Source organism: Neomonachus schauinslandi, chromosome 1, assembly GCF_002201575.2.
Source record: "Neomonachus schauinslandi chromosome 1, ASM220157v2, whole genome shotgun sequence".
NCBI lineage: Eukaryota > Metazoa > Chordata > Mammalia > Carnivora > Phocidae > Neomonachus > Neomonachus schauinslandi.
In genome coordinates this window covers 207093456-207230291 of record NC_058403.1, presented here as the reverse complement: position 1 = coordinate 207230291, position 136836 = coordinate 207093456, and the positions used below count along the sequence as shown (strand labels likewise).

Here is a 136836-nt window from a genome sequence, read left to right as displayed (position 1 = left end):
CCTCCACGTGGACCAGCTATGAAGGCAGATCAAATAGCAACCCCATCTTACAAATGAGGAAACATGCAGAGCTGGGATTTAGAGCCAGAGCCTAGCTGCAGACTCCAAGCTTTGAACTAACACAACACACCCTAAGACTCGGATGGGTCTGCGTTCAAGTCCCAGCTCTGCCCTTAGGGAAATAACTTCAACTCATCTGAACCTCAGGTAGCAAGTCTGACTCTTTCCAACATCCCAACAAACTGGGCATTAACCCATTTTGTAGATGAAGAAACTGAGGCTCAGAGAGGCAAAGGAACATGTCCAAGGTCATGCAGCTGGTCAGGGCAGCAGAGGGAATGCCATGCAGGGGGTACCTGACTGGGGACCCTGTGTACTTAAAAGCCCACAGTGCATGGCTTCACGTGCCTCCCAATTCCCTCCTGTTGACAGGGCTGGTCTTCTGGTAAGCCAGCTTTGTGGGCAAACTCTGGGGCCTGCTACTGCCAGACACACTGTGCACCTTGAAGGAGATAGAGTGTTCCCAGCTGAGAGATGGTAGGCACTAGGAGAGCCAGTTCTAGGAAAAAACCGGACCATACTTAGTGGCACCTGCCCCAGGTCTGTCCCCAAGTGTGCCCCTCCCCACACTCTAAGACCCCACCAGCCATGTGCCTACTCGTGGCAGGGAGTCAGTGGCAGATGTGCAGGTGGGTCAGAGAGCAGAGATTTCTCAGCAGCAGGGAGAAAGAACCCATCTCACTGTGGCAGGGCAGGGCAGACTAGATGCAATCTCCTTGGGTCCAAAGAGCACTGGGAAGCCCTGCCCCATGTAGGCCCCAAAAGAAGGGCACCCCTGGCCAGATCAGTCAAGGGAGGGGGCACAGAACAGTGGGGGAGGTCTGCAGGTCTGTGAGCTGGGGGCACTAGACTCCATTTTTCCAAATTAATCCAGAGGCTTTTGGAGAAGAAAAACCCCAGGAGCTACTACAACTTCCGGACCTCTCAGAGGAGTCGGTAAACGCGTGCTATGGAAAGGCATACTCTAGTCAACCCTGAAACTTCTGGATACAAGGTTCCGCCGCTCCACGGTAGAGGGGGTGGGGAAAAACACAATCACAGCAGGGAGCAACCGACATCCCTACTTCCACAGTCCCAATATAGCAGCCCATTCACAATCCCCCAACAAGGCCAAAGTTGCCCGCCCCCTTCCAGTTAGTTCCCCGCCCCCTTCAATCACTTGGTTTCGTCCAAACCTGTGGTCGCCCCTAGCAACGTCCTCCCTCAGTCCAAAGTTGGTTTTTCCCTCCATCACTGCCCCCCCCCACACATCTTGCTCTTGGTTTCTCCCGATCCCGCACTGATCCCGCGCTTGGACTCTCCCGCCGACGCCCCCCAGCGCAGGCCAGCGTTGGTGTCGCCCGGTTCCCCCCGCGCACGCGCACGGTGGTATTTCCCGCCACGCTCCCCCCCCCATACCTGGTTGGTCACGTCCCCCGGGAGGCCCCGGATCAGTATCTTGCGGCGGTTACGGAACTGGCGCTCGGTATGTTCTAGCCGTTTCCGGATCTCCTCTGGATCTAGCGGCGGCAGTTCTTCTTCGGGCGCCCGGCGCTCCGCGGCATCAGCAGCTTCAACCTCGGCCCCAGCCTCCGGGCTCAGCGGGGGCCGGTGAGTAACGGACACGTCGGCCGCCATCTTGGGAAACCCGGCGCCTTCTGGGACCAGCGAGCCTGGGCGGAGCGGCATAGAGCGGCAACGAGGGCGCGCCCGCCGATTGGCCAGGAGGAGCCCCACCTCCTTTCCCACCCCCTCAGCCCATTGGCCAAGGCCCATCCCGCCTCTCAGAGTTCAAGCCGCGTCTGGGCGCCACAGGCTCCACCCCTTTCTGCCACAGAGATGTCACTCAAAGGACACGAAGCGCGGTGGGTGAGCTGCTCAGCACACGAGGAATCAAACCACAGACTCCGGATTTTGAGCGCTTTATTGGTGCGGAACCCGGGGATACAGCCAAACCCCCATCGTCCTTGGTCCAGCATTCCCCCAGCTGGAGGCTCAGGATGGATCCTCCCCCGTAGCCACCTCGGGCTGCTTAGATGTCAGGGGCAACCAAGTGCTCGCCTGGTTCACATGGTAGATGTCACTCCGCTTCTGCACACTGAAGACACACAGTAAGGCCGCGACAATAGTCACCAGGCCCAGGACCACTAACACCCCCAGGACGATGGTGACGGCGCGGGAGTTCCGATCTATGCAGAGAAGCAAGGAATAAATACACACGCTCTGCCGCCCCCACCCCCCTCGCCCCCCGCCCGGGTTTGCCCATCTAGACCCACGGCCCCGTCTTGGCTCACCCCGAACGTTCATCACCACAGTCATAGTGTGTGTGCCTTGTGAGCTGGCCGCCTTGCAGGAGTAGGTACCACTGTAGTTTAACCTGACGAGGAATGGGATCCCGATGGGCACCTCGAGCCCGGAGCTTTCCTGGAAACAGTGCAGCTGGGGGTCCGGGTTGCCCCGAGCCTCGCACTGCAGGACATTGAGAGTCTTATCTTTCCACGTCAAGCGCTGAGGACATTTGGCTTGGTCAATCTTGGGACCGTCTGTGGATCGGTCAAATGATTAGACATACTCGAGGCACAATGGGGCAAGGGAGAGTCTTCCCACCAAACCAGGGGAGCAAGGGTTTAAAGATCAGAGTGACCTACTCACATAGGACTCGCAACTGGACGCTGCTGTTTCTGTGTAAGATCTTCCCATCCATCTCGAGGCTGGCATTGCAGAAGAAAATGCGCCTGTCGTCCCTTTCGGTGGCGTTTAGCTGAAACTGGGCAGGCTGTCCAGGGGCCGCAGCTGGAAGTCCCTCCAGCGTGACCTGGACTCGGGGTCCGGCCAAGCAAGTCACAATCACTGCGGTTCCCTCGGGGGCGCTGGGCTCACTCAGGTTTAGGATGGGCCCCTGGAAGCCTGAAGACGCGGCATTGCCCTGGAGTTTACTGACCATGCCCCTCACATCGGTCAGTTCCCGCCCTCCACCTGCCTCTTTCCTCTCGGGGTATCCAGGCCATGCCTTCATGCTACTCTGAGCCCCCCCGCCCCGCTCCGCCCCAGTCCAACTTGGGGTACTCTGGCTATACCTTTCGGGTAACTTAGGCCCCGCCCACACAACAACCCCTCCCTCTCTGCAGGCTCAGGCCCCCCCTCTCCAGTTTAGTCTCCGCCCTATGTATATGTCGCTCCACTCCGGATACCGAAGCCCCGCCCCTTGTCTCGCCTGGCTTGCTGTCTTGGCTCCGACCCCTCTTACTGTAGATGGTCAAGTTCTCCCGGGCCTCCCTGCTGTCGCTCCCCAATGTCATGTTGCAGACAATCTCCTGGGTGCCCTCCTGCTCCACGCTCGCTGTGGCTGTGGCTGTGGCCGTGATCATGTTCCCGTGGCTCTCGACTGTAGAATTCAGAGTCTGGTTCCCCAGCGCCAGTTGGACCTGGACCTCGGAGGCCGGGAACAGCCCGTCCAGGGTGCAGTTCACCGACCAAGTCGTTCCCACCTCCAAGAACCGAGGGACAACGAGGTGTGGAGTGGTCATGGGCAGTGCTGGGGAGAAGGGCAGGCGTGAGCAGGAGGAGGTCTCCCAGAGCTGTGGATGCCCCTTTCCCGATGAGACGCTCACTGCCACGAACCAGGGTCCTTCTTTCCCAGGATACCTTGCGGCCTGGATCACCCCTTCCCAGAACACACCTCCTTGGGTTTCTCGTTAGTTACCGTGGCCGCGAGTCTCCCAACTGAGGCTGCACCGTCCTCAGTGGCCAAGGGCATGCCTTTCCAGAAGCCGTTGGTCCAGTCCATTCCATTCGCAAGAAACCTCCCCGCCAGGGCACCCCTATCTGGCTCAGCTCATCACCCACCCTCTGCAGTCCCTTCCCTCACCAAAAGTTCGGAGCTGCCTGGGGGCCGAGATGTTCTGGAACAGTCTCAGCCCTTGGGGCCTCAGGTCCAGGTCCGTGCGACAGGAGAAATTGGCGAGGTGGTCGTCTCTGCCCGCCAGCACCGGGACCGTGACCTCGACCTCGGCGGGCTCCCCAGAGGCCGGGTGCCGGCTCAGCTCCTCCTCCCCGCGGAGCAGCACCACGAAGAGGCTGTCCCGGGGCGCCCCGCCGGCCACCTGGCAGCGCAGAGTGAGGTTTTCGCCCACGGGCTGCCAGCGGGGTAGGGGTAACAGCTCCACTCGCTCTGGGAACCCTAGGGCGGGGTTAGGGAGGGGAGAATTGTACTTATCAGCCAGCCCTACAACTCCCACCCCATGGAGCCGAGAGGAGGCTGAGGGCCGCCCAGGGCAGAACTGAACTTTGAGGGGGTTTTTTGTTTTTGTTTTTTTAAAGATTTTATTTATTTATTTGACAGAGATAGACACAGCCAGAGAGGGAACACAAGCAGGGGGAGTGGGAGAGGGAGAAGCAGGCTCCCCGCTGAGCAGGGAGCCCGACGCGGAGCTCGATCCCAGGACCCTGGGACCGTGACCTGAGCCAAAGGCAGACGCCCAACGACTGAGCCACCCAGGTGCCCCTGAACTTTGAGTTAATAAACACAGAGGGCTTAGTATTGTGCCCGTAGAAGTGTTTGTTATTGTCCTTAGAATCATGATTATTATTTCCTGTTTTATGGGATATCTTGCCAGGCACTGAAATAAAAGTCAGATTTTCTGTTCCTGAGAAATTCACAGTTAAGGAAAAAAAAAAAGGAAGGAAGGAAGCAGACTAAGTTATGACCCCTTACAATGTTATTAGTACTCATAAAAGTTCCTGTTTATTTAGAGTTCTCCTTAGGCTTTCCAAATGTCATCCGCCTTCGTTCACACAGCAACCAAGCGAAATCTCTATTAATTTTTCTGCTTTACGGATGGGGAAACAGGCCCAGAGAGGTGAGGGTGAGGTGATCTACCCAAGGACACAGAGCCAGAAAGGGGCCCAGCTGGGGTTAGAAGGTGAGTCACCGGGGCGCCTGGGTGGCTCAGTCGTTGGGCGTCTACCTTCGGCTCAGGTCATGGTCCCGGGGTCCTGGGATCGATCCCCGAATCGGGCTCCCTGCTCGGCAGGAAGCCTGCTTCTCCCTCTCCCACGCCCCCCGCTTGTGTTCCCTCTCTCGCTGTCTCTCTCTGTCAAATAAATAAATAAAATCTTGGGCGCCTGGATGGCTCAGTCGTTAAGTGTCTGCCTTTGGCTCAGGTCATGATCCCAGGGTCCTGGGATCGAGTTCCACATCGGGCTCCCTGCTCGGCAGGAAGCCTGCTTCTCGCTCTCCCACTCCCCCTGCTTGTGTTCCTGCTCTCGCTATCTCTCTCTCTGTCAAATAAATAAATAAAATCTTTAAAAAAAATAAAATAAAATAAAAATAAATAAATAAATAAATAAATAAAATCTTTAGGAAAAAAAAGAAGGTGAGTCACCCAAACTCCAGACCCATGTGTGTGTTCACCTGCCTCCTTGATGTAACATCCAGGGACTCCCATGGTCCCTCCTCCCAGCCTCGGGCCTGGACTCTGGCCTTGGCCTCCTCAGTCAATCCCAGGTGCTCAAGGCTCTTACGGGGCAGCCTCTCAGGGTGCTCCGGCACAGCCCTGAGGGACTGCACACCCCCAGGCTGGGTCTCCTCCCAGCGGCAGCTGCAGTGCCCCTCCCAGGCATGCCTACCAAACCCCGGGCCTCCTTTGGGAAGCATCTCATTCCCTCAGCAACTCAAGCCTGGATCTCAGCTATCACACAGAGGCCCATGCACTGGCTGCCACGAAAAATAGTTAACATCTTACTGTAGGTATCCCCCGCTTTCCAAAAGTTCATGACACCACTTCACTTTTGTGAAAGACCTACATTAATCAGTACCTGTTTCCGCTAAGCAGAAGTTCGAAGAGGATTTTCGCTTTTAAGAAAAATGGCCAAGGGCGCCTCCAAGCAGTTGGTTAGGCCTCCGACCCTGGGTTTCAGCTTAGGTCGTGATCCCAGGGTCGTGAGATCGAGCCCCACATCGGGCTCTGTGCTCAGCGCAGACTCAGCTTGAGATTCTCTCTCCCTCTCCCTCTGCCCCTCCTGCTTGTGCTCCCTCTCAAATAAATAAATCAGCCTTTAAAAAAAAATTGGGGAGGGGCACCTGGGTGGCTCAGTCAGTGAAGCATCTGCCTTCGGCTCAGGTTGTGATCCCAGGGTCCTGGGATCGAGCTCCACATCGGGCTCCCTGCTCCGTAGGAAGCCTGCTTCTCCCTCTCCTGCTCCCCCTGCTTGTGTTCCCTCTCTCACTATGTCTCTCTCTGTCAAATAAATAAAATCTTTAAAAAAAAAAATGGGGGAAAACCAAAGACAGCATTCAGTGTTGGTTTTGCAGTGAGGGGTTATAGAGGCAGCAGGCACCACACCCAGTGAGGGGGGGCGCCCAAGGTCCTTCCCTGGGATTACACACAGCATCCCAGCATCCAGCCGCCGGAGTTCCGACCTGTGTCTGCGAGCATCCGTGCTTTCTCCCCATTTATTTTGTGCACCCGGTAGCAAGATGTGTCCTAAGGTATCAGAAAAGCCTAGGAGAGGTTATATTTTGGGCCTGAGAATGCTCAAGATTTTTTCAATAGAAATTGATTGCTTCTTCCCTTGACACCATTATGGCTCACAAAAGGTTTCACAGGACTGCTTTACTTTAGGATAGTAGAAGAAACATTTATTTACAATTTTAGAGTATTTAAAAAAGAGGCCCCCATCTCAGCCTCGGGCACCACCAGTCAGAGACAATGGTGTGCTGGCAACTGCTAGTAACACTTGGGAACACGGGGATGGGGTGGGGTAGCCCCAACATGAAGCGTTCGCCGATCTCTGCCGTGTAAATACTCCCACTCTGGCTGCTTTTAAGCTACCCATTGTGACGCAGGGTTGGGAAGGGATGAGTACAGTCGGCTCCCGTGAGCCAGGACCAACAGGCTTCTACAGAGCGCCAGACAGAGGCATCTGAGCCACACGCATGTCTACTACTTACACGGAAATGCAGATACAAAGACATAAATGCACAGACATGTCCTGACGAAGACCTCCACACCCACTCACTCACACACACACATATCGACACAGAAACACACACACGCAGAGATACACACAAGCGTGGATCCCCACATTCACATTCACACACATACACAGGCCACAGGCACACACGACCATGCAGACACCAACCCTGTGAACACTCACAGGGACACGCAGAGATGACACACACACATCCTCTCACAGACACACTCATTGGTACACAGACGCTGGGCCGCACCGGGAGCGCACACATGCTCCCACGCATATACCACACTTCTCTGTGAAGGCTTCCTGAAACGGTAGGGACCAGGAGTGACATACTCTATTTTCTGATCTATTGTATTCCTTTAAATGCAGAGAAACTCTGGCCGGAAGCATAAGAAATGAGTAACAACGGGGTCTCGGGAGGAAGACTTATCTGTTAGGAGCAAGGACTTGAGAGCCAGACAACCAGCTTCTCCACTCGTGGGCTGTGAGCCCCGACAAGCGACTTTACCCCACTGAGCCCTCGAGTCCTCATCGGCGGAATGAAGCTCCTAAGTGTACCTCCCCCAGTTTGGGGCTGCTTACAGATTGAATGAGCACCCAGTGTCCACACTAAAGCATCGTAGCCAGCACTAGGAAATGGAGGTTTGATTTTTATGCCTTTTTATAACTTCTGATTTGGGAACCACATGCATGAATTATTACCTGCCATAAGAATAAAGGAAAGAAAAGACAGGAGGTGTCATTGAAAAAATGCTTGTTGGGACCCAGGTAAATTGATTTCACAGCTGTTGCCTTGGCATATGGTTGAGATGCATATCTCTCTCTCTCTCCACACACACACACACACACACACACACACACACATTCAGGTCCACACTCTGGGCCAGAGCCCTGGGCCATCTCTACAGACTCAGGGTTCCCTGCTCCCTCACACCACGGGCAATCTACCCCCACTCCTGCCCAAGGCCGGGCCCACCTCCAGGCTCCATCACTCACGGTATACTGTGATGTTAGAGGAGGATGTCATCTGGGTGCCATCACAGAAGCCGGAGCAGAGGACCTGGCTGTTACTAGTCACATTGCTGAGCTGGAAGGCTGCCCAGCCCAGGCCATTGCCCACTGGCTCCTTGGATAGGGATGTCTCTAGGGTGATGAGTTTAGGATTGGGACAATCTGTACTGCAGTTGACCAACAAGGACCCTCCGGCAGGCACCACGGGGCTCTGGACGTCCAGCCTCAGCGGGAACTGCTGTCCCTGGGCACCTGTGGGAACAGAGGGCCACTTGATGGTGGCTCTGGTGCCTCTCCCTACCCACCCGCAGGCCCCACCTTTCAACCCCACCTCCCTGCCTCCACAGCACTCAGCCCAGTGGGGAAGATGGATGATTGCTCAGGAACTGGGGAAAGCCCAGAGGAAGGCTAGGGGAGACCCTGATCCAGCCTGGAGGAGGAAGTGAGTCAGGAAAAGCTTCCTAGAGGAGGGGACAACTCAGGCCAGTTCTGAAAGGAAAGTAGGAGTGATCTGAGTGAAAGGGAAGAGATCCTGGCAGAGGGAGGGCTAGAGAAAGAGGTCTGGGAAGGACTGTGTGTGTGTGTGTGTGTGTGTGTGTTTCGGGGTGGGGGGCCAAGTCACATGCAGGGACTAGGCGTTGGGGAGCCCTGAAGGCTGAGGTAAAGAGCCATTCTATGAGGCCACTGGGTGAGGCCCTGTCAGACGCGAGTTTAAGGAAGTGTTACAGAAGCTGGGAGCAGGATGGGTGAAGCTCTGCTTTGTCCATTCCCCCCACCCTCGACCAGTCCCCCAGCCCCAGGCCTCCCCAGCCTGACTTGCCTCACCTGGGGGCAGCAGACAGCAGACCAGAAGCAGGGCGATGGGTGAAGTCCTGCAGACCCCGGGTAGCAGCCCCGAGGGCACCATGGTAGCCAGCCTGCAGGAGGAAGTTGCCCTGATGAGGCCCAGGGCAGTGGGGAGCAAGTGGGGCCCCCAGGGGACGGAAGCCCAGCCACAGCATTAAAATTGCAGAAGTCCAGGGGCTGCTCTTGGGCCCAGACCTGGGGAAGGGCAGGGGAGATATTCGGTGGCCCAGGGGGTCCAGAGCGCGGGGACCCCAGCGACGTGGAGGGTGCTGGTGAGTCTTGGACGGGGCAGGCCTGACTGACACCGTTGGCCCCCAGAATGAACCAACAGGAAATGCTAACACAGTCGGCTTCCTTTGTTCTCAGTACGAGGAAGCTCGGGGTGCGGTGGAGGAGGTTATGAGACACCTTCCTGCTGAACTAGGGCGAAGGGGGGTGCTCGGTTCCCAGAGAGGAAGTTAACAGGGAATCTTCGGGCAGGCACTGTCCTTGGGGTGACAAGGTGGGATTGCAAAGCAACATTTCCTGAGGACAATGGAGGGACCTCTAGGTGGGGTCTAAAGGCCTTAGCATGGGATCTTGATATTCCTGGGATGAGATAAATAAGAGATTTGGGGGAGATAATGAGGGATCCCTACGATGAGTGGAGACGTGAAAATGAACAGAGGCCCCGTTGATTGGGCCCTTGTGCCTGGTTCTGCATTGACTTGTCTGAGTGGCTACTGTGGGGCGCGTTCCCTTTGAAGATCTTGGAGGATGCCCCATTCCCTGTGTGTCTTGCTGAGGTGGGGTATTTGGAGTACAGCCGAATCCTGAGCCATCATCTGTCGAAGATGCTCCTTGTAGAAGGTCCCTACCCCGACCTCACCGCCCCCCCCTTGCCCACTCCTCTGGGTAGCTGGCTTCTCCACCCCAAGAAAAGGGACTTGCGGGCCAGGTGGGTACCCCACTTCCATCTGCTCCATCTTCCGAGCTTCTGACCTTCCTCTTGTGCCTCTGATCTGAGCTCCAGCGAGGAACCTTGTTGAGGTCCTGGATGGCAGCCAACATCCATCCACTCGCCCCATCCTGAGGCCACGCCCCCTGCTCTCTCGGCTGGAACATCTCCCCCCTCCGGTCAGGTCTCTCCCCTGCTGCCCTCCCCCCCCCACCCCAACACACCCAGTCCATTTCCCACAAAATCTTCAGAGAGCGATTAAAACCTAAATCAAAAGTATTTGTAGGGGCACCTGGGTGGCTCAGTCATTAAGCGTCTGCCTTTGGCTCAGGTCATGATCCCAGGGTCCTGGGATCGAGCCCCACATCGGGCTCTCTGCTTGGCAAGAAGCCTGCTTCTCCCTCTCCCACTCCCCCTGCTTGTGTTCCCTCTCTCGCTGTGTCTCTCTCTGTCAAAAAAATAAATAAAATCTTTAAAAAAAAAAAAAAGTATTTGTAAATAACACCGGTCTCCTTCCCTTTTCTAAAGTTCCCTTCCGTCACTTGGCTCTTGCGAGAGACCTACGTTAGTACCTGTTTTTGTCAACCGAAGGAAACCTGAAGAGAATTTTTTCTTTTAGGAGAAAAGATGAAAAGCGAAAATAGTATTGGGCGTTGGTTTTGTGGTGGACATTATAGCGGAAGCGTCCACCTGCGCACGGAGAGGGGCGCCCGAGGTCCTTCCCCGGGATTACACGCAGCATCCCAGCATCCAGCCGCCTGAGCTCCGACCTGTGTCTGCTTTAGCTCCACTTACTTTGTGCGCCTGGTGGCAAGATGTGTCCTAAGGGATCAGAAAAGCCTGAGAGTTTATTCTTTGGGTCTGGAAACACTAACAATTATTTCCACATACATTAATGATAATTACTTCTTCACATGAAGCCATTTTGATTTACAAAAGGTTTCATCGGAACACTTTACTTTTGCATGGCTAGGGAAACCTGTATATCTGATGAGGGATTATATCCAGATTATAGAAATTCCTGGAAGTTATAGAGGAAGTTAATAGGGAATCTCCAGGCAGGCACTGTCCTTGAGGTGATAAGGTGGGACTTCAAGGCAACATTTCAAGGGGACAATGGGGAGACTTCTAGGAGGGCCTAAAGGCGTTAGCAGGAGAGCTCAGTATTCTCGGGTGGGATGCAAATACAGACAACAACTCAACAACTCAACAACAAAAAAACCCAATTAAAAAATGGGCAAAGGACTTGAATAGACATTTCTTCAAAGAGGCTATACAAATGGCCCATAAACAAACAAAAAGATGCCCAAGGTCACTAGTCATTAGGGAAATGCAAATCAAAACCAGAATGAGATAGCACTCTACATCTATTAGGATGGCTATCAAAAAAACAAAAACAAAACAAAGACAAAGAAATAACAGTTGTTGTTGTTGTTGTTTTAAGATTGTATTTATTTATTTGACAGAGAGAGACACAGCGAGAGAGGGAACACAAACAGGGGGAGTGGGAGAGGGAGAAGCAGGCCTCCCGCGGAGCAGGGAGCCCGATGCGGGGCTCGATCCCAGGACCCCGGGATCATGACCTGAGCTGAAGGCAGACACTTAACAACTGAGCCACCCAGGCTCTCAGGACATACACTTATTTTGATTTGTATCCAAAACATGAGATGGATTGATGGATGAGTGGAGGAATGGATAGATACGATATGATCAAGTAAATGTAGCAATTTAGGTAATTGTGGAATCTAGGGGTATTCACTGTATTATTCTAACTTTTGTGTATGTTCATACTTTTTCAGTAAAAAAATGTTGGAAAAGAAAAACTGGATCCTTTTTTTTTTTTATAAAGATTTTCTTTATGTATTCATGAGAGACAGAGAGAGAGAGGCAGAGGGAGAAGCAGGCTCCCAAGGAGCAGGGAGCCCAATGCGGGACTCGATCCCACGACCCTGGGATCATGACCTGAGCCCAAGGCAGACGCTTAACCATCTGAGCCACCCAGGTGCCCAAAAAACTGGATCCTTGATGGATCTGAGTGGCTGCTGGAGTCACAAAAGGAAGGATGAGCCAACCTTGAGCGCCTCCTGCTGAGAAGGCACAATGCCCTCTGTGAAAGTCTTGCCAGGAAATGGCAACAGACCTGGCCATTGGTTGGTCGAGGTAAGGACAGAGGAACATATTAAACTGAACCACACAGGCGACATCAGACCGATAAAGTCTACGTGATGGACAATCCAGTTTCTTCAACAAACGTGTTGCAAGGGGGAGAAAAGAGGAGCCCAGAATTTAAAGGAGGGCCTTGTCTGCATTTTTATTTGAACCAACTGTAAACAAACACTAAATATATTTAAGAAACAACTGGGGGAAATCTAAACACACAAAGGCTACACAATGATACCGAGCAATTATTGTTAAGCTTTTTAGGTGTGATGATGGCATGCATTGTTTGTGGTTTTTTCTTTTCAAGATACATACAGGGAAAATGATGTCTGGGATGTGCTTCAGAATTCTCCACTGATGGGGGTAGGGAGGGGGGTCGAGCTGAAACAAGACTGGCAATGGATATTGGACACTGCTGATGTTGGCTGTTAAGTTCAGGTTCATTACATTATTCTTCCCTGTTTTGCATATGCTTTAAACTGTCCATAAGAAAAGGTTTCTTTCTTTTTTTTTTTAATAAGTAGCTATTTTATTTGAGAGTGGGGGGAGGGGCAGAGGGAGAGAATCTTCACACACCCCACTAAGCATGGAGCACAAGCAGGGCCCAATCCCACCACCCATTAGATCATGACCCCAGCCGAAACCAAGAGTTGGATGCTTAACCGACTGAGCCACCCAGGCGCCCCAAGAATAAACTAAAAAAATAATTTTGGTCGGGGCGCCTGGGTGGCTCAGTTGGTTAAGCGACTGCCTTCGGCTCAGGTCATGATCCTGGAGTCCCGGGATCGAGTCCCGCGTCGGGCTCCCTGCTCGGCGGGGAGTCTGCTTCTCCCTCTAACCCTCCCCCCTCTCATGTACTCTCTCTCTCTCTCATTCTCGCTCTCTCAAATAAATAAATAAATCTTTAAAAAAATAATAATAATAAAAAAAATAAAAATAAAAAAATAATTTTGGTAAGAGGCTGCCCTATCAAATACCAAAATATATTCTAGTGGCGATGTCTTTTACCAGGTGGCCAATTACCAGGCTTGATCCTGCAAGTAGCTGTTCCCATTGAGAATCTGTTACAGATAGCCTTGAACCTGGGTAAAATGATGTCGCATGTGGTTACTCACTGTAGCAGCATCGTGAACATGGCAAAGGATTAGAAATGATCAATGACCCCCAGAAGGGAAAAATGCTTCCATTTCCATGATGGGCTACAACACAACCATAAACTAGAACAAGGAAATACTGTAGGACTGGTTATGTGGGACCGTCTCAAAGACCTATCGGGTGAGGAAAAAAAGAGTTCTGTAGAGTAGTACACGGTACTATTAAAAAAAAAATGTGGGGGGCACCTGGGTGGTTCAGTTGGTTGGGTGGCTGCCTTTGGCTCAGGTCATGATCCTGGAGTCCCGGGATCGAGTCCCACGTCGGGCTCCCTGCTCAGCAGGGAGTCTGCTTCTCCCTCTGACCCTACCCCCTCTTGGGCTCTCTCTCGGTCAAATAAATAAGTAAAATCTTTTTTTTTTTTAAGATTTTATTTATTTATTTGACCGAGAGAGAGCACAGGTAGGCAGAGAGGCAGGCAGAGGGAGAGGGAGAAGCAGGCTCTCCACTGAGCAGGGAGCCCGACGCGGGGCCTGATCCCAGGACTCTGGGATCATGACCTGAGCTGAAAGCAGCCGCTTAACCAACTGAGCCACCCAGGCGCCCCCCCCCCTTTTTTTTAAAGACTTTATTTATTTATTTTGACAGAGAGAGACACAGCGAGAGAGGGAACACAAGCAGGGGGAGGGGGAGAGCAGGCTTCCCGCAGAGCAGGGAGCCCGATGCGGGGCTCGATCCCAGGACCCTGAGATCACGACCCGAGCCCAAGGCAGACGCCCAATGACTGAGCCACCCAGGCACCCCTCAAATAAATAAATAAAATCTAAAAAAAAAAATTGGGGGGTACCTGGGTGGCTCAGTCGGTTAAGCTTCTGCCTTCAGCTCAGGTCATGATCCTAGGATCCTGGGATCGAGGCCCGCATCGGGCTCCCCGCTCGGCAGGAGGCCCGCTTCTTCCTCTTCCACTCCCCCTGTTTGTGTTCCCTCTCTCGCTGTGTCTCTGTCAAATAAATAAATAAAATCTTAAAAAAAAAAAAACTCTAAAAAAAAAAAATGTTTTTTAAGGAGGTTCCCCCAAGATCAAGAGTCACATGGTCCACCTACTGAGCCAGCCAGGCACTCCACATGCTACTATTTTTGCAAAAGATGAGAAAGCATAGTATGTGTACAGATTTCCTTGTATCTGGATGAAGTGTCTCTGGAAGCAAAAACAGGAAACCAGATGACATTAGCTGCCTTCAAGATGACAGTCCTGGCTAATAGAGACATTTCACGGCTTAGGTCAATACTACCTACCCCCCCTCCAATTTATAACTATAATGCATATTTAATATGAAAACTGTTATATAAAAAGCAAACATCAATACATTAGTATGGAATTAGTTGGATAAGGGGAGCTGCAACGCACAAGGTCTTGAGAAATCCAATGAGAAAGAAAAATATTTCAGTGCCTTTCACAATGTGGCTGACACATATCCTGTCTCAAGTACAGCTATTCAGTAGAAACACCCTGGCAAGGTCGCTTGGGTGGTGCAGCGGGTTAAGCGTTGGACTCTTGGTTTCAGCTCAAGTCGTGATCTCAGGGTCCTGATCTCAGGATCGTGAGATCAAGCCCTGTGCTGGGCTCCACACATGGGGAGTCTGCTTGAGACTCTCTCTTCCTCTCCCTCTGCCCCTCCCGCTCGTGCTCGCTCTCTCTCAAATACATAAATCTTTAGGAAAAAAAAAAAAGCAAAAATAAATCATTTCCTGTAAAAAAATAAACACTTTGGCAAACACCGGATTAACAACAGTATCAAATGTTTATTGAGTACATTGTTTCCATGTCTCTCTGCTAAGCCTCTGACATAAAGAACCTCATTAGCTATTTACATTAGTCCTCTGAGGTAGCACGCGTGACCACGCCCAGCTCAGAGTTGAGAACGAAGGTCCAGAGAGGGAGAGCCATTTGCCTGAAGTCACACAGGCAGGAAAGGGTGAACCTGGCAGGCTTATCTACGTGGGGTAGAGCCCCTCCAAGGCCTCCATCCTTTGTTGGTCTCTGTAGCAAGTAGTTACTGGGAGCCTTCTGTGCTCCAGGTACTGGCCTGCTAGCTGGTGATTTGGAGGTGAGCAAAGGTTGGAGAGTTTAGTCTGGCTTCTTCTGCAGTATCTTGCTTTAGCTGCAGTCCCCAGGAGAGCAAACACTTGCTGAAGAAGGGCCCAAGGATCACAGCCTCCGGCAGAGAAAAGACGAGTTTATTACCAGCTGGTGGAAATGGTGGGTGTTAACTAAGGCTGGGAGCTGAGGGGGAGGCAGAAAGATCGGATTCAAGGGCCTGATTAGGTCCTTGCTTGTCCTGGGTCCCTCACGGGCCTGTGCCAGGCTCATAACCATGGAAGGGATGACAGTTTGAAGGGTTGCATCCCCTCAAAATTCTCCCATTGAAATCCCAATGCCCGATGTGATGGTATTAGGAGGTGGGCCTTTGGCAGGTGCTAGGTCATGAGGGTGGAGCCTTCTTCAGCGTCCTTATAAAAGGGACTCCAGAGAGATCCCGAGTCCCCCCAGCCCTGTGAGGACACAGCCAGAAGGTGTGGGCTACGAACCAAGAAGAGGGCCTTCAGCAAAACATGACTACGCTGGAGCCTTGATCTTGGACTTCCCAGCCTCCTGAACTGCGAGAAATAAATTTCTGTTTATAAGCCACTCCATCTGTGGGATTGTTACAGCAACCCAAAGGGAGTAAGACAGAAGGAAAGTCAATTCACAGAGGTGGGATCTCCAGGCAGGAATAAGGCACGGGGAATGGTAAGGCCGACCTCTCCCTGTCGGGTCCCTCTGGGGGCGGCGAGGCCCTCTGGGTGGGTGCCTGCTCCAGTGCCCCCCCAGAGCCACCGGTAGGCTTCAGCACACACTGAACACTGAGGCGGCCTGGCCTTGGTATTTCTCCTGGACTGTCTTGAGAATGGGTATGAGGTTCTGGAAGGTGGGGCGGAATGAAGCGTCTGCCTCCCAGCAGTTCTTCATGAGGAGATAGATCTGGGCAGGAAAAAAGTGGGACTGTGGGGCTGCTCTCTCTGCAGTCCGATGGCGGGAGGTGAAAAGGGCCGGGGGCGGGTCTCACCTCACAAGGACATCTCTCTGGCCGGGGCAGCCTCTCCCCTCGTTCCAGCAGTTCAGTGAGCCTCAGCACCGTCATCTGCCCCTGGGTGAGGCCTATGAGCTCGATGAATTTCTGCACGAAAACAAGACCAGCTCTTTTCAGGAGGCGGGTCTCCCTAGGTAGAGGTCAGAAGCCTGCAGGTACAGGGGTGCCCGTCCCGCCTCTGCCAGTTCTTGGTGCGTAACTTTAGATGTATGACCTCATCTCTCTGGGCCTCGGTTTACTCACCTGTAAAATGGGGTGGTCACATCTACCACTGGGCTATTGTGTAAGTTAGGTAACTAATACTCATAGAGTAAGTCTGAAGTCGGGGTTTGCTATTAAGTCTCTCGGCAAACTGTTTCCATCTGTCCGGCATCTTTTCTCCCCCGTCTCTTACAATGGCACTCTGATTTGCTTTGGGAATAAACTCCTAGTCTAGGGGCGCCTGGGTGGCTCAGTCGTTGGGTGTCTGCCTTCGGCTCAGGTCAGGATCCCAGGGTCCTGGGATCGAGCCCCACATCGGGCTCCCTGCTCTGCGGGAAGCCTGCTTCTCCCTCTCCCACTCCCCCTGCTTGTGTTCCCTCTGTCGCTCTGTCTCTGTCAAATGAATAAATAAAATCTTTCCACTTTTAGGGGCGCCTGGGTGGCTCAGCTGGTTAAGCGACTGCCTTCGGCTCAGGTCATGATCCTGGAGTCCCTGGATCGAGTCCCGCATCGGGCTCCCTGCTCGGCAGGGAGTCTGCTTCTCCCTCTAACCCTCCCCCCTCTCATGTACTCTCTCATTCTCGCTCTCTCAAATAAATAAATAAATCTTTAAAAAAAAAAATCTTTCCAATTTTAGTATATGTGCTGCCAAAGCGAGCACATAAATAAAATCTTTAAAAATAAACAAACTCCTAGCCTAGCCTTACTGCCTCCCCCAGCCCAGGCCTGAGGCTGCGCGCCTGAGGGGCTTGGGGCCCGGGGGCGGGGGCCTGCCTGAGCCGCTACCACAGAGAGCAGCTGAGCGGAGATGGAGAAAAACGGGTCTCCTGAGGACCGCTGAGCATCTAAGTCAAGCTGCGCCTCCCCGGCTGCAAGCAGTTGAATGAGCTGCTTCTAGTTGAGTGGGTTTCTATCGCGATGGCACTGTGAGGCCCAGGTGGGTTAAGCACTCCTACAGTGGGACAGCTGGGAATCCAAGGCATGCCTTTCTAGCGCCTCTGGTTTGGGGTGGGGCTGAAGGCCTGGCTCTCACCGATGGGGGGCTCTGGTTGGAGTCACAGTAGGTCAGCAGCTCATACATGGTGACCCCGAAGGACCAGACGTCGGATGCATAGTAGAACTTACACTCCTTCAGGCACTCTGGGGCATACCTGGGGGGATGGGGCACTCAGGCCTTGGGCCAGACCAGCTGGGAGTCCTTACCTGGAGCTTAGGGGCTCTCTGGTCCCAGTCAGGGCCCCATCCTTGGGGGGGGGGGGGGGGGCAGTTTCCCTGGGACCAGGCCCTGTCATCTGAGACCCCAGCATCTATCCCCTTCACCCTGTCTGCTCCAGGTGACCCTGACACCCCACTCCAGCCGGGTCCTGTCTGGTCACCAGAATACGGGGCTGTCCCCATCTTCGCGCACGCGGTAGTAGTCATGGCCTTCAGGCACAGCCTTGGCTAGGCCAAAGTCCCCGATTTTGACCAGCCTGTCGTTGTCCAGGAGCACGTTGCGGGCAGCCAGGTCTCGGTGCACATAGTGCTGTGCGTGAAGGTAGGCCATGCCCTGGGGGAAGGGCGAGTCAGGCTCAGTGGGGTGGGGCAGAGCCTGAGGAGCGCCGGCCAGGACTGGAAGGGGGTGGGGGAGTGGGGGCTCAGGTCAGGATTGCGGGGACCAGGCAGGCGTGGGCAGGGTGGCAGCTGGGAGCAGCAGAAGGGAGCGGGGCTGGCAGCAGGGGTGCGAGAACCGCGAGGGACTGGGCTGCTGGAAACTGGGTGGGCTGGGGAGCCGGCCCAGGAGCGGGGACTGGTGAGCAGATGGTATGGGGCCATCAGGCCAGGCTGAGGAGGAGGGGGCCGGGCGCAAGGAACAGGGGCCGGGGGGCCCACCTCACAGATCTGCTGGGCGAAGAGAAGCAGCTGCACCAGGCCCACGCTGTGCCGGGGCAGGTAGTCCCGCAGGCTGCCCAGGGGCACGTACTCCATGACCAGCTGCACCGACTTCTCGCCTGATGCGGGAGACGGGTGGCCCACGCGGGCGATGGACACAGGGGCTGGGGGCCGCCCGTTCTGAGCCCCATGGCCTGCCCCCCTCCCCAAGGTGGGGCCCTGCGTCGCCCACAGCAGGCCCAGCCCTCAGGCGGGCCAGCCCACCCTAAAACGCATCCCCAGGTGCCCCAGCAAAGGGGCCCAGGCGGGAAGGGGGCAGCCCCGGCCGCAGCCGCCCTAGCGCGTCCCCCGGCCCGAGGCTCCAGCCGGAAGCTCTAACTGGCCGTAGGCCCTGCGGGTCCCACCCACCTGGGTCCTCGCAGCAGCCCTTGTACTTGACGATGTGCTTGTGGTAGAGCGTGCGCAGGATGTCGATCTCCCGCCTCCAGCCGGTGCGGAGCTGGGGGCCGCAGTCCGCCTTGAGGGCCTTCACGGCCACCATCTCGCCAGTGCCGTCATTCGTGGGGTCGTAGCAATACAGGCAGACCTTGCCGAAATGACCCTGGCCCCGGGGACACGCAGGCGCGTCGGCCCTACCCCGGCTCCGCAGGCCCCACCCCCAGCTGGGTCCGATCGGAAAATCCTAGGCCCCACCTACTCCGTGTTAGTGGGTCTCCTTGGGGGCAAGGACTCCTTTTCCAAGCGTCAGAGCCTCCCTTGAGGCCGAAGGTCTTCTAGGCCAGGCCCCCCACCCATATTTCCACAATTAACTTCAGGCCTGCCCCAGCCCCCAGGACCCTCACCTCGCCCAGATCCCGGATCTTTTTCAAATAGCGCTTGTGGAAAATGGTGGGGTCTGACGTAGGCGAGTCGGGGTTCACAGCCAAGACGTCAGCAAGATCTAGAAGAGCCACAGTGGATGTCACTGAACCCCGGCCTCCTCCCCAGCAGGCCCACACTTGGGGGCACAGAGAGGGGGCCATCGCTCCCCCAGCATCTGATCTCAAATATAGGGAAACTTTTTTTTTGCAACGGCTGGGAAATTCTATATCAAGTCCAAAATGCAGAAGTGGCTGCATCCTAATGGACACCTGTCCCAGCACAGGTATCTGCACGCCCGTAAGATGCTGTCACACGTGATATGAGTCACTGGGCAGAAACCTCAGGGGCGCTGGGCGGGCATAAGCAGGAGTCCGGGCAATGCGGTGGGGCTCACTTTGGGGCTGCAGCTGAGTGAGGTCACGCAGGATGGTGCGGAAGGAGGGCCGCTGAGCTGGTTCATAGGTCAGGCACTGGCTGGTGAGTGTGGCCAGCTCCGGGCAGGAGGGCTGAGGAAGCCGGAGCTGCTTCTGGTAGAAGTACTCTTTCTGCCGGGAAGGAGACCCACAGCAGTCAGTGCCCACCGCCCACCGCCAGTCCCCTTCTCCAAAAGACAGTCAAGCTCCCAGAGCAGGCTAGGTGCTTGTTCTGGTCACTCCCATTTTACTGATGACGCGACCGAAGCTTGGCAGAGGGAAGCGGACTTGGCCACCACTGCAGAGCCGGGGCTCGATCCCAAGTCCAGCTGACTCTGCTGTGTTCGAGAGCAGCTCACACTAGGCCCTTCCTGCCCTGGCTCCTCCTCTCTCTGCCTCCTGGAAGCTCCAACCACAATCTGAGGCCTCAGGGCCTTTGTACACGCCGTGACCTCTGCTAGGCTGCACTTCCTAGCCTGGGTCACCGCAACACTTCTGTACTTAGATTATAACCTTCTCTGGGAAGCCTCACCGGACCCCTCAGCTTGTTCAGGGGAGTCCTCTGGTCCTCCCTCACCCCCACAGCCTGTGGCTTCTCCCATGACGGCCCGGATGGCTCTGCTTAAAACCGAACCATGTCACTTACTTGCTGTGTGTCACAACAACCTAAGGGGGTAGAGACTGTTAACCCCAACTGACAGATAACCAGATGGAGCCCCAGAGAGATGAGGCCATCTAGATACGTGAGGCCACACGGCCAGAGGGGAGGCAGCTCAGGACCCTGAATGTGCCCTCTAGACTCCTTGGAGGTACCAATCCCCTCTGTAGGAAGGGCCCAGAGATGCCCTGGACATACCTCGGAAGGGCCACGGCCCTGCAGAGGGGCCTCCCCGTCAAAGCAGATCTCCAGGAGGGTGGCACCAAAGCCCCATTTATCGGCTGCAGTGGTTAGGCTGTTGGCTCCGCCAGATAGGCACTCGGGGGCTGTCCAGGGGATCCGCTCCACCCGCTCTGGGGGCCAGGGTCAGAGGTCAGCGAGGGTGAAAAGAGTGGGAGGGAAGCCTGTCCCTGTACCCAGCCCTGCCCGGGTCCTCACCCTCCCTAGAAAGGGCGCCCAGGCCCACACCAGGGTCGCTCAGCTTGATGAAGGGGCTGGTGCCCTCTGCCAGTCCCAGCCTCGCCAGCAGGATGTTCCGGCCACACACATTACCATGAACCAGGCTCTTGTCTTCCTGTGGTGGGGTGGAAAGGGGGCGTGACCACGGGGGGGCGCTGTAGATGCTGGCCCCACTCCCATCCCACGTGGTCTCCACAGGGACGGCCCACGTGAAAAAAATAATCATGGTCAAACAAGAAACAAAACAAAGCAAAAACAATCATGGGGATCCAAATACACCGGCATTGCGACGGGGCAGCACTGGGTACCCAGGAGGTCCTTCCTCCTCCTCCAGCACTGTTGGGCACCCCAGATGTCAGCATTCCTCCCGGAGCTGGTGGCCAAAGCTCGTGGTCGGGTCCAACTGCTGTCCTCCAACCACGCCAGGCGAGCTCCTGCCCCAGGGCCTTTGCACTGGCTATTCCCTCTGCCTGGAATGCACTTCCCCAGATGCCCGCACGGCTCCTCCCTCACCTTCGGGTCACCTTAGTGGGGCCGTCCCCCACCCATCTATTTAAAACTTCACCTCTTCCCTGGACTGTAGCAACTGCTTGTCCCCACCCCCGCTTTTCTCCCACAATTGTCACTACTTTCTAAAATACTATGTAGAGTAGTTAATCATTATTTGTTTGCCCCTCCCAACTAAAATACCCACTCCCTAGCGACAGAGACCTTTTGTTTTGTTCTCTAGTGCATCCTCAGGGCTTAGGACAGAGCCAGGCACCCAGAGGTGCTCTGGAAACTGGGGTCACTGGGGACCAGGAGGAGCTGGGACGAATGGCAAGAGGGAGCGACAGAGGGGCTGAGGTCAGGCCCCACGGGACATAGAGCAGTGAGGTGTTCTTCTGTTGGGGGAGATGAGAGCCACAGGGGTGTGTGAGCAGAAGAGGTTCGTGGAAAGATCCCCCAGGGCCAGTGTGTAGATGCAGTCATGTGTTGAGGCCCCCACACCCGATGCTGAGGCCACCGTGGCCACCCCCCATCGATCCCGGCCCCACCCACAGGCCACGCACCAGGTAGCTGAGGGCGCTGGCCAGCTGCTGGGCCACGGCCACCTTCCAGGCCACAGGCACGTGGCCCTTCTCCCGCCGCAGCCACACGTCCAGGGGCCCGTGCTCCACGTACTCTGTTACCATGATGTCTGCAAAGGCCCGGCCGCTGCGGAGGCTGCCCACCCGCCTCCCCGCTCCAGGACTCGGGGGTCAGGACATGGGGGCTGGGACGGTGGGTGGGGAGGGCGCTGGGGCAGAGATGCGGGGAGCGGCTTGCAAGCGACTCGGGGGTGAGGGGAGATGCAGGAGGGAGGTAGGCAATGTGGGTGCAGGGTGAGGAAGAGGTGAATGCTGACATCTGAGTCTAGGAGGGGGAGCTGGGCAAAGCTGACACGTTAAGTGACAGAGCTGAGGACGGGACTGGGGAACTGGGGGCGGGTGCAGACAAGTGGAGGTGCGGAGCTTGAGGCTGGGGCATGAGTGATGAGAGGACCCCACAGGCTTGGGGTGCTCATGGGGTGTCGACCAGTGTTGGAGGGGAAGCAAGAGAGACAGACACATGGGGCTGAGGATCTGGGGGCTACTAGCTGGACAAGGAGTTTTGAGGTACATGCAGAGTAAGCGTAGGGGTGGGGGCAGAGCAGGGGCTGAGGTCTGGGAGGACTGGGGTGCCCAACAGTGCTGGCGTCCGCATGGGGTCCCACAGTGCCGGTGGGGTCAAAGGGTAAATAGAGGCTGGGTGGTAGAGGTGTTAGGTGGCGACGGAGCTTAGGGATATAGCCAGGTGTCAGGGTGTGGGTGTAGCCAGCACTGAGATAAGGTAAGAGTCAAGGTGGAGTCGGGGAGTGTTGGAATATAGTCAGCGGTTGGGGTACAGATCGAAGGTCAAGCAGTCACAGATTGAGGTGTGTAGTCAGGGATCATGGTATAGGGCAAGGTGGAGCATGGAGTCAGGGGTGAGGAAGACACAGGCTGAGGGTCGGAGTCCAACCCAGGGAGTGGGCACAAGCGGGGCACGGCCAGCACACGGGGGCGGGTGTGAGCGGGGCTGAGAGTGGGCGCGCCGGGGCTCACTCACTCTCAGAGCCGTGCACGCAGATGCCGTGTACAAAGGCCAGGTGCACGTGGGAGACCTGGCTCATGAGGCTGGCTGTCTCGTAGAAGGCCTGGGGGGACGGGGCAGGTCAGGCAGCCGCAGACGCTGACCCCTGCAGCCCTCCCCCTGCCCGCCCCCCCCCCCCCCCCCGGCTGTGCTCACTCACCAGGGCGATGTTGTGGTGACTGGGGTCCAGCACCTTGAGTACCACTCGGAGCTCTTGCCCACAGTCCCCACCGGGCGTAGGGGGGTCCTCACCATCGGCCGTGCCCTCCTTGGGGCCTCTGCCCCCCACTCGTAAGATGCCCTCATACACATTGGTCCTCGTGCCTTGGCCCAAGTGGGACAGCTGGAGGAACAGGGCAGAGAGCATCTCCATGACGGGCACTCGGGGCTGCCCTCCCCAGTGCCCCCCGGGCCCCAGAGAGCTCTGACCACACGTACCTGGGTGATGTCATCCTGGCAGATCCGGTGGAAGCTGAGCTGGCTGAGGTTGGGCGGACCAGTGCTGGCCCGAGACCCCCGCATGATGATGAGGTTGGAGATCTCTGGGGGGTTGAGGTGGCATCACCAAGGGTGGCCTGAGATGCCACCCCCACCCCACCCTAGGGCCCCCCACATCGTACCTCCCGGCCGAGGCAGGCAGCAGTGGTGCAGGGAGAAACAGTCATCACCAGCCCGCAGGGAGCAACCCTGGAGGGCAGCCCGCAGCTCCCACACGCTGGGGAAGGACCGGTCCCAACCCTCCAGCGTGAAGCCCCCGGCCTGCAGCTCAATGGGGAATTTACGCAGGTGCACGTGCTGTGTGCCCGGGGCCTGCGGTGGGGAGCGGGGCGGGGGGCGGTGAGCAGGGGTCCAGGCAGGGAGCGCGCCCAGCCCCGGCCCAGGACCCCCGCCCCAGGCCCACCTGCTCACGCTGGGCCACCGTGAGGATGAGGCGGTTGAGGCGGCTGGTGCTCCAATGGATGAGGTAGAGGCCATCCTCAGGCCGCAGCTTGGCCAGCACAAACGGCTCCCTGCAGGGGACAAGGGGGCCACTGTCAGGGAATGGGGGGGTACTGCGGGCCCCCCGCCTGGCAGCAGGGGCACACAGAACCTGCCCGTAGGGGGGCACTCCCAGCTGGGACAAATGTCAGACATGGGCACTTAGGTGGTGACGCAGAGTCTGAGCACATACACACACCAGTGTGACGCTGTCACGCACAGGACAACTCCCGGGATGAAAGAGGCACCAGGACAGGCACGCGCGCGGGGCCATGGTCAGGCAGCGCCACCGACCGGTAACGCACAGAGACAGGGGACAGCGATCCGATACCGGATGGACACACGCCCAGCCAGCCACTCTGCCACACGGTGGGCAGTCTGTCACACACGCGCCGCACATCTCCCGTCATGGAGATGCTCTCTGCCCTGTTCCTCCAGCTGTCCCACTTGGGCCAAGGCACGAGGACCAATGTGTATGAGGGCATCTTACGAGTGGGGGGCAGAGGCCCCAACCACCACAACCACCACAGACACACCCACTGTGACAGGGTGGCATAGGGGCCTCGACATCCCAGGCCCAGAGGTGACAACCGTCATGAGCACAAACAGGCCCGACACGTGACGCCACCACCCGGGCCCAGACACCCACACACGCGGGGGCTCACACGCTCCTGTCCACCGAACGCCCGTGTCTCCCCAGAGCCCCCGTGCCGAAACCCGCCCCCCCGACGTGATGGAGCGAGGAAGTGGGGCCTCCAGGGGCTGAGTAGGCGGAGAGGGTGAAGAGCCCACGGATAGGATTCGTGCCCTTTTACAAAAAGGACTGCAGAGAGCTCCCTTGCCCCTCGCCCCACGTGAGGACCCAGCCGGAAGCTGGCCGTCTGTGGACCAGGGCGGGGGGCTCTCCACCAAACACTGGACCTGCCTGCACCTTGAACTTAGGACTTCCAGCCTCCAGAACCGTGAGAAATCGAGGTCCGCTGTTTTTTTGTTTTGTTTTTTTTATTTGACAGAGAGAGAGACACACAGCGAGAGAGGGAACACAAGCAGGGGGAGTGGGAGAGGGAGAAGCAGGCTTCCCGCGGAGCAGGGAGCCCGATGTGGGACTTGATCCCAGGAACCCGGGATCATGACCTGAGCTGAAGGCAGACGCTTAACGACTGAGCCACCCAGGTGCCCTGTGGGGTCCACTGTTTTTGCATCACCCACTCAACGGTACTGTCATAGCCACCCCAACAGACAAGGACACCCGCGGATGGGGCCCACAGACCCCCACCGGGGGGCGCACACCGGGCGGTGACCTGGCACCACCTTGGCCCTCGAGAGACAGAATGGCTACTCCACCCTCCTCTGGCGTAGAGACTAGGCTCCTAGGGGTCAGACCTCTCAAGACACCTCAACGGCTAGTCCCGCTGTCACAGGTAGGATGGGGGACAGCCAGGCACAGGTATGATGACCACATAAGCTCAGAGTCACACCCTCTGACCCAGCAGCATGCAGGACGGCCACACGCATGTCTGAGGAGACCCTGAAGCCCAGACACCGCACATTCTCCACCCCACGTGTCCGGACGGAACCGCACAGGCAGGGACCTCCAGTGACCGGGACAGACACACACCCGCAGGGATGTGAACGCTCACGCGGACATGAGTCTGTGCAACTCATAGCTCCACAAAAACCACCCATCCCATCACCCGCGACGACAGGCAACGACGATTTTATTCGCAGTCATAAAGCACAGCCACGCGCCAGGCGGGCTGCTAAACGTGCAGAAGTGCACAGTGACAGTCCCAAACCCCGGTACCGTCACGACACGTGTCCACACCACCGCGGGCGCCCTCTCTCCCCCTACACCCCTGGCGTGCACATCTGCATGCATGCACACGCGAGTGCGCGCACTCCCACACGTGCACACGCGAACACACACGCACTAACATGAATGTGCACCAAGACGTGAATACACATAAACAGGCGCACACACCACATTCACGCCTCCCCATGCCTAGAGCTGACAGTCTAGCTGGCGGCCGCCACCTCGCCCCCCCGTCACCCGCGTGCCCATCCCCAGCACTCACAGCAGAGGTCCGTGGATACCGTCCCGGATGCTCATCACTAGCCGTGGTGGAGCCACCTCGTGGCACAGGTAGTGGCTCGAGTCGGCGGTCAGGCGGAAATAGCCGTCCACCAGCGACACCAAGGACAGGGCCATGGCCCGGGAAGGCAGGGTCAGCTCCTGCAGGCCAAGGGTGGGCGGTGGGGGGTGGGGTGGGTACGGACGGATGGACATCAGGCAGGCCTCGCAGGCCAGAGGCGCCCCCACCCCCTGCCAGGCCCCCACCCCCAGGCCCCACCAGGCTCTTGTTGTCCTGACAGCGGATGCTGACGTGGCATTCCTTCAGCACCACGTGCGTGATATCCTGGAAGTCACAGAAGTAGGCCCAGGGCGCTTCCTGAGGCCTGTCCGCGGGCTGACCGCCCACCTCCGGGGCCTTGGTTTTCTTCCCAAATGGGCCAGCACGGGGATTCCTGCTGCTGCCGTCGCCTCTGGGACCCTGGAAACCCAGCACGTGGGGCAGGTGGATGAAGCAGGGCTATGCCCGTTTAGTCTCCCACACATTCTCCCTGGGGGGAGGCCAGAGCTGGAGGGACTGGGGATGCTCCTCAGGCATCCCCACTCGAGTCTGTGTCACAGATGGGATGGGGACCCTCCCCCAAGAGATCCACATGCCAGAAGCCAGAACCTCAGGGAGGAAGACAGGAAGAGCCAGGCCCTCGCACCCCCAGATACCAGACAGGGACTCCTCAGAGGTGCAGACCCCAGAAATTAGGTCCCCAGGGGGTAGAGACAGAGGACACTCCCCAAAAAACCACCCCAGGGGACAGACAGACATAGCCCAGAGCCACGTGGGGAAAAGGCTCACGGCAGTCCCCCTCGGAGGCCAAGGCCAAAGCTGAGCAGGAGCCCCAGCCCCAGCCTGACCTGGACCGCTAGATGGAGGAGGCACTCTGCTCACCTCTGCCTGTATCGGCCGCCACTGGATGCCACCCGTGCCCGTCACCAGCACCTCATGAGTGGGGGGCCCAGTGGCCAACTCCGGCCCAGGCTCTGGGGGAGCCTGCCCGCCGTCCTGGATGTAGTAGGGCTCCCCGACGGCCTGGGCCAGCAGCTCCAGGTGGCACACGGGCAGGCACTCGGTGCCGAAGCGGGGTGCCAGCAGCTCGAGCATGGCCAGGTATTTGACCATGATGACCTGCTGCGACACGTGGCCTGGCTGGAAGGCCCGCACGAACCTGCGGAAGATGTTCCGCAGGCGCAGCCGCGTGAGCGCGTTGTGCTGCTGGATCTGCAGCCGGAAGGAGCGTGGGATGCAGTCCTTGAAGCTGGGGGGGCAACCAGGAAGGGCTGGTCAGGAGCCCGGGGCTGCAGGCCTAGCTGGGTGCCATTGGGCAAGTGGCTTAGCCTCTCTGAACCTCAGCTGCCTCGTCTAGAAAATGGGCAGGCTGTCATGCAGGGCGGACAAGAACACAAGGAAGGGCCGGCGCAGGGAGGCTGGGAGGGGTCAGAATTCCGGAGGAGACGAGGGGGCTAAAATCCCAGCTCTTGGACAACTTCCTTAGGCCCTAAAGGGCTCTGTCTTCTCTTCCGTAAGGTGGGGTCAGACAGGGCCCAGCTCCAGGCTGAGACAATTAGGGCGGCTGACTGGCACATCCTAAGGCAGATGTGACCGTCAGGGGCTGTCACTGTTGGGGAAGTCATATTGCTTTATCACCGGAGTTATGATTATCAACAGATAATCTCCCTCTGCTCCTCCCAAAGCCCCACCCCCTCACGCCTTCCCTCACTGCCTGCCCGGCACCCAAACCGGTAGAGCTCCCTTACGTAACAGATTTCTCCGCGTCCCTCTCCCCCACCCCTTGACCAGAGGGATCCTAAAGCTCGAGGTTTTAGCTGCCTCCTGTCCCCACTTCCAGGCTTCCTAGGGCTCCCAACGGCCCTTGGGAGAAAGGCCGCCTGACTAGAGCCTCGTGGACTCCTGCTCTCGGGCCCTCGTATTCCAAGCTCAGATCCCCAAGAAACAGGCCTTTGCTGCCTACTGCCTCTGGGCCTTTGTATATGCTTTTCCTTCTGCCTAGAATGCTTTGCCAATGTATTCCACACCGGGATAAAGCTGACTCAACCTTCAGGTCTTAGCAGAAATGTCACCTCCCCCGGGAAGCGTTTTCTGCCATCCAGGCTAGAGAGGGTACTTCCTCTGGGCTTGCCAGCACCCTGGACTTCGCTGTCCCGGCCCGAGTCTTCCAGAGTGATAACGCAACAGGGACGGAAAGATGCATGCTTTAAGAAGGACTGCTGGTCCTCAAAGATCCGCATCTCCCACTACCTCCTCCAGGCAGTGTACCCTGATTACCCGGGCCCTCACGGCAATGGCGGAGCCCACAGCTGGCTCCCAGCTCCCCACACTCCTGTGTCTGTCCTTCCCCAGAATCCTAAGGAATTCTCCAGGCTCACTCTGCTCCAGCCACACATCCTCCAACGTATCAGGCAGGCCTCAGGGTCTTTGCACGGCCTGTGCCGTCTGTTTAGAATGCTCTTCTCCCAGACACTCGCAAGCCTCCCGCCTTCACTTCCTTCACACCTTTGAATTTGAACGCTACGTTCTCAGTGAGGAAGTCCCGGACCACCCAAGTTGAAACTGTACACCCCCCCCCTCTCTGACGCTCTCCTTCTTCCTCCTTTCCTGCTTAATTGCCTGCCTCTGCATTTATCACCGTTGGAAGCACTGGACCTTTCACTTCTGTATTTTGTTTACTGCCTGTCTCCTTCACCAGATGTGAGCCCAGGAGGACAGTGGCTGCTGTCTGACTTGTTACTACTGTGGCCCCAACACCCACAACTAGTGCTGCTAACACGACAGGTATAAAGCAGGTACTAGATAAGTGCTGAATGAAGACACGGCAGTTTGCGAGGTCTCTCGCGGCTCCCAGACGCCCGTGCCCGCCCCATTCCCAGACACCTGATCTTCTTGGCCACCTTCCCCAGGGGGATGCCATGGTAGAGAGCAAGGTGGCAGAGATGCAGGAAGGCCATGCCCAGACTCTCATTCTTAAAATGGTGGATCTCCTCCTCGCTCGAGAGCTCCGATAGTGATGCCACGTCATTCACAAACTCATGCTTGCCCTGGGGATTGGGGGGGGATTGGGCAGAAAGGGAGGCATGAGCACCTGTTCGCTCCCCAGCTTCTGTCCACCCTGGGCATGGGAGGGAACCCGTTTTCCGGAAAGGTCAAATACACAGCACGCATGCCTCCTCTGTTCAACTCTCGGCCTGTGGCAGACATCACGAATTGATCACAGCACTTTTTCCCGTGCAATCCCGTGTCTCAGGACCCTTTGGTTCAGGTGGCCAAAGGATCCAAGAAGGCATGAGTTGAAATCTATTAGCTTTAGTGAACTGGGGAGAGATGGGGGGCTCCTCAACTACCCTTAAGTCCCTCACAAATAGTCCTACTTCCCCAGCCCTACACACACCTGCTCAAAGAGGTACTCAAAGGAGGCTGGGTCCAGCAGTTGCATCCCCTGCTCTGCCTGTTCTGAGGAAGACTTGGGCCCTGGGGGTCCACAGCGGTATATAGCCGGCTCCTGAGGATTCGTGCCATGCCAGTTCCGGAAATAAAACCTGCAAGACGGGATGGAGAGGTCGCAGCTGGGGCTTAGCATGGACTTAGACCAGCTCCGGGAAGGTGGGGTGCAGGGGAGCAAGGGGACAGAACAAAAGGGGACAAGGCTCCCAAGGGGTCATCACCCACCTCATGCGGAAGTACAATGTCAGGCTCATGTCTCTGGAGATCTCCAAGACGTGGTTTGGGGGCAGCCAGACCTGAGCCTGGGCATCGAACAGAGCAAAGAGATTGAGGCAGGACGGAGTGATGCCTGGAACAGAGGGTCAGGAACAGAGAAAGAGGGTCAGGAGGCAGCATCTGCTGTCATCTGCCTTGTGGACGCCCAGACCTGCTATTTGCCATCACAGGCCTTCCCTCCCTGGGCCTCCTCCTGCCCACAGAGGACAATGCAACAAGGTGACCAGGCTGTGGTTTCACAGACTACATTTCCCATCCTCCTTTGCAGCTGGGATGGGGCCACAGGACCAGTTTCTGGCCAATGGGATGTTGGCGAAAGGGACACACAGATTTCTAGGCCTGGAAATAAACTCTTACCATCTCCTCTGCCTCAGGGATGTTAGAGACCCCTTGTGCCAAAGCTACGAGACAGAGGTGAATCACCTGACCTGCATTAGATTTTAGGTAAACCTTCATTGTCTTGACCCAGGAAAATGTGGGGGGCTGCTTTTAACTTCAGCAAGAACCTACCCTAGACCAACCAGCCCAACTCTACAAACTGCTGACATGTTGCCTGGTCTGTCTCTGAACTCCAACCCTGGAGGAATATTCAACTACCTCCTGGCTATCTCCCCCTGGACATCACAGGCCCCTTAGACGTGCCTTGTTCTAAAGGGGCCTCATCCCTGGTCCCCAGACCTGCCTCTTGTCTGCCCAGCTTTTTAAGCTAGGACTTGGTCCTTGTTTCTCCACTTTGCCCGCAACCCATGTCAGATGGGTCCCAAGGCCTGCTCTTGCTGCATCCTCCATCTCTGGGATCCTTCAAATCCAAAGCCCAGCCCTAGTCCAGCCTCCAGACTTGCTGCCATTCCCCACACCGGCTACCCAAGGCATCCTTTTATACACATCACTTGAAAATGTTATCTAAGTCCGTTCAGAACAATTTATCATCACCAAAGTACAGCCACAAGACATAAAACTTGCCCCTGCCTACATCCACCTCTTTTCCCCTCCCACAAAGAGTTAACCATACTCCTGAACTACAGTTTATCATTCCCATATCCTCTATGACCTAGTCTCAAATGTTATAAACTCTAAATGCAATATTACACAAAGGTGTCCTTCTACAATTTTTCATGTTACAACAGGTTTTATTTATTTATTTAAGATTTATTTATTTATTTATTTATTTATTTATTTGACAGAGAGAGAGAAACAGCAAGAGAGGGAACACAAGCAGGGGGAGTGGGAGAGGGAGAAGCAGGCTTCCCGCTGAGCGGGGAGCCTGATGCGGGGCTCGGTCAGGACCCGAGCCGAAGGCAGACGCTTAACGACTGAGCCACCCAGGCGCCCCTTATTTATTTATTTTTAAAGATTTTATTTATTTGACAGAGAGAGAAAGAGCGAGAGCAGGAACACAAGCAGGGGGAATGGGAGAGGGAGAAGCAGGCTTCCCACTGAGCAGGGAGCCCCATGTGGGGCTCGATCCCAGGACCTGGGATCGTGACCTGAGCCAAAGGCAGATGTTTAACGACTGACCCACCCAAGCGCCCCTACAACAGGTTTTAAAACCTCATACATGAGGGGTGCCTGGCTAGCTCAGTCGGTACAGCATGTGACTCTTGATCTTGGGGTCATGAGTTTAAGCCCCATGTTGGGTGTAGAGATTACTTAAAAAAATTATATTTAAAAAAAAACCAAAACACTCCACAAATGATGTGTGTAACTTTGGCTTAATTTCCTTTTTCCTGATTGTATAGCTTTCCAGCATTCAACCTACTGCAATTTGTGTGTTCTCCTATAGAGGGTACTTTGAGATGGTCTCCCACTTTTCACTAAGATACATGAAGCAGCTCCGAACATTCTCATATGTGTCTCCTAGAACACATGAGCTGAGCATCTGAACAATGAATATCTAGAAGTGGAACTGTGTGGCCTCAGGGAATGGATGTTCCAACAATGTTGGATGATGCCAATGGCTTTCCAAAGTTGCTGGGGCCAAGTGTATTGCCACCCACAGAAGGAGACTGCCTCCTGGCAAGACAACTTCCTAAAGAACCAATCTGACTGTTTCACTCTCTGGCTTAAACCTTCCATGGCTCCCCATTGCCCCATGAGAAAGCTCAACCCCCTCAGCACAGAATAACCATGACCTGGGGGGCGCCTGGGGGACTCAGTCGGTTAAACTGACTCTTGATTTAGGATGAGGTAATGATCTCAGGGTTGTAAGACGGAGCCCTAAGTCGGACTTCGCGCTCAACGGGGAGTCTGCTTGGGATTCTCTCTCTCTCCCTCTCCTTCTGCCCCTCCCCTGCCTCACTAAAATAAATAAATCTTTTTTTTTTTAAAGATTTTATTTATTTATTTGTGAGAGAGAGAATGAGAGAGAGCACATGAGAGGGGGGAGGCTCAGAGGGAGAAGCAGACTCCCCGCCGAGCAGGGAGCCTGATGCGGGACTCAATCCAGGGACTCCGGGATCATGACCTGAGCCGAAGGCAGTCGCTTAACCAACTGAGCCACCCAGGTGCCCTAAAATAAATAAATCTTAAAAAAAATAATAACTATGACCTGGACTCTGACAATTATGCTCCACTTTCAATTCCTACTTCCCTTTTCAAATTCTTGAAACCAACACTCCAGTTACTCTTAAGATCTTTTGTTTCCTTAAACATATCAGGCTGTCTGGGCTCTTTACACATACTGTTTCTTCTGCTGGGCATGTTTCACATCACCCAGCACACCCATCAGAGCTCTTGAAGGATCAGCCACCAACGGGAAAGTACGAGGTGTGGTAGAAATCCACCATGAGGCCCCCATCCAGTTGTGGGGAAGGGCGTTTGAGAGGATTTCCCAGAGGAAGGGGAATATAAGCAAGGTCTAGTGGGACAGACCTTCTTCTCCTCTGGAAGAAGAAATGATAACTTTTGGTACCTCTACTACGGGCTCTTTCAGCCATTCCACAGTTCCTTACTGCTCTCAGGAGAAAGTGTAAATGCTGGACTCCTCCCTCTGGCATTTAAGGCACCATAAGATCTGGCCCTGGCTGACCTCTCCCCCTTATCTCCTACCTGGAGGTCACTGCCACCCTGGTGTCCCGGCTCCCACCCTCACCCGCCACAGTCTGTTCCCCGCATAGCAGCCAGAGAGCGTCCGTGACGCCTGAGTCCAGTCACGTCCCTCCTTTGCTCACAGTCCTCTGTGGCTCCCACCTCACTTGGGAGTCAAGAGTCACATGCCCTGCCAACCGAGGCAGCCAGGCGCTCCTCTCCTGAATTTTTAATTTTTCTCCATCATCTACCTCTGCTCTCCCACACAGTTTTTTTTTTAATTTATTTTTAATTTTTTTTAAAAAATTTTATTTATTTATTTGACAGAGAGAGAGAGAGCGAGAGAGGGAACACAAGCAGGGGGAGTGGGAGAGGGAGAAGCAGGCTTCCCGCTGAGCAGGGAGCCTAATGCGGGGCTCGATCCCAGGACCCTGGGATCATGACCTGAGCCGAAGGCAGACGCTTAACGACTGAGCCACCCAGGCGCCCCCAGTTTTTTTTTTTTCTTAGTACCTTATTTATTTGAGAGAGAGCGAGCGAGTGAATGAGCACGAGTTGGGGTGGGGAGAGGGAGAGGGAGAAGCAGACTCCCCGCTGAGCAGGGAGCCTGATGCGGGGCTTGATCTCAGGACCCCAAGATCGTGACCTGAGCTGAACGAAGGTAGACACTTAACCGACTGAGTTACGCAGGCGTCCCTCCCACATGGTTTTCTTATTCATTGCGTTTCTTGCTCATTTTCCTATTGGAGTATCAGCTCTACAAAGGCAGTGATTTGGGTCTGGCACACTGTAGTTGCTCACTCAATGTCTGCTGAATGAACGGGCAGACAGACGGATGGACGGACGGACGGACAGATGGATGGGCCCAGCTGCTGTCAGCACCTCCACCACTGCCACAGGGCTAATGCCCCAGACTCACCGACTTTTTGTGCAATGTGGATGCAGACCTCCTCTGCAGTCAGTGTGGCCTCGCTGAAGGTGACCCAGGGGTCCCCGCCGCCAGGGCCAGCCCAGTGCAGAAGGACCTTCAGGCCTCCCTTGGTGGCCATGGGCTGAGCTCCATCTCCATCAGGCTTGCTGTCCCTGGTGGTGGCACCCCAATGGCACAGAGGCATGCTTTTGACAGCTGGCTTGGCTAGAGAGAGACAGGCCATCAGCCCCCAGACGTTAGGCCTGAGGGGAAGATTCTAGAACCCCCTCATTGTGTAACTTTAGGCATCCAATTCTCCTCCTGAGCCCGTTTCTACATCTGTTTGATGGAGTTAGGGTACACGTCCACACCTGTTAGGTTTGTCATGAACAACACTGAACCTCTTTATTGGACAAACTTGCACCAATATAAGAACCTGCTTTGAACCCACCTTCCCCAAATCACCAGGCAGGCAGGTGTGGTCAGACAGACCAGGGAGTGAATCTTGGCTTTCCCCGTGTCAACTCAGGCAAGTCACTTAGCCACACTGGGCCTCAGTTTCCCCATCAGAAAACGAAGACACGGAGAGCATTGCCACGAAAAGAAGTCTGTGACATCCCCACAGCACCTAGCCCTTAATGCAGGCATGAAAAAATAACAAACATGACAGAAACAAAAATAAAATCATTATTATTGATTCCATCGAACCCATCATCTTTCTCCTGCAGGCCAAGATTCCTGCCTCCCACATCTACCCCCACGAGTGACCCCAGGCCCTGCTGACTCCCCTGAGCCTAGGAGGGGTTGTTTCCACTCTCCCCTCATCCAGCCGCCAGACTTTTCAAGAGCCAGGCCCGGGGCTCAGGCCTCCAAGTTCTCCAGTTTTAAGATAAACAGTGATGGGAAGAAGAGCATGTCGTCATAGCACAATGTCAGATTCCTCAGGAATCAGCTCCTCTCTGAGCCTGTTTCCTGGTCTGGAAAATAGGCATATACAGCAGTCTCTCCCTCAAAGGGGTGTTGGGAGGATTCAGTGAGATGAGGAAGGGGAAGCGCTCTGCACAGAGCCTGGCGTGCGGTACGTACTTAATAAATGTTCGCTATTATTTTATGCTAACATCGGAGAAAATACGGATGGGGTTCTGGGGGGTGCCCATTTCCTTCTTCCTCATTCCCACTGCGTGCAGAGCCAGCTTGGCAGATGCGGTAGGAGTGACGTCTGCACCCAGGAGGCCCGCATCCTTCCCCCCCCCACCCCCCCCCCCCGCCACAAAGCCTGGCTGGCTGGGGCAGGAGCCGCGATGGGCACCCACCAGGCATCGGTGTTTCTACCCACCCCCCTGCCAAGCACAGCCTCCCGCCGCTACTCCCACCGCACCCCCCGCCGGCCGCTGCCCTCCAGAGGACCTCCCGGGGTTTCCAGGCTCACCCTTTCCCCCTGGACTCTGGCTCGAACCCCGGACCCCGCCCCGCAGTCACCCGCAGCCACCGCCAAATCGCCTCCGAGACACCGCCTCCCATTGGCCGCCTGAAATGGGCATACTCATTGGCCGCCGTTGTGACCCGTCGCACGTAACCATTGGTCCTTTCGTTGCAATAGCGGCGCTCCTATTGGTCTTCAGCTTCACTTTTTTTAACCCTCAACTGCGATTGGCTGGGTCGGCACCTGGATGCGCCGCAGCGTCAGCGATTGGCTGCTGGGGGGGGAGTGGGCGGAGATGCGGAAGTGGTAGCTAGTAGGCCGGGTTCAAGAGTGCGGCCATCCTAAGGCGCGGTGACATCGATTTCTTACGCGGGCGGCTGGTCCAAGTGAGACTTTCGGACCTGGTGTAAACCTCTTGTCCTCACTTTGGTCCGACCCCCTGGCGTGTGACTCCATTCCTTCCCTGATCTCCGCCTGGCCAGCTCCCCCTAGCTGGATGAAGAACCCCCCCCCACACACACACACACACTCGCTAGAGGCATTTCCGGCCCACCTGTTCAGATCCTCTTCCTGATCACCTCCTCTGAGGCTGTCAAAGTAGCCGCTTGGAAGTGCCACCTGATCTGACTTCTAATCAACACGCAGCAGCAAGTCGCTGTCGTTTACCGAGAAGGCTATGCACTGAGTGTTTTCATGCAGTATCTCATTTGAGCCTGGCAGCAGTCCTCTGGGGGTTTATGTTATCCCCATTTCTCCGAGCAAGAAACTGAGGCACAGAGAGGTGACAGAGACCCTCTCCTTGACCACACTAATCTGAGCCCTCTTCTCGACTAGCCCTCCACCTTGGCCTGAGCCTATCTTCAGCCTGCTGGGTTCGGTGGGAGCAAAGAATCCTTTTAAGTCATCCCCCACCTTTGGGGCGCCTGGGTGGCTCAGTCGTTAAGCATCTGCCTTCAGCTTGGGTCATGATCCTGGCGTCCTGGGATCGAGCCTAGCATTGCTCCCCACTCCGCGGGGAGCCTGCTTCTCCCTCTCCCACTCCTCCTGCTTGTGTTCCCCCTCTCTCTCTGTCAAATAAATAAAATCTTAAAAAAAAAAAAGTCATCCCCCACCTTTGATATCTGATCAAGTTCCTCCCAGTTGGTGTCCACAGAAAATTGGAGAGTTGTTTGGTGCGGAAAACCCACATATTGGGTATCAGAAGTGTTGTGAGTAGAGAAAGTTTTCCTTTACCATGCATTAAGGAAGGCTTTCCCTGGCTTCGCCTGTGGGCCCAGTTTTAAAGAACAACAGTAATAAACTGACTACCCAGGCCAAGAAATAAACTCTCACCCATCCCCTCACTCTAAATCAGCAAGCCCATTTTTCTGTCTCTTGGCCTGCTGTATTTTTTTCTGCAGTCTTCATGACAACCTGACATTTCACTGGAAGTTTCGAGCAGTGATTTTAATGCCTGTCTTCCACTCTAGAATGTCAGCTCCACAAGGGAGGGGTCTGTGTGGTTCTCCACTGCATTCTCCGCACCTGAAATTATGCCTGGGCCCCAGTAGCTGCCTGAAAGGTGGAGGGGGGTGGGTGAATGGCCTAGGGAGCCCTCTGGGCCTGAGCTGCTGTCCTGCTTGCTTCAGAAATGCTGACCATGGCCTTCTGGCCTCAGCTTCCTCTCTGCCCTTCAGAGTGCAGTAGCAGGAAGTCAAAGTTGCCAGATTCCTCAACAGCCAGCTGGGTGAGGTGAGGCAGCCTCCACTGGACCCAGAGGCTGGACCACAGAGCATGGGGTGAGCCTGGGACTGGGTGTCCAGCATCCCAGGGGGACAGCAAGTGCCAGGTGACTATCATGACTAATAATAATGATGCTAATGACCCCAGTAATAAAAATATAATACTAGCTCACAGTGTCCCAGACTGGATGTGCTGAGAATTCGCTGAGCTCTTTCAGTTTCTCTTAGAGTGAGACCAGCACACCCACCTGACAGCTGAATAAAAAAGAGACCACAGAGACTGCTGGGAAGGCTAGTATCCTGCCCCCAGGGCCCAAGGCCTCCTTTGCAAACTCCTCAATCAGAGACAGTTTACTGGACCAGCAGGGGGGCTCCAGGTCACCCCACCAACCATCGGGGTTTGCCCTGGATTGAGGGAGATTCCCACAAGGGACTTTCGGGGTTACAACTGGGACGGTCCTGAGCAAACTGCGACGATTGGCCACCTGTCCCCAGAGGGTTTTCAGGAGGAAGCTAGAATTGGGGGATTCCCCTGACCCTGCAGGGGGGGGAACCTCCCAGAGCTCCCGCCAGACCCCGCAAAAGCCAAGAGTCAGTGAATTAAAAACAAAACCCCTTTGTGTTCTTTTGAATTGGAGGGTTCATGGAACAGTCAGCCCCTTCCCCAAAACAGCAATGAGGCTGGTCAGTTTCCTGGGAATCCTTCCAAGGAAGTGCCATACCCTGTCGAGCACATGTGTGAATACATGCCTCCAGGAAATTCCCACGGGCAGCCTTAAACTGGATACTCCTTGCTGGTCTTGGGAGGAAACGGGAGTTATACACACAAAGGCTGGAACCAGAAAGTCTGGGTTCACATCTCAGCTCAGCCATTGTGGGATCCTGGGCAGACGTTTAACTTCTCATGCTCAGTCTGTTCCTCTGCAAAATGGGGCTAATTGGAGTCTCAAACTCCAAGATGTGTCAGAAACATCAAACAAGTTAATACATGTAAGATCTTGGAACCAGGTGCAGAGTGAATGCCATTATCTTTTTCATTTAATGCTAGTTTTTGGTGATCTTTCCTTTCCCCTGCATATAGATCTATTTTGCAGAATTGTTTGATTAGAACATATTTCAGGCACTCAACAAGGGGCTGGAAATACATAAAAACATCAGCTAGGCAAAAGGTGGGAACAACTCAGATGTCCATCTATAGGTGAATGGATAAACAAAACTCAGTATGGCCATATGATGGAGTATTCAGTCATAGCAAGGAATGAAAGCTCTGACACATGCCACAACATGGATGAACATTGAAAACAGTATGTTGGGGCGCCTGGTTGGCTCAGTCGGTTAAGTGTCTGCCTTGGGCTCAGGTCAGGATCCCAGGGTCCTGGGATCGAGCCCTGCATCGGGCTTCCTGCTCAGCGGGAAGCCTGCTTCTCCCTCTCCCACTCCTCCTGCTTGTGTTCCCTCTCTCGCTGTGTCTCTCTCTCTGTCAAATAAATAAATTAAATATTAAAAAAAAATAAAAAGAATAAAAATTTTTTTAAAAAATAGGCTACAAGTGGGGCGCCTGGGTGGCTCAGTTGGTTAAGCGACTGCTTTCAGCTCAGGTCATGATCTGGAGCCCCGGGATCGAGTCCCACATCAGGCTCCCTGCTCAGCAGGGAGTCTGCTTCTCCCTCTGACCCTCCCCCCTCTCATGCTCTCTCTCTCATTCTCTCTCTCAAAAAAATAAAATTCTTTAAAAAAAAATAGGCTACAATTTATCTGTCTCTTCTCCCATGGATGGACAGTCATGTGGTTTCCAAGTGGTGCCAAGAAACATTCTTATACTGTCATTCTTTTTTTAAAAGAATTACTTATTTTTTGGGGGGTGCCTGGGTGGCTCAGCCGTTAAGCGTCTGCCTTCGGCTCAGGTCATGGTCCCAGGGTCCTGGGATCGAGCCCCACATTGGGCTCCCTGCTTGGCCGGAAGCCTGCTTCTCCCTCCCCCACTCCCCCTGTTTGTGTCCCTTCTCTCGCTGTGTCTCTCTCTGTCAAATAAATAAATAAAATCTTAAAAAAAAAATAAACATAAAAATAAAAGAATTACTTATTTTAATAAGTAATTCATTCACATGGTTCTGAATTGAAAAGGCAGAAAAGGATTTTGAGGGCAAGTTCTTACTCTGCTTCTGGGCCCTTGACAATGAATTACTGAATTCATAATACGTTTATGGTTTAGTGGTTCCTAATGGTAAATGTAGAATTACCATGTAATCCAGCAATTCCATATCTGGGTGTATATGCAAAAGGAAGCAGGACTCAAAGAGATATTTGCACACCCATGTTCACAGCAGTATTATTCACAGTAACGGAGAAGTGGAAGCAATTCAAGTGATGGATGAATGGTAAACAAAATATGGTGTATCCTACAATGGAATACTATTCAACTCTAAAATGGAATGAAATTGATACACACTACACCACAGATGAACCTTGAAAACATTATGCTAGTTGAAATAAGCCAGTCACAAAATTACAGATATTTTGTGAATGAGGGGTTAAATGTTTAACGAGAACAATTTCTTGTACTTAAAGCCACTGAATCGCACATCCAAAAAAGGTTAAAATGGTTAATTTTATGGCATGTACATTTTACTGCAATTTAAAAACACACACTTACGGAGCGCCTACTGTGTGCTGTGCTCTAGGATCTGACGATTTAGCCATGAACAAAGCACAGGAATCCCTGCCTCCGGGGAGTGGACATAAACCAGATAAATACTGATAAGTGGGTTTTATGATATGTTGGGAGGTGGTAAGTGGTAGGGAGGGAAGAAGTTGGCCAGGTAAGGGGTATGGGAGGCTGGAGTAACTTGTTCTAGGCTCTATCCCCAGCACCCAGGATATTTGTTGCCTATGAGCAGCTGTGTACTGAGGGCTTCCTCCTATGGCCACAAGAAATGAAAGTGCTTCACCCAGCTTCCACATCCCTGGCTTCAGGTGGGTTCTGCCCGGCTAGAGACCAGAAGTGGGAGACCAAGGAGGGATATCTATTCCCCTACTCCCTCCCTGCTGGCCACAGTGTGGGGCGGGCAGTGGCTATATCTCTGCAACCACATATTCTGCAAGGAGTGCCTTCTTCATGGCTCCAGATCTCAATGAGTTCTGCTCATTCTGTTTCCTGTCCATGCACCCGAGCCCTGGATGTGGTGCCTCCCTGTGGCAGGCAGAGTAACAGACCCCTAAAAATGCCCATGTAGGGACTAATCCCTGGAATCTGTGAATATGTTATGCTTCGTTAGGGAGACGCATAAAAAGGGAGAATTAAACTCGCAGATGGAGGCATACCTGGGTGGCTCAGTTGGTTAAATATCTGCCTTCGGCTCAGGTCATGATCCCAGGGTTCTGGGATCTAGTCCCACATGGGGCTCTTTGCTCAGCACGGAGCCTGCATCTCCCTCTGCCCCTCCCCCCGCTCATGTGCGCACGCGCTCTCTCTCTCGCTCTCTCTGACAAATAAATAAAAATCTTTTAAAAAATAAGTAAGTAAAATTGCAGATGGAAATTGAGGTTGCTAATCAGTTGGCCTTAAGGTAAGAAGATTATCCTGTTGGGCTCAAGGTAATCACAAGAATCTTTAAAAGTGGAAGGGGGGGGCACCTGGGTGGCTCAGTCAGTTGAGCGACTGACTCGGTTTTGGTTCAGTTCGTGATCGTGAGATTGAGCCCTGTGTCAAGCTCACGCTCAGTGTGGAGTCTGCTTCAGATTCTCTCTGTCCCTCTCCCTCTGCCCCTCTTCCCGCTCTCTCTCTCAAATAAATAAAATTAAAAATCTTAATTTAAAAAAAGTGGAAAGGGGAGGCAGAAAAAGAAGTCAGAGTGATAGGATATGAGGGCCTGACTTATCTTCGCCACCTTTGAAGATGGAGGAAGGGCCGGGAGCCAAGGAATGTGAGCAGCTTCTAGAAGCTGGGCAAGGCAAGGAAATGGATCCCACCCTGAGCTTCCAGAAGGATCGCAGCTCTGCCAATGTCCTGATTTTATCCCAGTGAGACTAGTGTCAGGCTTCTGAGCTGCAGAATTGGAAGACAATAAATTTGTGTTGGAGGCAGAGTTTGTTACGGCAGCTGCAGAAGACGAATACATTCGACATACATCTGTTGGTTCTCCAACCCGGCTCACATCCCTGACATCAATCCCTTCATTACAGTTTGTTCTGTGAAACCCTTTTGAGTTGAATTCTGTTTCTCACTTGAGACCCAGCAATCCTGCTTCTGGGAATTTTTCCTACAGGTAGGATGCCTGTGCTCATGGGAAATGGTGCACAAGGGTATTTCTTGTTTGTAAAAAGAGAGACTGGGAAACCTCCGAATGAAACCAACGCTGAGATAGGCATACCGTGGAGATTCCCACACAGGATAGAATGAGGAAGTGCTGATGGACTGATAAAGGAGGGTCTGCAGGTCATATTGTTCAGTGAAAAAAGCAAGATGCATTTCAGAATGTGGAACGTGGTATGTTTTAGGTAAAGGAGAGGAGAGGGGATAAGAACGCATTCAATTTAAAAAAATAAAATAACACAATTTTACAAAAAGAAACCTTGGATAGAGTCAGAAGAAAGTGTGGACAGTGGGTTCCCATGGGCTCCTGTGATTGGGGGCGGGGAACCGCTTGGGTGGAGGATGAGCAGACACAGAGCTAGTCCCCCCGAGTGTCTCTTAATAGCATTTGATGTTTTAAATCCTCTGTCTTAGGAGAGCCCACACTAGGGTGAGGGAGGTGAGGCATGAAAGCAAAGAGGGCGCCAAAAAGCTCAGTAACCAAGATAAATACTTTAATGCAATATTTTTTAAAAAGCACAATGTGGAAAAAAAAACCACCCATGAACAAAATACTGAAATTTTAAGTAGAGAATCCATAACAGTGCTGAGTTATGTTAGAGCCTGAGGCAAAAGGAAAAACCAGTAATATGGATTCCATCTTTGAAAGTTTTCACAGTAAATAATGAAGTTGCCAATCCTGGACAGATCCTGGATGGGCGAGGTTTACCCAGGGCCTTAAGATGCCTTCCTCCTCTCCAAGCCCTGCAGATCCTGCAGATCTGCGCCTGCCATTCCCACCGTATAAAACCTTTAGGGGATGCCAGCAGGGGCTGCAGCTCACCAGTGCCCCCTGGCGGCCATCAGCCTGCACACAACAGCATCTAGGTGCTCTTTGCTTTAGTAGAGGTTTACTGAGCGCCCCCCAAGGGCCAGGGCCCCTCCAGGGTACTGTGAGTACCTCAGGACCACGGAAGACTGTTTGTGCCCCGGTGGTGCTCAACAGCATGAGGGAGAAGACAGCATACAGGTCGGCAAAGCTTGGCACATGGCAGGTGAGGCAAGCCGCCTGGCCCGGTGTGAGGGGCAACTCAGGTGGGCCGACGGTCCCAGGGAAGAGGTGGCACTGAGCTCTGGCCTGAGGGACAAGCAGCTGCCAGGGGTGGGGTAGGCACCCTGAAAGGGGTAGGCACCCTGGAAGGGGCAGGCAGAGGGCCTTGCTGCTTGGTTTATCCTAAACTGATGTCCCTGTTCATCATACTATTCTTTAGGCCCTTTCCTGTGGCCCAATTATTATTTTTTAAAGGAGCCCCACAAGGGCTGCAGGAAGGGTGTTCGGGGAGAGAAACAGGCACACGCCAAGGCCCACATTTTGGGCATCTAAGTGCCAGGCGCCCTGCTTGCCTGTGGCATGATCTCATTTTAGCACTACCCCCAGGAGAAAGGCACTAACATTACTCATTGTGCAGTGGAGGGGGAGGTACGTGGAGGCTGAGTAAGCTGCCCAAGGTCACATTGATAGAGAGAAATTTAAAGTGCTCAAGGACCCGCAAGGAGGGAGCGGGAGAGAGGGTGAGCAGAGGGGAGGACACAGAGAGACCCGGGCAGATGGTGCAGGCCTTTGTGAGCTACCCAGAGCAAAGACTTTGGGCTTATGCTCAGGGAGGTATGTGTCTTGACTCACGTGTTCACGACTACCCTCCAGTTACTGTCTATTGGGGTCTGATGGGGAAGGGGGGAGACGGGGAAGAGGTTGGGGCGGGCTGCAGGCCAGAGGGGATGGGGATCTGGACCAGGGTGGAGACCATGGACGCAAAGGGCAGTGGTCAGAGATGAAAGATGCTCCTGAATGGGCAGTGGCAGGGAGGCTTGGGGGACAAGCCAAAGAGTGGAGGGGTGGGGCCGAGAACTCCGATGTAAAGGAATCCTGGGGAAGAATGTTCTAGGCAGTGGAATAGCACATGCAAGAACCTAGAATCATAATAGAGGGAGCTGCCCAGACAGCTCGAGAATAAAGCCTGAGGCATCACAGGCCAGGCCTCCAACACTCACTGGGTTTCCCTCCCACTCCAAGAGAAGAGCTGTGTCAACAGCCCTCGAAACGCCCCCCTGAGCATCTGAAATCCTTTATTGGAAGATCATTGCTGTTTACCATATAGAAGTCTCGACAGCAGATGAACAGTGAAAACAGAGCCCATGGTGACTGGAGCAGGCCTCTGGGCTGGAGACCCTCCCCCCACCTCATGGACCAGCCTAGCAACCTCCGCCCCTCCCTGGACCCCCAGGCCTTTGGCATAATGCTGATTGGGGAGGGGGTAACATCCTGCAGACAGTGAAGCCCCTTGACTCAAAGCAGAGACTTGGATGAGCACTGGAGGTGGGGGTAGTGGGGGTGGGGACAGGCCTTCTCCCGGCCCCAGGCTGGGCGGGAGCAGGGAAAATGGAGGAAGCCAGGAGCTGGGGAGATGGCATCTATTTTTGTTTTCTGAAAAGGGGCACACAGGGGCCTGCAGGCAGGTGGGCAGCAGCTGGGGCGCGTCAGGCGCTGACATCCTTCTTGTCGCCTGGCTTGGGGCCGGCTTCCAGCAAGGGGTCCCCGGGGCCCGCCTCCTCCCCATCCTTGGCCTCGCTGGACTTGGAGTTGGGGACCCAGAGGCCGGAGTCGATGCAGCGCTGCATGTGGTACTTCGCATCCTGTGGGGAGAAGGGTGGTGAGGCCGGGCTGCCCCCCGCCAGTTGGCCCGCCTATCCCCCTGCGCATCCTTAAGCCTGCTCACTGCTTATTCTAGACCAGAGCTGTCCAGAGCACTCTGCAATGATGGAAGGGGCCTGTAATATGCATCGTCCGACATGGTAGCCACCAGCCGCATGTGGCTGCCGACTCCTTCAAATGTGGCTAGTTCAGGTGAAGAACAGAACTTTACGTTTCACTTAACGTGAACTGAAATTTAAATAGTGTACATCCAGAATAAAGCTGCATTCCAGTAAAACTTTTACTTTTTAAAGACAGGCAGTGAGCTTGTGAACCGCAGGGTGAAGACCCTTGGTCTAGATACCTTTTTTCATGGAAGCTTCTAGAAATCCTGGACCAGGTCCTGCAACTAGACCCATTTCACAGATGAGGAAACTAGTGTGGCCAACCAGTGAGCCAAGCAGCAGGAATGGGGTCAAACCAGGGTCTACTAAGACAGAAGGTCCTGTCTACCAGCACGATCACTGCTCCTAATATTAACAATAGTTAGGGGCGCCTGGCTGGCTCAGTCAGTAGAGAATGGGACTCTTGATCTCGGGGTCATGGGTTCAAGCCCCATGCCGGGCATAGCGCTTACTTTAAAATACACACGTACATACAACCGCAGTTGATGTGTACTGTGAGCTCAGCCCCCCCCACCCCATGCATGCTCCAAGTCAGTATCCAGAGAAACTGTGGTTTGATGGGGTAACCAAGGCCAGGGAGGAGCACCCCTTCCTTGGACAAAGGTGGGGCCAACCTGGAATGCACACGAGGCTCATAAACGGCCCACAGGGGCGGTGACACTCCATGGCAGGGGACACGCTGAAAGTTCCGGGTTCACTGCTGGGTGTAGTCACACAGTAGGTGCTTAATACGTGTAAGCCAGTGTGTGGATGCAAGCCTCCCCTATTCTTCCGTGAAGCCCACAAGGGACGCTTCTCCCAGCCAAGTGGGGAGCAGGGCTGGAGGGGGACAGGACATATCGCTTGCTCAGGAGGCGCAGCTCGGCTGGTGGGCGGGCCTGGGGCGCTGTTACTCACGGTGGGGTCCATCTTGCTGATGGCATCTTGGAGCATCTGCACGTCCTTCACGTCAAAGCATTTCTGGAGCTCCTGTGGGTGCAGATGGGCCGGGGGTCAGAGCCTGGGTCCCCAGGGGGGCCCGCCTGCCGCTGCCCAACCCCCCCGCCCCCACCCCCCTGCTGGGGCAGGAGAGCCGCACCTCAGGGAGAGACTCATAGACTTCAACGGGGTCCAAGCCGCCCGGGCCCAGCCGCTTCTTGCGCTCCTCCTCCTCGTACTCCTTCATGGCCTTCTCGATGCGCAGCTTGGCGCGGCCCCGCACACGCTCCTTGAATGCCTCGAGTTCATCGTTGAAGCCCTCCATGTACTGGCGGTCGGCTGTCTGGAGGGTCGGGGCCGAGAGACGGTCACTGGGCCGGCCCCGGGACCGGCCCGCCGCAGACCCGCAGACGCTGTCGCTTCCCTGGTGACGGATCACCTGCCTGCCTGCCTGCCCACCCCCCACCCAAACCACAGGCCGGCCACGCTCCCCTCTTCCACATGTGCCTGCAGGGGCCTGCAGGCACCCCACACTCAACACGCCTCACTCGAGTTCTGTCTGGATCGCTCTGCACGGGCTGCCCTGCCCTCAGTCTCCCCGACCTCAGCACGGGGAGCTCTGTTCTTCCAGGTGCTCAGCTGAGGAACCCCGAGGTGTCCTTGACTCTGTTCCTCACCCGTGTCTCTTAAACTCTGTATGGGGGCCGACCACTGGCCCCTCCACGTCTCTGCCCTCCCCTGATAGAGCAGGCTCTGATCCCACGGCCGTGAGTCTGAGTGGACATGCGTCCACCCCTCCTGTAGACAGAGGCTGGTGCCCTGGAAAGAGCCACACCCCACCCCACCCAGGCTCCTCAGGGATGCTACCTTGATCTTAGTGAAGAACTGCCGGAAGCAGGCCCGGGGATCCACCTTCAGGCTCTTGGCCAGCTCCAGGATGAACTGCATGACAATGGTCTGGTGGGCCACCTGCTCCATGAGTGCGCATTTCTGCCCAGAGAGAATACAGGCAGGATGTCACCAAGTGGCGGCCTCAGAGAAGGATTCTTCCCCAGTCCCAGGGCAGGCTCCACTCACCTCCTCCACCTCTAGGTCAATGCACCAGATGACTAGGTAGTTGGCCGTCTCCTCACACACCAGATGGACATTGTCTGATAGATACTTCTGGCTGTCGTCCCAGCGGCGGAGCATGCCTACAGAGGGTGTTGGCAAAGTGCTGAAGGGCCCTGGAGGCAGAGGGCCAGCCCCTGTCCTATGAACCCCGCCCCCCGGTGGGCCCCCCTCCAACCGGTGCCCAGCTCACCGAAGTGCTTGATCTGTTTCTCGTACTTCTCCACGAAGGTTTTGTGTTTCTGCTCCCTCACCTCCTCCGACTCCTCCTCCGCCTGCTCTGGCTTGGTATTGACCATGCTCTGTGATGGGGCGAGAGGGGGAGTGGGCTGGGGCGAGGCCGCAGGGCGTGTCCAGCACGGCCTCGTGGGCCGAGGCCGCAGCGCCCATCCCTTCCACGGCGGAGGTGGTGACGGTGTCATGAGCATCAGTGTGGCAGGAGCGTGGGTGTGGCACATGTGGCCTCGGACTAGGGCCTTCGGGCAGATCAGAGGGGGGTACCAGTGGGGTGCTTTGTCCACCCGGCCCCACATACCTGTTCCTCCACCCCTTGACCTGAAGAGGCCTTCCCCGCCAACCCCGCACCTGTCTCACCACCAAGCACCCCCCCACCCCACCTTGCTGAAGCCATCCTTGCTGAGCGTGTCCACATTCCAGGGCATGCTCTTCTCCTTCTTGCGCATCTCCTCCAGTTTCTGCTCCCAGCTCCGCTCCTCCTTGCGCAGCTGCTGAGCCTCGGCCTGCAGCCGCTCCAGCTCCAGCTTGCTGCCCTCGCCCTCGGCCACCTCCAGCTCCTTCAGCTTCCGCTGGCACTCAGCCACCTTGCGCCTGCACTCGCGGCAGCCCCTGTCCAGCTCCTCCTTCTCCTTCTGGAACTGCTCCATGCGCTCCACCCGGGCCTGGGGGCAGACACAGCCCTTCAGGCCCGGGCCTCAGCCGGGCCCCACCCGGGGCTCCCACCCACTGCACCTGGGACGGCCCCAGGGAATGTCTGCACCACCCTCGGTGGCCCAACCCCCGGCTTCCACCCCCACCAGTATACCTGCGCACACCTGAGTCTGGGCACACTCCACCCCCACCCCGGCCTGCCCGCTCAGAACCAGAACCCTCCTTGGCATCCACAACACTCAGCAAAAGCCTAAGTCCTATCCATGACCCACAAGGCCCTGCGGATCTGCCCCCCTCCCTCCAGTCACACTGGCCGCCTCACCTTTTCTTGAACCCACTGCCAACTTCAGGGCCTTTGCACTGGCTGTTTCTGCAGCCTGGAAAGCTCTCCCTCCAGATTTTCCGCCCCCCATACCACTTACTCCCTCGCATCCTAACCATCTTGGCTCAATTGTCACTTTACAGATGAAGCCCTCCCCGACCACCGTGCTGAAGATGGCAACCTCCCCTTACTCTTGTCTTCTGTCACCTTCCTCCTCAGCACTCATTACCTGCTAACATCTGGTGACAATTACTTACTGTGTTTTCCATGTGTCCCCCTCCCAGGATACTGGCTCCATGGAGGTGGGGATCTGCTCACTCTTGTGTCTCACACACAAGCACACAGTAAAGACTCAGGAAACACTTGTTGGATGAATAAACTGATGAAATACTGGATGGGGGTCTCAGGCTCCCCCTCCTCCCTGGAGCTGCCCTCAGTGACACTCGGGTGCCCTTCCCTGCCCAGCAACCTCCTCGAGCCACCTCTGCCCCTAGCTGAGGCCTGCTCACTGGCCCTGTTTTTCCCTCCCTCTCTGCTACCCAGTCCTGACTACTTTCACTTCTAGATGTCTCTCCAACTCGCTCCACCCAGAGCACTGCTCCTGGACCACTCCCGAGGCCCCTTCAGCTCTGTCTCCAGGCCGGCACACCTCCTTGAGCCTTAGCTCGGTGCCCACCAGCCTCCTGTCCCCCCTTCCCCAGCTGTTGCTCCCCAGACCTCCTCTTCTGCTGCACCCCCCAGCTCAGATGGTGCCCCTTCTCATTCCCCCTCTTGCTTAGGTCCCCACTGGACCCCACCTCACATGGCACGGCCCTGTCTGCTCTCCAGGCCTGCTTGGCTCCATCACCTCCCCTGGCTCTCAGCAGTGCCTGCTCAATCCAGAGCCACTGACTGAGTCCTGAGAGGTGCCACCACTTTCCATTGCTGCTCCCCCAAGCTAGACTCAGAAGCTGCCAGTCTTTGAAATATCCACATCTGTCTGCAGCCCTCTCTGCCACCCCAACCTGGAGTGTCTGGGTTCAGACGGGAACCCTGACCCTTGCCCCAAGCTGCCCAGATGGCACCAAGGCCCCATGAGGACCTGGGTCCCACTCTCCTCTCCCAACTCTGGGTCCTAGGCAGATGCTAGCCCTCATGGTTCCCCAAATGCACCAGCTCGCTCTTGACTCGTGGCCTCTGCACAGGCTGTTCCTTCCACCTGGAACTCTCTTCCCCTCGCTCCACCTACTTTGTCCCCAGGTCTCAGCTTCAACAGAGCCTCCCCCAAGAGCCCCCATGCCGCATCACTGTGCTCCAAAGGCCCCTGCATGATCCCCAGGTAACATGATAAGATGCTGGAGGACAGGGCGCCTGGGTGGCTCAGTTGGTTAAGCGACTGCCTTCGGCTCAGGTCATGATCCTGGAGTCCCGGGATCGAGTCCCACATCGGGCTCCCTGCTCGGCGGGGAGTCTGCTTCTCCCTCTGACCCTCCTCCCTCTCATGCTCTCTGTCTCTCATTCTCTCTGTCTCAGATAAATAAATAAAATCTTTAAAAAAAAAAAAAGATGCTGGAGGACAATCTCAGGGCCCCAAATGTGGGGTCATAATCCATGGCCACCAGAGTAAAGGCTGGGTGTCCTTGGGTCAATCCCCTAACCTCTAGGGACCTCCGTTTCCTCATCTGTCAAAGGCGACCACCACACCAACCTCACAGGGTGGCACCAGGAGAAGCAAAGGAGATGAGAAGTTGAAGTCAACAGTCCAGAGCCGTGCTGGACGCTCAGCAAGCCCCATTCCTGTGCTGGCGACTGCCATTACCATCCAAGGGGACAATCTCTCTCTCTCTGGGGACCATTCTGGGGCTCAAACAAGAAAATGTACTTCAGGTGTTTAGATCGATTTCCAGCCCAGAGTAAATGCTCAATAACTGGGAGCGGTTGTTACTGCACGGTCACGTCACCCAGCTCCACCATTTACTGGCAACATGACCTTGGCTAAAACACTTAAAACGCTCCCAAGCCTCGGCGTTCCTCTTTGGGAAATGGGGCCTCAGGAGTTACTCCCAGGAAACTGCTTGCAACCCAGTACTCAGTACCAAACATGTTCCACTGTTATCACCATCGTCATGGCCACTGCCACCAGAATGGTCTCCCAACTCACTTCTGGGCCTTCTCTGAGGCCGTTATCTCCAGGTTCCAGCACAGAGCCAGGCCCGCGGTGGGTGGGAATTGGGAAACCTGGAGTCTTCACTCACGCCCCACAGGACTGCTATAGCAGTCAATCGCGAGTCTCACTTTGCCCATGTGGATAAAGGTCGAGAAGGCCTTTGCCTCGTGGAGAGACAAGAGAAAGAGGCCCTGGGCCCTGCCACTTCCCATTCTCCACGATGGGCCTGTGTTGCCCCGGAGGCTCCCTGCTGCCTTGTGAGGGGCTCTCTGGTGTTGGCATTATCACTGGCCTCAGGGGGCAGCAGGAATCTACCACCCTGCTGGTTCCTGCTGGGCAGCCACCCAGCTCTTTCCAGTGTCCTCTGAGTGGCCGCCAGGGAGACTAAAGCTAAATAAAGGCTCCCAGAGCCTGCCCGGCTCGGGCTTTACACCTCTGGGAGGGGTGGCTTGAGCAGACACCTCGGCAGGGAGCGGGGGGCTCTGCAGGTGTCCCCACCCCCCTGCCTTACAGATAAAAAACCTGAGGCTCGGGGCGCCTGGGTGGCTCAGTCGTTAAGCGTCTGCCTTCGGCTCAGGTCATGATCCCAGGGTCCTGGGATCGAGCCCCGCATCAGGCTCCCTGCTCGGCAGGAAGCCTGCTTCTCTCTCTCCCACTCCCCCTGCTTGTGTTCCCTCTCTCGCTGTGTCTCTCTCTGTCAAATAAATAAAACCTTAAAAAAGAAAAAGAAAGAAAGAAACCCTGAGGCTCCCAGAACCTCGGTGCCATCCAGTTCGATGAAAGCAATCACAAGAAACCAGTAACAGCAGCTCTATCAGGGCAAGGGAGCAGGGGGCTGGGAGACTCCCTTGTCTCTTTCTGGTGCTTCCGGAATTTTTCTTTCCCAGGAGCACAGATTACCTGAATAATAACAATGATGATAACGACTAAAGTTTACAGAGAGCTTATCACATGCCAGATGCTATCTATCCCAAAGACATCACACACATTAAATAAATAAGATAACCCCTCATAAGAACCCGATCAGGTGGATACCCTTAATATTCCCAGCTGGGGAAACCGAGGCACAAAGAGATCAAACGAGTCGCCGGAGGTCATCCATTAAGTCAGTGATTCTGGAGCCAGGACTGGAACCTAGGTGTGCAGGCCTGTGCTCAGAAGCTCACCAGGCTCCTTCTTACTAATCCCACCTCCTGCTCCCATATGCTTACTCCCTCCCAGGCCCTGAGCCAAGTTCTTGTCGGGCCTAATCTCGTTTCATTCTCAGGATGGTCTCTAGGGGCAGGGAAAGTAAAAGCAGTAAGTGGTAGGGCTGGGATTAGAACCCAGGCTTGCCGAACTGAAGCTGGTGCTGGAGATGCTTATCTTCCCTCCCCCACCCCCACCCTCACTAGGCTCCACTACAGCTCCAGGGTCCTCAGCAGGACAGGAAAGGGTCCTGTGCCAGGAGGGAGGAAGGCGTGGCGGGGAGGACTCTGCAGGAGACGGGGCGCTGGCTTCCCACCCAGCAGGACCAAAATGTTCTCCATACAGCTGTATAGATTAACCGCTTTATGTGAGAAAAGTAGGTGTTCCCAAGAATAGTCTTTTTAGAGCTTTGCGCAGGTCTCAAGCATTTCATAATAAAATGTTACACACAGCAAGAAATGGAAGTGCTAGAACTTTCTTCTTACACTCAGTGGCTTGCCTGGCAGGTACGCTACCCAAGAGATTACTGCTTTAGGGTAAGGGTTGGAAATGGGACTGGAGACCAGATGTAGGGACTAGACAACACAGGACCGGGGAAGGGCCCTTCTAGGAGGTTCTGGATAAATGACTGGGAGTTGCCATAGGCGAGGGTGGGGTGAGGAATTCCTAACTGGAAGGTTCTGTGAGATAGCTCACCCTCAGTGGGAGAGTACAACATACACAAGTATGTGGGTGTAGGAGCTCTGATTTGGGGGAGCAAGAGGTTAGAGTGTTAGGACTTATGAGCTCTTCTGCTGGCCTGTGAGCACTGCTGGGCAGGGAGAAAGGCTGGAGGACACCCAGACAGGATTCTGGGATCCAGATTTGGGGACAAATAGGTAACAGAAGGGGCAGTAAATCTGGAATCAAATTGGGAGTGTCCCTAGTGAGAGCAGGGACAGTCTGGGTGTCTGAGAGCAGCAGACTGAGCTGGGGTCAGGATGAAGGCCGGGTGGGTTTGAGTGCTGGACTGGAGTTGGTATAAGGCCTTCCAAGGCTGCCAGAGGCTCCTACAGGAAACTGCTGGGGGTGGGTGGTGCCTGGCCTGCAATACCAAGGAGGGGCAGGGGCTCTAGACCGGCCGGAAGCCCTGCAGGGTAGGGTTTCCTGGTATAATGGGAAATGGGGTCCACAGTAGGTGACGCTAACGAGTGGCTGGAATTGGAAGGCTCCATCAGGGTCGAACCGGTGGTTTGGTCTGGAGAGAAAATGGGTTCCAAAACTCCAGTCCTGAATGAGAATTAAGGCCCTGGTGGAGCACCGGTCTACATTCTAGGGAAGGGGTCCCCGGTATGGGTTGGACTCCCAAGCCAGAAACAGAAATCTCAGGGGAGGACAGACTTCCTTGTTCTGTTGGGAGGAGAAGCCAGATCTCTGGATCTGAATAGGAATCCCTGTCAAGAACTAGGGAGGAAGATCTCAGAATAAATTCAAAGTACTGAGGACTCTAGGATTTGGGGAGTGGCGGATGGTATATCCAAGATCAGAAACGTCTCCCAGAACAGATCAGGGTCCAGACTCTGAGGCAGAGTTCTGCGTGTAAGTGGAAGGTCCCAGAAGGGATTGAGGGAACACCCCCAAAGCTTATCTTAGCAGCTTAGACTCGGAAAAAGGTGCCCTAGGGGTCAACTGGGAGTTCCATGCAGAAATCGGAGGGGAGGCCCGGGATCTCTGGTAGGGACGCAGCGCCCTGGCAGTTCTGCGCTCTGGAGTTGAATCGAGGAACCCCTCAAGCGATACTGTAAGTCCAGACTATGCGTTGGGAATCCCAGGTGTCAATGTGGGGGTCCCTGGCAGTACCAGGGGTCAGAACTCTGGAGCGGAGTCCCGGGCGGGGGTGGGGGTGGGGGGAAGGGGATGGGCACGCGCATTCTACCTGGTGCCGCCAGCGGAAGAGGCTGGCCGTGTCGATGTTGGGGTGCGTCTCGTCCTCATCGTCAGACACCTCGATGTGGTCCCACACGCTATAGTCCACCATCTTGCCTCGGCGGCTCAGCCCGCTCCGGCTCCGGGTCTGACTCTGGCGGCGGCAGCGCTGGAGACTCGGCCTGCGGAGCCCCGCCCCTTCCGCTTCCGCCCTGGCGCGCACGTTCCCCGCCCGCGCATGACGTTATATCCCTAGTAACCGCGGTGGCGGCAGTGGCGACCCGGCTTGCCTTAAAGGGTCAGGCGCACGTGTTCCGGCCCCCGGGAGTCCCCGTAAGGACCCCGCCTCATTGGGCGCGGGGCCTCCGCTGGGCACCCCTTGGAGGTATATGGGCTGGCGTTCCAAACTCGAGCCCCCCTCATCTCCCGCTGCCCCCCGGTGGGCGTTTGCGGCGGCCGCGAGGGGCGGGGCAGGTGGCGAGACTGAAGCAGGGGATTGTCCCCTTAGCCACGCCGCAGTGACGTCAGCCCGAGCCTGCTGCAGGGGCGGGCTTCGGCGGGAAGACCTCTCCCCTTGCCCCCGGAGAAAAGGACCTAACCCTGCGCTGGGGAGGGGTGTCTGATCAGAGCATTTTCCCAGTCCTAGGGGTACAGGACCCTGCCCTGGAAAGGTCTAAGCGGAGGAGGGATATGGCCCTGCCCTTGGGGGGGTCGGATGTGGGGGTGATGTAGTCCTGCCTTGGGACCTGGTGTTTCCCTGGCTCGGCCCACAGCCTCCCCCTCACGTCACCATCCTCTGCCATTCGTGAGCGGGGATTCGCGCACACACGCCACCTCTAAAATTACCCGGACCCTCCTCCCGCACCCAAGCCAAGGGATCTCGCGCTCTTGTCCGCGGCGTCTCCCCGTGTGGTCGCTGGGTGTCGCTAATGTCTAGCCAAAGGCCTGTGCTTCAGCCCCGCGCAGCCGGGGGACGGGAAGGGGATCGTGGAGGTGCGGATGGAAGCTTTCCTCGTGGTGGTACTCTAGAATCGTTCGTAGCCCCTCCCCTTCGGTCTGGAGCCCCCTTAGTTGGCCGGGGCTCTAAAGACTCCATTACTGCGAGCTTGGGCGACCCCAGCTGCACACTTGCGTGCATTCCAACCTTCGTTTTGATACTGGGATAAAAGGCCGTGTTGCAGCCTAGAGCCAGGATTATCTCAGATTAAAGGGCGTTCCGTGGGGGCGGGTGGGATGGGAGGAGCTCCGGCCCCTCGAGTGAGGGGCGCTTTTTCCCAGACTAGTGTTTGAGAGGGTGTTTGGAGAGAGGGGGCTGGAGGGAATGTATTAAAGGACTCGAGATGGGGGGATTTCCCTGCCCAGGGAAGGGGAGGGGCCATCCAGACAAAAGCGCCCGCCCGCTGCCTCCCCTCCCCCTCGAGCATCTTTCAAACCCGCGAGTGGGCGGGCGGGGGCGGGGGAGTCCCCCTCTCCTCCCCCTCCCCCTGCTGGCCAGGCTGTCCAGCATCTCCGCGGCCGTCAAGGCCCGGGCACGCGCGCGCACGGACCCACACCCCAGCGGGTCTCACAGTCGCGCACACACACATACACACACAACAGCAAACAAAGGGTCTGGACACCCCTGTCCCCTCCCGCCCCTCAGGCCGGAGAGGGCGGGGCATCCCTTCCCCAGCCCCTCTGCAAGGTAAGCTTCGGGGCTGCGAGCTGCGGTGGGGAAGGGGACCCGGCACCCCGGAGGGAGGGGACCAGGACGCTGTGAGGTTCCCCGCTCCCCCAAGAAAGCCGGGGCCCACCGGTACGCCCTTTGAGGGCTTCAGGCCGGCCTCCGGGCTGTGGGTGTGCGGGGAGGACCCCAGATGCCAGAGATTCCCGGGTTTCCGCGGAGGTCTTTCCTTGGCTTCCGAGACTGGAGCCGACGGGCCCCTGTGAAACGGGGTCCTGGGAGCCTGAGCTCCCAGAATTGGGGACAGGGCGCCGGAAGCTTCCCCATAAACGCCAAGACTTTCCTAATCTGCCAGCACAGCATGTCCACCTGGGTACTGAGACAGCCCTCTGAGTCGCTTTGCACCGACTCTCGGTTTCTTACACCACCACCATCGGCGCATCTTCTGCTGTGTCTCGCGTACCTGTGAGGTGGGGGTGGGCGGCTGCTAGTGGTCCTCTGGACTATCCAAGCTTTCTCTGCTGCATCCCACAGCCACACACTCCTTAGCAGCGGTGGGACCCCGGCATGAGCTCTGCCTCCCTGAGCCTCAATTTCCTCTTCTGCAAAGTGGGTAACGACACGGAGGATTCCCTGAGGTCATGCATGCGAGCCTGACTTTACTCGGTCAATTAATTTCTTAGCTCATTTCACACATATTTCCAAGTGCCTACTATGTGCCCCAGCACTGCAGCCAGGTGGTGGGGCTACAGCAACCAGCAAAAACAGCCGGCTGTTTGCTGTGCTTATACCTGAGGCTGGTGAGGGAGAAAGATCAGTGTGTAAAGCGAGGAATACCCACTGGTGATTTGAGACTGTAAAGACTAAAATCTCATAGGGCATAGAGAGTGACTGGGGGTAAGGGTGCTCGAGATGGAATGGGGTTTCTGGTTGGTATCTGCCTTATTCATGCCCTTCATTCAGCTCCTTATATGAGGGAGGGCCAGGGCCAGAACAGTGCCTGGCACACAGTAGGTGCTCAATAAATGTTGAATGAATTAGGGTATTAGATCAAGACTATTTTCATAGTACTTTAGGTCAGGAAGGAGGCTTATCATGAACCAATCCACCTCCCTCCCATTGTACAGATGGGGTAAGTGAGTCCCTAAGACCCAGAAAAGGGGAAAGAGCTTGTCAAAGGCAATACAGGGAGTTGATGGCGTATCATCATTCCCATAAAGTGAGCGTGGCTGAAGGAAGGGGAAAGGAAGAAAGTGAAGGCCAGATTTGAGCACAGCGCTCCCCTCCCCCCCCAGGAACTAACGATAAGCAGCCAGCTCCCGCCTCTCTATACCACACAGACACAACCCTACTGTGATGAATATCTACTCAACGGGCATTTATTCAGCACCTACTACTATATGCCAGTTGCTGGGGACAGCAGGGAACAGAACAAAACTCTCTGCTCCCACAGAGGTGCCATATAATGGAGAAGACAGAAAAAGAAACAACATAAACAAATAAATATATAACAAATTATGATTAGGACTGTGATAGAAATAGAAGGCTGTGTCAAAAGAGCAAAATGGTGAGGCCCACTTCAGGTTGGGTATCCAGGAGGACCTCCCAGAGGAGTTGAATACTCCTCAAACACACACACACACTTAAATCCAGACGGACATAATCATACCAAACAAACACCGTATACGAGGCACGTCAAGTCTCATTCCTACATAGGCTGATGTGGCTTCGCCCTGTCACATACATATACTCCTGCAGGTATGGTCTGGTTTCAGCTGTGCAACACTCACAGACTCACAGAAAGTTCCACCTGCTCGGCGGCACACGGACAGCTGTGTATACTCTCATGCACACACACATGCATATACACGCACATGCCTGGGGCCCCTGATGATCCTTCCTGGCCCTGCTTTAGCTCCAGGCATAGAGCTAGTTAGTAACTATTCCTTCTCAGGCCTGAATGCTCAGGGCCAAGGTGTGGATAAGGGCATTTATCCTCACCTCCTTCCCTCTTGTTGGCCATCTAGCCTGGCATCCTTCTTCTGAGGGTGGTGGGCTTGGGGGAATCCTGTGCTTTACTGACAAGCCACGCCAGGGGCTCCCAGGCTGGGCCACTGGCTGATCGAGCTGACAAGCTGGGGTAAGGGAGGCCGCCTCTCTCTGCGCCTGAGCCTGGTGGGCCTTGCTGTGAGGATGAAGTGAAGAGCTGCCCAGAGCAGCCTGCTCTGCCATCTGGACCCCCCTCCCCAGCCGGCCTGCTGCCCAGGGGAAGAAGGGAAGGCAGGCTTAGAGGCACCCCTCTACCTTGGGCACTCAGGCCAGTTCATGATGCCCTGCCTTCCAAGCCTGGGGTTCTGCCAAGGCTGATTTCTGCAAACGTGAACAGGTGTCCGGACAGCGGCGGTGTATCATGCATGCGAGCCTGACTTTACTCGGTCAATTAATTTCTTAGCTCATTTCAGTGTCTCTGCCCCTCTTCCCTGGATTGCAGTCCTCTCCCGGCCATCCACTCCTCCATTCCTTCCTTTATTCTGCAAATCCACGGGCTGTTCCAGGCACTGGGGATCTGGCTACAGAATTTGAAGAGCCCAGGGCAAGGGGAAAATGCAGGGCCCTTGATCAAAGTAATGAAGCATTTCAAGACAAGGGCAGGGCGTTAAACCTTCTAAGCGCGGGCTGTGAGGACTGCACAGGTCACATATCTGTGAAGTTGGTTCTCGGTATAGCTAAAATCGCACTGAAAAATCCCCTGCCCTCGTGGAACTCAGGCTTCGGACAGCAGAAATGTTAATATATGATACGTCAGGGATGATGACAGTTGAGAGGAAAGATAAAGCTGAATGAGGGCAATGGGGTGGAGGGAGGCATCTATATCAGCCCTCTGGAATGAGGTGCCTTTGAGCAGAGGCCTGAGGAGGTAAGGGCATCAACTGGATTTATTCGTTCTTTTCAAGAGATATATGTTGAGCGCCTACTGTATGCCAGCATTGCCCTAGGACTGGAGAGCCAGCTGGAGACAGAACAGATCAACATCCTGACCTCAAGTCCTAATCAAATGATGAGCAACAGCTGACAAAAATAGTAGGTACATTCTTTATCTTGTTAGAATGTTAGAAGTCTAAGAGAAACAAACAAACTGAAAGCAGAGTCAAGGAGATCAGGAAGTGGGAGGAACACGACATCCGAGCCTGGTTTTTTGGGTCAATGAGAACTGCAAGTACATAAACCCTGAGGTCTGAATATGCTTGAAGTCTTTGCAGAACAGAGTCAGCTGGTGAGTCTAGGGGGAGGATGGGAGGAGGTGAGGTTTCTGTGAATGTGTTGCTATCTTCCATGTCTGTCTATAGCTCCATGTGAGGTCAACAACAATGATGATAATTGTTATTATTACTAGGATGCTGACTACTGTTTTGTGAGCACCCACTATGAACCAGGCATGGTGCTTAGAACCTTACATGCATTGCTTCACTTCATCCTCACAACAACCTCCTCAGATAGGTATGGATATCATTCCCATTTTACAGATAAGGAAACCGAGGCTCAGAGAGGCTGGGTGACTTGCCCAAGGACATACGGTTAATAAATGGCAGAGCTAGGATTTGAATGCAAGGCTGTCAGTGTAATTTTTTTTTTTTAGAGAGAGAGCACCCATGCTGCGTGGAGGTGGGGGTTAGGGGTGGAGGACAGGGAGAGGGAGAGAGAGAATCTTAAGCAGGCTCCATACCCAGTGTGGGGCTCGATCTCAGGATCCTGAGATCATGACCTGAGCGGAAATCAAGAGTTGGATACTTAACTGACTGAGCCACCCAGGCACCCCTGTCAGCATAATTTTGGAGCCTGAGCCTGGCCCTTACTTACTACATGGCCTTTTCTTTGCCTGTCTGAGTGCATGCATCTGACTTCATACAGAGAGAGGGGGTGCCTCTTTCTCCCTGTGTCTATCTTATTCATTCCTTTATTCGTTCAGCATTCATTGAGACCATGTGTGGGGGACCATAATGAATGGGTACCATTTATACAGATTATTACAACTCAGAATGATGAATGCTTTAATGGGGGCAAAATAAGCAGCAGCGGGAGCTCAGAACATGGACTGTCTCAGTTTGGCTGAGAAGTGGAGGTGACCTTTAAGCTATCTTTATACATTCATCCATTTGTTCGACAACTGTCTGTCAAAGGCTTGCCAAGGTTGGTGAGATAATGTTTACATTCATTTCTACTAGTTGACACTGAACTGCAATGCTAGTTAGTGCAATAAGGCAAGAAAAAGAAATAAAAGCCAAAGTAGGGGGTAAAATAGTCCATAGCAGACCTTGCTAGGAACTTTATAATTATGCTATTATGTCCTCAAAATAATAACCAGACATTGAACAAATACTTACTAAGAGCTTGCTATGTTCCAGATTCGGTTCTAGGCACTGGGCATATGGTAATGAATAAAATAGATAAAATATTCTTGCTCTCCTGCAGCTGATATTCTAATGTGGGAAGAGACAGTAAGTGTAATAGATAAATTACATAGTACATTATCAGGCGATAAGACCTGTGAAAAATAGGACTCCCAATCCCTCTTATCCTGCTCTGAGGGGCTAGCAACTTTAAACAGGGGTGGGATGGAGAGAACCTCCAGGAGAAAAGCCTGAAAAGGTGAGATCTGAGCAAAGAACTGAAGAATGTGAGAAGCCTGTGGATATTTAAGGGAAGAGATCCAGGCAGGACCAGCAGGTGCAAAGGCCCTAAGGCTAGAGTGTGACTGGTGTGTCCAGAAACAGCCCAGACCAGTGTGGATGGAGCAAAGGCTGAGAGGGAGTGGTAAGAGGTGAGGACCGGGAGGTGACTGGGCACACTGTGCCAGGACTGTGTGGGCCTCCTCTTGAGGGCTTTGATTTTTCCTCTCAGTGAAGTAAAAGCCATAGAGGGCTCTGACCAGAGGAGGGACATGATCTGACTTGGGTTCTAACAGGCTCTCTCAGGCTCAGATGTTGTTAGTATTAAGCAAATTCCTGAGTGCCAGACACTGTCCTGTGAGAATTCAGTACGGTCTGATCTCATTTCATTCTCACATGGACCCTGTAGCGATTATCATTCCATTTCACAGAGGAGAAACTGAGGCTCAGAGAGTTTGTCCTTGACCCATGGCCACACAGCAATAATTCGCAGCACCTGGGTGCGAAGGTGAAGCGAACCAGCCTCCCCCTCCTCCAGGCTTTCAGGCAAGGATCGCCGGCAGCAGAGCGCACTCATCATCGGGAGCTGCGTCTGTGTCCCTGTCTGTCTGTTTCTATTTCCACGCGTCCCTGTCTGTCTCCGCGCGCCTCTGCTTGTGCGTCCCCCATCTGTGCCCAAGCCGCCGTCTCGCTGCGCCCGGCCCCCGCACATCGGAGCTATTTCGGGTTTAGGCATAAAAGCCCAACAGCTCGGAGGAGACGCTTCCTCCGGCCCCCGGCTCGGACCACGCGCCACACGCGGCCGCTCCTGGGAGCTCCCGGTCTTCTCTGCGGGATCCCCAGGCCGGGGGAAGCCCCCGAGGGAGGACCGGTGGGGGCTGGGGCGACCCGGTCCCGAGGCTCCCGGCCCCCCAGTGGCCAACCTGGGCATTGACGCCGTCCAGACCCTAGCCGTGCGTCAGCTGTAGCTCTGGCAACGGGCGGGCGACGTCACCCGACGGGCAGTGCGTCAGCCACCTGCTGACGTCACGCCTCCGGAGAGGAAAACCAGCGAGGGAGGGTATGATTCAGGCTCGGCCGGCAGGGGGAGCCCCAGGGCACTAATGGCGGATGCCTTCGGCTTGGTCCTTCAGGAGGCGCTGGCCCGGGCGGACATGACGCCCGCAGCCCCAACGGCGCGCTAGGTTGGCGGGATGAAGAGGAGCCGCAGTGTCCTGTCCGTGGCCGGGCCCGGGGACGAGGTGAGAGAGGCGGGGCCTGGGCTGGGGGCGGGGCTTGGGCCGCGGGGGAGACGGGCGCCCTCTTGTGACTATGGCGGTTCACTAAGTGTGGCTTCACATCCTCAAATCTGAGTTGTCCTCGCCTTGTGCCTCAGTTTACTCCCTTGATGCCATAATTTTCCTGCTGCCTGGATTAAGAGGCTCTCAGCTCCGGGACAGAAGGCAGGGGCTTCCAAGGGGCTTCCCGGGTGGGGAGAGGATTGTAGGGTGAAGGAGGGGTGCTGGGGGTAAGGTCTTGAGGGTCTAAGATGGGGGGAGGAGCCACAGACTGTAAGGCCAGGAGGGGCCTCGTAGGCGTGCAGGGTGGGGATATGTTAGAGGGGCTTCACAGTGAGGCACACAGTGGGTCCAGAGCCCCAGGGCCGGAACATCAAAAGGGAGCCCTATAAGAATTATGGCTGAGAAGGGGTGAGAAAGCGCCCTCCCTGTGGGAGGGATCAGCGAGTGGCTAAGATGTGAGGGGGACACAAGGAGTCTATATCCCCATCAGCCACTTTCTCAGGTGGCTAGGGAAGGGTGTTACTGGAGGGAGGGGCTCAGAACGGCCTGGTGAGGCCATGCCCCTATCCTGTCCTTGTCCCTCCTCAGAGGCCGTGGGAGACCCCGGAGCCCACCAGTGCCAAAATGCTGGGGGCCGACCTCCGACGACCTCGCCGTCGCCTTTCCACGGGTCCGGGCCTGGGCTGGGCCGAGACTGAGCCCTCAGACCCTGGGGTCCCACTGCCGCCAAGGCCCACCACGTTGCCACTGCTGGTCCCTCCACGGATTTCCATCACCAAAGCTGACAGGTAGGCAGGAGGGGGCCAGGCTGGGAGGTGGGGTGGAGATTCAGGGCCAGCCACCAGCCGTTTCCATGCTCCAGGCCCCTGGCCTTTCACAAAATCAGCTGAAACTTCTGGAGCCCTGTGGGTCAGGCTGTGACGCCCCTTCCCCAGGGTGCCCCTTGCAGCCTCTAGGAATCCCGTCTTCCATTTTGCAGCTGCCTGAGTCAGCAAGAGGCAGGGTTGTGGAAAGGGTTTCAGCCCTCCAGTCCCGTCATGCCCCCACAATCAGAGAGCTGGGGCAGGTTAGGGAGTGGGTCTCCCACCAGTCAGCTGTGTGCTTCTATTTCTCCTGGGAGGTTGCACTTCCTTCCAGGACTTAAAGGGATGGTGAGACCCTGGAGGAGGGCTGGACTGGCATTTTTCTTTCTCTTGGGGGTAGATGTAAGAGGTATGTGTGGGCCCCTTGCTCTTTCTCATCTGGGGTCCTCCGAGGGCACTTCAGCCCCCATCTTGGCTGGAGGATGAGTTTGAAAGCTGGACAGCTGAGCTTGCCCTAGCTGCTGGCCAGGCCCCTGCCCCTACTGCCCTCCTCAGGCCACTGTTCTCTGCAGCCTCCATCTTCCCCACCCTTTATCTACTCACTTGGAGGTCTCCAGGGTCTCTGCTTGGGTCATGATATAATGCTTCATTTCCAGATGGGGGACGGAAGTGACTGTCATTCCCCCCCTCCCTGGGTGTAATGTATCTCCCTCCAACTCCCCCTGCCCCCAAATCATCCTTCTACCCTCTGCCAGGTTCAGGGCCAGCATGGTCTAACCCGGATTCAGACCAGAGCTCCAAACACCAGCCCTAGCCCACTGCCTTGTGTCCTTCTTCCGCAAACCGCCCCACCCCCACCCCGCTGTGGTCTATCCGCCCCCTCCGCCCCCATCCCTTGTTACCCAGAGCTCCGGCCAACGCTACAGCCTCCAGTCCCCAAGAATTTGGCCCAGCCCAGGACCCTCAAATGATCTGGAGAGGACTGGCAGCCCTTGCCAATCCCCAGAAGCCGTTTTGACTATGTACTGCGGGGGCAGGGTCCCTGAGAGAAGTGGGAGACACAGTTCTGGCTTCTGGGATACCCCGCGGCTGCTAATGCGGGGCGGGTTCTTGCTCCGCATTCGCCCACGCCCGGAGCCCCTCGGGCGGGGAGAAAAGCGGCTATGGGGGTTGGAGATGGCCAATTTTTTTTTTTTTTAATAAGAACAGTGCTGGGGGGGATGGGGGGGGGGGGGGGGGGGGCAGACAGCACGGCCTGCCCCGGGGGGGCGGGGGGGGGGGGGGGGGGGGGGGGGGACCTGGTTCTGGGGACGCGCACCAGAACCGTTTAGCGTCCGAGCGCGCGTCGGCCCCGGGGGTGGGGCACCCGGGCGATAGCGCTCCCCAAGCCCGGCCACCGCCAGGGCTCCGTCGCGGCCGGGGCGGCAGAGATGGGGGGAGGGTGGCGCTCGGATCCCGCTCGTTCTCTGCTCCCTCGCTCGGCGCGGCGCTGGGGGAGGCGGGAGCGTGAGTCACGGCGACTCCCGATTTAGGTGCCGGAAGGGGGGCTCTGCCGGCGGGGGCCGCGGGGAGGAGGCGCGGCTGTTTACTCGCCTGAAAAGGGCATGGGGGTGCATCCCGCGGCTGCCGGAGACCTGCCTCAGTTTACCTTCTGTAGAAGCGCTTTACAAGAGGCAGCGATACACGGAGCGGTGGGCGGGCAGCCGGGGTGTCCTCCTGGAGCCACACGGGAACCAAAGGGACACACCCCAGAAACACCCCAAAGCGGCCCTCAGGCCGACCACACACAGACCAACACGTATAGGCTCCTTCAGACACCACAGTCAAACAGCCGAGGCTGAATTGCCTGCACAACTCCGCAAGCACGGACCGACCACAATACACACCCAAACGCGTGGGTACACATGCACAGCCCCAGGCCACCAGAACAGACCCCACAGCGGCGCACACCCTCCAAACAAGCAGCACACGTGCGCACACATCCTTCACCCACAGACACACTGATACACACACAGCGAAATCCAGAGAAACAGGCAGACCGCAGCAGCCAACCACGTGCGCACACACACTTCCAGCCGACACCAAAAACACAGACAACCCTCGGAAGGGGCCACGTGCACGCACATCCCGCCCTGGGCACACACCATCACCATCTTCCGACCCACCAACGGGAGAATCCCCGAACGTCGCCGCTGCCTGCAGCAGAGACCGCGTCGGTGGCACCGGGACCACTCCCCACATGCGCCCCCCCCGGCCAGGGGTAGCGGCGAGGACACGCCAGCATAGGGCTCCGCCCCCGCCATGATGGATGGACTGACTGACACACCGGCAACCAGTCGGGTGTCTTCTTCCTGATCGGATTAACCGTTTAACTCCTTCTTTCCCGTGCACGCCGCGGCTAGGCAGGGCGCTCAGGAGAGAGCCGAGTTCCGGCGCCCCCTCCCCTCCGAGAGCGGGGCTCTGCGTGGGCGGGGAGGGCCCCCCTCCTTGGGTGGCTGCCCCCCACTGGCCCGGACGGAGGAGGAGGAGGAGGGGGGCGGCGCTGACAGAGCGGCGGGCGGGGGGCGGGGAGGGGCGGGACGGGGCGGGGGAGCCGGGGCTGGCGCGGAGCGGGGTGCCGAGCGCGGAGAGCGCTGCCGGGCGCCGAGCAGAGCGCCAGCCGCCGACAGAAAGCCGCGGCGCCCGGCCCGGGGGCGACCGGCCCGTAGCGCCCCCGGGTCTGTCCCCGGGGCGCCATGGCCCCACCGAGGCCAGGCGCACCCGCGGGGCCTCGGGCGCGTCGGCTAGCGCGCCGCTGAGCAGGGGGAAGCTTGGAGAGGCCGGGGCCCCCCAGGGCGCAGGAGGGGGCCGGCGCCATGGAGCCCCCGGCCGCCCCCTCGGAGAGGAGCCTGTCTCTGTCTCTGCCCGGGCCCCGGGAGGGCCAGGCCACCCTGAAGCCGCCCCCCCAGCACCTGTGGCGGCAGCCGCGGACCCCCATTCGTATCCAGCAGCGCGGCTACTCCGACAGCGCGGAGCGCGCAGAGCCCGCACGGTCCCCACACCGGCCCATAGAGCGTGCCGACGCCGTGGACACCGGCGACCGGCCCGGCCTGCGCACTTCCCGCATGTCCTGGCCCTCGTCCTTCCACGGTACCGGCACCGGCAGCGGCGGCGCGAGCGGAGGCAGCTGCAGGCGGTAAGACTCCGGGCGGCGGACGCGCGAGGAGCGGATAGGCGCGCAGAGAGGACGCAACTCGCCGCGCTGACCGCAGGCGGCGCTGCGCTGCGGGTGGAGTCCGAGTGACTGGCGGGGGTGTGGAGGGGAGGGGGAGTTCTGCTGTGGGGGCGTCGGGGACGCGACCCTGGTGGTGCCCCGTACACGAGTACCCTTCCTACTGAAGCCGGTCCTGGGGTCGACCTCGGGGGAGCCATGCTGCGTGTAGTATTTACGACGTCTTGGTTGCGGGCTGCAGCTTTGGGAGTCTGTACCTTAGTTGATGACAGCGCAGGACAGCGGCTATAGGTTGGCTACTTGAAGGGACTTTCCTGGGGGCACTGTACTGGCAGCTAGATTCATTATGTTTGTGGACGACCTAGAGGGCACTGTAGGGGGCGCCTGCTGGGATCACAATGTTTCCTCCAGGCTGAGGGGCTCTCAGAGTCCCCTTAAGGGGTGGAGGACTGTATGGGGTGGGGGGAGCATTCGGGGACTCGCCCTGAAGCAACTGGGGTCAGAAATCCAGAGGGAGCCTCTTGGGGGAGCACCGTGTTGGGGGCCTGTGTGCTGCGTTGGCGCTCCCTCTCAGGGCAGGAGTGTTAGGGTTCAGTAGCTGACCAGAGGGAGGGACCGTGCGCAGAGGGTGCACGGTCCCGGCACAGGGTAAGGGAGTCCCTGCCTCCCCGAGGGGACAGGGGACGGTGTTAGAGGGCAGGTGTTGGGCTGGCTCTGACGGCGCCCTCTCACTGACCTGGGTTGGCTCCAGCTGTTGGGGTACGACTGGTGTGTCTGCCTTAGCTGCATGCGCTGCCTGGGCTTCTGGGGACCCGCGACTGTGACATGGGATTGTGTGTGCTCCGGGGACAGTGACTGTGGCTGTGGAACCATATGTGCTCCTGAGATGGTGCTTGTGACATCATGGCTGTGTGTGTGCTTCAGGACAGTGTGGTTGTGACACACGGTGTGCTTCCAGGACAGTGACTGTGACCGTGTGACTTGTGTACTTAGGGGTGGCAGGAATTGTGGCAGGATGACCGTGTGAGCTCCCAGGACCATGACGATGTGACTGTGTGCTTCTGGGACGGCGGTTGTGACAGTGACTGCGTGTGCTCTTGAGGCACCGATTGTGACTGCACGCATTCCCGGGAGGCGGTGATGGTGGCCCTGGGACAGTGTGATCGCATCAGCGGGACTGTCCGAGCTCCCAGCGACACTGATTGAGACGCTGACATGCTCTCAGCTGCCTCTGTTCCCTGCGTCCAGGAGTCGTCTGAGTTCTGGGGTGCGCTCCCATTTGCCCACCGTGCTGTCCTCGAACCAGCTGGTGTTTCTAGTTACAGTATCTGCTCTAGTGGTCCTCAGGGGTCTGACTCTGTGACCGACAGCTTCGACTGTGCGTTTTGTCTGACCCCCCACGGGTGCCCCTCTGCTTGCGACATCGCTAAGATGGTCAGATTCGGGCCTCTCCCTCCTGGAGTTCCCAAGGGAGGCCCCTCTAGGCTGTGACCCTACAATTCTAGCTCTCTCTGGGGCCTTCCAGCAGGCCCTACCCGCCCCCCCTCCCTGGGCCACCCCCACACACTCCCATTGGAGACATACCCAGCCCCAGCACCCCTGCCCCGAGGCAGGAAGCGAGTGTCATGGGCCCGGCACACACAGCCTGCTATTTCCCAAAGGGAACTGGAGAGAAGCTGAAGGAAAACAGAAGCTGGAATCAACAGGAAATGCCAAGACCCGGGGCTGAACGCCAAACTAGCTCAGGTCACTGTCCTGAGAGACCACTGAAGGAGTGGGGTGCCGTCAGAACTGGGCCCTCTTCCTTTTTAAGACCCCGGGGACTCCCCCTACCCTGGTGTCTGGGGTGCTGACTCTCTGGGGGCAGTGGCTGAGTGGTAATCATCATCATTATCTTGGTGGTATCCATCTCCTCATGGCTCACCCTCAGGCTCCATGCCGGGGACTTTTCCACATGTGTTGTCTCCAGAGCCTCAGGAAGTGTTCCTGTTGGACAGACTGAGGCCCAGAGGAGCAAAGTCCCTCCTTCGTGCCCAAGCTCACACAAGCAGGAAATGGCACAGCTGAGATCCCAGCACCCCTCTGTCTGATGCCTGGGGTCCTGGCACAAGGGTCTTGCCCTCGCTGGGCCTCAGTTTCCCCATCTGTGAAGTGGGTCTCTTGGTACTGCTCTGTTGGGGGGGGTGTTTGAGAGTTCTGTGAGGTTGGGGATGTGTGTAAAGGACTTAACACAGTGAGTGCTCAGTAGGTAGTCACTCAGGCACCTGGACTCAGGAGAGGAGGTGGGGTTTGAGTAGACCCTGCTCTGCCAGGGTGGGAATTAAAAACAGGAACCTCAACCACATCCCGGCAGGGCTCAGGTTTCTGTTTCGCTGTGGGCCTGCGTAGCCTCCAGTGGCTGTGGCCAGAGGGAAGGCATGGGTGCCAGCGTCCTCCCCCCACCCTTAGGCAGAAGGAGGAAGGGGGAACTGAGAGGCCTCCAGTGGGAACCTCGCTTCTTAGAATGGGCTTCCTGCCAGCCTGTTTCTCCAGAAAGGGGGTTCTCTGAGTGCACGCAGGGCGTTCCAGTGCTACCCACGTTGCAGTTCATGCAGCCACCAAAAAGGGGATCCAGACAGCCCTAGACTTGAGTCACAAGAACCCCCAGAGAGAGGGCACTGCCCTCCATGTGAGATGGCATCCACAACTCCCCTCCAGACCTGGGGATGTATGAGCTTGTGCTCCTGGCGCCCTGCGGGGCTGAGTCACGGCACCACCACGATCTGTCAAGAGGCAGATGGAGCTGGAGGAAGAGAACGACTCCGGTGGTAGTGGGGGCGGGGAGGGGGGGCTTGCCTGAATTGGGGGCAGGGCCAACGTACCGACCCCTACCCCGCCCCCCTGTGCCCCTCTGTACCTCCAAAATCCTCTCGCCGAGGGAGGCGCTGCCGGGGCCCCAGGAAGGGGTGGAGGCAGCTGGACTGGGGTCCCTCTCTGGCCCGTGGCCTCTGTCTCCACTTGGGTCCTCGCCTCCTCTCATCTCTGGCTCTCCCTCATCCCTGCGGTGTCCTGGGAACCCGTCCCTCCTCGCGCCCCTCCCTCCGCGCGCCCTCTGCTGGGTGACGAGAAAGGCACAGGCTGAGTGTGCGTTCCGAGTCCGGACCCGCCTGTGGGGCTCTAGTCCCCGAGCAGAGCAAAGTCGCGGCCGGCGCCACGAGCGTGGCGCCCCGGGTTATTATTTCATGCGTATCGAGCGCCTCGGAGAGTGGGCGCCAGGCCGGCCGACCGCAGGCTGCGGGTGAGGTCCTCGCCCTCCCCGGGCGGCACCAGGCGGCTCTCCCCGTCCAGCCCAGCGCAGTGGAGACGGCCGCCTGGGGGATGCAGAGGAACTTGGCGGAAAAGTTGCGGACGCGGAGTTCCGGCTCACCTCGGCGCTTGCCCGTGTCCCTGCCCGTGCCCGTGCCAGGGCCTCCCAACACCAACCTGCCTGTTAACTCCCAGCGTCTTTGGCTCGCCATTCCTGCCGAGGAAACGGAGAGAAGCGACTTGCCCAAGGTCGCACAGCGAGTTGGGGGTTAACACCCAGGTCTCCTGGACTCCAGATAGGTGGGTGAGAATCAGATTGTAAACCTGCCCACTGACTCGCTGTGGGACCAGGAGCCCCCCCCCCCCCCCCCCCCCCGCCCATTCATGCCTCCATGAGCCTCTGTGCTCTTACTACACCCACATGCATAAGATCTGCCCACCCCCAGGGCTGTGGGTAAGGCTCAGAGGGCTGTCGTTGGGGCTGGGCAGCCAGGAGCTGGTGTTTTGAGAACTGCACTTCTGCAAAATACATCTCTCTGATGTCTGCAGACAGAAGGGGGTGTCCTCCAAGCCACAATCCTGGGCCCTGGCTGCCAGGGCGCCCCCCCCCCCCCTTCACCAGTCACAGATTGACTGCAGGCTCCTCTGAATTGCAGGTAGGGCTTCGGGCCTGAGGAAACTGCAAACTGACAAGTGAGGACAGAGTTTCGGGGGGCATCTGAGCCCACTGTCTTCACTCCTGAGTAAGAGCTCAAATCCAGCCTTTGCCCTTGACCTGCGGAGAGAATCCACCTGACCGAGCCTCATTTTCCTCATCTGGAATGGGGCCATTCATGCCACACACAGTGAGCATCTTCAGGCTGTGGCAAAGAATGAGACAGAGCCCCCGTCCCTCCTGTCCTGGAGTTCTCAGGCTAGTGGATGAGGAAGAAATAGCAAGTAAAGGCATATGATAATTCCAGATGGTGACACAGGGGACAGGAAGAGAAGAGGGATACTGGGGTCAGGGAAGGGCTCTCTGAGGAGGTGACATTTTAGTACAGACCTAAATGAAGTGACATTGGATGCTAAGTGAGCCTGATGAAGAAGGTGACAAGCAGAGGGAACAGCCGGTTCACAGGTCCTGGAGTGGGAGCATGTCTGTTATGTTAGAGGAAAAGTAGAGAGGCAAAGGTGGCAGGAGTGAACAAGGGATGCGGGAAAAGAAATGAGGCAGGGAGGTGACAGGGCAGCTCATATAGAGCCTTACAGGCTATGGTCAGGGTTGGCTTTAGGCCTTAATTTGTCTCTGACTTTTTAGGAAGGGACAAAGGTCACTGAGCTGGCAGGAGACTGAACCATGAAGGGCCTGTGTAGCCTAGTGGCTAAAATCCCAGTCTCTGGAGTCAGACAACTGGACTTATCATCCAGCTCTGCTCTTTCTAGTCTGGGTGACCCTGGCCACGTCACTTCTTCCTGGGCCTCAGGTTTCCCCGTCTCTGAAATGGGCCTATGCAGAACCCTATTTCCAAAGTCTGAACTGAAGAGTCAGCAAAACAAAGGAGGGAAGCCCGAGGGCAGGTAAATGAGAATGCTCTTCCTTTCTGTTTGTAGCTGGACCAAGGGGGTCCCAGTGGCCAGCGCAAAGGGTCTTAGTGGGTTGAGACCAGGAGTTTTCACCTGAGGGCAAGGCTGGCCTCCAGCGGACATGTGGCAAAGGCTGGAGACATTTTGGTTTAATGACTGAGGAGGTGTTACTGGCAACTAGTAGATAGAGGATTATCTGGCCCTAAATGTCAACAGTGCCAAGGTTGGGAAACCCTGTGTTCCCAACGAGGTGATCACCTCCAAGGGAGCAAAAATTGGTTCTTGGGTGTGTGAGGGGAAAAAAACAAAAAACAAAAAAAAACCCCCTTACATTTATATATAAAGCCCAGGTATACACATAGTACATAAACAGATATACAACACAGGCATACCTCGCTTCATTATGCCTCACAAAAACTGCATTTTTTACAAATTGCCTCCGCGTCAAACAAGTCCCTCGGCACCATTTTCCCAACAGCATTCGCTCACTTTGTTTCTGTGTGTCACATTTTGGTAGTTCTGGCAACCTTTCAAGCGTTTTCGTTGTTTTTATTATTTTATTAGGTTCACGTGTGATCAACTTGATGTGACCAGTGTAATCATTTTGGGGCACCGCGAACCAGGCCCCTATAAGTCGGCAAATTAAATCCATGAATACTGTGCGTGTATTCTAACAGCTCCACCAACCAGTTTTTTTCCCCCTTTCCCTTCTCTCCCTTTCCTTGCGCCTCCCTATGCCCTAAGAATGATTAAGCTTAATGAGGAAGGCATGTTGGAAGCTGAGATAGACCGAAAGCTAGGCCTCTTGGACCAGTGAGCCAAGTTGTGAAGGCAAAGGAGAAGCCTTGAAGGAAATTAAAGGTGCCCCTCCAGCGAACACAGGAATGATAAGAAAGCAAAATGGCGTTTTTGCTGATTTGGAGAAAGTTTGGTCTAGATAGAAGATCAAACCAGCCACGACACTCCCTTAAGCCAAAGCCTCATCCAGAGCGAGGCCCTCACTGTCTTCAGTTCTGTAGAGGCTGAGGGAGGTGAGGAAGCTGCAGGAGCCAAGTCCGAAGCTAGTGGAGGTTGGTTCATGGGGTTTAAGGAAAGGAGACGTCTCTATTACATAAAAGTGCAAGGTGCTGATATGGAAGCTGCAGCAAGTAATCCAGAAGCTCGAGCTAAGATGATTAATGAAGGTGGCCACACTAAACACATTTTCAGTGTAGACAAAGCAGCCTTCTATTGGAAGATGCCATCCAGGACTTGCATAGTTAGAGAGGAGAAGTCAGTGCCTGGCTTCAAAGGACAGGCTGCGTCTCTCTTGTTAGGGACCAGTGCAGTTGGTGACTTTAAGTTAAAGCCATTGCTCATTTGCCATCCTAAAAATCCTAGGGCCCTTAAGAATTAGGCTACACCTAGTCGGTCTGCTCTGTAAACGGAACAACAAAGCCTGGGTGACAGCACATCGGTTTATAACATGGTTTACTGAATATTTTAAACCCACTGTTGAGACCTGCTGCTCAAAAAAAAAAAAAAGGATTCCTTTCAAAATATGACTATTCATTGATAATGCGCCTGGTCACTGACGATATCAGACGGAGATGCACAATGAGATTAATGTTGTTTTCATGCCTGCTGACACCACATCTATTCTGCAGCCCATGGATTAAGGAGTCATTTTGACTACCAAGTCTTATTATTTGAGAAATACATTTCGGTAACCCATAGCTGCCACAGACCGTGACTCCTCTGATGGATCCGGGCAGAAGAAATTGAAAACCTTCTGGAAAGGACTCACCATCCTCGACGCCATTCTGAACATTCTGACTCATGGGAAGGGGTCAAAGTGTGAGCAGGAACAGGAGTTTGGAAGAAGTGAAGTGGCTGTGAAGATTGTTGAAATGACAAGGCTTTAGAATAGGACGTAAAGTTAGATGATAAAGCAGCAGGAGGGGTCGAGAGGATTGACTTCCATTTTGAAAGAAGTTCTACGGGGGCGCCTGGGTGGCTCAGTCGGTTAAGCAGCTGCCTTCAGCTCAGGTCATTATCCTGGGGTCTTGGGATCGAGCCCCACATCCGGCTCCCTGCTCAGCGGGAAGCCTGCTTCTCCTTCTCCATCTGCCTGCCACTCTGCCTACTTGTGCTCTCTCTCTCTGTCAAATAAATAAATAAAATCTTAAAAAAAAAAGAAATAAGTTCTACGGTGGGTAAAATGCTCCAGAGAAACTGCTCCTAAAAGGAAGGCCCAATCCATGTGGCAAACTTCACTGTTTTCTTATTTTATTTATTTATTTTTAAAAAGATTTTACTTATTTATTTGAGTGAGAGAGAGCACATGAGAGGGGGGAGGGTCAGAGGGAGGAGCACACCCCCTGCCAAGCAGGGAGCCCGATGCGGGACTCGATCCAGGGACTCCAGGATCATGACCTGAGCCGAAGGCAGTCGCTTAACCGACTGAGCCACCCAGGCGCCCCCACTGTTTTCTTATTTTAAGAAGTCCCCACAATACCCCGATCGGTCAGCAGCCATCAACATGGAGGCAAGACCCTGCACCAGCAAAGATTACGACTCGCTGAAAGCTCAGATGGTGGTCAGCATTTTTTAGCAATAAAGCGTTTTTAAATTAAGGTACATACACCTTTTTAGACATAATGCTATTGCACACTTAGTAGACTACGGTGTCATGTAAACATGGCTTTTATGTGCCCTGGGAAACCACAAAATTCGTTTGGCTCGCTTTGTTGGGATGTTGACTTTATTGCAATGGTCTGGAACAGAACCTGCAGTATTTCTGAGGTATGCCTGTGTATGGGGGGCTGTACCATTTCATAGAGAAGGCAATTTAGGGGGTCGGGACTGTCTAAGCAGGCTATTCCTCCAGGCGGGGAGGGGTTAATGAAATAAAGGGTGGCAAACACTGGCATAGAGCCTGGCTCAGACACTCACTGGCTGTGTGACCTTGAGCAGGTTGTTTCTCGCCAGGAGTCAGTTTTCCCATCTGTAAAATAGGGACAACAGTATATCACTTTGCAGGTCTTTTGTGAGGATTAAAAGAGATCAGAGATAGAGGTGCTGAATGTCCGGGTTAGCTGCTATCATCGTCATCACCTTCCTCATCTTCATCTTCATCATCTGTATTCTCTGGCTAGTACAGTGGCTTGCATATTATAAGCTCTCCAAAAAAGGTTTTGTCAGATAATTATAGCTAATATTCAGTGAGTGCTTTACTGTGTCCAAACGCTTTTCCAAGCCTTTTCTTTTTTTTACATGTCCATTCATGAGATGCATAGTATTATTACGCCAATTTTACAGGTGGGAAAACTGAGGCTGCATGAAATGAAGTGACTGGCCCAAAGCCAAATGACTAAGAAGTGTCCGGAGGCCAGACTCAAGCCTAGGCCAGCCAATTCGGGGGCTCATGACAACGGAGCCAACAGGTAGAGAAAGGTATTTACAGAGGCAGGGCCCTAAAATAGAGATTCACTCCATTTTTCTTATTTATTTATTTATTTTTTAATTTTTATTTATTTGACAGAGAGAGACAGTGAGAGAGGGAACACAAGCAGGGGGAGAGGGAGAGGGAGAAGCAGGCTTCCCGAGGATCAGGGAGCCCGATGTGGGGCTCGATCTCAGGACCCTGGGATCATGACCTGAGCCGAAGGCAGATGCTTAACGACAGAGCCACCCAGGCACCCCATTTTTCTTATCTAAAACAAGCTTCTCCCACTTCCTAACCCCAAACAGCCACAGACAGGTTTGGGTAGTCTCTGGAATTATAACCAGCTGGCTAACTTTGTTCTAGAATCTTCACCTCCTCAGTCTCCCTTTCTTCGTCTGTGAAAGGGAATCATGTGCCCCCCACAGAGTCATAGTGGCTGGGCGTGCAGAGCCACTGCAGGGTCTCCAGAAAGTCCCTCTCTGCTTTTACTGCTCTGCCCAGGGGAGGTCGGCTTCTTGGGGCCACCTCATGAGCTGTGGAGGGCCCCAATTCTAAGATACCTCAGAGATTCTAAGGAGTGGGGGAATCTTAGTGTCTAGGGGCTGTGAGCACACTCAGCGTCGAGGGGTATCTCAGAGTTATAAGGCATGTCTCAGAAGCTGTGGGGGGGCATTCTGGAGGTGTCCCAAAGATTGTGGGTTCATCTTGGTTTTGGAAGGTAGCCTCGGGTTATAGGACTGTCTTAGGAACTGTGGAGGAATCTAGTTGTGTCCCTGGGGTCCGTGGGGCACCCTAGGATTTGGGGGGCAGCAACATATTTATGGGAACACCCCTTGAATCTGAAGACACCCCCGAGGTTATTTTGGTGTCTCTGAACTTGTGGGGGCATCTAAGGGATGCTGTGGAGCCACTCGGGGGTTGGCGGACATCTGAGGGACTGTGGAAGCATTCTTAGGATCTGTGAGGGGTCCTGGAATTTGGGGGTGCCCTCATGTAGTCTGTAGGAATACTCTGTGGCTGTGGGAAATTCTAGGGGTGCTCTGGGGATCTCTGACTCAGGGATGGTGGGGGTACTCTAGGAGACTTGGGGGACATCTGAGGAAACCTGGTGATGGTCCTGGGATCTGAAGGAGTTTCATTTGCGGGTGCATCCTGAGAGTCTTGGGGTGCCCCTGGGGTTTGTGGGAACATATCAGTAACAACCAGGACACTAGTAGGGGACATTTGGGAAGCTAAGGGATTGTCCCAGAGTCTGTGGGGCCTCTCAGAGCACCTCTGGCTTTTGGGGGGAACTCTGAGATTTGGGGGCACCTCTGGGTTCTGTGGGGACGCCTCAGGGATAGCTGGGACACTCCCTGGAATTGTGGGGACATCTGAGGGACTTTGGGGATGCCATTGAGGTTTGTGAGAGCCACAGCGGTTTGTGAGAGCACCCCAGGGATTTGGGGGGCACCCCAGATGTTTGTAGAGACGCCTCCGGCGATTATAAGGACCTCAAGGGGACTGCGGGTGCCCCTGCGGTCTGAGGGGTGTCTCGCCGCAGCCGCGTGGGCGCCCCGGGCCCGCTCCGCCCCCGGGGCGGCCCCAGAGCGAAGCCGGAAGGGCCGAGGCGGCCGGGCGGGGTGGGGCCCGTGGGCCCCAGGGCTGGGCGGCCGGCCTGCGTGGGCTGCGCGGGGCTGGAGGGCGGCTCTGCTCCCCAGCGCCCGCCGAGGCGGGGCCGCCCCGCGCCCCTTGTGGTTATGGCGCGGCCGCGAGGCCTGCGCCGCATCCCCGAACTGCAGCTGGCGGCCTTCCCGGCGGTGGCGGCTGCCGAGGACGAGGCGTTCCTGCCTGAACCACCGGCCCCGCGCGCACCCCGCCGCCCACGGTCGCCGCCCTCCTCGCCGGTCTTCTTCGCCATCCCGTCCCCAACTTTCCGCAGGCGTCTTCGGCTTCTCCGCAGCTTCCAGGATTTTGGCCGCCAGGCGTGGGCTGGGTAAGTGCGCCCAGCGCCGGTGGGTTCGAATCTCCCCTGACCGCCTGGCGCGTGCCGGGTCTGGGGTTCCTAGCTGGCTCTCCCCAGCCTAACTGCCCTTCTTCCGTCACAGGGCAGCGATAAAAATCATCCCTGCCCTCCAGGGTTGCTGTGGAGATATCTGATAGGGCACTCAGTAGGCACTCAATAAACGTTGTTCCTCCCACTTCCTGTGCAGACCTGAGGCTGCAGTCAGGCTTTGGAGGAATGAGGCCAGCCTGCCATCCAGGGTGCTCTGGGGACGTGTGTTCAGTTCTGCTAGCCTCAGTGTAAAGGCCCGTGAAATGGGGCCAGCGCTGCCATCTGCGGGTTGCCTTGCCAGGAGGCACGGTGACGTTACCGGGTGCATCGGGCACGGAGGGCAAATGAACTTTCTCTTCCTGGCCAGACGCGGGGTGGGATGCGGGGGCTGGAAGCTTGCGGGTGAGGAGCCTGGAGACCACATCCGGCCTGGCTTCCCAGTGTCCGTTTATCTTTTTTTTTTTGTAAAGATTTTATTTATTTATTTGACAGATAGATAGAGAGCACAAGTAGGCAGAGAGGCAGGCAGAGGGAGAGGGAGAAGCAGACTCTCCACTGAGCAGGAAGCCCAACGTGGGGCTCGATCCCAGGACCTTGGGATCATGACCTGAGCCAAAGGCAGCTGCTTAACCGACTGAGCCACCCAGGCGCCCCCAGTGTCCGTTTATCTTGGAAACGGAGGTTGACAGCCCGGAGGTGGGAGCGGGCTGGCTCTGGGGGCTTCTCCAGAACCAGGAGAGGGTCGTCTGCCTACCCCTTTAACCCCTACTCTCCGCACGCACTTTGTTTGGAACCTGAGTCCAGAGACATACTGGGAGAGGACACTGCGGGGACAGGCTCAGCATCTGGCCCCGGGGCAGAGATCCGGGAGGGGAGAGAAGAGGAGGAGGGGTCGGGAGCCCCGCGTGGAGTCGGGGACGGGGTATGTTTGTGGAAATCAGTGCCTCTCTCCGAGTTTCTCTCTGTGTCTCTGTCTCCACTTCTGTCTTTCCTGTCCCTGCTCCACCCCCTTCCCCGCATCCGTCGCCCCTCCCCGGGGTTTTTGTCACCGGCCCCGCACTCCACGGGCGCGGGGGAATCTCTTTCCCCCAGGGGCGCACGGCGTTCAGAGGGCTCCAGCCGACCCAGCTCGACGTCAGAGTGGGGAGAGGGGGAAGGCGGGGCCAGAGGCAAGGCGTGGCGGGGGGGGCCGGGGCCAGAGCCCGGGAATCCGGAGCCTGGGCACCCCCGCCAGGCCTGGAGGGAGGGGGGCAGGCGGGAAGTGTGCTCAGAGTTCCGCAGGAGGAGGCCCGTGCAGAGCCCTCCCTGGCGCTGGGGACACGGAGACGCCTGAACGCCCGGGGCCGTCCCTGGGGGGGTCACTGGGAGGGCGGGTGTGGAGGCGGCGCCGGCGGTGGCCAGAGACACCTCAGGCCTGAGAGCAGTGCTCGCCACACCACCGTGCCGCTGTCCCCATGCTCACCCCGACGGCGCTTGGCACCCATGCGCTCTGGGACAGCACCCCGGGCAAGGCCCCGGCCCCCTGACCTGACACTGCCCCCCGCGGGCCTTGAGTCCCTGGTCCACTTCTCCTTCAGCGACGAGGACACCCGTTGGCACCCTCCAGGCAGATCTGTCAGGTGGGTGGCGGGCAGCCAATTTCCTCTTTTACCATCAAGGGCTCTGGCTGGGGGGAGAGGGTGCCCAGTCTGCCTTGGGGAGTTCCCAGAGTGGCTTCTAGGGTCTGCCTGGAGCCCCACCCCCTTTCCTGGCTCTAAAATTCTTGGTGTTGCTAAGGGCGTCCTGCAGGTGATAGCCCTCCAACCGAGTGTTCGGTCCTGCCCCCTTCCTATTTAAGATGGGATCTCTTCACCCTCTTTGTGCCCCTAAACCTGGGTTTCTGGCACCCATCCTGGCAGCAAATATGGGTGTCCAGCATCACCTGGGCTCCACTCCCAGGCCACCGGCCTGGAGCCAGGTCCCTCTGGCCCTGCTCTGCGCAGTGCCTCCAGTTTTCCCCACCCCCTCCTCACTGGGGCTGCCAGGCTGAAAACCAAGCTGGGGTGGAGGAGGGAGGGTGGCTTCTGCTGGAACTCCTGGAGGTTATTTAGAATCAGCTGGACAGTGCTGGAGCAGAGAAGTTCTCAGAAGTCTCGGGGTACTCCAGCCTTGGTCTTGCTTCTCTCCACCAACCCCTTCCGACACCTGGACACACACACACACACACACAGACATGCCCACACACGGGGTATTTGGGGTCACCTAGTGTTTACCGTGTAAACGGTATGGGTCTCTTACCTGGTGGGGACACCAAGAGACTCTCACGGTTGACCCGTGGGTGCAGTGCCACACAAACCACAGAAACCCCAGTCTCACACAGGATGGCGCACCACACTGCCTGCAGGAGCACTCTCACCACGGCACATGCCCACGCCGGCTTCCCACCTGTGCCTGGCCACACACAGGAACACACCTCACGCCGCCCATGGAGGACTCGGGCACAGTCGCAGCCGAGGTGCGGCACCCAGGTACACTCTTCCAAGGTCACACAGGTTCAGAGGCCTGGATATCGACACACAGATGCATGCAGGTGCCCATGAATGCCCAGACCGCACTGACATGCTCGAATGTACAAACGCACACGGAGGCCTCTGTACACCCCGGGACCCCTGAGCACACGTACGCTGTGACTCACAGAGACACAGACCCCCTGTGCACACCCAGCCCTTACAAACAGCCGTGTCACCTGGCACCACGCGCCTGCCTGGCAGACACACACCAGCGCCCGCCCTCGACCTCTGTGTGACCTTCCCAAAGCAAATGCCAGGCCTGCCTGGGGGAGAGACAGACACGCGGTGATTTAGCGTACAGGTTTGTAGTCTGGCTGCCCAGGTGGAAATCCTGCTTCTACTACCAGCCAAGCTGTTCGTCCTGTCTGTACCTCAGTTTACTTCTCTTGAAGAAGGGGCATTAGTATGTGTCCAGACACAGCGCAGTGCCGAGCATGTGGCATCTAAGAGCAGTTGACTGCTTTCGTTGTTGTTATGATTTTTACCAACTGGGACGTGTCTCCTTTTCCTTCTGCTCCCCTCCCGGCTTGTTTGTTGCCTGTTGGCCCCTTGCAGCAGAACTCTCTGAAGCCTTGATCTGCTCCTGGGCTGCGCCGTCCTCCAGAGGCCCAATTCGATGCTTGGGGAGCCCACGTGGGCAGGCCAAGGGGCCCCGGAGGGGTGAAGGCAGGCGGCAGCTTCGCCTGAGGATGCCACCAAGTGGTCAGCCTGTCTGAAGGGGAGTCTTGGGCAGGTTATTCCCCTTATGATGGAGTGTTTGAGCACGTGGCTGTGATGTCAAGGCCTGTTGGCTGCCCTTGACTCCGCTTTATGGCCTTGGGTCCCGTTGGGACATTAATGGAGCAGCCTCCAGCCCGACTTTGTTCCACCCTGAGCAGCAGCAGGTCAGGGAAGGGTGACTCCACATAGCCCCAGGGTGCAATTCTGGAGGGCAGCTGAGACCTCCCCGCCCCTGACCACACACACACACTCACTCAGCCTGTAGTTCCCCAGGCCTCATCCCCTCCCCTCTGCCCTTCCGAAGCCCAGGGGACAGGGGCTCCTGGAAGCACAGACAGCAGGGCCCCAGGGAGCCTCTTCCCATCCTGGCCTCTGGGCTCCTGCTTACGTGAGCGGAGCCCCCTCGGGCTGCAATATCGGTCAGCCGTGCTCGTTGGGCGCCCTCTGGGACGTGGGTCTCACCTTCCCTAACCTGGCTTCAGTGTCTGGGGCAAGGGTGGAGTCCTGAGTATGTAGGTATGCTCCTCTCCCCTTCCCAGGGGCGCTCAGCAGCGCCAAAACATCCAGGCTGTGCCTTGGGAAGCAGGACATAGTTCTCTGGCAGCGAGGCCACCAACCCCTTGCCACCCCTCTGTGCCTCACTCTCCTTGTTGAGCTGGGCTGTTAACACAACTCACAGAGTTGGCGGGAGACATAACTGGGTTCCTTGTGCATAAAGCATTGGGACAGTGACAGGCACACGGCAAAAATTCAGTGTAAGTGTCTTGTTATTATTGCTTTATACCTAAAAGGATCTAACCTAGCATCCAGTACACAGCAGATGCTCAGTAAATGGGCATTATCACCAAAGGCCCAAGCTCATGATCGAAGAATACTCCATCTTAAGAGTTTCTTTCTTTTCTTTTCTTTTCTTTTTTTAAGTAGGCTGCACACTCAGCATGGAGCCCAACATGGGGCTTGAACTCACAACCCTGAGATCAAGACCTGAGCCGATATCGAGTCAGATGTGTAACTAACTGACTGAGCCACACAGGCGCCCCTTAAGAGTTTTTTTTTTAAATTTTTTATTGTTATGTTAATCACCATACATCACATCATTAGTTTTTGATGAGTTTTTTTTTTTTAATTTACTTTAAACAATTAACATATAGTAAAATTCACCCTTTTTAGTATACGCTGTATGAGGGGTTTTTATTGTAGGAAAATATACATAACATACAATTACCCCTTTTAATCACTCACGGAGTGTACAATTCAGTGTAGTTAAGTACACTCACATTGTTGTGCAACTATCACCACCACCCAGAACTTTCTCATCTTCCCAAACGGCAACTCTGTCCCCATGAAGCACTAACTTCCCACCCTTTCCCAACCCTTGGCTCCCACCATTCTACTTTGTCTCTATGAATAAGACTACTGTAGGGACCTCATATAAGTGGAATTTCACAATATTTGCCCTTTTGTGTCTGGCTTATTTCATTTAGCATAATGTTTTCTTTTTTTAAAGATTTTATTCATTTATTCGACAGAGAGAGACACAGCGAGAGAAGGGACACAAGCAGGGGGAGTGGGAGAGGGAGAAGCAGGGTTCCCGCCGAGCAGGGAGCCCAATGCGGGGCTCAATCCCAGGACCCTGGGATCATGACCTGAGCCGAAGGCAGATGCTTAACGACTGAGCCACCCAGGCGCCCCTAAAATATTTTTATTTATTTATTTGACAGAGACACAGCAAGAGAGGGAATACAAGCAGGGGGAATGGGAGAGGGAGAAGCAGGCTTCCCGTGGAGCAGGAGCCCAATGCGGGGCTCGATCCCAGGACCCTGGGATCATGACCTGAGCTGAAGGCAGACGCTTAACGACTGAGCCGCCCAGGCGCCCTAGCATAATGTTTTCAAAGGTCATCCATGCGGTGGCATGTGTCAGAATTTCACTTTCTTTTTAAGACTGAGTACTCTTCCATTGGTAATATATACCACATTTCCTTTATCTGTTCACCAATTCATGGACCCTTGACTTGTTTCCAGCTTTTGGCTATTGTGAATAATGCTGCTGTGAACATTGGTTTACAAATATCTCTTTGAGTCTTGCTTTCAATTCTTGAGTATTGAGTATTTCATTTTTTTAAAAAAGATTTTATCTGGGGTGCCTGGGTGGCTCAGATCGTTAAGCGTCTGCCTTCGGCTCAGGTCATGATCCCGGGGTCCTGGGATCGAGTCCCGCATCGGGCTCCCTGCTCAGTGCAGAGCCTGCTTCTCCTCCCTCTGCCATTCCCTCTGCTTGTGCTCTTCTATCTCTCTGTCAAATAAATAAATAAAATCTTTAAAAAAAAAAAAAGATTTTATCTGTTTTTATTTTGTGAGAGAGAGCACCAGCAGGGTTAGGGGCAGAGGGAGAGGGAGAAGCAGGCCCCCCCATGAAGCAGGGAGCCAGATGCAGGGCTTAACTGACTGAGCCACCCAGGCACACCTCCTAAAGATTTTATTTTTGAGTAATCTCTACACCCAACGTGGGGCTTGAGCTTACAACCCCAAGATCAAGAGTCACATGCTCTACTGACTCAGCCAGCCAGGAGCCCTTATTTTTTAAAAAAAATATTAGCCATTCTGGTGAGTGTGTGGTGATATCACATTGTGCCTTTGATTAGCATTTCCCTAATGACTAATGGTGTCGAGCATCTTCTCATGTGCTTATTGTCCATCTGTGTGCACTCCTACCTTATTTATTGTGCTTCGCTTTATTGCACTTCACAAATACTGTGGTTTTTACACGTTGAAGGTTTGTGGCAAGCCTGCATCAAGCAAGCCTATCAGTGCCATTTCCCCAACAGCATTTGCTCACCTCGTGTCTCTGTGTCACATTTTGGTAATTCTTGCAATTTTTCAGACTTTTTCATTATTATTATATTTGTTATGGCAAACTGTGACCGGTGACTAAAACTCCCTGAAAGCTCAGATGATGGTTAGCATTTTTTAGCAATAAAGTATTTTTCAATTAAGGTAATGAACTTTTTAGATATAATGCTACTGCACATTTAATAGACCACAGTGTAGTGTAAACTTAAGTTTTATATGCACGGGAAGTAGAAAAAATCCATCTGACATGCTTTATTGCAGTGTTCCGGAAACAAGCCTGCAGTATCGCCGAGGTATGCCCATATCTTCTCTGGAGAAATGTTTATTTCATTCCTTTGCCCACTTTTTAATTGGGTTGTTTCTTTTTTATTGTTCTTAAGTTTTAGGTCTTTATATATTCTAGATATTAATCCCTTATCAGATACATGATTTGCAAAAATTTTCTACCATTCTATGGATTGCCTTTTCACTCTCTGGATAGTGCCCTTTGATGCAAAAAAAACCTGGTAATTTTGATGAGGTGCAATTTCGTTTTTTTTTTTTTTTTTAAGATTTTACTTATTTATTTGACAGAGAGAGAGAGAGCACAAGCAGAGGGAGCAGGAGAGGGAGAAGTAGACTTCCCGCTGAGCAGGGAGCCTGATGTGGGACTCAATCCCAAGACCCTGGGATCATGACCTGAGCCAAAGGCAGGCACTTAACTGAGCTACCTGGGTGTCCCTATTTTTTGTTGCTTGTGCTTTTGGTGTCATATCCAAGGAATCATTGCCAAGTCCAATGTCATGAAGCTCCTAAGAGTTTTATAGTTTTTCGTTCTTCCGTTTAGGTCTTTGATCCATTTTGAGTTAATTTTGTATATGGTGTGAGGTACGGATCCAACTTTATCCTTTCACATGTGGATAACCAGTTTTCCCAGCACCATTTATTCAAGAGACTGTCCTTTTCCCATTGAATGGCCTTGGCGCCCTTGTTGAAAATCATTTGACAATACATGTGAGGGTTTATTTCTGGGTTTACTTGACTCTATTGGCCTGTCAGTCTGTCTTTATGCCAGTACCACACTGTTTTGATTATTGTAGCTTTGTAGTAGATTTAAAAATCGGTAAGTGTGAGTCTTCCAACTTTGTTCTTCTTTTTCAAGATTCTTTTTCTTTTTTTAAAGATTTTATTTATTTATTTGAGAGAGAGAGAGATAACACGAGCAGGGGAGAGAGGGAGAAGCAGGCTCCCCACTGAGCAGGGAGCCTGATGTGGGCTCAATCCCAGGACCCTGGGATCACAACCTGAGCTGAAGGCAGACGCTTAACTGACTGAGCCACCCAGGCGCCCCATCTTCTCATTCTTTTCTTTTCTTTTTTTTTTTTTTTAAGATTTTATTTATTTATTTGACAGAGAGAGACACAGCAAGAGAGGGACACAAACAGGGGGAGTGGGAGAGGGAGAAGCAGGCTTCCTGCTGAGCAGGGAGTCTGATGTGGGGCTCGATCCCAGGACTCTGGGATTATGACCTGAGCTGAAGGCAGACGCTTAACGACTAATCCACCCAGGTGCCCCTCATCTTCTCATTCTTGAATACAGGATGTCTTTTCATTTATTTGTGCCTTTAATTTCTTCCAGCAACATTTTTGTTTTCCGTGCACTTTTGTTCGCTTGGTTAAGTTCATTCCTAAGCATCTTATTCATTTTGATGCTATTGTACGTGGAATTGTTTTCATAATACTCTATTGGGATTATTCATTGTTAGTGTACAGAAAAGCAACAGATTTTTGGTGACTTTGTATCCTGCAACTTTGCTAAATTCATTTATTAGTCAGTTCTGAGTTTTGACACAGGTAATCCCCACTGCTGGCTTCTTTCTCTTAGCAAAATTCATTTGAGACTCATTCAAGTTGTTTTGTGTATCAGTAGTTAAAAAGGAAACTGTTATTTCTTTCTACTCTTGCTGACTCTTCACTTCTGACACCAGACATATGTGGTTTTTTTCCTCACATCAACCAATTCTGCAACTCTCTGTGACACTGACTGGGTGAACTACATTGTTTCAATTCTGACACTAACTGCCTGAAGTTACTACAGATCCCACAGGTTAAAGGCTCAGTCTGGTAAGGCTGCCCCTTCTTTAGCATAAGTCTCAAGTCCAGGGTGTTACCTGTGCTTCTGACCCACCGGCTATAAGTCAAATTTCCGACAACCCCCGCTTCAGGTTCAGTTAATTTCCTAGAGCTGGTCACAGAACTTAGGAAAAGAGTGCACTTACTAGATTACTGGTTTATTAGAAAAGATACAACTTAGGAACAGCCAGATGGAAGAGATGCAGAGAGCAAGGTATAAGGGGAGGGGCATGGAGCTTCATGCCCTCTCCAGGTGCACCACCCTCCCAGTCCCTCAGTGTGCTCAGCAACCCAGATACTCTCAGGGATGTTGATAGACGCTTCATCTTGTTGGCACAGCTGACTAAATCATTGGCCCTTCCATTGGTGATTCACTCAGACTCCTTCTTTCCCTTCCGGTCCAGGGAGGGGGACTGAAAGCTCCAACCCTCTAACCACATGGTTGGCTCCCCCTTGAGGCTCTCCAGGTGTCCCCAGCAGATAGTCATCTCTTAGCATAGAAAGACACTTTTCACTACAGAGATTCCTAGGGTTTTTGGAACTGTGTGACAGGAAACCAGGGCAGAGACCAAATATATATTTCTTATTATTTCACAGTAGTTCAAAAAAAAAAAATTTTTTTTTTTTTAAAGTAGGCTCCACAGGGGTGCCTGGATGGCTCAGTCGGCTGAGCGTCCGCCTTTGGCTTGGGTCATGATCCCAGAGTCCTGGGATCAAGCCCCACATCGGGCTCCTTGTCCCTCTCCCTCTGCCTGCCACTCCCCCCCCACCCCCGCCTCTGGCAAATCAATCAGTCAGTCAGTCAATCAAAATAAGTAGGCTGCATGCCCAGCGCCAGGCCCAACATGGGGCCTAACCCACAACCCAGAGATCAAGACCTGAACTGAGATTAAGAGTCAAACACAACTGGGCGCCTGGGTGGCTCAGTTGGTTGAGCAACTGCCTTTGGCTCAGGTCATGATCCTGGAGTCCCTGGATCGAGTCCCGCATCGGGGTCCCTGCTCGGCGAGGAGCCTGCTTCTCCCTCTAACCCTCCCCCCTCTCATGTACTCTCTCTCTCTCTCATTCTCTCATTCTCGCTCTCTCAAATAAATAAATAAATCTTTAAAAAAAAAAAAAGAGTCAAACACAACCAACTAAGCCACCCATGCGCCGCCTCCCCCCAATTTTTTTTTATGCTGAATAGTATTCCATGGTATGGGTCTGCCACAAATTATCCATTCACCGGTTGATGCATGTTTGGTTTGGTTGTTTCCAGTATTTGGTGATTATGAGCAGAACTTCTTTTTATTTTATTTCTTTTTTCTTTTATTTTTTATTTTTATTTTTATTTTTATTTTTTTTTTAAAGATTTTATTTATTTATTTGAGACAGAGAGAATGAGAGACAGAGAGCATGAGAGGGAGGAGGGTCAGAGGGAGAAGCAGACTCCCTGCAGAGCAAGGAGCCTGATGCGGGACTCGATCCAGGGACTCCAGGATCATGACCTGAGCCGAAGGCAGTCGCTTAACCAACTGAGCCACCCAGGCGCCCTATTTTTTATTTTTTAAAGATTTTATTTATTTGACAGAGAGAGGCACAGCGAGAGAGGGAACGCAAGCAGGGGGAGTGGGAGAGGGAGAAGCAGGCTTCACACGGAGCAGGAAGCCCGATGCGGGGGCTCGATCCCAGGACCCTGGAATCATGACCTGAGCCGAAGGCAGACGCTTAACGACTGAGCCACCCAGGCGCCCCCCGCCCTTTTTTTTTTTAAAGATTTTATTTATTTATTTGAGAGAGAGAGAATGAGAGAGAGCACATGAGAGGGGTTAGGGTCAGAGGGAGAAGCAGACTCCCTGCCGAGCAGGGAGCCCAATGCAGGACTCAATCCAGGGACTCCAGGATCATGACCTGAGCCGAAGGCAGTCGCTTAACCAACTGAGCCACCCAGGCGCCCTATGAGCAGAACTTCTATAAACATTTGTCTGCAGGTTTTTGAATGAACATATATAGTTGACCATTGAATAACATGGGCTTGAACTGTGTGGGTTCACTTAGATGCCGACTTTTTTTGATATATATATAGAACAGGACTGGAAATGCATTTTTTCTTCCTTATGATTTTCTTTTTTAAAAAACATTTATTGATTGGGGCGCCTGGGTGGTTCAGTCGTTAAGCGTCTGCCTTCGGCTCAGGTCATGATCCCAGGGTCCTGGGATCGAGCCCCGCATCGGGCTCCCTGCTTGGCGGGAAGCCTGCTTTCCTCTCCCACTCCCCTGCTTGTGTTCCCTCTCTCGCTGTCTCTCTCTCTCTGTCAAATAAATACAATTTTTTTTTTTTTTAGATTTTTTATTTATTCATTTGACAGAGAGAGATAGTGAGAGAGGGAACACAAGCAGGGGAGTGGGAGAGGAAAGCAGGCTTCCCGCCAAGCAGGGAGCCCGATGCGGGGCTCGATCCCAGGACCCTGGGATCATGACCTGAGCCGAAGGCAGATGCTCAACCATCTGAGCCACTCAGGTGCCCCAATAAATAAAATCTTTAAAAAAAAATTTATTTATTTGAGAGAGAGACAGAGAGAGCACAAGTGGGGGGAGGGGCAGAGGGAGAGGGAGAAGCAGACTCTGTGCTAAGCAGGAGCCTGACTCGGGGCTCGATCCCAGGACCCTGACATCAAGACCTGAGCCAAAGTAAGACACTTAACTGACTGAGCCACCCAGGTGCCCCCCTTATGATTTTTTTTTTTAAAGATTTTACTTATTCATTTGACACAGAGAGGGAGAGAAAGAGAGAGTGAGAGAGAGTACAATCAGGGGGAGCTGTAGGCAGAGGGAGAAGCAGGCTGTCCACCAGCAAGGAGCCTGATGTAGGACTCAATCCCAGGACCCCGGGATCACGACCTGAGCTGAAGGCAGACGCTTAACTGACTGAGCCACCCAGGCACCCCTATGATTTTCTTAATAACATTTTCTTTTCTCTATTTTATTGTAAGAATATAGTATATAATACGTGCACAAAATACATGTTAATCGACTGTTTCTGTTATTGGTAAGGTTTCTGGTCAACAGTAGGCCGTTAGTAGTCAAGTTTTGGGGGAGCCAAAAGTTATATGTGGATTTTCAACTTCGCAGGGGGTAGCACCCCTAACCCACTGTTCAAAGGTCTACCGTATTTTCACTTATCTTGGGTATAAACATAGGAGTGGATTTTGGATCACACTCATTGCTTAAGAAACTGACCAGATGCCTTCCAGAGTGGCTAAACCACTTGGTGTTCCCTCCAGCAACGGATGAGGAGGGTTCCAGTTGCTCCAAATCCTTTTCACCACTTGCCATTATCGTCAGTTGTTTCTTGTTTGTTTGAACCATCCTAGTAGATGTGAAGGGATAGTTCCTGGTGTTAATTTGCATTTCCCTAAGGAGTAATGGTGTTTCCTATGCTTATTTGCCATATGTATATCTTCTTGGACGATCTGTCCAGACTTTGGCGCATTTTTAAATTGAATTCCTTGTCTTCTTTTTATTGAGTTTGGAGACTTCATTATATAGCCTGGATACAGGTCCTTTGTCATACATATATTTTCTCCTAGTATGTAACTTGTCTTTTTATTCTTTTGACAGTGTCTTTTGCAGAGCAGAAGTTTTCAGAGTTTTTAAGAAGTTTTTTGACATTTTGTTTTTTAAAAGAAGTTTGGATTTTTGGTTGTTTAAAATTTCTGATTTCTGGGGCGCCTGGGTGGTCCAGTCAGTTAAGCCTCTGACTCTTGATCTCAGCTCAGGGCTTGATCTTGGGGTCATGAGTTCAAGCCCAGGATTGGGCTCCACACTGGGCATGGAGCCTACTTAAAAAATAATTTAAAAAAAAACAAAATTTCTTCTTTCTTTTTTTTTTTAAAGATTTTGTTTATTTATTTGAGACAGAGAGAATGAGAGACAGAGAGCATGAGAGGGAGGAGGGTCAGAGGGAGAAGCAGACTCCCTGCCGAGCAGGGAGCCCGATGCGGGACTCGATCCCGGGACTCCGGGATCATGACCTGAGCCGAAGGCAGTCGCTTAACCAACTGAGCCACCCAGGCGCCCTAAAATTTCTTATTTCTTTCCTAAAATTGGAATAGCTGCTTGCTCAGGGCCCCCAGCATCACCCTGCCTTTGGTGTCAGCTGCCTGGCCCCTGGGAACATTTGCTTTAGTGGTGGGAATGTGCTCGAATGGGACTTGAGCTGGTAGAGGGTGACAGTTGAAGAGTTACAAGATTTGGGTTTGAATTCTGACCTCACCGTGCTTTTGCTGTGTGACCCAGAGCTAATCATTATCCTCTCTGACCTTAGTTTCTTCATCTGTAAAATGGAATCAGCAGAGTCCCTCCCTGTACCCCTACCCCAGAAAAAAAGGTTAATATACGGATGCTGGTTTCGCTGTCCTACTCTAGGAGATTTCAGACTTATTACTTAGCAGAGGGATCATTCAAATAAAATCTTACACTGATTCTTAATAGGTAGGACTGGAAAGGGGAGGGTTCCATTTCCTTCCCCTGCCCCCTTGCACCCACCAGAGCATAGCCTGAAGTCAGCTGACCAGTCTGACCCCCTCACTTTAACAACAGGGTAACAGCCCAGAGAGGGCAGTGGCCTTCCGAAGGCCACACAGTATGCTGCCAGCACATAGCTCCCCACACTCATCCTCAGTTCTCCATATCAACTGCCTTGCTGAGTCCACGCCCAGGTGGCATGTATGGGGCTGATTGACTTACAATTGGCAGTGTTTCCTGAGCTCTGTGCTAGGCACCATCCTGAGCATTTTACCAGTGTTCACACTGGTCACCAGGATGACCTGAGGGAGGTGGTGCTTGTCCCCATTTTGTGGATGAGGAAACTGAAATTCAGCCATTTCCCCCCAAGTCACACCTCTGGGAATTGGCAGAGCCAGCATCTCCCTGGCTCGTCCTGAGGATCTCTGTCTTCCCAGTGCCACCAGGTTGGGGTCCCCCTTCCTCCCCTCTCTCTGTAGCTGTATCTCCATCACAGTCTGTATCTCCCCTCTAGCCACACGAGCTTCCTTGCTAGTCCTCAGACAAAAACCAAATCCTGCTCCAGGGCTTTTGCACTTGCTGATCCCATCCCCCAGCCCCTCCCCCCCACGTGTTTTCTCCTACCTCCTGACCAGTGGCCTACTCCTTCTCATCTTTCAGGGCCTGCTCACATGTCCCCTTCTCAAAGAGGCCTGGCTCAGCTACAGCTCAAATCACCTCTCCAGTAACGTTCAGTCACCCACCTGGTTTTTAATTCTGTGCATGGCAGAATCCAGTTCATCTATTCATTCGTTACATTTTATGATTTATTCAGTAAACATTTATTGGGTGTCCTCTGTGTGCCAGGCCATCTTCCTGGCTCAAGGGATAGAGCAATGAACAAGGCAGACAAAAATCCTTGCTCTGCAAAACTTAGTTCTAGAAAGGAAGGCAAATAGTAAAGAAGTCACATATAGAGTATGTCAGGTAAGTAGTATTTCTTTTTCTTAAGGAATGGAAATATAAAATATTAGGGCAGAGATTCAGATCTTAGATGTGTTGGTCAGGTGAGGCCTCCTGAGAAGACAAAGTTTGAGCTGAGGCCTGAAGGAGGTAAAGGAGGAGCCATTGGAGATCTGGGGAGGGGAAACAGCCTGTGCAAAGGCCCTGAGGCAGGAATGTATCTGGAATATTTAGGAAACAGCAAGGAGGCCATCAGTGGCTGGAGTAGAGTGAGTGAGGGGTAGACTGGGAGGTCATGGGGCAGGGCCTTGTGGACCACAGTGGGGACTTTGGCTTTTGCTCTGGGTGAGCTGGGAGCCACAGAAGGGTCTGAGCAGAAGAAGGATGTGACCTGACACATGGAGGGGAACAGACTGAGGGGCAAAGACAGGAGCCAGGGGCCAGGGCAGAGACAAAAACACTGGTCCAGGCAAGCAATGAGACAGGGCTGACCAAGGAGGGGGTGAGAAGTGGACAGATTCTGAATAGCCTTAGGCATTGAGGAAAGAGTAGAGCCAAGAAGGCCCCCACACTTTTGGGATGTGCACTGCCGCTAGGCTAACCTGTTTATAGTCCAGCCCTCCCCATGCCATGTCTGTGAGGGACAGATAGGGGTCTGTCTCGGTCACTGCTGTGTCCCCAGCACCTCTACAGAGTCTGGCTCACAAAGGCGCTCAATAGTTGTTTGAGCTCTGCAGCTCCCCGTCTCCCATCTCTTTCGGGATATCTGTCTCTCTTTAATGTTTTCTATCTGACCCGCCCACCTCTACCAGGAATTTCCTTGGTACCCTTATTCCTCTTGACCTCCCCAATGCCATCTCAGCCCCCCTGACCCCTCTTCTCACCCATCCCCTTACAGCTTCGAGGCAGAGAATGGGCCCACACCATCTCCTGGCCGCAGCCCCCTGGACTCGCAGGCGAGCCCGGGCCTCGTGCTGCATGCTGGGGCCGCTGCCAGCCAGCGCCGGGAGTCCTTCCTGTACCGTTCAGACAGCGACTACGACATGTCCCCCAAAACTATGTCCCGGAACTCGTCGGTCACCAGCGAGGCGTGAGCACCCCCTTCTCACCCTCCAGGCCTGCTCCCAACATAAGCTGCCCTTGCCAGCAGGGAGTGGGGACACTGCCCAAGCCCCCGGGCCACCTCTCCCTTCTAGGGAAAAGTAAACAGCCCCCTTGCCCACAGCAAGGGCCCAGTCCCACTCACCCAGCCTGCCAAAGGCCACTCTTACGCATGGGCAACTGGGGCCTGGTCCCGCCCAGCCTGTCCCTCCAACAAGGAGGGAACTCCACTTGAGCCCCTCCCTGCTGCCACATCTTCCCACAGACTGTCCACCTTGGCTGAGCCCCCTCTTCCTTCCCCCCCGCCTCAGGCTTCCCTAAGCCCGCCCCCCCTTATCATGACCACCTGTTGAGGTGTGAGCAACCCCCAGGCCTGCTCAGTCCCCTCCCCTCTCGCTGGATCCTCCAGCCCTGGCCCTACCCATCCAGGTACCCACCTCAGCCCCCCCCACCCCCTCCTGCTCCCCCCCCCCCCCCTCCCCCCGGTGTACACCAAGCCCAGCCTTGGCAGTGTATTTGTGGCCATCCCCTTTGTCTTTGCACACCCCTCCCTGCCCACCCACGTGAGCTCCTCTCTCTGACCACCATTTCCTTTAGGACCAACCCCCTCAGGGTGTCTACCCTTGGGAGATAGTAAGTGCCTTCTCCCCTCACCTGTTGGAGCCTCCCCTCCCAGCCCACCAACCTCCCCAGGCCCAACCCCCACAGAGTGTCCGCTCTAGAGAGTTGCTTCTCTGGCACCCTAGCCCTTCTCCACCCAGGCCCGTGGGTGTCCCACTGTGAGGATGCCTGACCTGCCCCTGTCCTTGATTGCAGGCACGCTGAGGACCTCATTGTGACACCTTTCGCCCAGGTAAGACCCCTCTCCTAAGGAGAGAAGGGGCTCCAACCCTCCCCCCACACCTGGGGACAAGGGCCTAGCCCCAGCTGCCCCTCCGGGTGGCTCCCTCCCCTCACTGCTGCTCCCTGTCCCAGGTGCTGGCCAGTCTCCGGGGTGTTCGCAGCAACTTCTCACTCCTGACCAATGTGCCCATTCCCAGCAACAGGTAAGTCAAAGCTGGGCCCCAGCGCTCATGATCACAAGGCTAAGCACACCTGGGTTCAACTCTTAGTTCCACTGTGTGACCTCAGGCAGGAACTTGACCTCTCCAAGCCTCTGTTCAGGCAACAGCTCCCTCTGAGCCAGTAAACCATTGCAGTTTGAATGCCTAAGACAGAAACTTAAAAATAAAGACCAAGGGGTCCAGACACATGGTGGTGAAGCCAAGGGTAGCCAGTTACCCCAGGCTTGGGGCCACTCCAGGCCCCGATGCCAACTTTCCGGGCAAATAGCATCTTGTGGTATCTTTGCTCCCCCTCTATAAAATGGGAATTTAATAGCGCCTCCATTAGATGCTGCTGTGAGGAGTCTGGAAGATGATACATAGAAAAGTGTGAGAACATTGTGCAGCACATAGTAAGTGCTCACTAAATAGCAGTAGTTATTACGTGGGGGCAGGGGCGTGGCTGAGATCTGCTGCTCCCTCCAGGAGTTGGGAGAGATGCTCAAGGAAGCAGGAACTTTGGAGACGAAGGACCTGTCCCTGCCTCTGGTCAGCCCTGTCACTTCCCTGAGCCCGTTTCCTCATCTGTAAAATGGGTCCTTATGGGGCTCTGTGAGAAGCTGCAGGCTGAGTACATGGGACACAGTGAGCGCTCAGAAAAAGGAAAATCGGCATTATTCATGGAGAGGGGGAGGCAGGAATCTGGGGGCGCACAGGCTGATGCTGGAGCCCCATTTCTTTGCAGACGGTCCCCGTTGGGCGGCCCAACCCCCGTCTGCAAGGCCACGCTGTCAGGTAACAAAGCCCAGGGGGGTGGGAAAGCGCCCCTCTTGCTGCTGGGGGGAGTCCCCTCACTCGGAGTGGCTGTCTTAACTGTCCTTTCCCAGCACCCCTCTCACCTGATGGACCCCCATCATCACGGGCTGGGGCCTCTGAGTCACCACCTGTGCTGTCCCTTCTCTAGAAGAGACATGTCAGCAATTGGCCCGGGAGACACTGGAGGAGCTGGACTGGTGTCTCGAACAGCTGGAGACCATGCAGACCTACCGCTCCGTGAGCGAGATGGCTTCCCACAAGGTGAGCGGACCTGGAGCCAGCAGGGCGGGACCAGCCCCTGGGCGGGGCCTGAGGATGGGGGCCAACCGCTGGGTGGGACCTGTAGGCGGGGCCATCATTGGGGGCGGGGCTGGTTTCTGGATGGGGCCAACGAGGTGGGGCCATTCCCTAGGCCTGTGGGGTGGGGCTAACTGCTGGGTGGGGTCTGGGGTGGGGCTAGCCATGGGGCGGGGCCAACCTGTGGATGGGGCCTATGAGGTGGGAGTCCATCCGTAGGCGGAGCGGACCCCATAGGCTGCCTGTTCCTGTGGATTCTGACTTTTCCCAGGGGTGGGGGAGCTTGGTGTGTGTGGATGTGTATGGGTGTGGGTGTCTGTACATCTGTATGTAGACAACCGTCTCTCTTAAGGGGGGTTGTTCTATGCTAGAGTCTACAAGTGTATATGTGATTGTGGGTCTGTGTGGCTGTCAATTTGTTGGCTACACATTTGTAGCACAAGGTGAGGTGGGAGGGGATGTTTTAAGAGGGCGCATCAGGAAGTCAGGAGGAGTGGTGTGCAGATGTGTACCTACGGAGGATGTATGGGTGTGCACAGGCGATTATACTGGGTTGTAAGTGTGTGGGCCTGTGCCAGAGGGGTATGTATGTTTACAAGTGTGAGTTGGTCTAGGAATGAATCTGAGTGTGTATCTCCATGTGTTTGAGACTCTGTGCGTGTGTTTGCTTACAGGGCTGCAGGGGAGGGTGCAAGGCTTCCATGTACAGCTGTGCAGATTGTGTACTGCACAACTCCAGAGGGCACCATTCAGAAAGCAGGCAATATGAATGATGTTTTCTGGAGTTGTGCAGCTTGGTGGTAGCCTTCGTGGGAGGATGCCTATCAGGAAATGAATGTGCAGGTGGAGGTGTCTGTGTTGGGGGGTGCCTACACAACCTGTGGGTGGAGGCTTGTCTGGGAACATTCGAGTCTGAGGGTGATTGTGTCTCTGAAGGTGTATTGAGCATCTGAGAATGTGACTGTTTCTAAATGTAGGTCTTCGGGTGTGTTTCTGCAATGGTGTGTGTGTGTATTTGTGGGTGTGAGTGTGAGCATTCCCTTGTGGATTCCTCAGGGTCTGTTTGTGCCCAAGGTCACAGGGGTATTTGTGTTTGTTTGAAAGTGTGTCTGTGGCTGTGTTGAGTGTGTGTTAAGTGTGCCAGTAAATCTGGGTGTTTGTCCCTAGGTGTGTGTCTCCATGTCTGGGTGTGAGTCTGTGTTCTTGGAAGGGGTGTGTCTGAAAGTGTTTAGATCCTGTATGCCCAACCAACTACCTGTAAATGTGTTGGACATCAGAGTTGTGACTGTGTGATGTGTGTTTGCGTGTGGGTTGGTGGGAAACGTGTGTCTCAGAGTGTTTGTGTGTCTGTGAATGTGTAGAGTGTCTGGGTGTGTGTCTTTGTCTCTGGGTATGTCCACGGGGGGAACGTGTCCTCTCAAGGGTGTGTGTGCCTCCCTGCCTATCCCTGGCAGCCCCACCTGGATCTTGGCTTAGGCCTGCGGGCTTGGATGCCCCTTTAACGCCCCCCCACCCCCGGCACCACCTGACGTCGCATGCAGCCTGCCAGTGCTGCAGGGAGCGCACACACGCACACACACGGGCGCGCATACGGAGCCCAGAGCCTCCGAAGCCACCTCCCGGGACCCTCGCCCTGCCCCCTCATGGGCAGGCGTCCCAGGCCGCCTCCAGCCGCTGCCGCGGGGGGGCCCATCAGGGCCAGGGGCTGGCAGACCATGTAACCAGGGCTGCTGTCGGGAGCGCGGAGGGGAGGGGAGCCCCCAGCCCTGCTGGGCCGGCCCAGGCCCCTCCGCGGCTCCCCCTTGCACTGCCCACCTGCCCAGAACCGCCCCCCCCCCCCACACACACACACACAGTGGCTGTTAGCCCCGGGACTCCCCAAGCCCAGCCTCTCTGTGCGGCAGCCCCGAGCGGGGCTAAGATTCCAAGATGCCCTTGGTGGATTTCTTCTGTGAGACCTGCTCCAAGCCGTGGCTGGTGGGCTGGTGGGACCAGGTAGGGGAACTCGGGGAGGAGGATGGGCAGGAGACTTGGCGCTGACCCTCCCACCTTGGAGCCTCCAGCCCCTGGTGTGGGCTGGTGTGTGCAGCTGTGCACGTGTGTGGCCTGGACATGGAACCTTGTGACTGTCTGTCTCTGTGTGGCCCAGGGCTGGGCGGGGAGAGCGGGTGGCTGGGGATGTGGGTCTCTTGCTGGGTGTGACTGTCAGCAGTCGCCTGTGTGTGTCTGCAGTGGTGTGGGGCTGTCTGACCATATGCTTATTTGCCTGGGTCATGATGTGGCCCTCTCTGAGATCATACGGCTCTGTTTGTGGTGGTGTGTGTTGGGACATGTTTGTGAGCCCAGAGCTGTGTGATTTTTCTGGGGCATGTGACCCCAAGTGTCAGTGACCGCCTTATTGTGTATGCCCCTTGATTTGTGTGTCTGTGGCCGTGTAGAACGGTGTGAGATGGTAGTCTGTGACTCTGTGTGTGGTTGTGTGACTTTGTGGGTCCATTTTGTGTGTGTATGTGTATCTTTCTGTGCAACTGGGGTCTCTGGCAGCAGTGGGAGAAGTAAGCGCCCCATCCTGGTGTGGGCTACATGAGCTCACCCTTCCTGTCAGGTGTCCCTCCTGCCTCTCTGGACAGAGTCTGCTCCTGGTTTGGGGGTGCTTTGGTGGAGCTTGGGGGCGGGGAACCAATGCCCTTTCTCCTCCATGCACAATGTCACGGCAGACGCTTGTGTGAAGTGGCGTGGGGGGACCAGGAGGGACCGCCAGGCCTGGTCCTGTGTATACTCCGTTCATCTGTGCATCTCTCCACCCCTCTGAGGTTGGGGGAGAGGGGGCTATGATGGGACCCCCCCCCTCCCCTGGGTGAACGAACAAGGTTTCCTCAGCTCACTATTCTCCCCTGCCCCTGCCAAACCTTCTCTTCACCCAGAACTTGCATTCTCTCCTGCAAAGGAGAGACTGTATTCTCTCCTTCCAAACTGCGTTTGGAGCTGGGGGCCAGGACGCCTTGGGAGTGGGGTCCATATCTGGGAAGACTTGGGCCAGGGTAGCTCTGGGAAGGCAAGGGTTAAGGGGCCTACAGCCTGCCCCCTTTTCCCCCAGCTCAGCAGCTGGTTGGAGGGGGAGTTGCTAAGGAGACTCCCATCACCATGGCGATGGGATTCTCCTGACACCCCATTGGCTCACTGTTAGGCAGGAGCCCCTCCCTTCCACAGGTGCCCCTCTGGCTCCTCCTTTTGGGCCGGAGGAGGAGGAAGCCTGGGGAGGGGTGCCCCCCTTCCTCAGGAAGGGAGGGGTATGCTGAGTCCTGACTTCCCAGCCCGGGGCCTCCATCCAGACCTGGGAGGAGAGGAAGGGCTGACCCCTCCCCTCTAGCAGCTTGCTGAGGGCTCTGTTGGCTGAGCAGAGAAGTAGGAGGGACTCGTGGGGTCTTCAGAAGTTTCTTGGGAGGGGCTGACCTCCCCCACCCTCTGATGCCCGGTCTCCCCATCATTCCTTCCTTCTTGCCTCCTTCACCTTAGTTCAAGAGGATGTTAAACCGTGAACTCACACACCTGTCAGAGATGAGCAGGTCAGGAAACCAGGTCTCTGAGTACATCTCTACCACATTCCTGGGTGAGTGAAGGGCAGCACTTTGTGGGGAGGCTGCACGCCTGGACTGGAGGGGGCTGCCCCAGACCGCAGGTCCTATTGCTGACATTTGCCCAAGGGACCCTGACTCCTAATTCCCCAAAGATCCAGGTTACCATGCTCAAGAGTTCCCATACTCTCGATGCCCCCAAACTCAGAGGGATGTCGACTTTATAGAACCTCCACATTAAAAAATCTCTCCAAACAGAAGAGCCCCTCCAAACTCAGTGGAACCACAATGGAACTCTCAAACTCAAGACCCCAAGAAACCCACAAACTCAAATAGAATTCTTAAACTTTAAATGCCTCCAGGCTGAAAGACCTCCTCGAATTCAGTAGAGTGTCCAAACTCGGATTCCCCCACACAAATTCAGGAGACCCCGCAAACCCTCAGTAGAGTTCTCAAACTTAAAAGAACCGCTGTCCTTAAGAGCCCAGAAGAGACCCCCAAACTTTAAAAAACCTCCAAGCTGAGATTCAGTAGAATCATCCAACTTGATATGACCCTCAAATTCAGCAGACTCCTCCAAATTTTCCATACCCAGTACAGTTATACAGAATACCTCAAATTCACTAGAATCCTCAAGCTCCTCGGGACCTCCAATTCGTCCTAATCTCTGAACCCAAGAGCCCAAGCTGAGGATAATTTCACCCTCTCAATTTATCACCAAAAGTTTCCAAATTCTGGAGAATGGCCCTGCACCGATCTCAAGAGAAGTTCAGAGTTTCAAATGCTCCCGCCATGGGGGTGTGGCCATGCAGAGTTCTGAGATCCAGCCAATGGGAGCACGGCATGCAAATAACCCCTATTAGGCCCTGTTATTGACTGGCAGGGCCCCAGGTCACAATGGGTGGCCCCGGGCTCGGCTTTGGAAGCCCTTGAAAGCTCAGGAAGAGGGCTCCTGGGGCTGGCCCCCAGGCGGCTGGTGTCAAAGGGGTGGGCTGGTGGGAGGGTTCATGGAGCCAGAGACTACCATTCCCTCCCGCCTCTCAGTGCTCTCCACCCCCACCAGCACTCTTAGTCACCATGGAGGTGTCTTCCCTGCCCAAGAAGTTTCCCTGCCTATACAGGGCAGGCAGCGGCTCTCTCTAGCATCCCCACCTCGCTTCCTGACTTCCCATGCCACCCCCCTGCCAAACCTGGGGATCAGACTGGGGCTACCCCATAGCTCCGGGCCAGCCCCAGGGTCCCCACTCCAACCCACCACTTCCCAGAAGAATTCCTACCTTCTTTCTGGTTTCCAGCCTATAATTAACCAAAAGCATGACACCCTGAAGGGGTCTGCCCTCCTGAGTGAGCCTTCCCAGGGCACGGTGGGGAGCAGGGGAGGGGGACTGAGGGCCAGATGAGGGCATCTCTGTGAGGTGCTAATGCTTGTCTCTCCTCCATCTTCTGCAGACAAGCAGAATGAAGTGGAGATTCCATCACCCACAATGAAGGATCGAGAAAAACAGTCAGCCCCACGGCAGAGACCCTCCCAGCAGCCCCCGCCCCCTGGGCCGCAATTCCAGCCCATGTCTCAGATCACAGGGGTGAAGAAGCTGATGCACAGCAGCAGCCTGAATGATTCCAGCATCCCCCGCTTTGGGGTGAAGACCGACCAAGAGGAGCTCCTGGCCCAAGTGAGTGGCAGCTCCGCAGGGGCTGGACTAGAGAGGGACAGGTGTCTCCTGGGGCCCAGACAGGGACTGGGCATTGGGTCAGTCTGAAATGAGGACTCAGGTATCCTGGGGTTATGAGACTCTCAGGAGAGGGGGAGTAAAGGAAGCAGGATAGGAAGGAGCTAAGCCAGGAGGTGGCGTCAGCTAGCATCGGGCCTCAGCCTGACCCATCATGGAGCTCTGGAGTGTGAACACCACCAGAGTTGAGCCCACCTTAAGGCAAGAGTGCTGGACTTTTGTACCCCTGCGTCAGTCATTGGCTGTGAGCTGCCCCCAGAGTGGACAGCATTACCTCCTCTGTGTAGATCCCGTAGGGGCAAGAGCAGTTTTCTGGAGAACAGTGTGGCATGAGTCTTGGTAGGCAACAGTCCCAGCAGGTGGGGGATGGGTGCACCCATCAGTGAAGGGGGTCTGGTCAGAACCCCCATAGCATCCACTACCGGCCAGACCTGGGTTCAGCCCCTGGCTCTTCCGTGACACCTAAAGCCAAGGGGCTCCCACGTGGGTTTGTACGGCGGATGCGGTGCATGTTTGTTGGCTTACTCAATTGCCATTTATTGTAACCTGCAAGCCGGCACTAGGCTGTGCCACCTTCAGTCACCCAGCATTTATTGAGCACCTACTGTGTGCTGGCACTGTTCAGGGTCCTGGAGAGACATGGAAAACTAGCCCCTGTTCCTTTCCCCCTGGCGCTGATGAGCAGTTTAGCTCAGAAGTTAAACTGTGCTTTGGGGTCAGTCTAGCTGAGTTAACATTATGGCTTGGCCACTTGGGAGATACAGGGTCTTGGGGAAGTCTCATCACTCCTCTGGGCTTTGGTTCTCAAACCAACCAAATGAGATCAAGCACTTAGTGTAATGCTTGGCAGATAATAATCACTCAGTACACAGTCGCTGTGGTTGCCCTGTTATCTTCCAGCTGGTAGGACACGCATGGTAAATTCCATGCTCCTGAGCATGCCACCCCCTGGGCGAGCAATAACGGTGCTACTTTCAGACCAGAGCTCTGAACTGCTAGGAAAGAGTCAGGAGGGGTGAAGATCAACCAAGAGGAACTTCTGACCCAAATGGGTAGGGGCTTGGCCCTGGTTCTTGTGGGCTCCTGACCTCTGGCCTCCAACCCTGCCAGGAACTAGAGAACCTGAACAAGTGGGGTCTGAACATCTTTTGCGTGTCAGAATACGCCGGAGGCCGTTCCCTCAGCTGCATCATGTACACGATATTTCAGGTAGGGTGGGCCGAGTGGTGCAGGGTGCGAGGGAGGGGGGCACCGTGGAGAGCGGAGAGCCAGCAGGAGTCACTGCCCCCCTCCTCGTACCTTACCCTCAGGAGCGGGACCTGCTGAAGAAGTTCCGCATCCCGGTGGACACCATGGTGACTTATATGCTGACCCTGGAGGACCACTACCACCCCGACGTGGCCTACCACAACAGCCTGCACGCGGCTGACGTGCTGCAGTCCACGCATGTGCTGTTGGCCACACCCGCGCTCGATGTGAGCCTGGCCCTCGCGGCTCTCACTGCCCGCCTCCCGTCTCCCGTTTGTGTCTGTGGCCTTGGGTCTCTGACCTCCATCCCTCTCTGATCCTGTTCCTCTTTCTGGTCCTTATCCCTCTCTCCTGACCCTCCTCTTTTGTGACACCCCCATCTCTCTCTTACCCCGTCTCTCAGAACCCCCATCTTTCTAACCCGTCTCTCTCCGACCCCCACTCTCTGCCCCTAGGCTGTGTTCACGGACCTGGAGATTCTTGCCGCCCTCTTCGCGGCTGCCATTCATGACGTGGACCATCCTGGGGTCTCCAACCAGTTCCTGATCAACACCAGTGAGTGGCCCCCCGCGGGGGCGGGGCCTGCCGGGTTGGGGGCGGGCCCGGATGGCCCCTGCGCTCCTCTGACCACCTGCCTGGGCCTGGGCCGCAGATTCGGAGCTGGCGCTCATGTACAACGACGAGTCCGTGCTGGAGAATCACCACCTGGCCGTGGGCTTCAAGCTGCTGCAGGAAGACAATTGCGACATCTTCCAGAACCTCAGCAAGCGCCAGCGGCAGAGCCTGCGCAAGATGGTCATCGACATGGTGGGCGGGGCCGGAGCGGGGACCCGACTGGAAAGGTCGCCTGTGAGGCGTGGGGAGCGGCAGGGTCTGAGTCCAGGACTGGAGGCCCCGGGAGAGGCGTCCCTTGTGGGGGCTGGGGACAGGTTGTGCTGAGCGAAAACTAGAGAGGCGCAGGTCGGGTCAGTACAACCCAGAACAGGGCTTCAGCGTCCCCTGTCATGCCCCCTCACCCACAGGTGCTGGCCACGGACATGTCCAAACACATGACCCTCCTGGCAGACCTGAAGACCATGGTGGAGACCAAGAAAGTGACCAGCTCGGGGGTCCTCCTGCTGGACAACTACTCCGACCGCATCCAGGTGCCTCCTCGCCCACCATATAGGGAGACTAGAGCCTCTCTCTTCCTCTCTCCCCTTTGGGTCTGGGTGGTTCCCCTCCCTCAGCCTCCAGCTCCCATGTTGTCCATCTTCCTGTCTCTTTTCTCTCTCCCTCCCATCTCTCCATCCCAACCCCCATCTCCTACCATCCCTCCTCATTTCCTCTTACTGCCTCCCTCAATACTGCCTTCTCTCCTCTCCCCCACCCATCTCTTTCTTTTCTCTCCCCCTCCCTTCCTCTCTCCTCTCCTCCCTCTCTCCATATCCCCACCACGCCTTCTCCTCGCTCTCCCCATAAAGGGGGAGGTAAGGAAGCATGAGGTCCCACACTGGGACAGGGGCATGGCCTCTGAAGGTGCCCCACCTCATGCAGGTCCTTCGGAACATGGTGCACTGTGCGGACCTCAGCAACCCCACCAAACCCCTGGAGCTGTACCGCCAGTGGACCGACCGCATCATGGCCGAGTTCTTCCAGCAGGGCGACCGGGAGCGGGAGCGGGGCATGGAGATCAGCCCCATGTGCGACAAGCACACGGCCTCGGTGGAGAAGTCTCAGGTACAGTTTTGTGGCTCCTGTGGAAGGCAGCAGGGTGGCCCTCCCCATCCCATGCTGGCTTGGAGCTCCGAGAGGCCCAGATGCTCCTGACCTGCCCCTCCACAAAGCCAAGTTATTCTGTGTTTGTTTTTTTTCCTTTTCTATGTTGATGGGAAATCTGCAACATTTTCTCTCCTACAGAACAGCCAAACTGGGCCTCTGGACTCACCATTTGTAGACCTGAGTCAAACAAGTTCTAACTCATTTGTAGCCACCAAACAGCATTAATAATGATACTTACCCGGCTCTTAGTTACAGACCTTACGTCGATAAGGCCTCTCAATTTCCCTGTAACCTGACCACCGATCTTGTCCTTGATTTTTGGTGGAGGATTCTCACCCTCCCCACTTCCAGTCTCCTCCCTGGTGAGACCTATTTTTCCCAGTTGACTGTGCATGCCTTTCCAGACCAGAGTTACCCAGCGCTGGCACTGTTGACATTTGGAGCCAATCATTCTCTATCGCGGGGGCCGTCCTGCGCTTTAGAGGATGTGGAGCGGCATCCCTGGCCTACACCCTCCCCTTCCAGTTAGAACCACCAAAAATATTTATAGACACTTCCAAATGTCCCCTGAGCATGCAGATCACCCCCATCCTCCCAACACCTGGGAAAACCAGTTTCATACATTTTATTATGGTTATGTTTACAGGCAACTTAAATAGTTCATGTGTTTTGCTTTTTTATTTTTTATTTTATTTATTTTATTATTTTTTAAAGATTTTATTTATTTATTTATTTGACAGAGAGAGAGACAGCGAGAGAGGAACACAAGCAGGGGGAGTGGGAGAGGGAGAAGCAGGCTTCCCGCGGAGCAGGGAGCCCGATCCCAGGACCCTGGGATCATGACCTGAGCCGAAGGCAGACTCTTAACGACTGAGCCACCCAGGCGCCCCATGGGTTTTGCTTTTTAAAAACATGAATTTTATCAACATATACGTATTTTTATACAGCTTGCTTTTTTCCCCAAACAGTGCCTTGGAGATCTGTCCAAGTTATTACACGTAGATTTAGTGCATCCCTTTTGACTGTTGTATAGTATTCTCACAGATTTAGATAGCTAATGGTTTCTGGGGAAACTAGCTAATGGTTTTTCTCCTGTGGCTGGACATTTAGGTGTTGAGGAATTACAAATTCACAGTGACTCAAAACAAGATAAACGTTCATTTGTGTTCCCTCTTATGTAAAAAAGCCTAGAGGAAGAATATCGCTCCCTTTGGCTTCATGAAATGGTCAGGCACCTAGGAGATTTCAATCATCAGAAGCTTGGGGCCTCTGTCCCCAGAGATGCCTCTCGTAGTCAGGGATGCTGTGGAAGCTCTAGCCATTCTGGCCACAAAGCAGGGAGGAGAGGTCTCTGCCAGTTGAGGCAGCACCCCTACTCCCGACTCCCACCCCAGCTCCAATCTTCCATCTACCTGTGGTCACATGGCCACCCTCTCTCTTTGCAAAGGAGGTTGGGAAATGTAGTTTTCAGCTGTGTAGGGGAAGCATTGCTTCCACCAAGAAAAATCAAGATTCTGTTAATAAGAAGGAGGGAAGAGGGACGCCTGGGTGGCTTAGTCGGTTAAGTGTCTGCCTTCAGCTCAAGTCATGATCCCAGGGTCCTGGGATCGAGTCCCATATCGGGCTCCGTGCCCAGCAGGGAGCCTGCTTCTCCCTCTGCCTGCCGCTCCCCCTGCTTGTGCTCTCTCTTGCTCTCTCGCTCTGAAAAATAAATAAAATATTTTTTAAAAAGCTTAAAAAAAATAAGGAGGGAAGATAATATCAAAGTGGGTTAGGCAATACCCTGCCATGGAGTTATTTCTAGTTTTTCTTTGTTGCCAAAAAAAAAAAAAAGTCATCATTAATATCTGTGGTGTACCACAATTTTTAAAAACTAATTCCCAATTGACAGATATATGGAGGTTTCTAGTATTTTTTTTTTAAGATTTTATTTATTTATTCATGAGAGACAGAGAGAGAGAGGCAGAGGGAGAAGCAGGCTCCCAAGGAGCAGAGAGCCCGATGCGGGGCTCGATCCCAGGACCCTGGGATCATGACCTGAGCCGAAGGCAGACGCTTAACCATCTGAGCCACCCAGGCGCCCTGAGGTTTCTAGTATTTGTTGGCATCTCGTATGTAAAGATTTTTTTTTTTCTTACCCGTGCAAGAGTTTTTCCAGGGTGGATCTGGAGAAGCAAGATTGCAAGGTTAACCGCTATCAGCCTCTTTTAAATTCTCCTGGATCGCACAGCATGGCAGGATGATCTGCACCAGCGGGCCACCAGTTTGTACCTTTCTCCCTTCTCTCCCAGGTGGGTTTCATCGACTATATTGTACACCCGCTGTGGGAGACGTGGGCTGACCTGGTCCACCCAGATGCGCAGGAGATCCTGGACACGTTGGAAGACAACCGGGACTGGTACTACAGTGCCATCCGGCAGAGCCCTTCACCACCGCCCGAGGAGGACCCCAGAGGGCCAGGCCACCCACCCCCACCGGATAAGTTCCAGTTTGAGCTGACGCTGGAGGAAGAGGAGGAGGAGGACGTGTCTACTTCCCCAGGTGCATTTGAAGCGCGGCACTTGTCCCTGGCTCAGGATCCATCCCCAGCTGAGGAACTATGGGAGGTGGATGGCCAGGCTATGGCCGCAGAGGTGAAGGTAAAGGAACCGCGCTTCACACAGCAAGGCGACTCAGCAGATAGTGTGGCTGCGGGCGAGGACGAGTCCATGTCCCCAGATGCATCCGTGGAAGCTGGGGGCCGCAGCAGACCCCTGGCCCTGTCTGCTGAGAGTCCCCCTCTGCCTGCCTTGAGGACCCTGCCCCCTCCAGAGGAAGCCCCGGGCCTCCTGGGCCTCCCCTCCATGGCGGCCGAGGTGGGGGCCCAAAAAGAGCATCAGGCTGCCAAGAGGGTGTGCAGCGCCTGCACAGGAACATCTGGCGAGGACCCTCCCCCACTCCCAGCTCCTGGTGGGTGGGGGTCAGCTGGAGGTCCTACTTGAGCCCTGGCTCCTCCACCCTGTTGCTCTCCCCGCCTCCCTCCACCACCATCACCCCCCGACCACCTCCTCCACTGCCTCAAAGACTCTTGGGCCTCCTGAGAAAAAAGAAAACAGAAAAGTGGGGTTTTTTCTCTTTTCTTTTTTTCCTCTTCCCCCCCACCCCCACCCACGGGGCCTCTTTTTGGAGGTGGGGGCTGGGGAACAAGGGGCGGAGGTCCCGGAAGGGATTTTATTTTTGGAATTTTAATTGTTACATTTTTAGAAAAAGAAAAAAAAAAAAAAAAAACCAGGATAAAACACAGCCACTGTAGACGCTCCTGTTCCGGACTAAACCCCTTGTGTCCCTCCCCAGCCGCCTCCCCCGCCCCAGGTCCCAGGCTCAGTCTTCCAGCCTCCTAGGGCTCCCCGCGTGGGCCCAAGCAGGCATCGCGCCTCCCTCCCTCCCTCCAGGCTTTTCCTCTGAATTTTGGAGGGTCTCTGGAACCTAACCAGGAATAGCCATTCTGGGCGGGGGCTCTGGGGGGCTGTCACCAGGGGAGGCCCCAGCTCCAGCCCCTCTCTGGCTCACTGCCCACCACCCCCACCCCCAGAAGTCTTCCGCCTCATTTTGCACAAACCTGGCAATACTAACTTGGGGGACAGGGACAGGGACGGGGACAGGGGAGCTGTGCGCTTTCAGATGTAGCAGAGGGAAGGTGTTGGAGGGACATTCACACCACTAACCTGGGGTCTGAGGTTCGAGGAGGGCCTGATCCCCCCTCCGCTTGCCATCCCCTTGCCCTTCCACTTTGGGTTCTGTTTGAATTTTCTCCATTTAGGGGGGAGATGGCTCTGAACCACACCCCTCCTTCCAGCTGCTTCTCCTCTTGTTTCTGCCTTAATGATCCCCACGGCTGTAGGAGAGGGGTTTGCAGTGGCTCCCACCTGCACCTTGGGTGGGGTGGGACCAGGCCCAGAGCCCCCATCCTGGGCACCTCCCCCGCCCCAGCATCCTCCTGACCCCCTTCATGACCCTTTGCCCTAGGAGGAAGCAATAACAGTGTACACCCACACCCCCTTTCTGGGCAGCCCTTTCCCACCCTGGCACCAACCAAAGTCATTTCTCCTTTGCCCCCACTTGGCCACGCCTCCCCTTCACCCCTTAGCTATTCCTGGAGCAATACGACAGACAGATGCAAGGCCCTTTTTCTCCAAGCCATGGGGGACTGTTTGGAAGGAAAGACCCCCCCTCCCCCTCCTTTATGCCCTTCCGCCCAGTTCTGCAGCTGGGCAAGGCAGGGCCTCTCTCTCATTCCCCCACCCCCAATTCTGAGCACACGGTACTGTAGCCCCCAGCTGCCCGCAGCCTTCCATCTGTCTGTCCATCCCTGTGGGGAGTACCTCCCACTCCCACCCTCATGATGCTGTACAGGGTTCATTTTTGTAGCGACATTAGTTTCTGTCCCAGCCAGTGACTGGAGTGGGACTTCTTTTTGGTTTTCTTTCTTTTCTTTCTTTCTCTCTCTCTCTCTTTTTTTTTTTTGTACATATTGTATGGTTGGTTTGTAAATTATTCTACAGAGGCAAAAAGGGAAAATAAACTTGCCCTTCCCCAGCAGACCCAGTCAGGGGAAGGAGGGGTGGGGTCTCCCAGAGAGAGAGTCCCCATTCCCACTGTACTATACAAACTGTACCATAGACCCCGAAAGGGTGGATTCCGCGCTGCCGCTTGATGGGAAGTCGTGTCATTGTAAGGGGCGAGGGCTGAGCAGAGCCTACCCCTTCCCCCTTACCCAGGTGTGACTGGTGAGTTGGAACCCCACCCCCAATCAGGGCTCCTCTCCCGGGGGGGGGGGCACAGGACCCCCCTGAGCTGCTCTTGTGTTGTCCATTTCGACGATCAATCAGTCGGTCCGTTGGTCGATAATCAATCCTTCGATCTTGTCTCCAATTAAATCGAGGCTTTCACTGATCTTCCTGGCTTATTGACTTCCTTTCCCACCCTGTTCTTGGGAGGTCTACCTCTCCTGCACTGTCTGCCTGGGGTGGGGGTAAGGGGAAAGGGGGGCTCTGTTGCTATCCCTCCCCAAGCAGATAGAACCTGAAGGGGGGCAGCAATGTAGCAGGAGGCAGCCCCCCCGCCCCGCCCTGCCCCGGGGCCTGGACCGGGCACTTGCTCAAGGACTCCAGGTTGTAAAGTGGAGGTTCAGACCAGTCTTTGGAGGCCAGCAGACCCAGGTAAAGCCCACTTCTCTTACACAGCATCTCTGACAGACCTCTTGGGTACTTCTGGAATCTCAGAGTCATTCCTGGAAACCTCGAGGGGGCCTGACTGATAACACCTCCACCATCTGGCTGCCAGGCTATGATAAAAGGCCTCTGGTCAAATTCTGCTGTGCAGACATTAAACTTGATAAACAGGCACAAGGGCATTTATTTACCCCTATAAGTTCTATGAATTCCCAGGATCCTGGCCATTTTGGTGTTGCAACCTTCATGTTGCATTAAAAGAAAATGAAAAAACAAACCTGAACCTGAATATCTATATCTTTTTTTTTTTTTAAGATTTTAAGTAATCTCTACAACCCAACGTGGAACTTGAACTCACGGCCCTTTGATCAAGGGTAGCATGCTCTATTGACTGAGCCAGACAGATGCCCCCAAACCTGAATCATATCTTAAAGGCAGGGCTCTCTGTTGCTTTGAGCCTGTAGCCTTATGGTCGGTATCAGGCGAGCTAAACCATCCAAATTCACACAAGACTGGCTTGGGATTGAAGCTGTTTCGTTAACGTGTTCATTCGAGGTTGGGGAGGGAACGACTCAGATGTTTTAACCAATCCACATATTTGAATACTGTTAATTCCACTCAAGGGATCCCATTTTCTCCACCTTTATCAGGGTAATTAACAAACCCTTGATGTCACCAATGTTTCTGATATTCATTATGCTAACGAGCAAAACTTCCCACGTTGATAAAGATATGGATAACAAGTGTTTGTGATTCGAGCTTTTGGTTTAGAATACTGGCAGCCTCTGGGGTGTAATAAATTGAGATACACACACACTCAGTGCTTAAGTGGTTAAACGCAGTGGGATCAATAGATGTATATATTCACAACATGTGTGTTTTGAAATAAAATGAGGGCAGCTTCCTTGGATCTAAGGAAAGGTTGACCTGCCTACTCTGCTCTATTCATGTCCTTATCAGTAGTTTAGATCCCAGCTCCTGCTGTGTGACCTTGGGCGTGATCTCTCTGACCTTCAGTTGTCTCATCTGTAAAATGAGGATAACAAAAATCCCAGTCAGTCTAGGGCAGGACTGACCAGTGAAACCTTCTACAATGGGTAATGCTCTGTCTGTGCTTATCCAACATGGTAGCCACTAGCCCACATGTGGCTGTGAAGCACTTGAGATGTGGTGAGTGCCACTGAGGAGCTGGAGTTTTCCTTTTCCTTTCCATTAAGTAGCCACATGCAACCAATGGCTACCATCTGAGAATACAGTTCTGGAACTTGAGAGGGTGAATGTATAGGATTTAGCGTGTACAAAGGTTTGCCTGTTTCACTGTGGTTTTGAAGATTTACAGTATGTAGATATCCTGGCCCAGAAGAGTGGGGGCCAGCCTGGACCCAGAGAGGGGGGGTGGAAAAAAAAGCTGGAAAACTAGGTAGAAGTTTCCAGGGAATCTGAACTTTGTGCAAGAAGTAAAGAGGAGACACAGACGTTTTCCCAAGGGTGTTTCAAAGGGAGGCAGAGTCGGGGAAAGGGTGTCGGGCTGAGGGTCAGGAGGCGACAGCACCAACCCCAGGCTGCAGGGGAAGGCTGATAAGACTTCTTGCTCTGGACCTCAGTTTCCCCAAGTGTAGGCATGATGTCCCAGATGTCCCAGATGCCTCCTCTGTTGGGACACTGTGACAATCTGAGAATGTGGGTCAAAGGACAGAGGTGGGCATGTGACCATCAGCTGGCTCTTTAAAATCCTCGTGATGGGGAGTTCATCTTTCCTCAGGCAAAGGTGACCAAGGGCAACGGGGCACAGCAGCAGGGCCTTATAATCTGAATAGGACAGGGAGACCTGGGGAAGGGGTGGAGGTGGTTTACGTTGAAGCTGACATCAGCCACTTGCAAACAAGCAATGTGGTCTGGGACAAAAGGCTCTGGCTCTTCCAGCCTTTCACGGGCTGTGCCCTGTGCTAAACTCATTAGGTGGATTATCTTATTGGCTCTCCAGCAGTCCTTGAGATATATACCATTATAAGAAACTGAGGCCAGGTTCTAACCCTGTCGAGAAAAGGCAGAGACCTCATTTCACCTACTGTCTGTCCCACACTGATAGCTACTAGATAACTACCTGATACTTTCATTATTATTGCTCCCCCCTTTTTTAGCCCTACACCCAACATGGGGCTTGAACTCAAGACCCCGAGATCAAGTGTCACATGCTCCACCGACTGAGCCAGCCGGTATATTATATTACATATTATAATATATAGTATATTGTATAAATATTATATATAATATATAATATATATTTATGTTTTTATTTTATTTATTTATTTTTAAGATTTTATTTATTTATTTGACAGAGAGAGCAAGAGAGCACAAGCCAGGGGAGCAGCAGAGGGAGAGCGAGAAGCAGGCTTCCCGCGGAGCAGGGAGCCCGATGCAGGGCTCGATCCCAGGACCCTGGGACCATGACCTGAGCCGAAGGCAGACGCTTAACCATCTGAGCCACCCAGGCGCCCCTAAATATATATATATATATTTTAAAGATTTTACTTATTTGTCAGAGAGAGAGAGCGGCAGACAGGGAGAAGCAGGCACCCTGCTGAGCAAGAAGCCTGATGTGGGACTCGACCCCAGGACCCTGGAATGCTTAACCGACTGAGCCACCCAGGTGTCCCTATATATATATTTTTTTAATCAACTGGCAAATAATGAAGAGATGGACCATCCTTGGGTAGGCAAAGAACTTTCAAAGCTCGTTAGTGTTGGTGGAAGTTGGCACATACAGCTTTCCAAGAGTGGTCTGACTAGTTATCAAAAATAGAACTGCATGGGGTGCCTGCGTGGCTCAGTCGTTAAGCGTCTGCCTTCGGCTCAGGTCATGATCCCAGGGTCCTGGGATCGAGTTCCACGTCGGGCTCCCTGCTTGGCAGGAAGCCTGCTTCTCCCTCTCCCGCTCCCCCTGCTTGTGTTCCTGCTCTCGCTATGTCTCTGTCTGTCAAATAAATAAATAAAATCTTAAAAAAAAAAAAATAGAACTGCACGGGGGTGCCTAGGTGGCTCAGTCAGTTAAGTGTCTGCCTTTAACACTCCCTGCTCAGCGAGGAGCCTGCTTCTCCCTCTCCCTCTACCCTGCCCCTGCTTGTGCTCTCTCTCTCTCTCTCAAATAAATAAATAAAATCTTTTTAAAAATTAGGGGCGCCTGGGTGGCTCAGATGGTTAAGCATCTGCCTTCGGCTCAGGTCATGATCCCAGGGTCCTGGGATCAAGCCCCACATCCGGCTCCTGGCTCAGCGAGGAGCCTGCTTGTCCCTCTCCCTCTGCCTCTCTCCCTGCTCATGCTCTCTCTCTGTGTCTCAAATGAATAAATAAAATCTTTTTTAAAAAATTTAAAAAATATGTAACTGCATGCATTTTGACCCACCCATTGCAGTTTTTAAAATATTTATCCGAAAGAAACAGTTGGATAAAAACCTAAAGGTGAAGGCACAAAATGCCCATTCTAGTATTGGTCAGAATAGTGAAGACCTATGAAAAATGTCCAACATTAGGGACGCGTGGGTGGCACCGTAGGTTGAGCAGCTGCCTTCCGCTGGGGTCACGATCCCGGAGAGTCTGCTTCTCCCTCTCCCTCTGCGCCTCCCGCTGCTCGTGCTCTCGCGCTCTCTCTCTCTCAAATAATAAATTAAAAAATATTTTAAAAAATATTAACAATGTCTCCAGTGGTAGGATTAAGAGAGAGATGTATTTTCTGTTCTGTAGTCTTTGATATTTTCTGACCTTTAGCAGTGAGCAGGTATTAATTTTATAATCAAGGGCAAAGTTATTTTATAATCAGGGTAAAGAAATACGCGGTATTTGTTATCTGGGAGGCACAAAAGCATGGTAGATAAGCACACAGACTCTGGATTCAGCTTGCCTGGATTCTAGCTTCCACGTCTCCAGTTAATGACTGGGTTCGTGGGAGCAGGTTATTTACTTGTTCTGTGCCTCAGTTTCCCTCGCTGTAAAATGCAAATAATAACGGCCCAGGTTACTATGTGCCAGACGCTGTTTGTCTTATGTAAATTATTGCACTGAATTTTCACAGCAGCCTTATAAAGTAGGTTCTACTATAAATGGGTCACAGGCGGGGAGGAAGGCGGGACTGGGAACTCGAGCCCCCAAGCGCCTCCCAGAGAGGAGCTAGGGAATTACAGCAGGTTCAGAAATGCACGCACGCGCAGACCGAGTGGAAGGCGTGGCGAGAACGCGCGGGAGATTTCCCCCTGCACTACGATTGGCTGTCGTGGTTGTCATTAGCCGAGAAGGCCGCCAGTGAGGGGCGCGGCCGCTTCGTCCTGGGAACCCGAGGGCAGAGGGAGCTGAGGCTGTCCCGCTGCTGCAGGTGCGCGAACCTCAAGGCGGGTGAGGGGACCTGGCGTCACTCCCTGAGAGTGACCCCAGCGTCGTTCCCACTCGTTAAGGGGACCCCAGCGTCAGCCTCCTTTCCTGAGAGTTCCCTGGCGTCATTGCCCCCTTTTTTCCCCGAGACGTCAACCCTTTTTCCCAAGAGGGACCCCTGAGATGTTCCCTCTTCCTGAGGAGGACCACAGCGTCCTCTGTCCTTCTAGAGGTGAACCCTAGCCTTGTCCCGTCTTCCTGAGAGGGACGCCAGAGCCATTCATACTTCCTTGGGTGGACCCCGGCTTCATCAGCCTTTCCTAAGGGGACCCGGGTGTCAGTGTGTGTTGGGGGGGGACATCAGCTGACACAGGAACTCACAGTGTCACCTGAGAAATTGTTTAAGGAACTGGGGCTGTTTCTCCTAAAATGGGAGCCCAGCGAAAGATCTAAAGCTGCCTTAAAATATCTTTCAAGGGGCACCTGGGTGGCTCAGTCCTTAAGCATCTGCCTTCAGCTCAGGTCATGATCCCAGCGTCCTGGGATCGAGTCCCACATCGGGCTCTCTGCTCCGCGGGAAGCCTGCTTCTCCCTCTCCCACTCCCCCTGCTTGTGTTCCCTCTCTCGCTGTGTCTCTCTCTGTCAAATAAATAAATAAAATCTTAAAAATATATATATATATCTTTCAAGTGCTTCACACGGTCCCTGACATGGGCAGCAGGTCCTTACTGAGTGATTGGGTATGTGTACGACTGACCCCTGGAAGAGGGATTACTTTGGTCCATGAAGTCCCAAGAGATCTGATGGTAAGGGTTGGAGGGAGGTCGAAAGGGCTTCCCAGTGTTGAACTGAAATCCTAAAAGGCTGAGCACAGAGCTGGCAAAATCCGCAGCCTGGAAGACCTTGAAGGCCAGTTGCATTCAATCCCGCAAAGATGCATCGTCCGTCCACTGTGATCACGAATTGTCTCGTCCATATTCAAATATGTGTGAGGTTCCTGTTGTATGTGTCAAATGGTGAACAAGACAGAAGAATAGAAGAATAATTCTGAATACGAGGCCCACAAATACAGTGCTCATGACTTCTGCAAGTGACGCCACTTCTTCCTCATTGTTCATTAGGGAACGATCAGTCTGTCTCCCGCCTGGTTGACTACAAGTGCAGGAGGGCAGAAACTGTCTGCTCCTAGCTGTCACTACCCAGTGCCTGGGACGTAGTCCATGCCCCAACGCTTCACTTGGTGAATCCTTAGTGGAACTGAGAGATGACCAGGGAGGGTGAAGTATGATGAGTAGGGGGAAGACACACAGTAGAGAAGAAAGAGATGCACCTGCCGTAGCTGAGATTTAAACACCAACTCCTTGGCTGACGCAATTCATCTTTCCTGACCCTGAGGCTAAGAGCAAGTGAAGGCAAAGAGGCAGCTGAAGTCAGCAGCTCGGTTTAAAATTTCCCACCAAGAATGCAAGCTGGTGCAGCCACTCTGGAAAACAGTATGGAGGTTCCTCAAAAAGTTGAAAATAGAGCTACCATATGATCCAGCAATTGCACTACTGGGTATTTACCCCAAAGATACAAAAGTAGGGATCCAAAAGGGTACGTGCACCCCGATGTTTATAGCAGCAATGTCCACAATAACCAAACTGTGGAAAGAGCCAAGATGTCCATCAACAGATGAATGGCTAAAGAAGATGTGGTATATATATACAATGGAATATTATGCAGCCATCAAAAGGAATGAGATCTTGCCATTTGCAACGACGTGGATGGAACTGGAGGGTGTTATGCTGAGCGAACTAAGTCAATCAGAGAAAGACATGTATCATATGACCTCACTGATATGAGGAATTCTTAATCTCAGGAAACAAACTGAGGGTTGCTGGAGTGGGGGGTGGGGTGGGAGGGATGGGGTGACTGGGTGATAGACACTGGGGAGGGTATGTGCTCTGGTAAGCGCTGTGAATTGTGCAAGACTGTTGAATCTCAGATCTGTACCTCTGAAACAAACAATGCAATATATGTTAAGAAAAAAAAAGAAGATAGCAGGAGGGGAAGAATGAAGGGGGGGAAATCGGAGGGGGAGATGAACCATGAGAGACGATGGACTCTGAAAAACAAACTGAGGGTTCTAGAGGGGAGGGGGGTGGGAGGTTGGGTTAGCCTGGTGATGGGTATTGAGGAGGGCACGTTCTGCATGGAGCACTGGGTGTTATGCACAAACAATGAATCATGGAACACTACATCTAAAACTAATGATGTCATGTATGGGCATTAACATAAGAATAAAAAATAAAAAATAAAATAAAATAAAATAAAATAAAATTTCCCACCAAAGTGGTCTAGAGCAGCTGATTTGATCCGGGCAGACCCTGGGACATGTAGTCTGAAAAATGTTCCTGAGTGCCCTGTTTAACATGTGGCCTAAGAAAATCAAAGCTATGACCCTGAGGTGTGGATGTGGTGCTGGGGCTCATGGAAGGGAGAGCTCTTTAAATAGGGGGAAGCTTCCTGATGCATTTGCAATTGTTTCATTTACTACAAATATAATTTACCCAGAAGTTTTGAAGAATGCTAATTAAAAAAAAAAAAGGAACAAGCCAAGGTCAGGTAATTTTGCACCCTGGGCTCCTCCAACCTTGTTCCTTTTCTAGCTCTCCTTCTCTGGCAACAGTTCCTCTTTTTGCCTAGAAGCCCACAAGAGGGTGCTGCGTCCCTTTTAGACCACACCTCCTGTATCGGCCGGAGAGCTAGGCGGAGCTACAAAATCATCACAAAATAAGGCAGATGGGTTGGTGGAAGCTCTGATTTTTCACAGGGTACAAGAGCCAGTGAGGAATTTTAAGTAGCACAGGTAAAGTGGTCTGAGGTCACTAAATGTTCTACCATTATCTTGCTAACCTTAACAACCTTGATAATCCCGATTAATGTTAGCACATCAGGTTTCCAGTACTTAAACCTCATTCCTACCAGTAATACTACATTTATTGTATCTTACTGCGGGCCAGCTGCTAGGGTAGTTATTATCCCCATTTTACAGATGAGGAAAGCCAGGCACAGAGAGGCTTTGCACCAAGTTTGAGTGCCAGATATGGGTCTCAAGCCTAGTCTGTTGATTCCATTGTATTCTTCCCCTCCCCCCGCCTCTTAAGTTCTATCTTCCACAAAATTTAGTTCCACTAACATTTATATTTTAAAACCAGAATGCACACTCAAGGGAGAAGATATTCATTGAATTGACAGCATGTTGTATTGCACAAAGCAAGGGACTCTAGCGTCCAGAACTACAGTGCCCTTCACAGAGCTAAAGGTTACCTTAGACACTGTCCACTTGATTGAGAGTGGGAAGTTATTTGCTTACCATCACTATGAATCCAACCTCTTTTACCTCATCTTTGATAATCTTTCTATACTGAAACTTCCCCTCGGCTTATAAACATGCTCTGTTTTCTGAATCTCAAAAACAAAACCCCAAGCCCTCCCTGAATTCTTTGTTCCTCTCTAGCTTTCAGCCAGTCTTTTTCTGCCTCTTCTCATCCAAATGCCTCAGAAGAGATATTCTCTTCCTCAGTTTCCTTCACTGATTCAGTGTTGTCTTCTCAGCAACAGTACCTGTTCCAAGGAAGCACTCCATAAATATTTAGTGAAGGGATCTGTTGCTTTACCCTCACAAGTCTCCTGAAATGGTTCTCAGTAAGATTACTTTCCAGTCACCAAATCCAGTGGGCATTTGAAGGGGTCTTTCTTTCTGAAGCTCTTTGCACTTCATAGCATTGTTCCTTAAAATTTTTGTGCTCGGCTTTTTCCTCCACTTAGCCTCTGTGACACTATACTTTTCTTAGTTTTCCTCATGCTTTTCTGCTGCTGTTGTTTGTTGGGGCTTCTCTTCCATTTATTCCTTAAGTGTTTCTCAGAATGTGCTTTTAACCCACTGTTCTTGTTCTATACCAGTATGTCTTGCCGTGTGGTCCCCGGACAAGCAGCATCAGCGTCAACTGGGAATGTTAGAAATGCAATTTCTTGAGACCCACCTATTGAATGAGAGACTTCTGGAAAATTCAACACCCATTTATGATTTAAACAACAACAACATGTAGCAAACTAGGTATAGAGGGGAGCTTCCTGAACTTGAAAAAAGTTCCAGCAAAACTTAAGGTGTAAGTTACAGAAAATCGTTTGGCAAACATCAGATTTAATGGTGGCACATTAGAAGCACTCACCTTATTATTAGGAATAAGACAACTATTCCCCACCAGTCCCACAACTAACTAACATTTCCAAGGTCTTAGCTAATGCTGTAAGGCAAGAAATGAGTGGCGTAACTATTGGAAAAGATGACATCCCACTATTCTTACTTGCAGACAATTTAACTATCTGCTTAAAAAAAAAAAACAAACTAGAAAACTAGAAAGAGGCTGGTGGAAGATCAAGATATCTAAATCAACAAATTTCCCATATACCAGAAATACCAATTTTATTTTATTTTTTCAGAAACAACAATTGTAAAGGATCAAGGAGTAAAGATCTCATTGACAACAGCAACCAGGCCCATAAAACTCCCATGAATTAAACCCTTCGCAAGCCCTTTGTGGAGAAATTATAAAGCCTTCCTGAGGACAGCAAAGAAGACTTCACTAAACAGATACACTAAGTTCATGAGCGGAGAGGCCTAATGTAAAAATATGATTCCACCCCAACTCGATAATTTTAATGCAACCCAATTAAAATATTTATTTTTCATGGAATTTCATCCATGGAGCAAAGAATAAATATGCAGTAACAGAATAGCTCAGGGTTGTTGTTGTTGTTGTTGTTGTTTTTAATAGAAAGAAAAAGGGAGAAGGGACTTATTCTGATATTAAGACATGTTAAAACTTTATGAGAAATTTGCATATGATTGGGATAGCATTTAAGAACTATGGGTAAAGAATTAATTAGTCAAGAAATGGTTTGAAAAATAAATGGTTGAGCAATAGCTATCCACACAAAATTAAATTCCCATTTGATACCATACATACCAGCAACTTCCTGTTGGATTTAAAAATAGTACAAAAACAAAACAATAATATCCGAAGGAAAAACAGTACAAAAATTTCTTGATGTCTCTGTTAGTCAGGATTCTTGGTTTTAACAGAACCAACAAAACCCGAGTCTGGTGAACTTAGGCAGAAACAAATGTACGGGCAGGAGACGACAACTTAACAAATGGGTAGGAAGCCACGGAAAATGGCAAGAACCAAAAGTCCTTCTTAAATATGACACAGAAGAGAAAAACATCAAGGGAGAGTGATAAATTTGACTGTGTGAAATTTAAAAAGAACTTCTAGAAGCAGAAAGAACATGGTTTGTTACAACCACTTTGGAGGGCAATCTGGCAGCATCTAAGGAAAGCTGTGCTTACCCTAAGATCTAGTAAGTTCCACCTCTTAGTATCCCCCTGGAGAAATATACATATTTGTGCCCGAGGAGACATGGTTAAGAGTAGGCATTTCAGACTTATCTGTAATTTTGAGAAATGAAAAGACCTAAATGTCTGTCGGTACTAGAAGAGATAAAACAGAACATAGGGGGGCGCCTGGGTGGCTCAGATGGTTAAGCGTCTGCCTTCGGCTCAAGGTCATGATCCCGGGGTCCTGGGATCGAGCCCCACATCGGGTTCCTGGCTCAGCAGGGAGCCAGCTTCTCCCTCTCCCTCTGCCTCTCTCCCTGCTCATGCTTTCTCTCTCTCTCTCTCTCTGTATCTCTGTCTCAAATGAATAAACAAAATATTAAAAAACAACAACAACAGAACATAGGTATCTGGCAAAAGGAATGTGATGTCACAGACAAAAAGATCTAGAAGTTTGAGGCGGGGAAAGCAAGTTGCAGAATAATACAGGCAACATGATGCCATTTTTGTGAGGAAACACATAGAACATTACTGCAGTTTGTTTTCAATTGAGAGGGGACTGGAATGGAAAGATAGTAAGATTTCAGCTTTATCTATAATGGTCTCTTTTTTTTAAGGTAATACTTAGGTATTTAAGAATTAAATTGAAATGGGCATGGCCTACAGGGCCTCTTCTGACACCATGTTCCTCCTCCCTCTCAGAGTTCATCTAGGTTGCTTCCTGGTGCCACAGGACCTTTGCATGTGATGCTTCTTCTGTCCCGAAGCTTGCCCTTCCTTTCCTCACTAAGTTTACACTATCAGTTCCTTTGGATTTCTGTGAGAAAACCACCTCCTCAACAATGCTTTCTCAGGGCCTCTGACCTAGGTCAAGCTCCTGGCCTTCAGAGGGCTTACCTTTGAACCTAATTACATAGGCATTTTTGTGATCATTAATTCTAGCTCTCTGAGAGAGACGGTGTCATGCCTGTTTCTCACTGTGTCTGAACACCTCACTTCCGGTCTGGTAGAACGGCCATTCGAGAACTACCTGTTGGAAGCATTAAAGCCTGAAGGCGAGCAAAATGACTGTGCACTCTCCTAAAACAATTGTATCCTGAGGCCTCAAATCCGACACACCCCAAAACATTGCCACTTCCCTTCTATACCTGCAGCCTCCTCAAAGCTTCTCTACCCCGGGCTGGGATTAAGGTTGAAGCCACACAGGAGCATTCCTAATTCTCCGCCCTTCTTATCTCATCAGTCCCCTCAGCTGTAGATTCAACTGCTCTCTACTCCCACAGCCTAATCCAAACTGCCAGCCTCTCACCTGGCTAACGCAATAGCTGCCTCGCTTTCCCCAGTGCACTCCGCTCTGCAGCCAAGCCATGTCCACGTGGCTTCGAGAGCCATCAACTTCCAAATGGGAACTTAACCACCACCCTCAGCTGCCTGTCACTCAGCACGGTTGTAATATTGCTTCAGCATCTGGCTTACCTGTAGAGTTGACCCGGTTTACCCGGGGGGCTGAGGGGCTTGGGGATGCCAGCCTTCCAGTGTTCAATCTGGGACTGTCCTGGGCAAACCAGGACGAGTTGGTCACACTACTCCTCTGCTAGGCTGTAATTCCATGAGGGCCGGGATCATTTGGGGCCTGTTCACTACCCTAGCCCCGATACCTAGCACAGTGAGGTCTTTCTATAAACAGCTGTCTTTGCAGAGTTAGAAAGTGAATGTAAATACTCACCTTTGTTGGTCCAGCAGCTTACACAGGGCCTAAGGCCCAGCCGGTGTCCAAGTACCATTTTTGCAGGTAAGAAACTGTTCACCTTGCTTTACTAAATCAGCTGAAACCTGACCTCAAGACCAGGGTTCCAGCCCTTGTAGAAGGAAACCCCACTCTGGGATAGGCTGTGTGGCTTATGGCAACGGATTTACATGCAAATTCCTCTTGACTCTAGATTAGGTCGCTGTTTCTGGAACTTTCACTGATATACACACTGACCCCACGGGACCTCTTTATGTCCCTTCTCACACACGGTGTTAGAACGAGTTGTAGCTGCTTTGGTGTCCACTTGAGTCGAATCTAAACCCTACCATTTAGTGGCCACATGACCTTAGGTAAGTCACTTCTCTGAACCTCTAATCTGTAAAGAATTCCGGCTGGCCCTTCCTGGCTCACAGCACTCTTGAGGATCAAATAATGTGCAAAAACACTGCAAATGCTAAAAGGCTATCCAGATACTATGTTTACAGTTCCTAGTCCTCCCCCATCCATTCAATGCAGCCAATGCAGACTTCTTTTCTTGTTCCAATAAAACCTTAGGAAGAGGACCAAGGAAGCGGTGCAACTAAGAAAACCTTCAGGTGAATTGAGTGAATGAAGCTACAGAACTGAGAGGTAAGGGAAGGAATCAAATGTTTCCTCACTAAGCTCCCTGGGAGAACCTAGGACATTCCTGATAGTTGAGACCTCTTCGCTCCACTCTGAGAGCGGAAATAGAAATAGAAATAGTTAATTGGCGGGGCACCTGGGTGGCTGTCATTAAGCGTCTGCCTTCGGCTCAGGTCATGATCCCAGGGTCCTGGGATCGAGCCCCACATCGGGCTCCCTGCTCAGCGAGAAGCCTGCTTCTCCCTCTCCCACTCCCCCTGCTTGTGTTCCCTCTCTCGCTGTCTCTCTCTCTGTCACATAAATAAATAAAGTCTTAAAAAAAAAACACAAATAGTTAATTGGCTTAAGAAGAGATCCAGGCCGTATGTTGCCTTCACACGAATTGTTCAGAAGAGACCAGGTTATATTGAGCCCTTTGCCTAAGAAAATTCCCAAGAACCCCTTTTGTCCTAAATAAAAGGCTCAGTCTGTGTTATTGAAGCGCATACAAATGACTGGATAGATTTTCACCGATTTGGAAGGCATGTTGGGGATGGTTTGCCTTAAAATAGAACTCCAGGGAGCCCTAAAAGAGAGGTGTCAAGGAGTTAGGTCATTGTCTTCAAAGCAGCCCAGTGTGACAAAGTGAGCCCTGTTGTGGCTTGCCTCCGGGGAGAAAGATGCCCTACATGTCAAGATGCGATGGGCAGAGATAACGACCTGGTTTCAAATTCAAACTCAAAATCAAAGACTTGAGTATGTTTTGGAAGAGTCCTTTCTGTCCCCGGGTTCGAGACCTCCAGCTGAGAGCCCGGGAGTGAAGACGCTAGTTAGTTTGTTCTTTATTTTCATTGGAACGTTATATGGTTACTTATCAACAAAATGACTGTCCAGGGCAGAGATATCCAGGGGTTTCTGTGTACACGCCCATCCCTGGGGTCCGCACCTCCACAGGAACCTCACCCGTGAGGCCTCAGCTGGCTCCTTCCCAGGCCTCCAGGAACCAACCACAAAGACACAAGAAACAAAAACCCGGCCTGACCTAAGCACCTGCTTTCACCGCAAAGGGAGGTGGCGGCGGCTGGTGTGGGACCCAGGCCTATTCTCAGGGTAGTGGGTGCAGGGGCCTCTCTTCCTGGGAGCCTACCCTTCATGCACCCCCCCTCCCAGGGAGGCTCTCTTGGACACTCCTGGGACGACTCTGACAGGCTCATGGGTTCCCGCTCTGGCCTTCTTTTCTTTCTAGTTGTCATTTGAACACTGAGGCATCTCGGCCTCCCATCTTGGAGGATAAGCATTTGCTCTGTCGCCTTTTCTTTTTGTCCCTGTTTTTGTACAAAAACAACCATACTCTCGATCAGACCATTTTTTTGCCCAAGAGACTCAAGCGGCTCAACAGGTACAGTTCTGCTGGTCGATCTGCTTCCGGCAGGGCTCCATGGTGACAGCAACACCCACCCCGCTCCGGCCCGATGTCATGTGGGTCACCTCACTCCAGGTGTCTGTGTCTGGGTCGTAACACTCCACACTGTCCAGGAACGTGTGGCCATCATAGCCTCCTGCCGGGAGAGCAGAGGAGACAGTCACCCCCTCTGAGGGGAAAGAAAGAGGGAGAAGGAACCCCAAGGAGCCTTCCTCCTGGGATTTGAGCCCGCCCCCCAAAGATGGGGTTAATCTGTCTTCTCCACCCAGGCCCCTGCCCCCAGGGCCTCACCGAGAACGTAGATCCTTCCCTGGTGCACAGTAATCCCCAGGGCACTTCGCCGATGCTTCATGGGAGCTACAAAACTCCACGTTTCTGTCTCTACGTCGTAGCGCTCCACGCTGTTGAGCTGGTCCTGACCATCGTAGCCTCCCGCAGCATAGATACAGTTGTGTAAGACACAGACTCCTAAAGCATACCGTGCACAGAGTGACTCCAGGGCCTGGCTCTGGGGGCCCCAGGCCCCAGGCCCCACCTCCCCTCTGCCCTCGCCCCTCTCCCGGGGCGCCCTTCAGAAACAAAGCCGGAAGACAAGAGCTCCCACCATCAGGATCTAGCTCTCCTGTGCGTGCCCCAGGGTTTAAGACTGGAACGGGAAGCCTCCCCCAGGTCTTGCCAAGTTTCAAGCCCAGGAGTGGGAGAGGGTTCCTCCACGCTCCCCTCCCGGCAGTCCCCACCCACCTGCCCCACTCCGGATGGTGTTCATGGGTGTGATCATCCGCCACTCATTTCTCTCTGGGTAGTAACACTCGGCTGAGTTGAGGCGGTTTGTTCCATCAAAGCCCCCGACGGCATAGAGCAGACGGTTGAGGACCGCCACTCCCACCCCGATCCTTCGAGTCAGCATTGGGGCCACCAAGTGCCACTCGTCCCGCTCTGGCTCATACCTGCAAGGGCATAAGAACGATGACAACAGCGATCACAGCTGACCTGTGTGGAACACTATGACCCGACATGCTACTAGTTCCTTCTGCACTTGAACTCTTTACTCCTCATAGCTTTTGTCTGAGGAAACAGGTTCACAGCCATCATCTGCTCAAGGTCACCTGCACGTCTGCTGGACGCTGGTGGTAGCATGACCATACACCACCTGCCAGGCCCTGTACTGGGTGTTGTTAGCTCCCCAAAACCCCACTTAGCCGGTCGGGCAGGTGGTTCTCATCATCTCCCACTTCCCCATCATCTTCAGACGACAAGACAGAAGCACAGAGGGAGAAGATGGCATGTCCCGGGTCACCAAGGAGGTGGGGCTAGGGGTATGACCCAGCCTTCTAGGACACCAGAATCCTAATTCTAACAACTAGGCTACCACCCACGATGGTTTTTTTCAAAGTGTGGTGTCTGTTTAAAATTCCCATTCCCCAGCCTCGCTCCAAACCCACCAATGCCGGATCTCCAGCAGCGGGCCAGGGAGTTTGTTTTAACAAGTTCTCCAGCTGAGAACTGTATCACGGATCACGCTTCTGGAAGAGGAGAAAGCAGAGGACTGGCTGTGCAAAAGTTGGCAGTCAAAACTGCTCAGCCTCTAAACACAGGGTCACTATGCGGTTGTGTAGGTTGTGCACTGCACAAGGGGGCACCTTCCACGTAGAAGACCTCAAACATCTGTTTATTATGGCAGTTTGGGGGCAGATGGCAGTGAGGTGTCATGTTGTAATAAAATTAGCGTTTTACAACAACTTCAAACTGATAGAACTCTTTCCAAATCTGCAGTTGTTATGGGTTTGTGACAGCCCTGTGAGCAATTCCCAGGCCCAGACACATCATCCAGTGTCCCTAACCATAAATCTCCCATGGATTTAGCTTCACCTGAGGCTTCCACTCCCTGAAGGCAGAGCACAGAGACAGGCACTCAACAACAGGGGGAATCCCCAAATCCCAATGGGTTCGGCCCTTGTTAGCAATGGGAACCTCAGAGCCCACCCCTCCGGGCCCTGCCCCTCACCTCTCCACACTGTTGTGGTGGATGCAGCCATGGGAGCCACCAACGGCATAGATGTGCCCATCGATGACCCCAACCCCGATCCGATTGCGTGGTACGCTCATGGGGGCACAGGGCGACCACTGGTTGGTCATGGGGTTATAGCAGTCCAGCGCATTGGAGTCGGTGTTGCCGTCGGGCGAGTTGTTCCGGCCACCCACAGCATACAGCAGCCCGCCCACGACGCAGCCAGCCAGGCCACTGCGAGGGACCTGCAGGTCTGCCAGTCGGAGCCAGGTGCCATCACTGGGGTTGTAGGCCTCCAGGTAGCTGAGTGACTGGCGGAAGTAGCCACCAGCAGTGTAGATGAGCCGGCCGACTTTGGGCGCCCGACAGGGCATCACCTGCGTGGGCTTATGCAAGGTAAGCTCCTGGAAGATCTTGACCAGGTAGTCCTTGCAGCGGGAGTCCGACTGCAAGATCTCGCACTTCTGCAGCTGCATCTGCAGGAAGTGGGGTGTGAGGGAGTGGCAGCGCACAGCCCGGAGCAGCGCCTGCACGTAGAAACGCCGCTGCTCACAGTCATACTTGACCCAGTTGATACAGGCGTGGAAGACCTCGGACTCGCAGCGCACGTTCAGATCGTCTCGGCTGATGAGCGTCACCAGCTGGCAATGGGACAGGTTGAAGAATTCCTCCTGCTTGGCCACCTGCGGAGGGCATTACTGTGACAGGCTGACTCCCCTCAACGGCGGTATGATCGCAGACAAGTCACTCAACCTGCCTCTGACCATCTCCGTTTCCTATTTTGTAAAACGGGGATTCAAAGAGCATGAACTTCGTAGGTTGTGAAGGTTAAATGAGTTAATACCACACGCCAGGCACATAGTACGTAAGTACTCAGGCAAATGGGCAAAGACACAATGTACTATGTACCTTTTTGTATCATTTTGTGCTTGAACTACAAGATTGTTACCTTTTTTTTTAAACAAAATTACTTTTTCAAAAGGGTAGATGGACTAAAAAAGGAAAAAGTAATAGCCATAGAATATTCTAGAAAAGTGTAGGCTCTAAAGAAAGAAGGCTGAGCTGCAACTTGGCCCACTACTTTCTAACTAGGTGATCTTGGGCAAATATCGGAAATGCTCCGTGCCTTGGTTTTCATCCTCTGTGAAAGAGGGATTATATTAGTAGCTACCTCATAGCTGGGCTACTCCTAGGGTATCCAGGGCCCCAGGCAAGTATTTCTTGTCAGGCACCAGTCCATATAAATCATTTCAGTCACCCGACATCAACAGGTCACCAACACTCTGGTACCCCAAGCCCACGCAATCCCTTTAAAGAAACACTGTGCAGGCCTGTGGAAAAGCCCTGCTCACAGACCACCTTCCTGGAAGCCATAGGCCCTCGGACTAATGCCAGCGCTCCTCATCTGGTCAACCCCACATGTGCGGTAGAGGGAAAGAGAACATCTACCCCTTAAGGAGAGAAATGGAAACCAGGGCGGTATCTACCTCAGCTGATCCCGGCCACTGGAGGAAGACTTTGAAAAGTTCCAGGAAGGCCCTCTAAAGCACGGGACTCCCTAAGGCGTGGGGCCTGGGGTACAGCCCTGTTGGGCCACACCTTAGGGTGGTACTTCCTCATAGGATAGTTGGGAAAATCCAATGATTTAAAGAATGGAAATCACTTAGAATAGGGGTTGGCCCACAGCAAGTGCTCAACAAACACTTATCATCATCATCCCAAGGGCACAACGTCTAGTGGCTGCCACCCAAGAATTTGGGCTCATCATTGTGATTTTACAAGGAATCTGTTATCTTCTGCTCACAACTTCCTCCACTTAAAAACGAAAATGAAACCAAGAACAGTGTAAGAACAACACTGTGTTGACCAGAGAAAACACGTCTAAGGGTCACATTTGAGGGAGGCAGCATGTCATGGGTGTTTAATAAATATTTGCAGACTGTCTGAAATATCGGGCCCTCCTTTAGCGCACCCCAGGGTTGAGCTGCTGTCCATGTTCCCTGCACCCTTCCCTACCCTTGGCCCCAGAGAAGCCGGGGAGCCCGAGACAGACCCAGGAAGCTCTCACTTTCCTCAGCTGTTTCCCAGAGTCACCCCAGATGTGTAGACTAGGACCTCAGAACCCCATTTTTCTCCAGCTCCCTGATCTGACCCTTCACATCTCAGGGGAAGACAGGGATGTCCGACCATCTGTCCCTGGTCCTTCTGATCCCGCCCCCAAGCCCTGGCTCCATGTCTCCTCCCGTCACTCACCTCTCCGAAGTGCATATAGATGTATTCGCGGGCGCGCTGATGCAGCTCGGCGCAGCCGATCTGTTCAGCGAAGTTGGCAATGCCAATGGCGTTGCTGGGGTCCAGCTGCTGCACGAGGAAGTCGCTGCAGGCGCGGACGACGCTGTCGATCTGGTACATGACGGCGCCATTCATCACGTGGAGCACACACTTCTCCCCCATGGAGATGGAGGCCGTGTAGGCAAACTCAATGAGGCGCTCCATGACCTTGGGGTGGATGCCCTCAATGGACACCACCTCCATGCCCTGCTCCCGCAGCCCATTGGTGAACATGGCCTTGAAGACGGGGCTAGATGAGGCCAGCACCACCTTGTGAGCCATGAACTGGGCGGCTGGCGCGTCCTCATATTTGACCTGCAGTGTGACATCACAGAGCTGCTGGCTGAGCCGCAGCTCGTTCATGATGCCAAAGGCCTGCTTGGTGTGGTCCTCCAGCGTGTAGCTGAAGGTGCGGTTGCCGTGCTGGGAGGGCGTCACCTCGGCTTTGCACTCGGTGGAGGCGTACATCACCGTGTCCCCTGCCCCCTCAGGGCGCTGTGACCTCAGGGGAAGGAATCGCGTGCGGGCCCCAGCCCCGCTAAGCCTGGGTTCCGGCTGCATGGGGTTCCAGGTGACAAGGGACAACACCACCACTGGCACTCAGAGGCCTGGAGGAGGGAGAGCACAGGGCTGGGGGCAGGGCCTGGGGGCAGGCCTCCTCTTTTTTAAGATAAAGTGACTCCTAGACCAGTTTTCCTTCCCAAGCCCAGATGAAGCAATGTCCATTTGTGCTCACTAACTGCCACATGCCTCAGAGCCCAAGAGTCCATCTTAAAACACAGGTCGGGTGATGTCCCTCCCTTGCTCAGAATCCCCCTATGGCACAAAGAGTAAAACCAAACTCTGCAATGTCCTACTAAGCCGTACACAGTCAGCCTCTGTCCACCTCTTTCCTTTGCTCACTCTGCTCCAGCTAGCTGGTGGCCCTTCCCTTCCTAGATAGAGCATGTCTAGCTCATTCTTTCATTTACCTCACCAACATTTATTGAGTATCTACTGTGTGCCAGGCACTGTTCCAGGCACTGGAGACACAGCAGTGGAGAAAGGCAGACATAAACTGTGCCCCCCTGGAGATGACACTTGGGGAGAGATGGGCCATAAGTAAAATAAGCAAGACTTGAGTAGAAATTGCAGTAGTGAAGAAAGGGATAACAGCGTTGGGATAGTGTGACTTGGGGCAGTTAGTTTAAATCGGGTAGTCCAGGGCTCTGTTAGAGCTGACACAAGAAGGATGTACATGTGAAAGGGGTTTTCCAGGCAGAGGGAATGGCAAGTGCAAAGGCTCAGAGGCAGAACGAGAGAGACAATCTGGAGAATCAGGGAGGAGTATAATGAGAAATACTACTCAAGGGCAGGTTTCCATGAAACCTGTAGGGTCCGGAGGGCCAGGGCATGAGCTGTGTTTTGAAAGATCCGGCTGGGAGAAGAGGGGGATCTGCAAGAGGCTCCTCAGGTTGGCCATTTATCTTTCCCGGACTCAGAGCAGAGTCATCTCCTCCCTGTTTTATTTCCGCCACAGCACTTGTCAGAAACCGAAATGAGCTCCGTGGCTTGCGTGTTGAAGGATGGCCCATGCCTCTGGTCCTCAGCCCCAGGGCTTACGAAGGCAGGGAGCCCCGTGTAGGTCAGGGCTGTGCCCACCCTCGCATGTGCTCCCCCACGTCCTGCCTGGGGCCTAGCTCAGGGGTCAGTAAGCGAGTGGCTGGCTGGCTGCCCACTCCCCTGTGCCTGCCAGAGCACCCTCCTCCACCGGGCCCAGGGCGCCGCTTGGCCGCCTCTCCCCGGCTGAGGCCCCTGTCCTGCTTCTTGGTCTTTGGCCAGTCGGCCAACGGTGCCCCTTGGACACTGGGCACTTCCCCCCTCCCACCCACGAAGCGATAAGCGGGGGACTGCGCATGTCCTGCCTGAGCCGCCACCAAGGCCCGGAGAAGGGAGGAAGTGACCCCTGCCGCGCGGCCTTTCCACTGCCAACCCCAAGGCGCCGACCGAGCTCCCCAGCGCGCCGGGCTCCCGGGCCCTCGGTCCGAGGGGCACTCCCTGGGCCTCTCGCCCGGCTTGCGTAGCTCCCGGGCCACCCCTCGAGTCGCGCCGTCCAACAAAAGCCCAGGACTCGAGCCGCGCCCTCCTGGCCCTCCGCGAGGCCGCGGGACCCCCAGGGCGACCGGACCCGCGGCGCCCCGTTCCCCGACCCCCGGGGCACTCCCGGCCCGCCGTTCGCACGGCCCCAGCGCAGGGCGCCTCACTCACCCCGCCATGGCCGCGCTCGAGCTCCGCCTCCGTCGCCCAGGCCCCGGCGCCTCCATCGCTGCGCGCCGGGGGGGGAGGCGCGGAGCGCGCGCAGGTCACCATGACTAAGCAGAGCCGGGCGCCGGCCGTGTCAGAATAAAAGTCCCCGCGGCCCCGGGCCTCCGGCGGCGGGGAGGGCAGAGGGGCCGCTCCCCCCGCCCCCGCCGCCAGTTACCGAGCTGCGCAGCCCCGGCGCGGCGACCACTCCGCCCGTCAGCGCGGCGCGGCGCACCCAGTCGCGTGGTCCGAGCCGCGGGGAATCGCGGGGAATCAGAGCCTCGGGTTCGAGGCTCGGCGCGCCCCTGCCTGCACTGGAGATCGGTGGACAGCCCTACCGGCCGGCGCGCTCACCTCGGCCCCCGCGTAGCCTCGTAGCTCTTGCCGCGGGGTGGGGGTGCCCGGGGCACCGAGGCGGCTCCCGGCACAGTGGTGCCACCCGCGCGCAGAGCTTCCGGGAAACCCGAGGGTCCGCGGCCCGGCCGGGGGCGGCTCCCGCTTAACCTTCGTTATGGGGCGCCCGCGGGCGCGTCCGCAGTCGGGGGACCTTGGCTCTGGGGGCGGCAAGGCCTGCGGGGTCTTGGACGTCGGGTGGGGGGCGGCCTCGGGTCCGCCGGGAAGGAGGCGGGGAGAGGGCGGAGAGGCGCGGTAGGGAAGGAGCCGGGATTCCCCGCCCTTCCCGCAGGTGCCCGGTGCCCCTGGGCAAGGAGCGGGCGAGGGCGAGGGCGCAAGGCCGGGGGGTGGGGGTGAAGGGGGCGGCCCGGTCTGTCCCCACTTCGCACTGTCTCTTCCATCCGCCCAATTTCGTCATCTCGGCGCGTGCCTCCTCTCCCCCACACGCTCTTCTCCTTTTTTATTTTATTTTATTTATTTGTCAGAGAGAGAGAGCGCGCGCACAAGCAGGGGGAGCGGCAGGCAGAGGGAGAAGCAGGCTCTCCGCTGAGCAGGGAGCCCGATGTGGGACTCGATCCCAGGACTCTGGGATCATAACCTGAGTGGAAGGCAGGCGCTTAACTGTCTGAGCCACCCAGGCGTCCCTCGCTCTTCTCCCTTTAACCCCACACAGCTTAGGCCTCATGGTCCAGTGGTCGCAGGATTCTGCTTGAATTATTTACCTATTTGGCTTTTCCTTGTCTTTATTTTTTAGTTACCTCCAATCTAGAGGCGCGTGAAGCTGGCCCACAGGGGTCTGAAGCCTGGCTCTGCCACTTTCTAGCTCTTCAGGGATAGGTCCATAACTCAACCTGTTTACACTTCAATTTCCTCCCTGGAAAATGGTAATAATACTAGCACCTACCTGCTAGGTCATCCGGAGGACGAAATGCAGATGCTAGTGCCCAACAGATAGGAACAATTGTTATTTTTCATGGCAAGGGATACTGATTTGCCATTTATGCTGATTATGATATGAAGTTCATTTTTATTTTTTTTAAATATTTTATTTATTCATTTGAGACACAGAGATACAGAAAGAGAGCATGAGCAGGGAGAGAAGCAGGCTCCCCGCTGAGCCAGGAGCCCAAAGCGGGGCTTGATCCCAGGACCCTGGAATCATGACCCGAGCCGAAGGCAGACGCTCAACCATCTGAGCCACCCAGGCGCCCCTGAAGTTCATTTTTAAATGTACTTATTTTTAAAAGAGCCCATCTAAGCCAAACTATGGGAGCAGCCTAAGTGTCCATCCATAGATGAATGGATCAAGAAGATGTGGTATATATTTATATTATTCAGCCATAAAAAAGAATGAAATCTTGCCATGTACAACAACATGGATAGAGCTAGGGGGTATAATGCTAAGCAAAATAAGCCAGTCAGAGAAAGATGGATACCATATGATTTCACTCATATGTGGAATTTAAGAAACAAAGGATGGGGCTCCTGGGTGGCTCAGTTGGTTAAGCATCTGACTCTTGATTTTGGTTCAGGTCAAGATCTCAGGGTTGTGAGATGAGCCCCACAATGGCCTCCATGCTGGACGAGGAGCCTGCTTAAGATTCTTATTCCCTCTCCCTCTGCCCCACCCCCCACTTAAAAAATAAAAAGGAGGGGCGCCTGGGTGGCTCAGTCGTTAAGCGTCTGCCTTCAGCTCAGGTCATGATCCCAGGGTCCTGGGATCGAGCCCCACATCGGGCTCCTTGGCTCAGCGGGGAGTCTGCTTCTCCCTCTCCCTCTGCTGTTTCCCCCACTTGTCTCTCTGGCTCTCTCTCTTTCTGTGTCCAATAAATAAAATCTTTAAAAAAAAAATACGACTCCCTGCTCCACAGGAGGCCTGCTTCTCCCTCTCCCACTCCCCCTGTTTGTGTTTCCTCTCTCGCTGTGTCTCTCTGTGTCAAATAAATAAATAAAATATTAAAAAAATAAAAAGGAAAAAGAGAGAGACAACCCAAAAACAGACTCTCAACTATAGAGAACAAAGTGGTGGTTACCAGAGAGGAAGTGGATGGGGGGATGGGTGGACTAGGTGAATGGGATTAAGAGTCCGTCTATCACGATGAGCACTGAGTAATGTATAGACTTACTGAATCACTATATTGGACACCTGAAACGAATACAACACTGTATGGTAACTACACTGGAATCAAAGTTTATTTTTTTAAGATTAAGGATCCTGAGCCAAGGCAGATGCTTAACCGTCTGAGCCACCGAGGCACCCCTCAAAATAAAAATGAAAAAAAAATTTTTTTACAGCGCCTGGGTGGCTCAGTCGGTCAAGCCTCTGCCCTCAGCTCAGGTCATGATCCCAGGGTCCTGGGATCGAGTCCCGCATCGGGCTCCCTGCTGAGCGGAGAGCCTGCTTCTCACTCTTCCTCTGCTGCTCCCCCTGCTTGTGCTCTCTCACTCTCCCTGTCAAATAAATAAATAAAATCTGTAAAAAAAAAATTTTTTTTAGAGAGAGCACGAGCAGGGGAGCAGGGGAGGGTCAGAGGGAGAGATCGAGAATCTTAACCAGGCTCCACACTCAGCAAAGGGGCCAGTGCGGGGCTTGATCTCATGACCCCGAGATCATGACCTGAGCTGAAATCAAGAGTTGGAAGCTTAACCAACTGAGCCACCCAGGCGCCCCTAAAATTGTTTTTTTAAGAAAGACTATGTATCTTTGAAGAGACAACCAAGGATACGACGCTTTCAGTTTTCTAATAAAATGGCTTCATAAAAATTTTTTAAAAAGTATCTCATAGGAATAATTCTTGCCATATGTGATATACATTCATTCCTGAAAAGCTAGATGATAAACTGACCCAAATTTCAGCTGTACTTGGGAAGTCTGTTTCCTAAAGATACTCTATATTAAATCTTCTTTAAAAGAAAAAAAGAGTCCATCTAAACGAAAACTAGGCGAATAATCGAAGGAAATGCCAGGCTAAAAAGATGTTGGTCTAAGAAAAGATTCTGCCAGCCTTAGGAGTGAATTTTAAAAAGATTCAACATCCCTGCTCAAGTCTAGGATTAAATCCAAGCCAGAGGGTGGAAGGGGGTGTTGCGTGAAGCTGCAGTTCTGGGCTGCTCCAGAAGGGGCGCCAGAGCATAGTCAGCGAATAGGCAGTGGCCCGGGGTTCCGCGGAAACCAGCACCTTCCTAGAATGTGTCTGAAGCAATCTCTCCTATCTCAAAATCAAACCTACAGGCCCTGTGACCCAGTGATACCACTTGTAGAGATTCATCCAAGGTACACTTGTACACGTGCAGGAGGATGTATGTACACGGATGTTTATTGCAGTACTGTGTATAAAGGCAAAGGATTGGACTCAACCCACGTGGCCCTCCATAGGCTCCTGTTGTAATTAATTCCTTTCCATTCTGTGAAATAGTATAAAGCCAGTGAAAGAGATTAAGACATTTGCCTTATAGATGTTTATCTTGATTTAAAAAAAATTTTTTTTTAGTGCTATGGATTGAATTGTCCCACACCCCCCTCCCCCCCCCACAAGAACTATATGTTGAATCCCTAACCCCCAACACGATGGTCTTCGGAGATGGGGTTTTGGGGAGGATGAGGCCATTCAAGGTGTGGCCCCATGATGGGCGTAGAGCCCTTGTAAGAAGAGACACCAGAGAGCTTCTTGATTTCTCTATACCATGAGAGGACACAGCAGGAAGGTAGTCATCTGCAAGCCAGGAAGAGAGTCCTCACTAGCACCAGATAATGCTGGTGCGCTCATCTTGGACTTCCAACCCCCAGAACAGTGAGAAATAAATTTCTGCTGTTTCAACTGCACAGGTAATGATATTTGTTATGGCAGCCTGAGCCAACTAAGACAGTAAGACAGTACAAAATCTGTGGGTGTGCAACAATTCCAAGATATACTATTAAGTGAAAAAGCAAGATGCAAAGCAGTGCTAAAGTTGTATAAAAAAAAGAGAGAAGTTTTTTGTTTGTTTTGTTGTTGTTGTTTTTAAGAGAGAGGTGTTTACCTGTCAGCTCATTTATCCACAGAATAGCTCCCCCTCCGAAGGAGCCAGACACGAGGCCTGTGCCTCTTAGGGCCTGGGAGCCCGGCAGTCTGGGTTAGTATCCTGGCTCAGACACTAGGCAAGGTACTCACCGCTTGGAGGTTCTTCATCTGTCAAATTGGGGTGAGGAAACCACCTTACAAAGTTGCAGTAAGGGTGAGGAAAAGGTGTGTCCTGGCCTACCACCGTGGGGATGACTAGCCAGACACAGTAAACTGTAATTGTTCTAATTATTATATTTTTTACTTTTTTATGAAGGATCTGACACCACACTCAAAGAAATCTTTTTCAGATAGGAATTGGCTGTCTCTCACAGTCAAATTTTAGTTTAGGGTGCCGTGTTTTTGGCATTCTCTCCTCTAAACTTGATTCATTTCTTTCTCTCACGCCCACACTGAATTCCTCAGTAATTCCCACCTGCTGTCTCCAAAATCTATTCAGAATCCACATAGTCTGAGGCCCCATCCTTGCTCTCCTGGGCCAGTGCAGGCACTTTCACCTTGTTCTAGCTTTGACCTTCACCCTTACAGATGTTCACCCTCTGTGAACATCTCAAGCAAATCAAGTCTGTCCTCCGCCTCCCACTTCACTCAGAGAAAAAGCAAAGTCCTGGACGGGGCCCACAAGGCTCTGCCCACTCTGCCCCAGCATTTTCCTGCCTTTGTTTCCTCCCACCACCCCCCTCCATTGTTGCTTTAGCCGCAAAGGGGATCTTTGCTTTTCCGAGAAAACACAGGCATGTTCCAGCCTCAGGACCTTTGCACTGCTGTTCCTTCACCCTGCAAAGCTCTTCTTTCAAATGTTCCCAGGGCAATGATGTCTCAGCTTACATCGTATGTCACCACTTCTGCAGAGAAGCATCCCCTGACCACCACCGCATCACTGTATTGTAGGTGGAATCATATCCGTGATGTCTTCACCCTGTTAGTGCCTGTGTCCCCCATCAGAATGTCAATGCCACAAGGGTCGTGATTTTTGTCTGTTTCATTTACTGCTGTGGGGCTTAGCATAAATAAAACGCGTTTCCCTTGGTCTCTTCTGCCGCCACCACCTTCAGCTGCTTTTCCTACAAATTCCCTTATTTAAAAAGAAAAAGTCTGCAAAACAGCTCTCGGGGAGGGTACTGGCAGGCCAAAAGGCGTCAGTCCGCGGCCGGAGCGGGTACCAGGGTCCGGGCGGCTGTGGGCGCCCCAGGGCCGCCAGCCGAGCCGCTAGTGTCCAGCCCGTCCCGCTGGGGTGACGAGCGCTCGGAGCGGCTGGAGCTGCCGTCCAAGCCGGGGGGCAGCCAGCGGTTCAGGCCTCCCGAAGCCCCAGCGGGGCTCCCGGACCCCTGGGAGGCGTCCTGCCCTCTGTGGCAGGGGCGGCGGCCGCAGCAGACCAGGCGCAGGAGAGCGAAGCGCAGGTCGCGGTTGGTGAGCGTGTAAATGATGGGGTTCAGAAGCGAGTTGGCCATGGCCAGGCCCAGGAAGGGGTCGGCCTGCAAGAGCACGGGGCAGGCGCGCGCGGGGCACGCCACGTCGAGCAAGAGCAGCAGGAAGAGGGGGCCCCAACACACCACGAAGGCCAGGAGCACCACGCTGAGCGTGCGCAAGAGCGCCAGCGAGCGCGGCGTGCGGCGGGCCCGGCTGGAGGCGCCCCCGGCAGCCCCGGGCCGCTCCCGCAGGCGCCGCGCGTTGGCACGCACCTGGCAGTAGATGTGCGCGTAGAGCGCACAGATGGCGGCCAGGATGCCGAGGAAGGCGAGCACGCAGAAGAGCACGTAGGCCTTGGCGTAGAGCGGCAGGACGGTGGAGCAGGTATCCAGGCGGCCCAGACAATTCCAGCCGAGCGCCGGCAGTAGTCCGAGGAGCAGCGACACGCCCCAGGCGGCAGCCGCCATTGCCAGCGTGCGTCCCCGACGCGCGGCGGGCGCGGGTCCTCGGCGGGCCATGGTGAGGCGGCGCTCGAGCGCGATGGCCAGGAGGCTCAGCACGGACGCGGCGAGCGCCACGAAGACGCCACCTTCACGGGCGAACCAGAGCGCGGGCGACAGGCGCAGCGTGAGAGGCCCCGACAGCAGAATGTTGGCGGCGTAGGCCGCGCCCGCCAGCAGGTCGGACAGCGTCAGGCTGCCCAGGAGCAGGAACATGGGCGCGTGGAAGCGCGGGTGGCGCCCAAGCACGAACAGCACGGCCAAGTTCTCGAGCACGATGAGGGCGCACACCGCCAGGCACACGACGGCGTCGGCACGCAGCCCCGCGCCGGGCTGGTAGCGTGCACCGCGAAGCTTGCCAGTGTAGTTGTAATGCAAGACGATGACCTCGCTCACCGGCGCCGGCCGCAGCAGCCTCGGCTCCATGGGCCGCTTGCCCCAGGGCTGCGGAGAGGTAAGGTGTAGTAAAAGGCCTGAGGAGGCGGGCACGGTGGGGCGGGGCCTCGCAGCCCTGGGAAAGGGGCCCTCACCCCCTACCCGCCACTCCACACTTACCCCGGGGCCCAAAGGGAGTTAGGGATGGAAAGGAGGTGGCCATGGAGACAGGCCGACCCAAAGACACGCAAATAAGATCACGAGGGGACATGGTGACAGAGTCCCCCAGGAAAGGGACACGCATAAGTCACACATCATCAGGGCTATCCAGGGGCAGATTCAATCATAAGCAGACAGGGACGCACACACGAATACAGTGACACGCCGCCAAGAAATGTACACCCAGTCACAAATTAGAGCAAAAATACACAGTCACACCCTATGAGGGAAACCAGAAAATGTATTCACACTTGAGCAGAGCGACATAGACAGAGACACACGGGGACCCAAATTCAGCCACAGAGAGGGTCAAGCCCAGTCGTACAGACCAGTTTCACAACCTCCACCCACAGCCAGCCTGGAGCCTAGAACCTCACAATCTCCGTCCCTCGCTGCTCGCAGGGCTTTGTGTGCTGCACACACTCCTTCATCCACCGCAAAAACCCCGTGAGAAAGCTGTCTGTCCTCCCATTTTACAGAGGCAGAGCCTGAGGGCAACAGACAGGATCCAGAAGGCACAGACAGGCTTTTGCAGAGGGGCTACACGTGTCATTAGAGTGTAATAATACTTCCCGCCCAAGACTTCACCCTCTAATCTCCTCGACAGCCTTCCCCTTAGTCCCAGTTTACAGACTGGAAGCTGTGACTCAAAAGTTCCTCGCATAAGAAGCGGACAGGAAGGTTCTCGTGTTTCAACACAAATACAGCTACTCAGAAATGGTTACACAGTCGCGCGAGTCCCACTTAATAGATGAGAAAATCGAGGCTTGGGAAGGGAAACGGACTTATTTGCCCAGGGAAGAAACAAATGCATCCCGGGCGGCATCGGTTGCACTCAGGGAACCTTGCGCCAACACAGCCCCAGGGAGTCACGGACTCAGCCACGCTGAGGGGAGGGAGACATCAGATGCATGCAGACACGGGTGACGCTCTGATGGGGACACCGAGCAGAGGCTCACAGCCTCTGCATCTCCCGCCTCGCCTCGGATTTCCTGGAAACAGGACTGAAGGAGAGAAGCTTGCAGTGTAGCCAGGAGAGGGCGAGGCCGGGGGAGTCCAGGCGCCCCTACCCCGATCCCCGCCCCCCCCTCCCCGCACCCCGCCCGGAAGTTGCCGCTTTCCCTCCCAACCCCCCCCCCCGCCCCCATAAGACCTCCGGGGAAATCCAAACAAGGGGACCGGGGCTGCGGTCGGGGCAACCCCCTGCGGGCCGGGCTGAGCCCCGCGCACCTGGAGACCCAGGGCAGTGCACTCACCCGTGCGCCCTGGTCGTGCGCCCCCGGCAGTCGCGCGGCCACGAGCAGAGTGAGCGGACGCGGCTCGGGGGGCGGGGCTGGAGCTGGCCCGCGAGAGGGAGGGCCCACAACGCGGACCTCTGGCGGTCGACAGCAGTCGCCCCCTCCCCTTGGGGCCCGGGCACCCAGCCCATGGCTGCCAGCCCGTGCCACCCGCCGCGGCACCGGAACGCGCCCCGTCGGCGACTGGCACCGGCGAGCCCTTGGCTCCCCGCTCCGGGCCTGAACTGCTCTCCCAGGGAGGCTCCGTCGCGGTGGGAGGACCCCGAGAAGCGGGGAAGGGGAGGTTCTCAGCGGGGGCGGCCGCAGCCTGAGCCTCTTCCCGCCCCCCAGCAGAGGGGTCCCGTCTGTCCTCTGGGGCCTGGACACTGGTTGCTGCCCACTTCCCGCCTACCTTCCAGCTGAGCCTCCGGGCTGCACTCCAAGAACGCCCCGTCGGCGACGGACCCCCCGGCAGCGCAGGTTAGGAGGGGTCTTCAGCCGGGCGGCGATAGCCTCAGTCCCCTCACCCCAAGCAGTTATGTCCAGGTGGCTCCGGGGCGCAGGCCCCTCTCCATTTCCCCCGCTCCTACGCCGGGCTTAGAGGGAGTTGGGGAGGCGCAGGTGAAGGTAGGATTCTGGTGGGAACCTCCTTCTCCCCAGATGAGGGAGATCGGGCTCATATGACCTCCTGGCTCCCCCCACCCCGTCTCTGCTACCCTTATTGCTCCCAACGATGTGATTTACTCATTTAACATATTTCTGGGCTATGTCCCCACCAGACGGTCAGCCCCCACGGAGGCAAGGGTTTGCGTCTGTCGTGGGCACTGCCGGGACACAGCCCAGGCCCAATAAGTTATCTGCCCAGTGAGTGAATGAATGAATGAGTGTACCCTCGCTTTCTGTGTGTGTATCTTTTTCATCGGGTCTCTCCGGGTCTGTCTCTCTCCCTGTCTCTCTTGTGTCTCTCTCAGTCGTTGGCTGTGTCTTTGTCTATGTCGCTCTCCCACGCCTCTCCCAGGCCTCCGCTCCTCCAACGGGCCAGTCCCAGCTGGCCCCACACCCCCACTCCCAGTTCCCAGGAGTTTCCTGGCCAGGCCCAGCTCCCCCACCCTCAGACCAGAGGCTCCAGCCAGGAAGGGGGGCTGGGCCTGGTGGCTGCGATCTTCACCGCGATGGTGCCCTTTGACTCAGCCGTGGGTGACATGAGGGTGTCCCAGGGGCCATGAGGGGAGGATTGGGGGCTGCCCCCAGGTGAGGGATCGTGAGGGGCACCCAGGCCTGATCATATCCTTATGTAGCCCTTTGGGGATCCCTGAGGCTTCTACCCCCGCTGTTCCTTGGGGAGACAGAACGGTTCCTGCCTGCTCCGACCAAAGACACAGGCAGGGCAGTGCAGTGGGGCTGGAGTGGGGGGATGCGGAACGCTTGGGTGGTGGTGCTCCACAACCTTGCCTTCCAAGCCAGCAGGGATGAGCCCTGAAGATTCCCCAAATGCAGTGGGGCCACCCAGATGCTGGATAAATGACCCCCTTCTGCAAAAGGGAAGCCACACCCCTCTTGGGAAGATGGCCTCTTCACACCTCCCTGGGCTCTATGCTGTCCAGGGCCCTCCAATCGCCACCCACCCCCCACCTCCTAGTGCCTCTTTTCTGTAGACTGGGACCCTGATTTCTCCAGCAGATGTCAGGAGCCTGGACATCTCTGTTCTTCCACCCGTATCCACCATTCCACACCTGTGGCCACAGTTCTTAATACTCAGATCAGGTACCTCTCCTGCTCTAAATTCTCCCATGGCTCCCTAGGTGACTCAAAATAACTGCCAAAGTCCTCACCACCATCCCCATGGCTCTGCTTGGTGTCTCCTTACTTACTTCTTTGCTATCCCTGCCTCCAGCCATCCACTGCCCTCCATCCCCGCTGGCCTCCTCCCAATTCCTCACACGCTTCCAGGACTTTTGCACTTGGGGATAGGTCTGCCCAGAACACCCTTCCCCCAACCCTTCCCAGCTGGTCACCTCTTCAGAGAAGCCTTCCTTGATCTCTCTCCCTCCTCCCCAATCCCACATGGCATCTGGCACCATCTGAAATTACCTTGATTATTTATTTATTCATGTGGCCTATTGTGTGTCTGTGCCCCAGACCCCCAGATCCAGGAAGGCAGAGACCCTATCTGTTCCTCTGCCCCAATGTCATCTAAATATAAAGGGTTCAGAGTCTGTCGCCAGGCTCAGCTACTTTGTAGTCTAGGACCATGGGCAAATGATGCCCTCTCTGAGCCTCAGTGGCCTCATCTGTAAAATGGAGTTAATAACAGTGTCCATTCTGAGGGATATTGTTGAGGATGAAAGGTATCAGAACAGAACCAGAACAAGGAAAAAAAACAAAACAAAACCAGAGGCAGGACGAACAGTGAGAGCTTCGTAAATATTGGGTACTATTGGTCACCACCGTATCCCTGAGGAGGAATTAGGAGAGGACTCAGCTCAGGCCCCATGGGCCTCAAGCACCACCAGCCCCAACCCATTCCCTCCCACCCTGCACCCCCCCCCAAGTCAAGCCTGGTCTCTTCCTTGGGGAAGCACAGCTCACCTGATGCATGCCTGGGCCAGCACACCCACCAAGCAGGTTCTGCTCCCAGGGCCCTCACACAGGGGCTGCCCCACCCTGGTCTGCACCTAGTCTCACAGCAGAGTCAGTGCCTGCAAGAGGACAAAATGCCTAACATGGTCCCCTCAGACCCCCACCCACCTAGAGGGCTGGAGGACCACAGTGGCGGGGGGAGGGGTTCCATTCTGCCCTCTCCACCCCCTTCAGACCAATTCTGAGGCATGAATGCGGCTGGCAGGGAGGTGCAAAATGACAACTTTCCCCCTGGCCAGAGACCAGAGCAGTCACAGTTTGGGGGATCTCAAATTGGAGGCCCAAGGGCCAAGTGTGGCCCACAACCCCAGGCCTGTTTGCTTAGCTCAGAGTCTTCCCATTCAAACAACCCTCTGACCTGGCCAGAAACACTGTACTTTTTTGTTGGTAAATTTGTTGCTCGAAGGGGTACAGATTAATAGCTCTGGGACTATTTATATGCTAGTGTTGAACAAATAAGTACATATGGTAGATCCTCACGGCCAGGTTTCACGCTGTTGCAGAGGGAAGTTGCAAATAAGCAAGGTGGGGGTGCCCGGCCGGCTTAGGCGGTGGAGCAGTAGAGCGTACCAACTCTTAATCTCAGGGTGGTAGGTTTGAGCCCCGCGTTGGGTGTCGACATTACTTAAAAATAAAATCTTAAAAAAACAACAACCAGGTGGTGCTGGACTGTGGTTAGCAGTATGACATGTTTATTTTAATAGATATAAGGGGCGCCTGGGTGGCTCAGTCGGTTAAGGATCTGCCTTTGGCTCAGGTCATGATCCCAGGGTCCTAGAATCAAGTTCCACATCGGGCTCCCTGCTCAGTGGGGAACCTCCTTCTCCCCCTCCCTCTCCTTCTGCTGCTCCCCCTGCTTGTGCGTGCTCTCTCTCTCTCTGACAAATAAATAAATAAAATCTTTTTTTTAAAAGACAGATATGAAAATAAATATAAATGTGTGTATACATGGCTTAGTAAACACACACATATTCCCTACTGCTATCTGCTGAAGGTTCAGAAGCATTGATACTCTAGAAAAAAAATGAGTACACTCAGCCCCTGGGTCTTGGTCTTTAAAT

At 54.3% G+C, this 136836-nt stretch overlaps 7 protein-coding genes across 20 annotated transcripts in view; 1 reads left to right on the top strand and 6 right to left on the bottom strand.

Moving 5' to 3' along the window:
* Positions 1-1760, bottom strand: part of RAVER1 (ribonucleoprotein, PTB binding 1) — a 13402-nt gene extending 11642 nt beyond the window's left edge. For both annotated transcript variants that reach the window (XM_021705008.2, XM_044918035.1), the window contains exon 1: positions 1459-1760. In XM_021705008.2, coding sequence (XP_021560683.1) covers positions 1459-1728 — 270 coding nt within the window. In that variant the 5' untranslated portion in view covers positions 1729-1760. The remainder of the gene's footprint in view (positions 1-1458) is intronic.
* Positions 1761-1945: 185 nt separating this feature from the next.
* ICAM3 (intercellular adhesion molecule 3) lies at positions 1946-9189 on the bottom strand. Of its 3 annotated transcripts, XM_021705242.2 has the most exons (8): positions 9073-9189; positions 8857-8948; positions 8017-8283; positions 3908-4219; positions 3287-3574; positions 2692-2946; positions 2334-2582; positions 1946-2228 (listed from the first exon to the last, which is right to left on the bottom strand). In XM_021705242.2, the coding sequence occupies exons 2-8, from the start codon at positions 8936-8938 to the stop codon at positions 2035-2037; spliced, it is 1647 nt and encodes a 548-aa protein (XP_021560917.2). In that variant the 5' UTR covers positions 8939-8948; positions 9073-9189; the 3' UTR covers positions 1946-2034. The 3 variants fall into 3 exon arrangements, with proteins under 3 accessions (XP_021560917.2, XP_021560918.2, XP_044773963.1); XM_021705243.2 differs by having other exon boundaries at positions 1946-2137; positions 8857-9189; XM_044918028.1 differs by lacking the exon at positions 3287-3574 and having other exon boundaries at positions 8857-9189.
* Positions 9190-14824: 5635 nt separating this feature from the next.
* TYK2 (tyrosine kinase 2) lies at positions 14825-35016 on the bottom strand. 3 transcript variants are annotated; one of them, XM_044918019.1, is made up of 25 exons: positions 34997-35016; positions 34019-34201; positions 33577-33792; positions 29580-29703; positions 29302-29449; positions 28788-28951; positions 26778-27153; positions 26124-26324; positions 25848-26005; positions 23696-23804; positions 23415-23604; positions 23233-23336; positions 22955-23137; positions 22771-22858; positions 21714-21841; positions 20641-20776; positions 20401-20555; positions 19526-19676; positions 19113-19210; positions 18679-18871; positions 18271-18389; positions 17775-17947; positions 17432-17549; positions 16174-16284; positions 14825-16088 (listed from the first exon to the last, which is right to left on the bottom strand). In XM_044918019.1, the coding sequence occupies exons 3-25, from the start codon at positions 33770-33772 to the stop codon at positions 15954-15956; spliced, it is 3558 nt and encodes a 1185-aa protein (XP_044773954.1). In that variant the 5' UTR covers positions 33773-33792; positions 34019-34201; positions 34997-35016; the 3' UTR covers positions 14825-15953. The 3 variants fall into 3 exon arrangements, with proteins under 3 accessions (XP_044773954.1, XP_021560653.1, XP_021560655.1); XM_021704978.1 differs by having other exon boundaries at positions 14825-16109; positions 26787-27153; XM_021704980.1 differs by having other exon boundaries at positions 14825-16109; positions 20671-20776; positions 26787-27153.
* A 6487-nt stretch (positions 35017-41503) lies between these two features.
* On the bottom strand, positions 41504-52547 carry CDC37 (cell division cycle 37, HSP90 cochaperone). The gene is made up of 8 exons (XM_021704982.2): positions 52367-52547; positions 46525-46806; positions 46101-46209; positions 45875-45990; positions 45665-45787; positions 44958-45140; positions 44777-44848; positions 41504-43696 (listed from the first exon to the last, which is right to left on the bottom strand). Exons 1-8 carry the CDS (start codon positions 52466-52468, stop codon positions 43541-43543), a joined length of 1143 nt encoding a protein of 380 aa, XP_021560657.1. The 5' UTR covers positions 52469-52547; the 3' UTR covers positions 41504-43540.
* Positions 52548-59879: 7332 nt separating this feature from the next.
* On the top strand, positions 59880-102615 carry PDE4A (phosphodiesterase 4A). 6 transcript variants are annotated; one of them, XM_021705048.1, is made up of 16 exons: positions 59880-59927; positions 60555-60754; positions 88872-89063; positions 89891-89927; positions 90050-90120; positions 90863-90912; positions 91082-91194; positions 94747-94840; positions 96255-96478; positions 97646-97744; positions 97846-98010; positions 98239-98338; positions 98436-98590; positions 98806-98928; positions 99320-99502; positions 101836-102615. In XM_021705048.1, the coding sequence occupies exons 1-16, from the start codon at positions 59880-59882 to the stop codon at positions 102523-102525; spliced, it is 2544 nt and encodes an 847-aa protein (XP_021560723.1). In that variant the 3' UTR covers positions 102526-102615. The 6 variants fall into 6 exon arrangements, with proteins under 6 accessions (XP_021560723.1, XP_021560721.1, XP_021560722.1 ...); XM_021705046.1 differs by lacking the exons at positions 59880-59927; positions 60555-60754 and adding an exon at positions 63625-63944; XM_021705047.1 differs by lacking the exons at positions 59880-59927; positions 60555-60754 and adding an exon at positions 73998-74233.
* A 15591-nt stretch (positions 102616-118206) lies between these two features.
* On the bottom strand, positions 118207-125267 carry KEAP1 (kelch like ECH associated protein 1). Of its 3 annotated transcripts, none has more exons than XM_021704944.1 (6): positions 125255-125267; positions 122540-123225; positions 120284-120969; positions 119020-119225; positions 118570-118746; positions 118207-118414 (listed from the first exon to the last, which is right to left on the bottom strand). In XM_021704944.1, exons 2-6 carry the CDS (start codon positions 123176-123178, stop codon positions 118248-118250), a joined length of 1875 nt encoding a protein of 624 aa, XP_021560619.1. In that variant the 5' UTR covers positions 123179-123225; positions 125255-125267; the 3' UTR covers positions 118207-118247. The 3 variants fall into 3 exon arrangements, with proteins under 3 accessions (XP_021560619.1, XP_021560620.1, XP_021560618.1); XM_021704945.2 differs by lacking the exon at positions 125255-125267 and adding an exon at positions 124865-124972; XM_021704943.1 differs by lacking the exon at positions 125255-125267 and having other exon boundaries at positions 122540-123497.
* Positions 125268-129572: 4305 nt separating this feature from the next.
* Positions 129573-134037, bottom strand: S1PR5 (sphingosine-1-phosphate receptor 5). 2 transcript variants are annotated; one of them, XM_021705170.1, is made up of 3 exons: positions 134026-134037; positions 133548-133731; positions 129573-131708 (listed from the first exon to the last, which is right to left on the bottom strand). In XM_021705170.1, the coding sequence occupies exon 3, from the start codon at positions 131688-131690 to the stop codon at positions 130494-130496; it is 1197 nt and encodes a 398-aa protein (XP_021560845.1). In that variant the 5' UTR covers positions 131691-131708; positions 133548-133731; positions 134026-134037; the 3' UTR covers positions 129573-130493. The 2 variants fall into 2 exon arrangements, with proteins under 2 accessions (XP_021560845.1, XP_021560846.1); XM_021705171.1 differs by lacking the exons at positions 133548-133731; positions 134026-134037 and adding an exon at positions 133115-133361.
* Positions 134038-136836: the final 2799 nt, after the last annotated feature.

Bases quoted from the DNA above. Each gene is read 5' to 3' on its own strand.
- ICAM3 (XM_021705242.2), bottom strand. From the start codon at position 8,938: ATGGTGCCCTCGGGGCTGCTACCCGGGGTCTGCAGGACTTCACCCATC. The intron at 3,575-3,907 runs GTGAGGGAAGGG...CCTTCTCCCCAG, and splicing joins CAGGCAGCTCCGAACTTTTG to CACTGCCCATGACCACTCCA. The intron at 2,947-3,286 runs GTAAGAGGGGTC...CCGCGTCTTCAG, and splicing joins GGAGAACTTGACCATCTACA to GCTTCCAGGGGCCCATCCTA.
- TYK2 (XM_021704978.1), bottom strand. From the start codon at position 33,772: ATGCCTCTGTGCCATTGGGGTGCCACCACCAGGGACAGCAAGCCTGAT. The intron at 19,677-20,400 runs GTATGTCCAGGG...CCTTCCCGGCAG, and splicing joins AGGGCCGTGGCCCTTCCGAG to AAAGAGTACTTCTACCAGAA. The intron at 18,872-19,112 runs GTGAGGGTCCTG...CCCCGGGGCCAG, and splicing joins AGATCCGGGATCTGGGCGAG to GGTCATTTCGGCAAGGTCTG.
- CDC37 (XM_021704982.2), bottom strand. From the start codon at position 52,468: ATGGTGGACTATAGCGTGTGGGACCACATCGAGGTGTCTGACGATGAG. The intron at 45,991-46,100 runs GTGAGCTGGGCA...CACCCTCTGTAG, and splicing joins GAAACAGATCAAGCACTTCG to GCATGCTCCGCCGCTGGGAC. The intron at 44,849-44,957 runs GTGCGGCTCTCC...CTGCACCCACAG, and splicing joins TCTATGAGTCTCTCCCTGAG to GAGCTCCAGAAATGCTTTGA.
- PDE4A (XM_021705046.1), top strand. From the start codon at position 63,625: ATGGAGCCCCCGGCCGCCCCCTCGGAGAGGAGCCTGTCTCTGTCTCTG. The intron at 94,841-96,254 runs GTGAGTGAAGGG...CATCTTCTGCAG, and splicing joins CATCTCTACCACATTCCTGG to ACAAGCAGAATGAAGTGGAG. The intron at 99,503-101,835 runs GTACAGTTTTGT...CTTCTCTCCCAG, and splicing joins CCTCGGTGGAGAAGTCTCAG to GTGGGTTTCATCGACTATAT.
- KEAP1 (XM_021704944.1), bottom strand. From the start codon at position 123,178: ATGCAGCCGGAACCCAGGCTTAGCGGGGCTGGGGCCCGCACGCGATTC. The intron at 118,747-119,019 runs GTGGGTGGGGAC...GGTATGCTTTAG, and splicing joins CACCATCCGGAGTGGGGCAG to GAGTCTGTGTCTTACACAAC. The intron at 118,415-118,569 runs GTGAGGCCCTGG...CTCTCCCGGCAG, and splicing joins GGGAAGGATCTACGTTCTCG to GAGGCTATGATGGCCACACG.
- S1PR5 (XM_021705170.1), bottom strand. From the start codon at position 131,690: ATGGAGCCGAGGCTGCTGCGGCCGGCGCCGGTGAGCGAGGTCATCGTC.